The following is a 140,410-nucleotide window of genomic DNA, read 5'->3' on the forward strand; positions in this document are numbered from 1 at the left end:
ATTCTTTAGTGTTTGCCTCTAAACTCCACACAGCCTGTTAGCTGCTGGTCTCCCATCTTGGTCAGACAAAACAATTCCTCTCAAGGCCTGGGAATCAAGGGCACCTCACTGCCTCAGGCCCCGAGAAATGTAAACAACAGTGAGTTGGGGGAGCAAACTTGGGGTGAATGACTTCATTACCTGAAGCTGTAATTGGAGGATTAACCCCTGATATGCAAATGGACCAAACCTATAAAAGTATGGAAACCTGTGACCTCCGGGGGCTTCATCTGCCCTGAATGTACCTGAAGGCCCTCCAATAAACATCACTGCTTTTATTCTCTTGATTCGGTCTGGCCTCTGTTTTAGGTAGTCCCAAAAGGCATCACCATGGCCGAGGTCCCTGGGATGGCCTGTGGGACACACAGCATTCCCAGTTCAACCCAGCCTCCTTCACTCCACCCCAACACCCACGGAATGCACAGCGCTGCCCTGGCCCAGCTCCCCGGAGGAGCAGCTTTTACTGTCCAGTCCTTATTCAGATTTTGCTGCACTTCTCCCCCTCCCCTTGGCTCCCCCTGCATGTGCAGAATCTCTGGGGTGGGCTGGCCCCAGCTGGATGTTGGGTGCTCACCAAAGCTGCTTTATCAGTGCCCTCTGCACTTGGAAAGGGGAGAGAAAATAAAGTGAGAGGTGAACGAGGTGAGATAAACACCGGGAGAAATCCCTCCCTGGTCACCATCACGGGCATAACAGACTGAACCCGGGGATATTGATTGAATTTATTGCCAAAAAATCAGAGCAGGATAATGAGAATAAAATAAATCTTAAAAACAGCTTTCCTCCACCTCTCCCTCCTTCCTGGGCTCTCTGCTCTGGAGCCAGGCTGGGAGAGCTGGGGGTGTTCACCTGGAGAGGAGAAGGCTCCAGGGAGAGCTCAGAGCCCCTTCCAGGGCCTAAAGGGGCTCCAGCAGAGCTGGAGAGGGACTGGGGACAAGGCATGGAGGGACAGGACACAGGGAATGGCTTCCCAGTGCCAGAGGGCAGGGCTGGATGGGATCTTGGGAAGGAATTGTTCCCTGGGAGGGTGGGCAGGCCCTGGCACAGGGTGCCCAGAGCAGCTGGGGCTGCCCATGGATCCCTGGCAGTGTCCAAGGCCAGGCTGGACATTGGGGCTTGGAGCAGCCTGGGACAGTGGGAAGTGTCCCTGCCCATGGCAGGGGTGGCACTGGATGGGCTTTGAGGTCCCTCCCCACCCAAACCTTTCTGGGATTCTCTGATTGTTCCCAGCTGCTTCACAGCCAGTCCAGGGCAAGCTCAGGGCACCTCCGAGCCCGGTGCCAGCCCTCAGCCAGGTGAGTCTCCTCAGGGCTGGAAAGGGAGCAGCTTTCTGCAAGAGACACCTGAATAAATCTGCAGCCCTTCCTGCAGAGGCCTCTGAAGGATTCCTGGCACATCCCAATCTCAGCAGCACCGCCAGGACCAGGTGGGAACCTTTTGCAGAGGGGATTGATGTGTCAGGCTGGAGCGGCGCTGGGATGATTTACAGGAACAACTCGTCCACGCCGACCCCATTGCTCAGGCAGGAGAGGCCTGAAATGTGAGCGAAATCACGGAGCAGGAGCTGCGAGGGCCATAATTCACTGCTGGGAGAAGCAGCATCCGGGGGAACTGCACCGCTGGCGGTGCAGGGGTGGATGCACTGACAGAGGGGGAGCTTTTCTGTCTCTGCCCTGCCCAGCCAGGCTCTGGCGCAGTTTTTCATGGCAGGAGGAGCAAAGCAGCCCATGGAACCACACAGACACTCAGTGCCCTTCCCTGAACTAACGAGCTCTGGTAAGGAGCTGAGCAGCTGGCAGAGATGGAGTGCCCTACCTGCTGGGGCTGGAGCCTGGCACAGCTCACACCAGGGCCCAGGGTCAGCCAGCAGCTCCCTGCCATGTCCTGTGACCCTGCAAAGGATCCAGGGGTGGCCAGCCATGCCTCCGTCCTCTGGTCACTGGGCTGGGCCTGCCAGGTGCTGGCCCCATGCGGCTTCTGAGGTGCTCTGGTACCCAGGGCACACCCAGCTGCAGGGTGGAAACCAGACCTGGCACATCACCTGTGTGAGCTGGGAGGGGCCCACAGGGATCACCCAGCCCAGCTTCTGGCCCTGCCCAGACACCCCAACAACCCCACCCTGGGCATCCCTGGCAGCGCTGCCCAAACGCTCCTGGAGCTCTGGCAGCCTCGGGGCCGTGCCCAGCAGCCTCTGGGGGAAGAACCTTTCCCTGCTCTCCAGCCTGAGCCTGCCCTGGCCCAGCTCCAGCCGTTCCCTGGCTGCTGTCCCTGGCCCAGGGAGCAGAGCTCGGAGCTGCCCCTCCTCTTCCCCAGGAAATTCCTCCTGTGGACACCTGGGCTCCTTCTCTCTGTGCTGCCCTTCCTGTGGAAGCTGAAGAGTTCTGGAGAATGATCCCAGTCCCACCTGCCACAACTTCATGTCAATGGCTAATATAGCTACATGTAAAATATCTATTTTATATTTCTATGTATTTGGTGTGCAAGGTAGGATGATCCAGTCTTGGCACTCTGTTCTGCTGGAAGAGCCACTCTGCACAGAACGTCTCTGCCCACTGGAGTGCATCAGTTCAGGTCCTGAAAATGGAGCAGGAGCTATGCTGGGTGCCTGGATAAATCCTGTCAGCACAGATCATCCTTGTGTGCTCCCCTGGCCTAGGAGCCCTGCTCATGCAGAGCCTCCCAGTGCCTCCCAGTCTGCAGGGGCTCTGTTCCAGCTGCTGGAAATGTCCAGGAGAGACATTTGTGGTCTTGTGGCTGTGGTCTTGGTGCCCTTCACACAAGTCAACAGGTAGAAGGTGTCAAACATAAACTTTGTCAGTAGTCCAGTGTTGGTGGGTCCGGGGAGCCCTTTCAGTTCTGTATCTGAGAGTCTGCCCCATGGTGTGCCCGTGCCTGGCCTCAGAGCGGGTGGAGGCTACTTCAAGCAGCTCTTCTGGTGTCTCTGAAGGGTGACTCTTCCAGAGGGCCAGAGGGATCGTTATCCACTGGAGCAGGTGATGTTCCCTCAGCTGCTGATTGCCCAGGCTGCACTACGTGCCCACATCTGCTCCCATCTCCTGTGAGCACAGGCAGTGCCAGAACTCGGCAGAGACACAACACAGAGTCCCAGGATGGTCTGGGTTGGAAGGCACCTTAAAAGATCATCTCTTTCCCCTTCCACTAGAAAGAGAAAAAAACCTGGTCTTTTGGTGTCCTTCTGCCTCCTTGCTCCTCTCAGAGATGGTTTCAGATGCTCCCAGCCACATCAGACACGGGACAGGTGCAGCCACAAGGCTGTGGAGAGGAAAGGTGAAAAGCCTTTACTGGACCAGCACAAGATACACTTTATTCAATATTGGGATTCAGGAGTCGATTCCTTTAGGCTCTATTGAAAAAGAAAGAGGTGGGTGTGAGCACAGCAAAGGGCAATGAATTCCCATTTCATGTGCCCTCACATCCACCTCTCCCTTCAGTGCCCACAAGGCCCAGAAATGTGCCCTAAATCCTTTGGGGCCCATGTGCTCACACCCCGGGTTCCAGAGAGCAGGGAGGGGCTGGCACTTTGAGAACAAGACTCCCAGTGTGAAGGAAGAGAATTGATCCCAGTGTGATTAGGCAGTAGGTAGAGGCAAAACATGTAATTATCCAGTCAAAGCAAGGTGTCCTCACCCCGGGGAGCGCTGGCTCCTCTCCAGAGCCGCACAGAGTTGCTCCCACTGCAACTGCCAGCACCCCAGCTCTGCAGGAGATCTCCTGCATGGAGCCCCCTCCTTCACCCAGCTCTTGCTGGACAACCCCTTGCCACGTGGAGAAATGGGAAGCGCAGGTGTCCCACACGAGGCACAAAGCAGAGCCGGTTTCCTGTGCCTTGTCACACGGGCTTGGGAGCAGAGCTGGCCCGAGGACACTGTGGAGCATCACAGCAAGCCAAGGTCACAGCCCCACACTGCCTCATGGTGACCTCTGTGTAACAGCTGCCACGTCGAACCAGCCCAAGGAGGTGCAGGGAGCTGCAGGAGGAGTCAGGCCCAGCCTGTGCAGATGTGCTCGCTCCGTTTCCAGATTAACCTTTCAGAAATGTCAGCCAAACAGCCGCCGCCTCCCTGGTACAACATGGAATTTTTGGGCCTGTGACTACAGCTTCAATTAACTCCTTCAGTGCTCCTGCTCACCTTCCAGCCCTCTCCCAGGAAATTCCAGCTCCAGGGTCCTTTCTTCTGCGGCCATTTTGATGCCCTGCACGTCAGTGACCTCGCTCTCCTGCTGCACCACTTGGGATGGCGGAGTCAAAGGGCAGTGCTGAAACAGGAGTGCTTGAAGGTGTGCTCAAAAGGGAGGAGCAGCACATTCCTAACCTGTGGCAGCTGGGCTGCCACTGCAGGAGTAGCAGGGCAGGGTGGGATCATCCTCCCTCCCAGAAGATGTCCATAAATCAACAACAGAGTGTGCTGCAGCAGATTGCACAGGAATGTTCCTTGTCTCTTCCCAGAACTCACCTATCCTGGCATTCCCAGAAAACCCTTCTGTTCCTTCAGAGCAGACCTGCCATGGACTGGCCCAAGCACCCAAGAGTGACCCAAGTGTCCCAGCTGGGGCCCTGTGGGCACAGTGCTCCTCTGGCAGCGTGGTCATTAAGTGTTATCCTGTTCATTACACGTGTACAGGGCTCCTGGAAAATCCAGGATGGGCAGGATACAGCTGGGAGTCACCCAGAGGAAATAGAGGGAAGGGGGCAGGCAAGGCAGAAGGGGTAGAGAAGGTCAGTGGATGCCTGAGCTGGGCTGGAGGTGTGGGAAGGAAGAGGATTAGGGAATCATCTCTGCACTTTTGCATTCTGGAGGAGCAGAAAGTGAGTGGCCAGAGGGAGCCCCCTGCCCTCCCCAGGTGCCACCTGCCCTCTCCAGGGGGCTGGAGGAAGGGGCTGCAGGCCCTAGGCTGTACAGAATTTCACATCTGCACAGTTAGAGGGTATTGGACAGTTCTCCTGGATCGTTTTCAGATGGGATTTCAAGGATCTAGTGAAGGTATCCCTGCCTGTGGCAGTAGGATTGGAACCAGATGAGCTTTAAGGTCCCTTCTAACCCAACCCATCCTGTGATTCTGAGCCCAGGAGCTTGGGCCAGCTGAGGCTGCTGGCACAAATAAAGCCCACACGTAGTAAATCACCTCCATCTGCCTCAAGTGTCCAGTTGGGTGCCTTTGGTTGTGTTTCCTTTTCCCACAGATGATTGTGGGGTGGGTCAGTGTGAGGCCCCCACAGCCTGTGGGTGAGGTGAGAGGGTTATCACACACAGGAGAAACTGAACCCTGGCTCACCTTGGAGTGATGCCTGCCTGGAAAGGTGGAAACTGCACAGGCCTTGGAGGATGTGGTTGTGACACCAGCCCTGAGGGCAAGCTGGAAGAGGTGGCCAATACTGGGGGGACAAAGCGTAAGTGAGGAATGAAGGTTCAACAGCATTTCTATACCTGGGGTACGTAGGTAAAGACAAATACACACACTGTAAAATGCCAGGATGGTTTGGGTGGGAAGGGACCTTAAAGCCCATCCAGTGCCACCCCTGCCATGGCCAGGGACACCTCCCACTGTCCCAGGCTGCTCCAAGCCCCAATGTCCAGCCTGGCCTTGGACACTGCCAGGGATCCAGGGGCAGCCACAGCTGCCCTGGGCACCCTGTGCCAGGGCCTGCCCACCCTCCCAGGGAACAATTCCTTCCCAATATCCCAGCCAGCCCTGCCCTCTGGCACTGGGAAGCCATTCCCCTTGTCCTGGCACTCCAATTCTTGATGAAAAGTCCCTCCCTGGCTTCCTTGTAGCCCCTTCAGACCCTGGAAGGTGCTGTGAGGTCTGCACACAACCTTCTCTTCTCCAGGCTGAACAATCCCAACTCCCACCCTGTCTCCATAGGGGAGGGGCTCCAGTCCCCTGAGCACTTCATGGCATCCTTCGGACTTGCTCCCACAGTTCCATGTCCCGTATGTTGGGGGCACCAGGACTGTATGCAGAATTCCAAGTGGGGTTTCACATGGATACAGACATACACACACATTGTACATGGATCTGGTGGTAGCTGGACCTCTGACTAGCAGGGACAAAGCCACCGCCTCTCTGTACTGCGGATGTTCAGCTTTCCCTGGCACCATCCTTCCCTCCTCCTTTCCCCACTGAGCAAAGGAGTTCACTTAATAAAAATCCATCTTTCTGCTTCCCAGGACAGCTGCAGGTGGGATCTGCCCGTGTGGGAGCCCTTGTCCCTCCAGGACAGGGAAGGCTGCCGGAGAGCTCAGCAGGGTGGAAATCCAGCCCTGCTTCATCTACAGCGTAACTCGTGCTCTTTGGGTAAACTGAGGCAAGCTGCTGTCCCTCCTGCCCGCGGGAGAGTGATCCCAAGGGGCAGGGATGGCGGGAGGGCTCAGCCACAGAGAACAGGGAAGAGTTCTCCTTCGGGCTGTACCCAAGGGGCTCTTAGACATCCTTCCCTCGGGAAAGCAGCAGCTCCGCACCTGCAGCAGCGGAATCTGGTGAGGAAGAGGAGGCACCGTGGGTTCGGGTGTCTCTCGCCGCCTCCCCGGTGCGCAGATCCAGAGCAGGGAAAAACATCTGCCGAGGTGTCCGGTGCCTCCCGAGGGGCTCCGAGCCGTGGTCCCCGCGGCCCCCGGGGCGGTGCGGGCGCGGCTGCGGCGGGAGGTGGGGAGGAGGGAGCGGGCCCGGTGCCCGCCGCCCGGGCGTCCCTCTCCGTCGCTTCCTTTAGGTGGCACCTCTCCTCCAGGAATGAGGCTCCCGGCCCCGCGCAGCCCTGCCCGGGCAGCGGCCGCGCACCGCGGGGGCTCCGCCGCGGAGCCGCCGCCGTCGGAGCGGCCCCTCCTCCCCCCCGCCAGCCCGTGCCCGGCTCCCCCGTCCTCCCGCTCACTCCTCCAGCCAGTAAATCCGATCTAGGCTGATTCCTCTCACGTCAAACCACATGATCCCATAAAACATTCATCGCCTCTCCATCCCCGCTCGCTCGCCGCTCGCTCCCGGGATACAGCGCAGCCGGCTCCGCTCTCCGCCGCGGGATCCGCCGCAGCCCCGACCCCGTGCGTGCGGCGGGCGGGCGGGCGGAGGGAGGAGGAGGCAGGCGAGGCGAGGAGAGGCGAGGCGAGGCGAGGCGAGGCGAGGCAGGGAGGGGGAGCCTCGCCTGGATGCTGACTCCAGCTCGGGGGCTGCTCATTCCCCCGATGAGCGAGGGCGCCGGCACCGGGAGCGCCCCCCCCTCCCCGTGCGCCGCCGCTCCCCGCTCGGGCTGAAGTTTGGCACCGGGATCTGTCCCGCTTTCCCAAGGATTGTACCGCTGCCGCTCCACTTTGCGCCTCCAGACGTGCCTTCCCCGACCCCTAAGATGAAGAGGGCGATAGCTGAAGGTAGGTGCGCCCCGGCCCCCTCCACCGCCGCAGCTCCCCCGGGCTGGACACGGCGGCCGCGGCCCCAACTTCGCCCTGCGCCGGGAACTTCCCTCGCTGCAACTTTTTTTCCCCGTGGCGTCTTCGGGAGCGACCGAGGTCCCACGAGGGGAAGAGGGGCCGGGCGCCGGGCCGGGAGCGGGCGCTGGGGCCGGGAGAGGCGGCGGCGAGGGCGCGGGGGGAGCGGGAGCGCCGCGGCTGCGGGAGCGGAGCGGAGGCGAGGCCGGAGGGGGAGCGAGCACCGGGCACGGCTCATCTCCAGCCGCGGAGCACGGCAGCGGGATGGAAGGAGGACAGCGGGGTGGAAAGGGAGCAGCGGGATGGAAGTGGAGCAGCAGGATGGAAGGAGGACAGAGGGATAGAAGGGGAGCAGCGCGACGGAAGGGGAGCAGCGGGCTGAGCCCCCTCCAGCCGCCGCCCATCCTCGGCTCGGCTCGGCTCGGCCTTGGGGTGACCGGGAGAAGTTGGTGCCGCCGGGGGAAGCGCATCCCCAGCCCGCATCCCGCGGCGGAGGGGGCCGGGACGGGCGGCAGAGGGGATGGGGCAGCCCGGCTTCTCCCGCTCCCAGCCCGGCCGCCGGGGGAGCTCCGGCCCCGCTGCCCGAGCCCGTCCCGCTCGCGGTGCCTCCGGACGGGGAAGTTCGCGGAGGGTCCGGGCTCCCCGCAGGGACAGCGGGTCCCGGGGTGCGGTGCGGGCTTCCCGCAGAGCCCCCCCTCAGGGTGCCCCCGCTTCGTGCCCGGGAGCCAGGGGCTGGGAAGGGCGGGGGGTGCAGGGGCTGGACCCCCTTTCCGCTCGCTGCGCCGCGGGAGAGGCACGGAGCATTCAGCCTGGCACAGCCGTGGAACCAGCCCTTTTCCAGGGACTCCGGCGATAATCTTTGCTTCCCGGCCCCCCGTGTGCGGGCTGGAGCTGGGGCAGGGCTGGCACAGGGGCCGGGGGCTGCGGCGGCTCTCGGAACCCCCCGGTCCCGCCGTGCCCTGGCCGCTTGCGGAGGCTGCGGGGGGACCAGGATGCGGCCCCAGCTCGGGAGGGACACTGGCGGCCAGGCTGCGGGCTCAGCCCGCTCGGAGAAGCGAGTGCCACCCAGGTGTGCTTCCTGGGAGCCCAGCCCACGGATTGCAGTTTTTAACTGGAGGGATCAGCCCATCGTGGGAGCTCCAGGGCTGGCCGGGCTGCTGGGCAGGGGAGATTTGGGCATGCGGAGCCTCTGGCTGCAAGGACTCTGTTCCCAGCTGTGCCGTCTCCAGCTGGCTTCCCGTTCCCGTCAGCGACACAGATATAATTCTCTTTTCCTTTCTATTTTGGAGGGCACTCTGGCTGATTTATTTGTGACTATCAAAGAACACATCCAAGCTGTGATCCACACCGCACACCGCCTCCTTGAGAGGCTTTGTGTCGATCTGAAACGTGAAATGGCCAATTTATTCCTGGTTGGGGAACACCTTGGGAGCAGGCTCCGGTGCCAGCTTCTCCCCGGGCCCTGGGGGGATCCTGACATCCGAGCCTCCATTTGCCGGGTGCAGGAGTTACCATCGATCTGAGCCCGGCGGCTCCGTGCCCGTGCTCAGCCCGCCGGTGCCAGGCTGTGCCGGGGGCTCTTTGTCACCCATGGGGCTGGCGGTGCTGGCAGAGCAGCGTCCAGGTGCTGGGTGTGGTACGGCCACCCCGATCCCCTCTGCTCCCATCCCCGATGCTGCAGCACTGCTCTCCCCACACAGTGACATTCCCGGCAGCCGCCAGCATCGTGTGGAACAACACAGAGGATAATGAAATATAAAAACCGTGTTACAACAGCTTTATTTATAGAACAAGGCTTGGAGGGGTTTGGGGTTGAATTATTTGGGTTTTTGCTGCAGTTTATGAATTGCTCCTGTGAGAGGCTGGGGAGCCTGGCTTGCTGGCAGGTCTGGCTGGAAAGTCCTTATGAACCTGGGAGATTCTGTTTAGCTGAGTGTCCATCCTGCTGGATCTGGACTACATTTCCCACTGTGGGCTGCCAGGATGCTTCAAGTGCCTTGTAAGCCAGAAATAGCCACCAGGGGCAGTTGGACAGGCAGAGCTTTCCCTGTTCTCAGCACTTGCTGCTTTATTAACACAATTCATTTTTACTGAAAAAGGGCTTTCTATGCTTATTCATTTTTATTTTAAACCCGAATACAAATCCCTGTAATATGAGAACCTACATCAACATCACCGATATGAGAGCAGCTCTTTTTTTTCCTCTTGAGAGAAAACACCATTCATTGCATTATTCTGTATTTCCTGTCTTTATAATGTAAATTTTTTATCGAGGGGCTGCTGCGTTTTCTGGGCTTTGTCCCCCCTTTCCCAGCATGCAGCCCAGCCCTCAGACCTGTATTCCATGGGCCCACCAGAAGCTGTGTTTGGAGAGGTTTTCTAAAGAGGAATGTGCTTAAAGAGGAATTTTAGGGCAAAAAGGTGGAGGTGCTGTTGCACCACTCGGTGCCTGGGCATTGAACTGGTGCAGACGTCGTTGTTCCCTGCTGGATCTGGGATGTTTTCCCAGACAAAGCTGGGCCAGAGGATGAGTTAATGAGAAGCAGTGAGAAAGTGCTGAGGGCTGTGAGCAGCACGTGCTGAGCTCCACCAGCACAGGGAGCTGAACGAGCCGGGCCCCCCATTAGTTCCCTCCATCCCGAGCTCAGGAGCTCCGGGCCTGGCTTGGGAAAACCTCCTGGGAGCCTGTTGTGTCCATAAAGGAGTGGGAAGGAGCGGGAGCCACTGGTGGGAAGCAGCAAGGGGACAATTTGTTACACAGCGTGTCTGCCTCTGCTCTCCCCTGCTCCCTGCCCTGCTCCAGGGGCCTGGAATGAGAGGGCAGGGGAATGGTTGTTGCTGCATCCACTCTTCCTGTGGAGCTGGAAGCTGGCAAGGGACCCGGAGTGCACGGCTGAGATCCCACATTCCTTGTGCCAGTCTGTGGCTGCTGACACAGGCCCTGTGCTGTGTTATCTTCTTCTGGACCCAAAAAACGACTTTGGCCATTGAGCCTTCCAGAGGAATAACCAAAATCCACAAAATCCAGCAGCACAGATGTGAATTTTCCATGTTTTTTGTCTCGGAAGCAGCGAGGAGCCTGTGAGCTGGGGGCAGGGAAGGGACTGATGCTCCGAGGCTGCTGCACCCCTGCATGCACAGCGCTGCTGGCTGAGGGCACTGGGGCCTGCCCTGGGAAGGGCTGGGCCTCCTTCCCTTCCCACCCTCCCGAGCCATGCGGAAGGAGAGGGAAAATCGCCTGAGCCTGCACACAAAGCAGGACAAGGAAGATTGCACAGAGCTGAGCTCTAATCTCTGCTCGGAGCCTGCCCCCGGCTGCTGTGCCGCGGCTCGGGCGGCTCAGCCCCGCCGTGCTGGGAGCCCATCCTGCTGGAAGGGCTGGAGTGCAGCCCCGGCGCTCACCCTGCGGGGACAGGAAAGGAGCCGCTCTGGTTACGTGTGTGTCCTCTTCCTCTTGGATTTGCAGTGCTCTCTGCTGCTGTCACCTTCATTAAGACAAATCTTCGAGTGCCAGGCGCCTCTTTTGATGTTCCTAAAGAGGTTTTCTCTTTACGCAGGAGGCACGGCCCCAGTGGGACAGGAGTATCCTGCACCGCTGCAGAGGGGCTGGCAGAGGCAGCACCTCAGCGTGGGGCCTGTGAGGGCTGGGAGTTTCTGGGAGGGCTTGTCCTTCCTGGCCGTGTGGAAAGCTCTGTGCTGTGTCCCGGAGCCGGATGGATCCGTCTGGGATTTGTGAGTAGTCAGGGCTTCTCCATCACAGACACACAGAGGTGTGGGAGGGAGGAGTGAGGCTGGTGACACACAAAGCCCAGCTTCTCCTCCCCTTTCCTGCTGTGGTTGCAACTCCTGGAGGTTTCCAGAGGCTGAGGGAAAAGGGGACAATTGTACTGAAAAGTCTTAATCAGCTAAAAGAGGCCGAGGGTGGATCCTGCCGTGCTTGCGCAGAGATGCCGAAGGAATTCGTGCAGAGTTTGCTCAAATATGCAAACTCACCTCAGCCTGAGCTGGGTCTGACTGAGGCTGCTGGGGCACACCGGAGTGGGAGTTCGGAGTGGCTGGTTACCCTTTGGGTGGTGTTCAGGGTGGGGGTGTGGGCTCAGGGCAGTGGCACCAGGTGACACGGGTGTTCCCCTTGGGCTGTGTGCAACTCACGGCCCGGCCCTGCCTGTGTGGGCAGAGCACATCTCGTGGTGTGGCACAGACTCTGACCATGCTTGCTTTGCTTTCAGAGTGCTCCTAGAAGGCCTCTGGAGTCTGGTCTTGGTCCTGCATCTGCCTTCTGTGTATCCTTGACCAGGTCAATGAGCCTTTCTGTGATGTAGTCTCAGCTTTTCCAGCTCTGTCCCTCGGAGAGTGGTGCTGAGTTATCTCCCAGGGGACCCAGGATATGCTTAAATTCAGCCCAGAGCTGAAATGTGGAGGTCTGAGCAGTCACTGATCACCTCTTTAGCAGTGACACAGTGTCAGGTGACAAGACTGATGATCTCCTGAGGGGTGTTGCTGCATTCACAGCAGGTTCGTGTCTCTAGGCTGGCCCACCTTCCTCCCAGCCTTCACACTGGAGCTGATCAACAGCACCAGCAGATTTTACACCATTTATCGTCCCTCTCCTGGAACCAGGGGATTAGAAAAGCACTTGAGTTTTATTTGGAATCCTCCCTGGTTGTCAAGGAAAGCAGAACACTCCACAAGCACGTGCAAAGCATCAAGGAGGCTGGAAGCAAGAAAAAACAAACACTCCAGTGCTGGGATTTTTAGTTCAGTTTCTGGAGGGCTCAGTAGTCCGAGGCATCACCCTGATGACTCTCCAAGTGGGTCAGTGTTGGGTCCTGTCTGCATGGGTCAGGCAAGGCACGGCTCAAAATATTTGCTTTCAAGAAATCATGGAATATTTTGGAGGAAGCACCTGGATACACCTGGAGTACCTCTGGAGGGATCTAAAGAACCTCTTGCTCAAAGCACAGCTGATTTCAAAGCTGGGTCTGATTGCTCAGGGGCTTGTCCTGTCCAGCATGGAGATCTTCCCAAGGATGGATGTCTTTCCCAAGGATGGATGTCTTCCCAAGGATGGAGATACCCTGTCCTCCTCCACAGCTCCATGGCCTGTCTGGCCGAGGCAGCCCAAGCCCTTTGTGACCTGGCCTGGGTCAGCACCACGGGTGGGGTGGGGTGCCTGGCTCTGTCCCTGGGCGTGGCAGGGCTGGGGCCGGAGCGATGGTGAGCATCGTGGTGGCTCCCTGTGAGTTCAGAGCAGGTGCTGGGGAGGTATCGAAGAGGGGTCACAGCCAGGGATGGTGGCAGGGACGCTCAGGATCCAGCACACCCTTGCAGACGTTGTCCTGTGCCTGTGCTTGCTTTGCTGGCTGCTCCTGGGCATGTTTTGTGTGGACTGGTTCCAGCCGCCCCAGCTTGGTGTCCCACATCGATGGTAATTAAAGCAGAGCTTCCCTGGAGCTCTGGAGTCCTCAGATGCACCCTGTGCTGGAAGCCTTTCCTGACACCCTGCAGGGGCAGGGACCTCTCTGGGGACACACAGACCTGGCCAAATCCCAGAACCCTGGAGGCGCTGGTGGGAGGGTCCAGAACAGGGCTATTGCTCCTTAGCTCAGGTCTGCCATGGATTTCTCTATCCAAGCTTTGGAAACCTCCAAGGCTGGAGCCTTGCTGGCCTTTCCCAGTTCTGGAGCTGATTAAAAAGCTTTTCCTGATGGCTGAACTGAACCTCCCAAGCTGTAGTTCTTGGCTGTGGCTCCTTGCTGTGTCACCTGGCCACACAAAGGTGTGCTTGGCTCTGCCGTCCTTTCAACTGCCTTGGAGTAACTGGAGGCTGGAGTTAAATCTCCCTTCCCCTTCTCTTTGCCAGACCCAGCTATCATAATTCCCTCTGCCTGACCCTGTAGGACATACTAGGATATATATTAGGAAGGAATTGTTCCCTGGGAGGGTGGGGAGGCCCTGGCACAGGGTGCCCAGAGCAGCTGTGGCTGCCCCTGGATCCCTGGCAGTGTCCAAGGCCAGGCTGGACATTGGGGCTTGGAGCAGCCTGGGACAGTGGGAGGTGTCCCTGGCCATGGCAGGGGTGGGATGGGATGGGCTTTAAGGTCCCTTCCCACCCAAACCAGTCTGGGACTCTGTGGTTCTCTGGTTCTATGACATTCTATCGGCTTCTGGTCATCTCTGGTCATCCTGGGCTGTGCCAGCCCTGGGGTGGCAGCAGGAGCAGGGCAGGGCCCGTCCCCTGTGCTGGCACTGCTGGGGCACCTCCAGTGCTGGGGCAGCTCTGGGACCCTCCTGACAAGAGAGACCTGGAGGGGCTGGAGCGTGTCCAGGGAAGGGAACGGAGCTGGGAAGGGGCTGGAGCCCCAGGAGCAGAACTTCCTGCACTTCCTGTCCCATTAATGATGATATTGCTTCTTAATGCTGTCCCCTTTCACTCAGACATTCAAAAAGCTCTGACATTTGGGTGCCCAGCACATGATTTCTCTCTTTATGGTGCTGAGGAGTTATTTAGCAGTGGGTCAGAAACATCTGAAGGAGTGTAGGGTTCCCACCCTGCAGATCTCCAAATCACCTGTGGGATGGGATTTGTTCCCTGTGCTGCTGCCCCAGTTCCAGCCCAGACAGCCAAGGACAAGCACTGGATATGGACTCCTTCTTCCTTCCAGGATCTGCATCCTGAGGGGACCCAAACCCTTTTGCCCCATGGTGCTTGTTTTGCTGTTCACTCCTGGAGCTGACTCACAGAAATGTCCTTGTCCAGCACTTCTGTCCTCGATCCATGGAGCTCTGGAGAGTCCTTGTTGTCACCTGTGCTCTGATCCCCATCCCCAGCTGCAATTCCACACGGAGGTGGGAACAGTCTGGAGAAGGCAAATGGATACAGCAGTAGAGAGGGAGGTTCACTGCCTGGATGGGAGTTTCCAGCCCATCCCAGCTTTTCTCCATCCCATGGGAGCTGGACACATTCCCTCCCATGGCTCTGGGAATCCTGGTGCCTTTCCAGCACTTTGTGCTTTGTTTTTCTCTCGGTGCTGTGCCTTCCTCTGGAAACAAAGGGATGTTTGCATTCCAGTGTGATGCTTCCCTTTCTTCCCTGAGTGCACGGGATAATTACAGTGCCTTGCACTAATTGATCCATTATTAGCGATAATTCTGATTTACACCGTGCTTTAGGAAGGGGCATTTCTGTGGCAGAAGTGATGCTCTAATGTCACACTCCGCAGTGACTTGTGATGTGTCACCTCAGCTCCCGTGAGCTGCTCGTGGGGGAAACGGGTTCACTTTTATTTTTTTGTTAAAAACCAATCTTTTGCAAGAACCATCTGGCTGCCAAATTCTCCTCCCGGAGCTGTGCGGTTTGCTGGGAGTTCATTTGCGTCTTCAGCTACTAAAGAGGAAGTAAAAGTGACTGATTAGTCTGAGACTGGGACCATTCACATCAAAGTGACAGATTTTGTGAGCTGGATTTGGGGAAGTGTTTAAAACTGGTGTGTTTTCATTAAATTTTGAAGACTGTGGGCAGAACTGTGCTCTCGGCGCTGCAGCTCAGCGCTCAGCCCTGCACCCTGGGTTGTTATGTCACGGTGAATTGTGGGGCTGTTCAAATTTGCCTCTGCTTGTTTGATGACTTTAAATATTGATTTTAATTGTGCATCTTTCTTAAGGCAGTGAGTGATGGTGGGAGCCACGGACAATAAGCCCTGTGCACAACACAGCCACGTGCACCAGGAGCTGGGAACTCAGCCTGGCTCTTCAGCAGAGGGGAGGAAGAGGAAAGGAAAATATCTTTGGAGGCCCCAATTCAGCTTTCCCTGCTCCCGTGGGGGCTGTGTCAGGGATGTGCCATGAGCTGCTGGGCAAGTTGGGCTCTCAGAAGCCTTTTGGGGGTGCTGGGGTAAGGCTGGGAGGGCTCCACACCTGGACCAGAGGGGTGTTTGGAAAGCCTAAGAGCAAATCCGGATTTGGGAACATGGGATTTGTCTCTGCAGAGAGAAATGGTCACCTGGAAACCACTGGGACCTGTAGGACTTGCACTACAAGGATCTGGAGGGACAGGACACAGGGAATGGCTTCCCAGTGCCAGAGGGCAGGGCTGGATGGGATCTTGGGGAGGAATTGTTCCCTGGGAAGCTGGGGAGGCCCTGGCACAGGGTGCCCAGAGCAGCTCTGGCTGCCCCTGGATCCCTGGCAGTGCCCAAGGCCAGGCTGGACATTGGGGCTTGGAGCAGCCTGGGACAGTGGGAGGTGTCCCTGGCCATGGCAGGGGTGGCACTGGATGGGCTTTGAGGTTCCTCCCAACCCAAACCGTTCAGGGATTCTGGGATTGTACATCCATGACTCTGTGGCTCTATGATTCCATGGTTCTGGGGCTCTGTGATTCCATGAGAAGAGGTCCCTGTGGCTGCAGCCTGCACAGGGAAGGCAGTGGAGAAGCCCCTTGGCTCTCCCCCATCAGCTGGACAGGGAATGTGCTCTGCCCTGGGAGAGGCAGCGGCTGGGCTGTTGCTGCTGGGAGATGAAGGGACCCAAATGTGAGTCACTGGGTGCCCGGGCTGGTGGCACCTTGGCAGGGAGGTGTGCATGTGTCAGAGCTGGGCCTGCCCCTTGCCAGGGACACCTGGCAGGTTCCTGCACCAGTGGATGGTGACAGGACAAGGAGGATGGTTTTAAACAAAGAGAGTGGTTTAGATTGGATGGTACAAAGTTCTTTGTGCAGAGGGTGGGCAGGCCCTGGCACAGGGTGCCCAGAGAAGCTGTGGCTGCCCCTGGATCCCTGGCAGTGTCCAAGGCCAGGCTGGACATTGGGGCTTGGAGCAGCCTGGGACAGTGGGAGGTGTCCCTGCCCATGGCAGGGGTGGCACTGGATGGGCTTTGAGGTTCCTCCCAACCCAAACCGTTCAGGGATTCTGGGATTGCACATCCCTGTGGCACTGGCATGTGTTCAGGAGCAGTGGGGGCTGTGGAGGGAGCAAATCCCTCTTCCTGTGCCCAGGTTCCTTCCCAAGCACACATCCTCATGGACCTGGCCCTGATCAATGCTCTCCATGGCCATGCAAACACGGTTAGCATTGGCTTTACACTAGAGGGCTGTCTGTCCCTTTCCCTTTGGATCGCAGTCCATGTGCTGGGAATGTTCCTATCTGCAGGATCCCTCAGTTTGACAGCATCCCGTCCTGTCCTGGGGTGTGTGCTGCAGGCTGGTGTTTGCTGCTCAGCCCTGCTCTCTGTGCTGCTCAGAACATCCCTGCCCTGGGCTGGAGGCGCTTTGGAGCTGTTTGCCCGGGTGAAGTGGAGCTCTCTGGCTCTGTCCCCCTGGCCAGCTCGGCAGGAAGCAGCAGTTTCCAAACAGGTTTCCTTCCCCTGCTGTTTTTCCAGGCCCCTTTTGCTGGTCAGGAGTAGAGCACTCAGTGCTAGCACAGGGATGCTCTGGGCTGAAAGATATTTGGGAGCTTCTGCCTGGAAGTTCAGCTGGGACGGCTCCTCTGGCTCTCCTGTCACCTGCAGGACTGGGACTTCTGTGGGGACATTGCCACCATGAAGGACACTTGCTTTGGTCGACAGCTTTCATGGAATCACAGAATATCCTGAGCTCGAGGGACCCACAGGGACCATCCAGCCCAGCCCCTGGCCCTGCCCAGACACCCCAACAACCCCACCCTGGGCATCCCTGGCAGCGCTGGCCAAACGCTCCTGGAGCTCTGGCAGCCTCGGGGCCGTGCCCATTCCCTGGGGAGCCTGGGCAGTGCCCAGCAGCCTCTGGGGGAAGAACCTTTCCCTGCTCTCCAGCCTGAGCCTGCCCTGGCCCAGCTTCTTGCTGCTTTAATTTAATTGATTTGTTTAATTCTATCCCCACTCACTTTTAGCTCATGTAAAGATAGAACCAGCTGAGATTTGCCTTTGCCTGACAGACCTGGTTTGAATTCAGGCCTGTCCTTAAACCAGGCTGCCTGCCTGGAGAATTCCAGCACCAAACACAACCCCTCAGTGACTCCCATGTGCCTCGTGCCAACTGCATTTGTGACACTGCTTTTTCCTGTTCCTGGATGCCTGAGCAGTCAAGGTTTGTCTCAGTTTGGGCAGAAGTGGCGATAATTGAGAGCAGCCAAGTCCCTGAACCCTACCCAAGGGTCTCCCCAGTGAGCAGGGCTGGTGGGAGAGGGGGAACCAGCTGGGGTAGCCAGGAGCAAGTGGAGGGGAGGCACTGGTGGCACTGGGAGCGCTCTGGGGCCGTGTCCAGCACACACCAAAGTGCAGAGGTTGGTTCTTTGGCACAAGTCGATTTATGAACCCCAGGCACTTCTCTCCCTCCCTCAATTTACCCCCAATGTGTCCTGAACGAGGGGTTAATAATGGTGGTGGCAGTGGCTCTGAGTGGTGGCACTGACCCCAGTGGTGGTGGCACATTGCTGGGCCATGGCGAGAGGGATGTGGAGGTGTTGGACCTGCTCTGCATCCACCCCACCCACAGCTGGGACAGGAGCAGGAGCAGCAGTGGGAGCAGCTGGGACCTGCTGTCACCTGGGCTCAGGACAGCGATGTCCCCGGGCTGAGGGTCTGAGACGGGCCCCTCTGCTGCTCAGGGGTCACTGCTGCAGGCAGCATCGCCTGGCTGTCCCTGTCCCTGTCACCCAGGGCACAGCTGGCTCTGGGCAGGCAGGAGGGCACCACCTGAACCCTCCTGGCACAGAGCTGCTGTGCCCTGCCCATGTGCCAGCCAGGCAGGGCAGTTCAGGAATCACAGAAACATGGAATGGGTTGGGTTTGGAGGTACCCTAAAGGCAGTGTCACCCCCTGCCATGGGCAAGGACGCCTTCCACTATCCCAGGCTGCTCCAAGCCCCGTCCAGCCTGGCCTTGGACACTTCAGGGCTGGGGCAGCTCTCCGGGCTGGGTTCATGGGCTGCATCACTCACCCCACCCTGCTCCCCTGCATTTACACAACTCCATGCAGAGCTGCTGAATCCCCCCTTGGCTGGGTCCATTTCAGGCCACGAAATGGACTTTAGCCCTTCTGGGTGGGAAGCAAAGGGATTCTGCCCTCCCTGGGGCAGCAGGCTCAGCTCCTGCAGGCCTTGATGTGTCAGGTTTGAACCTCGAGTTCCAACATCAGGGGGCGAAGTGAGAGGAGACTTCAGCTGGGCTTGCAGGCAGAGCCTGGCTGGGGGGCTGTGGCTTCATCTTCAGGTGACATCCAAGGTGACATCCTTGGGTTTCATGTCCCCCACAAGCCCAAGGAGCCATTTCTCTCAGACTTTTACCAAGACCCAGTTTCTACCACGACACACATTTTGCTGCTGAGGCTCTGAGGGCAGTGTGAGGTCTGGACATCAGACAGTGCTTGTTTAAACATCATCCCCACTATTCCAGCACTATTCCTGTTTTCCTGAGGCTGCACCCTCTGCTGGGTGCCCCAAGCCCTGGGAAGGGGCTCTGTGAGGGGCTGGGGGTGCTGCTGGCCCGGGATCGTGTCCAGTCCCTGTCCCCTTCTCTCCCAGGCTGGAAAGGAACTCCAAGGCAGCAGCACGGCCAAGGAGAGATATTGGTACCAGTGGCACAATAAATGAGCCCGAGCTGCCTCCGGGGAGGAGCCCAGGAGAGCCTTTCCTTGGCCATGGCTTTCAGTGGGAAATGCTTTGCTTTCATTGTGTTTATTTTTGGCTTTCCTGGAGCTTCTCAAGGCTTACAATTAATCCTGAGCTTCAGGGTGGCCAGCTGGGCTGCGGGGACAAAGTCTGCCTCAGAACACTGGGTTTGGTCATTTCCTGGGGACCTCGGATTTACTGGGAGCTTGGAATAGCTTAACCTGGGGACACCTGGGGCATGTGCAGAGTGCCTTGGATGGAGAGGCAGCTGGGACAGGGGAAGGTGTCCCTGCCCACGGCAGGAGGGTTGGAATGGGCAGGTCTTTGGGTACCTCCCAACCTAAACCATTCAGTGACTCTGTGATTCCATGACTCTGTGGTTCTGTGATTCCATGGTTCTGGGGCTCTGTGATTCCATGAGAAGAGGTCCCTGTGGCTGCAGCCTGCACAGGGAAGGCAGTGGAGAAGCCCCTTGGCTCTCCCCCATCAGCTGGACAGGGAATGTGCTCTGCCCTGGGAGAGGCAGCGGCTGGGCTGTTGCTGCTGGGAGATGAAGGGACCCAAATGTGAGTCACTGGGTGCCCGGGCTGGTGGCACCTTGGCAGGGAGGTGTGCATGTGTCAGAGCTGGGCCTGCCCCTTGCCAGGGACACCTGGCAGGTTCCTGCACCAGTGGATGGTGACAGGACAAGGGGGATGGTTTTAAACAAAGAGAGTGGTTTAGATTGGATGGTACAAAGTTCTTTGTGCAGAGGGTGGGCAGGCCCTGGCACAGGGTGCCCAGAGCAGCTGGGGCTGCCCCTGGATCCCTGGCAGTGTCCAAGGCCAGGCTGGACATTGGGGCTTGGGAGCAGCCTGGGACAGTGGGAGGTGTCCCTGCCCATGGCAGGGGTGGCACTGGATGGACTTCCAGGTCCCTGCCAGCCCAAACCATTCCATGGTTCTGTGATCCTGTTTTTATTGTCATGAGAACCCACCAGCTCAGCCTGTGCCTGCTCCAGCGCTGCTCCCTGCACGGCTTCAGGTGACATGCTTTGGGAGTGAGCCCTGATGGATCAGCTGCAGGACTGGCAGGAGCTGTGCTGGCATCCCTGGGACTCCCTGCCCTGCGTGGGCTCTGCTTTGGTGCCCTCTGACACATTCCCTGCCTGCCTTTTGAGCTTGTTCCATTGGCAAACATGCACAGGGTGCTGGCCGAGGCAGCTCCTGGGTGCTGTGCCCTCTGATCCCTCCTCTCGCTGCAGCTGGGATGGACCCTCTGGCAGTGTTGGGGCTCTGTTGGTCTCACCTGGGTTTCTGAGTGTTTCTGACTTGCTCCTCTCCTCCTAAAATTAAACCTTCACTCTGGCCCATCTGAGCACGACTCCCTTGCCCTTCCCTGCTGCTGAAGCCACCCTGAAGGCTCTGTGTGGGAACAGCAATGTGAAAGCTCCTAAAAGCTGTGGGGGATGAGCGTGGGAGTGTTCCCCCCGTGCTGGTGGGGGATGTGTGCAGCGTGGCTGTGCCGGCAGTGGGGTCACTGGGATGGGCGGGAGGTCCGGCCCTGCTGTCCGGACAACGCTTTAGTGAGGGGCACACAGGGGCCACGGGCCAGCAGCCCCCCCACCACCTCCCCTGTGTGTGACAGGGGTGAAAAGCAGCATGGGATGGGCACACAGCTCGTGAAGGAATGGGCCATGGCTTGTCTGTCACCCAGGAGGGACAGGAAAATCAGGGACATGGCTCTGAAACAATGAAACAAATGCTGAACACAGGGCAAGGACAGGCTCTGCCAGGCACCTGGGCTGTGCTCAGCACTGCATGGGCAGCGTGTGAACTCATGGGTTTGGAGCTGGTGAAAGGCCTCTCCTTGTCCTCCCTCCTCCTCCTCCTTCTCCTTCTCCTTCTCCTTCTCCTTCTCCTTCTCCTCCTCCTCCTCCTCCCTCCTCCTCCTCCTTCTCCTTCTCCTTCTCCTTCTCCTTCTCCTTCTCCTTCTCCTTCTCCTTCTCCTTCTCCTTCTCCTTCTCCTTCTCCTTCTTCTTCTCCTTCTCCTTCTCCTTCTCCTTCTCCTTCTCCTTCTCCTTCTCCTCTCCGATGTGCATGAGGAGGAAATGGAAGGTGTAGATGTAAAGTGGTGCCTCTCCCTTGAAGAATTATGGTTCCTTCCATCCTCTTCTCTCCCAACAGACCCAAAATGCTGAGGACATGCGGAGAGTTTGGCATGGGCGGAGCTCACAGGGGCTGCAAAGGGAGATGGAAGAAGGGGACAGTGTACAGGAGGCAGGCTGGTAACAAAGGGCACAGGAGGGCATTCTGTGAGCAGGAGAGGCCTCCTGGGCTCCAAGTCCACGGCAGGTGCAGCAAGGGCCACATGTTTGTATTTTCAGGAGACCATCCAGCATCCAGCCTGCAGCTCTCCCACCTCTGGCCGGGCTTGGAGAGAGCCCTGCTCCCTGTGGGAATGCAAGCAAGGGTCATCACCAGTGCCCACCAGAGCAGCTCCTCCTGCAAAACCAGCAGCTGGTGCCCTCTGCCCCTCCAGGGACCCTGTTTTCTCCTCAGGTGACAGTTCTGGGCTCAGGGGTATCCCCAAACCTGCTCCCTCTCAAGCAGTGCCACCTCAGTTTGTGTTCCAGAGGAGCTTCCAAGGAGGTGAGACCAGGAAGGGGGATCCCTCAGGGCATAACACAAATGCCTGGAGGAGCAGCCAAGGCTTGGGAAGCAGCGGTGATAGGAAATGATGGATGTGGAATGCTCTTTTAACAATTTGGTGGTGCCAAAGGATTGAAGGATGGGCTCCATGAACCTGGAGGTCTTTTCCAACCTCAGTGACCCCGTGGTTCCGTGACTGGTGCTGAGCTGGGGACCCTCTGCACCTCCCCCAAGGGGCTCTCCCTGAGCCTGAGTCCTGTCCTGGAGAGCCCTCCTTGCTTAGCCAGAGCCAGCCCTTCCCACCCTTCCTTCCCTGCTGGGTGATTCATTCGTGGATCATTCACCTGGATTTGTAACCACTCCGGGAGGTGTTGAATGGGAGCCTTGTGCTGAGCCTGGGGCCTTTGGAGCTCTGCTGGGGACATTTCTGTGGCCTCTCTGGACACCCTGGGGTGCTGCAGTCCCAGGGACACAGCTGGAAGCAGATGCTGTGTTAGCAAATGCAGAGGTGGCTCCACGGCCCTTCCCAGGGTGCAGCCGCGCTGTCCCTCACAGGGGGACAAGGACGTGATGGTGGCTTCCCCCTCCCTGCCCTGGGCTGCTCTACACAGCTGTAGCCAAAGGCTGCTGTGGAGAGCCACAGAATCATGGAATTATTAGGGCTGGGAAAGGTCCTCAGGACCATCAAACCCAGCCTGTGACCAACACCCCCATGGCCACCAAATCATATTGTCAAGTGCCACGTCTGCTCTTTTCTTGAACACCTCCAGGGATGGTGACTCCAGCCTGTTCCAGGGCCTGACCCCGCTTTCAGTGGAGAAATTTTCCCTGATTTCCAACCTGAACCTCCCTTGGTGCAGCTTGAGGCCATTTCCCCTTTCCCTCTTGCCCAAGAAGGTGTCTGGTGCCACCTGAACAGGCCCCTGAGCCCTGCTGGCACAGGCTGTTGGTGCCCCCGTGCCCCAGGCTGGCAGCAGTTCCTCCTGGATATCTGCCTGGCTCTTTGGAGCAGCACAGGGAATATGCAAATTTAACCTTTGAATTTACTGCGCTGTTCTTTTCCTGGGAAATGTCACTGGGGGCACCAAGCTGGGATCGCCTGCTCCTGGGACTGGGGGAATGAGCATCGGTGGCGTGTGCCTGGTTCCTGGGGATGATCTGGCATGGAGCTGGCTCCTCCAGGGAGCCTTCAGTGCCCTGGGAGCACCGGGAGCTGCCCTGCCCTGCCCTGCTGTCAGCAGGGATGGGATGGGATGGGATGGGATGGGATGGGATGGGATGGGATGGGATGGGATGGGATGGGATGGGATGGGATGGGATGGGATGGGATGGGATGGGATGAACACTCCGGTGACCGGAGCCAGCTCCTGAGTGGCAGAGGGAGGGTTGTGTCCTCGTGTCCCCATGGCTGGGGGCAGTGACACATCTCCGGCTGCTGGGCGAGGCTTGGGAGCCAGTGCCGTGCTGGGGAGGCTCCTGTGCTCCATGGATGGATCCAGAGGGTGCTGCTGCGGCAGAGGGAGCTCCCTGTCTGTGTGGAGAGAGGAGTGGAATCGAAGCTGGCAGAGCTGGCAGTGGCTGATGGGACCAGCCCAGTCCAGCCCAGACTGGGATGAAGGGTTGAGTTTCCTGGGAGGCACCTGTGGGACAAACAAAGGTGTGATTGAGGCGAGGCAGGAGTGACTGTGGGAAGGAGAGGAATTTCAGCACCAGAATAACCAAAGCCTTTATCAGCACCCCTGGAGGGCTTTGCTCTGGCTGCAGGACCATCCCAGGGCAAAGCCTCTCCTGTCACATCAGCTCTGTGGCTCCTGGCAGCCCCTGCCAGGGTGGATGTCCACAGCATTCCCACCTTTCTCATGGAATAATTCCATGATTCCACTGAGGAGCGGCTGAGGGAGCTGGGAAAGGGGCTCAGCCTGGAGCAAAGGAGGCTCAGGGGGGACCTTGTGGCTCTGCACAAGTCCCTGACAGGAGGGGGCAGCCGGGGGGGGGGTCGGGCTCTGCTCGCAGGGAACAGGGACAGGAGGAGAGGGAACGGCCTCAGGCTGGGCTGGGGAGGGGCAGGTTGGATATTGGGAACATTTCTTCATGGAAAGGGTGCCCAGGCACTGGCACAGCTGCCCAGGGCAGTGCTGGAGTCCCCATCCCTGGAAAAGCTCAGAAAGCTGTGTGGATGTGGCACCTGGGGACATGGGTTAGTGACGAGTGTGGTGCTGCTGGGTTAGGGATCAGACTCAACAATCTCAGAGGTTTTTTCCAACCCAGACAATTCTGTGATTCCCTGTGGGCTGTGCCAGCTCCAGCTGTGGGTGCTGTGATTCCCAGTGGGCTGTGCCAGCTCCAGCTGTGGCTTTGGGCAGGCAGAGCACACCTGGACAGCTCAGGGTGGGTGGCCCTGGTGCCGTGTCCTCTGCAGAGCGACTTCAGCTGCCACTTCGGGTCTGTCTCTGTGTGGGACAAATGCTTGGGGTCAGCAGGGCTGGAGCTCTCCAAGGACAGGCCAAGACTCTCCTCCAGGATCAGCATGGGCAGCTCTGGTCCAACAGCACCCTGGAAAAGGAGAGCGGGATCCTGAAAAACCAGAGCAGGTGCCAAAATGAGCAAGGCAGGAGGTCCACATGGTGGGTTCCAACAGGAGAACAGATTCATTTCCCAGCTCCCAGAGGGGATTTGGGAAGCAGTAGAGAGTAAATAAGGGATTGGAAGCAATGATAGATACCTTGGAGGTGCCCTTCCGAGCAGCCTGAGATATTTGGGATCGCACTCACACCTCCAGAGGCTCTGGGAGGAGCGTGGGACCCTGTGGATCCCTGGATCTGCTGTGCTCCTGGTTTTTGGCTGCTAATTAGGAGAAGGTCGGAGCTGTGCTGTGTGTGCTGCAGTTCTGTACGGTCAGATAAGAGCAATCACAAATCCATCACAAGGTGTATTCAAATCTCCTTCATTAACAACCAATAAACTCAGCAGTCCCCAGCAGAAGGGCTGGGAGTGCTGGAGAGGGATGTGGGACAGGGATGGGGATGAGGTCATGGAGCAGTGAGGGGGGGGGGGGTGCTGCTGGTCCTCACCCCCCGGAGCAAGGCAGTGAAACAAGGGAGTAGGGCAGGATCCACAGGGCAGAGCTGCTGCTCTCACAGTTCACCAGCAACTTCCAGAGCCCTTGGATCTGCCAGATCATGGAATATTCTGAGCTGGAAGGGACACAGGACCCACAAGGATCATCGAGTCCAGCTCTGAAGTGAAGGGCCCATGCTGGCATTGAACCTTGGTGTTATCAGCACCAGCTGAGCCCACCCTGGGGCCGGGAAAGCATCGCAGGCTTTGTCCCGGCAGTGGGGAGGGGAAGATGGGAGCAGGGCAGGGATGGGTTTCCCTTCCTGTGCAACCTGAGAGCGCCTGGCCAGTGGTGGTGCCGGGGGGACGAGGGGCCCTGCACCTGAGCAGGAACAGCCCGGCCCAGGCCAGGCAGGCTCTGCAAGGTGTTGGATTCTTTACACAAAGGGGAATGGCCCCAAATGCAGCTGGGGATTGGAGCATTTGCTGCTCACAGCAGCGGCTGGTGTGGAACATTCCCTGCCCAGCTGGGAGCATGGCCTGCGACATCCATAGGATTATCCTGGGCCTATCCATAGGAAACAGTAAGAACCAGGTCAGCTTTTTAATGCCTGAGAGAAGAACCTCATCCCAAAGATGTGAGCAAAGTTTATCCCTCTCTTCATGCAAACCATTTTAAGGAGCACCTTTAAGCTGTGATTATGGCTGGGGATGGCCAAGGCCTGATTTATTCTTTACTCAGAGGGTGGGCAGGCCCTGGCACAGGGTGCCCAGAGAAGCTGGGGCTGCCCCTGGATCCCTGGCAGTGCCCCAGGCCAGGCTGGACACTGGGGCTTGGAGCAGCCTGGGACAGTGGGAGGTGTTCCTGCCCAGGGCAGGGGTGGCACTGGATGGGCTTTAAGGTCCCTTCCCACCCAAACCTTTCTGTGATTCCATGTTTCTCTCCTCACTGGCTAACTGGGATCTGAACTGGCCCAAGCACTGGATCAGTTCCTTGACCCCTGGAGCAGCTTTGGACTTTGTATGGGCCTTGACCAGAAGTGTCTCCCTGGCGTGGGACACCCCTTCCTGGTCAAGTTTTCCTGAAACCAGCACTGGCACACAGAGTTGCCACCATATCCACATCTCCTGATTAAAGCTCCCCTCTGTGAAAGGGACTCCTCATTCCCTAAAAAGAGAGGACCCTAAAGGGGTTTGAGCCGCAGGTGTGGTCAATCCTCAGCTGCCAGAAGGAGGTGGGTGCCTGGGTGGGACACTCAGGTCCCCAGCTGTGGTGGGATCATGTCCCTGGAATGCTGTGCCAGGGGAGTTATCCTGATTTTACTCAAGCTCTCCCAATTCCTGTGTCAGCACTGGTGGTGCAGCTCCTTCAGAGCAAGAAGGGAGTTGTTCCCTTGCTTGGTGGGCTCAGAGGCCGGGATGTCCCTGACGAGGTGGCTGACCCTGGGAAGGTGATTTTGGAGCTCCTTGTGCAGCGCTCCTATCCAGGCTCCCTGTGTGCCCCCAGGCTGTGTCCCTGCTCTGTGACAAGGGTCTGGTGCTGAGCTCAGGGACCAGCAGGGCTAAAGGAGACCTTGCCAGGCACAGGGACAAAATCTAAACAATCCCCAGGTAACATCTGAGAGCCCTGGCAGCTCCAGACCGGCGGTTTCTAGAACAGACTCTCCTCTTCACCTGCCCTGGGGCAGGAAACTGCTCTGTCCCCTGCTGGCTGTGCCCCTCAGGAACCCCCATGTCCATCAGTGTCCATTCCCGTCCTTGCACCTTCTCCTGAGCCTGTCCTGGGGGAGCTCGTGGTGCTGCCAGGTCCCGTGCAAGGAGGTTCAGTGGCTGTGAGTTTGTTCCTTAAGGACAGAGCTTGGACCTTGGAACGTGGCCTGGAAATAGCGAAATACCCAAATTGCTGTGCTTTTGTAAAAAGGCTCTGTCTGCTCTGAGCCTTCCCTGTCTCCAGGGGTGTCTGAAGGAGCAGGGGCTGGGTGCTGAAGGCACTCACAGGTTCCTCTCCAGCTGTGCTGCCCTGGCTGGCCCCAGCTGCTCCCCACAGCTGTGTGACACACCAAGTGCCATGTCCCTATCCCAGCAAGGGGGTCCCAGCCCTGGGACCAGCCTCTGTGGGCACCTGTGCTAAAGCTTTCCAGCCACCACTGTCACAGAACCATGGAATGGGTTGGGTGGGAAGGGACCTTAAAGCCCATCCAGTGCCACCCCTGCCCTGGGCAGGGACACCTCCCACTGTCCCAGGCTGCTCCAAGCCCCAATGTCCAGCCTGGCCTTGGACACTGCCAGGGATCCAGGGGCAGCCCCAGCTGCTCTGGGCACCCTGAGATTCCATAATGGATGGATGAATTCTCTGGCATTCAGCTGAGGAAGGACAAGTGATGGGGGAGCCAATTCCTGGCTTGTCCATGCAGAGGCACCTCCACAGGGATCAGATCTCCCTGTGCAGCATCCCGTGGTGCAGGAATGGGAATATCTGATTCCCAGTCAGCCACGTGTGCATGGAGGACGGTGGGGTTCCCATATCTGATCACACGTTGTGGTTACACAAATCCAAACCTGGCAGATGTTGGAGAGGGACAATTTACAGCGGAATGTACAGACACAACACAGGGAATGGCTTCCCAGTGCCAGAGGGCAGGGATGGACAGGATATTGGGAAGGAATCGTTCCCTGGGAGGGTGGGGAGGCCCTGGCACAGGGTGCCCAGAGCAGCTGGGGCTGCCCCTGGATCCCTGGCAGTGTCCAAGGCCAGGCTGGACATTGGGGCTTGGAGCAGCCTGGGACAATGGAAGGTGTCCCTGCCCAGGGCAGGGGTGGCACTGGATGTGCTTTGAGGTCCTTCCCAACTCAAACCAGTCTGGGATTCTGGGATTTTGAGCTCCTGAGCTCTGGGGCAGAGCTGTTGCTTCCCAAATTCCTTCAGGAGCAAACGTGAGCTGCTGGTGCACATTGGAGCTGCAGCTGGAAAGGGAACAGCAGAAGGTTCAGATGGCACTGCCTGTATTCCCATTCCAGGGAGAGGCGTGTCCTGGTGTAATTGCCCGGCTTATTTGGAAAAAACCCACTGTAGTTCCTAGAAATTCAATATCGAAACGACTGGGTACGACCCTCTGCGGATTAATTTTGAGGGGAGAAGAAGAATGAGGAATTTAATGCTCCCTCTAATGAATGTCAATCTTCCCTCTTAATGAATAGGAATCACAGTTTGCTGCACATTGTTGGGAAATGAAAAGCATCCAACGTTCCATTCACTTTCTTCTTTTATTCCTTTCCCTTTCTTTCTTTTCTGCCCTCTTTGAGCGAGATAATGCTGTGCACAGCAGATGTGAACGTTCATTTCTGAGCGCGGAGGATTTTTATCTCTCCCTGTACAAGGCAAGGCTTTCCTTCAGCTGAGCTTTGTAAAATTTCCTGTGCAATCCAAACGCTGCTACAAAGCTGGATCCTCCACAGCCAGGTGGGGTGGGGTTTTTCTGTCCCTCCTGGAGGAAACCACCCCGAGAATTCAAAGCAGAGCTGCCCCAGCGTGTCCTTGATGTGTTCGCCGCTCTCAGCAGCAGAGGAGGGTGTGGGTGAGGCTCTGGTGCCACTGTCCCCCTTGAAGGGACACAGAGCCCCATCCCATTGCTTCCCGAGCCCTTCCCTTGCCAGAGGGATCCCTCAGGGCTGATCCCAAGGGGGAGTTTCCAGCAGGAGCTCTGGATTTGGAAAGGCTGGTATGGTTAGCACGGGGCAGCCTCCTCCAGGCTGAGGAGCTGGGCAGGAATCCGTGGTTTCCAGCAAGGAGAGGGGCAACTCCCCAGCACTGCCTGGCTCCGTGGGCCTCAGGACCCGGGCCTGGGAGCCAGTGGATGATCCAGGAGCTCTGGAGGAGCAGAGCATCCGGATTTCTGCAGGGGGAGCGAGGATTTTGTGGAGCAGCAGAGTCCTCTGTGTGCCAGGAGCCCTCCTAGTCCTTGTCCCACTCCACGGCAGCTCCATCCCTGTGGGAGAACCACAGGTCAAGGGATCTCCTGGGAACTGCTGAGCTCCTGGCTCAGCTCAGCCAGGCTGGACATTTGCCCTTCTCCATGGCTCTGTTTGGATCTTGGGGATATCTCAGACTTTGGGGCCAGTCTGAGGACACCCCACCACAGGCCCTGGCACTGGAGGCAGCAGCGGCTGCTGGGGCTGCCAGGAGAAGGCTCTGTGACTCTGCCTTCTGGGGCCTTGGGGGGCAATTGGGGTGTACGTGGACATTTGGGGTGTATATGGGGGCTTTGGGGTGTATGTGGAGGTTTGAGGTGTTCATGGAAGCTTTGGTGTGTATGTCAAGATTTGGGGTTTATGTCAAGGTTTGGGGTATACATAGAGGCTTTGGGGTCTGTGTGGAGGTTTAGGGGGTATGTGAGGGTTTGGGGGTGTGTGTGAAGGTTTGGGGTGTGTGTGGAGGCTTTGGGGTGTCTGAGGTGTGGGAACACACACAGAAGGCCCCTCCTGCCATTCCCAGCCCCAGAGCTCAGACATGAAAGGGATGAGTGGGTGCAGGGAAGGGGAATTTTGAGGAGCAGTGGGGGGCTGAACTGAGGGCTTGGCCCCATCATCCAGGAGGGAACCCCAGGAAATCCCTGGAAAGGATGTGTCAGCAGAGCCTGGGAGCACCCATGGCAGTCTGGCATCGGGAGCAGGGCCTGCAGGAGCCGGGGATCCGTGTGGCCGTGCCCTGCGATGTGGAGAGGGAAGAAGGCAGCTGCCCCAGGCAGGGGTGCTGTGCTGCAGCTGGAGAGGCCCCTGGCTGCCGTGTCCCGAGGGTCCGGGAGGGGTTTTCCGTCTGTTCTCCCTCATGTGCAGATGAGGCTCCAGCTGAGCGGATGCCGGCTCGGTGCCAGAGGAGTTTAGAGTTCCACTGTTTTAAAATATTTATTAATGCGAAGATGTCGTTAGCACTTAAGCCGAGGCAATACAGTAGAGGTCTTTTTGCTGGAGTGGAAGTTAGTGATGCTGAAAAGCCATTAAGCTGTAAATATAAACTATATTAAGTGCTCAGGAGCAACCTTAAATATCCCTCCGCTGGTTGCTCTGCTTCTGCAAGGCTGAGTGTCTGCGGGGTGGATTATTCACAGAGAGCTCTCTGCACAGGGCCTGGCTCTGCCCAGCGGCTCTGAGAGGGGCCTGAGTGGATTTGCAGGTGTGATTTTAGCTCAGGGATTGCTGTTCAGTGCCTGATATCCCCCAGAACCACGGGATGCTCGCAGGGACAAGAAGGGAGAGTGTTCAACCCTGGGCACTGCCAGGGATCCAGGGACAGCCACAGCTGCTCTGGGCACCCTGGGCCAGGGCCTCCCCACCCTCCTAGGGAACAATTCCTTCCCAATATCCCATCCAGCCCTGCCCTCTGGCACTGGGAAGCCATTCCCTGTGTCCTGTCCCTCCAGCCCTTGTCCCAGGCCCAGCCAGACAGGGTGAGTCCCGGAGAAGGGAGGCTGTGGGTGAGATTCCAGGATGATTGCTGTCCTTGGACATGGCTCAGAGCCTGATGCATTCAGCCCCTGCTGAGAGGTTCCTTCCCCTTCATGTGGGCTCCTTGCCCAGGCTGGGATCAGCCCTGATCCTCCCGTCCTCGTGCATCCTCAGGCACAGGAGCTGGGATTTTCTCAGAAAGGGCTGCCAGAGCTCAGAGCCAGTGTCAGGGCATCCCATGATCACAGTGGCTCTGAGCCCTCTCTCCATCCCTCTGCTCATGGGGCAGAGCTCAGGGGGGAGCAGGGGGGTGCTGGCCCTGCCCTGTGCCCCCCCCCCCCCCCCCCCCAGTGTTTGCTCAGCATCCCTTAAACCCTCCTGTGTCTGGGGTCCTGCTGCTGTGCCAGCCCTGCTCTGCTGCCCAGGCTGTGCCAAACCCTCTCATTTTGGGTCCCGGGTAGGCCACGGGATGCTCCCAGCGCTGGAGCCAGGCTGGGAGAGCCTGGAGAGGAGAAGGCTCCAGTGAGAGCTCAGAGCCCCTTCCAGGGCCTAAAGGGGCTTCAGGAGAGCTGGAGAGGGACAATTTACAAGGGAATATACAGACAGGACAAGGGGGAATGGATTTCCACTGCCAGAGGGCAGGGCTGGATGGGATCTTGGGAAGGAATTGTTCCCTGGGAGGGTGGGCAGGCCCTGGCACAGGGTGCCCAGAGCAGCTGTGGCTGCCCCTGGATCCCTGGCAGTGCCCAAGGCCAGGCTGGACATTGGGGCTTGGAGCAGCCTGGGACAGTGGGAGGTGTCCCTGCCCATGGCAGGGGTGGCATTGGATGAGCTGCAAGGTCCCTTCCAGCTCAAACCATCCCATGATTCTGTGATTCCATGGATTTCGTTAACCCCAGGGGCTGATGGGCAGCCTGGCCATGCAGACCCTGCCTCCCTGTGCTGTTGGACACGTCCTTTTGTGCTCCAGCCTAAGGCTGGCACTTGATTTAGTAAACTCCCTGCACCCAGGAGAGCTCACATTTCAATCTTTAAAACCAACCTGAATAAAGATTGCAGAAGTAAGGAGCCCCCGCTCCGGCGGCTGAGAGCATGGAGTGATATGGATTTCTTAGGCAATTAAATTGCACATAATAGAGTAACTGGATTGTACAAATTTAAAGAGCACCTGGAATATGCAGGCATATTCTGAAATTTCTAATCTCATATTTCAGCTCTAGCCCATTAATCTGTCATATTTAAGGCCTTTATTCCTTTTCTCTTCACACTGCTCTGGAGTTGGGATATTTCTGGGAAATGCAGCTCTTCCATGTTCACCTGGATCTCCTTTTCGGCTCCTGGGGCCATGGCATGAGCACCTTTTCCTCCTCACATCCCGTGCTCAGCATCCTGGTGTTGTGAGGAGAATGGAGCAGGGCTGGGACAGTGCTGGGGGATGGGAGCACCATCAGCAGGGACAGCCCTTCCTGGGGACAGGGCCTGCAGCCTCATGTCACTGTCCCCATTCCCAGCCAGCCCAACCCTGACTTTTCCCCTCTTCCCATTCCCCAGCAGCTCCTCCGAGCCAGCCCCGAGTGCTGCGTGCTCCCAGGACAGGCTGCAGTGTGTAATCCCCCTCCTTTGGGCAGCTAATCCGGGAGTGCCAGCCCTGCCCCGCCACTCAGCTCCATGCTCACCCCTAAGCTGCTTCCAGGGTCAGGTGGGCAGCAGCAGGATCCTGATGGAGAGGGAGGATGCTCCGTGCCTGTGCTGGGATCCAGGAATGTCAGCAACCGGAACTGCTGCTTATTCCTGATTATTTGAGCTCTGAGGTGCAGCCAGTGGGATCTGGGCCCTGAGTTTGGGGAGGATCCGGGGGAACACCTGAGGAAGAGGAAATCAAGCCCTGGCACAGCTGCCCAGGGCAGGATTGGGGTCCCCATCCCTGTGGATGTGGCACTTGGGGACATGGGGTAACAATGGCCTGAGGAGTTGGAATTGGGGATCTCAGAGGACTTTTCCAGCCTTTCTGATTCCATGATGGTTTGTTTTCTGCCCCCCGTGGTGTGGCAGCAGTGTCTGTGCCTGTCTCACCTCCACGGGGGCTCTTTCCTGCCCAAGTTACAAATTGCCAGGGTGAAACATTCCAAGTGTCCCAACTGTAGGAATTCCACGGCTGCTGAAGGCCCAGCAGGCTCCATGGCTGGCAGGTGGGTACCCCGTGGATTTGTGGGTTTGCAGCTTTTGGGTCACAAAGTTATCTGGGAGATTTTTTTCCCTTTACAAATCCCAAGACCATCCCCAACTTTCCCCCAGAGCCCTGGGATTCCCCTGGGGGTGCTGAGGCAGTCCCTGGAGTGGTTCTGTGCACACCTGCAGCCAGTCCTGGGCTCTCTGCAGGCTTCGTTCCAGCAGAGGGAAGGGCTGAAGCCAGGGCTGTAACCCTGAGAGCTTTCAGGGGTAAAGCAGACAGGAATTACAGCTCCTGTTCATTCCCAAACCACAGGCCTTGTTTCTCCCGAGCCTGTGACAGCTGGGGCAGCCTCACCCCGTTGTCGCCGAGCTGCAGCAGCTGCCCTGGGAGGGGTTGTTGTGGTTCAGCCCCTGCCAGCCGTGGGGCGGCCTCCACACCCCCAGCCCTGTGTTAGTCCTGCTCTTTTCCATAGGCATTGTGTCCGTAGGAGCACTGGACAGGATGGAATCTGCCTTTGGCCTGAGATTCCATCTGCTCGTAAAATCGTAAAATCGTAAAATCGTAAAATCATAAAGTCCTGGACTGGTTTGGGTTGGGATGGACCTCAAAGCCCATCCAGTGCCACCCCTGCCATGGGCAGGGACACCTTCCACTGTCCCAGGCTGCTCCAAGCCCCAGTGTCCAGCCTGGCCTTGGACACTGCCAGGGATCCAGGGGCAGCCACAGCTGCTCTGGGCACCCTGTGCCAGGGCCTGCCCACCCTCCCAGGGAACAATTCCTTCCCAATATCCCATCCAGCCCTGCCCTCTGGCACTGGGAAGCCATTCCCTGTGTCCTGTCCCTCCATGCCTTGTCCCCAGTCCCTCTCCAGCTCTCCTGGAGCCCCTTTGGGCCCTGCAAGGGGCTCTGAGCTCTCCCTGGAGCCTTCTCCTCTCCAGGTGAGCACCCCCAGCTCTCCCAGCCTGGCTCCAGAGCAGAGGGGCTCCAGCCTTGGAGCAGCTCCGTGGCCTCCTCTGGGCTCCTCCAGCAGCTCCAGGTGCTTCCTGTGCTGGCCTCAGGTGGGGAAGAGGGGCAGAATCCTCCCCTCCCCTGCTGCCCCCAGTCACTGCTGATGGTGTTAAACAAGGCCCTGACAGTGACTGAGGGAGCTGGAACCGAGCTCAGCTGCATCCCAGACAGGTCCCAGGCTGCCCTGATAATTTCATGTCCCTGCCAAGCATTCCTGGGAAAACCTTTTGGGGTATCCCTGAATTAAGGCATCCTCGAAATGCTCTCTCTCGTTTTTGCCTCTGCTGGGGCAGGAGAAAGGTGGGGATTGGAGGTTTGGCTGCATCCCCAGGGTGGCTCTGGAAGGTCTGGGGAACAAGGACACAGGAGAGAGAGGATTCAGGAGGCTGTGCCACACATCCCACCCTCCGTGGGGCATCCACAGAGGCCTCTGGGGCTCAGCATCTTTCCAGCCCTCTCTGATGCAGCCTCAGCTGCAGCTGCATCAGCGTCTGGGAGCTGCTCTGAAACCCAGCCCGAGGGAAAAGAGGCAAAAACCTGACCCGTTTTTGTTTGCTGTGCACGGCCCAGGCTCCTTGGCTGCTTTAAGCTCCTGGCCTCGATTAGTAAAAGCTAAATTGTTTTTCTGTGGAATTGTTTGAGAGTAAAGAGAGGTCCGGGGTGTTAATTCGCTCTTTGTTTTTGCTAAAGGAACCACGGGGGGTTGGAGCCTGGCTGCTCCCTGAGCAAGACAGGCAGGTTTGTGTTGGTTTGTTTGCAAAACAAAGTTTCAGGGATCGACTTTGCAGAGCAAAACGAGCCAGGATGGAAGAAAAGATGTGAGTGCTCTCTCAGGAGAGCTTTAAAAGCCTGCACACCTCGCAGATGCTTTAGAAATTCAGAGCTGACCCTGCTTGCTTTGTTTAAAAAAAATTAAAATATAAATAAAATTCTGCTGCACACCCCCCCTCCCCTCGCCTTTCTTTGTGAGGAACTTCTGACAGACTCGGAAATGCTCTGGCTGCTGAATAAATTATAAACCCCATCCTCGGGCAGAGGCTGCACAGCCAAAAGCAAATTAAATCCTCTTCAGTGCAATATCGAATGGAGACATTTGCTTCAGTTTGATGATTGTGGATTCAGAGTATTTACCTTTTCCTCAGACTGCTCAGGAGGGGAATCTCTGCCTGGGAGCCCGGCTGGGGAGGGGTGGGTGGGACAGGGCGTGTGATGCTCTCCAGACAGAGGGCTCAGGAGCCTTTCCAAAGCCAGGAGAGCGCAGGTGCCTGGGCTGGGGTGTGGGAGGGCTCCTGGGAATTCCTTGGGATGGGGTCCAGGGTGCTGCTGGGTCTCCTCGGAGCAGGGACAGGCTGTAGGGAGCCAGAGCTGTCACACAGACCCTTGTTGGCTGCTGTGCTTTGGGAGCAGCCAGAAGTGGCTCAGCAAAGATTCGGGAAGGTCTCGCCAGAGTGGTCCCCAAGGAGCCTCGCTGGGGGACACTTTGCAGCCCAGCCCTGTGGCAGTGACAGGAAGTCCCTGGGATGCCACACTCAGAGGGAGGTGCTGCTGTCCCTGTCCCTGCGCCTGCTCAGCATCCCAGACATCCCAAATCCACGTGGGAGATGCTGCTCCAGGTCTGCTGAGCACTGCTGAGCTGGGTGTGAGCTCCTTCTGGGTACCCAAAGTGCAGAAATCCAGGGGGAAAGTGGGGCCAGAGCTGCTCCAAATGTTCTCATTCCCCACAGGTGACAGGAGAGGCAAGAGCCATAGGTTTCTACATTAAATGATGTAAGGATTTAACAGCACTTTATGCTGCAGAGCAATCCCAGCTTCATCCCCCTCCTGCCTGCTCCCTGCTCCCGGGATGTGCCACCTGCAGCTGGGTCTGGGCCCAGCCTGGTGTCAGCAAAGCTTTGAGTTTACAGGAAACATAAAGGAGAAGAGAATCCCGCCTGTATCTTCTCCACGAGCAGAGTCCCATCAGAAATATTACAGATTGATCCGTATTTTATCTGGGAGGGAGGATGGCTCCTTAACATCATTAAGTGGTGACCTTTAAAACTCATCTTCTCCTGCCAGCCTGGTCAGGCAATGGATGGAGCGGAGACAGATGGCGGCGGTGGGGAATCAAATAAATTGTTTGCTGAGATCAGTGCGGGTGTGTTTGCAGTGGTGTGGAGGTCCCTGGGCCACTGTTCACTGTCTCTTTCTTTTTTACAGCAGAATAAATCCAGTTTGGTGCCCAAGATGAATTTTCAGGGCCATATGTCATGTTTTACACGGGGCTGACAGCTCAAATTGGGGCAGAATAATGGTGCCCAGCCTGAACTTACCTCGATGACTTTATTGGATTCCTCACCCCGGAGCAGATGAGCAGGCTGGGTTTGAGGGGTGTTTTCTGCTGGGAAGCTGATACTACTTAGTTTCAGCTATGACTGCTGGTGTGTGGTAAATGCTGCCAGGCCGGGTGCCAGCCCCGGGGCCAGGCTGGGACATGCAGTGCTTCACACCGGGTGCTCCAGGTCTGGGGCTCGGCCCCTTCACCCCTGCAGCTGCTGCCCCACAGCCTGGGAATGTGAAGGGGTCAATCCCACAGGGATCTGGGCCAGATTGTCTGAACCCTCTGAGTTTCTGGCAGCCCGTGGTGATGGGGATCTGCTCCCTCATGCCCTGGCTGTGCTCTCCTGTGTTTGGAGCTCCTGCACGATCCTGGTGCTGGGAAAACACGATTTCCTCAGGGATGAAAGCTGGATCATGGCTGGCAAGTGCTGCCCCATGGCAATGCCCTCATGCTCCTGGCTGTCACTTCCCAGCTCCTGCAACCAGGGGTAGTGGAAGGTGCCCCTGTGCCTGGCAGAGGGCTTGGAACCTTTAAGGCCCCTTCCAACCCAAAATCCATGATTCTAGGACTAATTGCTTGTGCAGGAGAAATTCCCAAGGAGAGGCAAGAGAAGAGTGGGAAGGAATGAGGTGAAAGTCAAAGGGGTTTCAGCTGCCCCAGGGCAGTGGGGACTGGTGGATCCTGTTCCCATGGGGCTGTGGTCAAGGTTGTTATTCCTGGCATCAGCCTGGAGCTGGATCCAGGAGGGTAAATCCCAGTTTGGGTCTGTTTCCATTTGTGTTGCTCTCATCCCTGGGGCTCCCAGCACAGCCTGGGATGGTGTTTGGGATGTGGAGTGGAGGGGAGGATGGGACAGGGCAGAGGGAGCCCAGGCAGGCTTGGTGCAGCGAGGGTCAGCCTGGGGCTGGATGCTGAGCATGGACACGGCATGAGGCCACAGTGACCACTTAGCTCTGGCGGAGGATGAGGAGAGGCTTTGTGCTGGCCCAGCGCTGCCCCTGCTCCTGCCAGGGCACACCTGAGTGTTATGGGAGGGTGAGGTTCTTCCAGAGGAGCAGGGAAGTGCTGAATCCTTTTTATGGCCCTTTCCTTGACCTCTGAGAGGTTGGCGAGGACTCAGAGCTCATTCTGTGCACTCGGTGAGACCGAACCAGGGGCACGGGGACAAAGGAGTGGCATCCCGAGGGGTGACAGGCCCTGCGGACAGCAGGAGTAGCTCAGACACCAGCTCAGCACTGGTGCCCTCTGAGGACAGGAATTGGGGGTTTTCCCAGGCCCTGAGCTGTTGGCACAGCTCTTCTGCACCCCTGGGCTGGGGCACGTTTGTCCCTTGTCCCAGGGCCGTGCTCCCAAGGGAAGTGAGGACAGAGTTCCCGTGTCTCCAGCGAGGATGTGCCTGACTTTGGGATGTCTTTTCAGACTCAGACAGCCCTTAAAGCAGAAGGTTACCCTAATTTATGGGCCCTGGATTTATGGGAGGTATATATCAAGGCACAGTGTAATAGCTTTCCTGTGGCCTGTCTCCGGGGGGGACATCCTGGAGCAGGGACAGCTGTGGGAACACTCACCGGTGTCACTGCTGGAACTCCTTCACCTCAGCAGCAGGGAAAGGACAATCCTGCCACTACCCCAGAGTGCCCAAAGTGCTGATCCTGTGCTGGGAGGAAGCTGGCAGTGGGACCCAAAGCCCTTTGGCTTCTGGCAGTGAATGGGAAACGGAAGAAGGGGAGATTTCCCAAAGCTCAACCCAGCCAACTCCCTGCTCTTCCTGCAGGACCCTCCTGCAGTGTCCTGTCTGTGCCCACCCTCTCTCTGTGCTCCTGACCCCACCACGGGCAGTTTGTCCTTTCTGGCCCTCCCTGCTGGTACCCAGAGCTGGTGCTGCTCCTGGGCTCTCTCTGCCTTCTGGCCCTTCTCTGCCTCCTGGCCCCTCTCTGCCTCCTGGCCCAGCCCTGGGGACCTGTCCCAAGGTGTCCCTTCAGGCACTGCCACCTCCCGGTGCTCCTGCCTGTGAAAACAGCCCAGGGTCCCTTGGTTCGTGGGACAGGCAGCAAGGGGCAGATTGGCTCCTGTTTCACTTCCCGTTCCCAAAGCTCTCCTGAGCATCCTGGAGCCCTTGGGAGGGTGGGGACGGAGCTGTGGGGGTGACCTCTGTCCTCTCCCTGCCCCGTGGTGCTGTGCCCGTCACCCACCCCAGTAGGGATGCCCCAGGGGCTGCCCTGGCTGGGGAGGTGCCAGGCAGGAGAGCTGAGCTGGAGGGGGCAGGGACCATCTGGGAACAGGGTGCCAGGGACATCCAGCGTTCAGCAGATAGGGATAGCGGGAATTCCTCTGGGAGCTGGGGATCCCAGCAGCTGCTGGATGAAGCATCACATCCCAGTGGGAGCTGCTGGACTGGAGCTGGGGATGCCAGCAGCTGCTGGATACCACAGCAGAATCCCAGTGGGAGCTGCTGGGTGAGCCTGGAGCAGCCCAGGGCTGGCGAAGGCTCTGCTGGGTTTGATGCTGGCAGTGCTGGGGCTGGAGAGCTGTGAGGGCTGAGCTGGGCTGGAGCAGGCTGCATTCCCTGCAGGATAAATCCCTTTCTGACTCATTCCTGAGGCTGCAGGCAGGGTCTGGAGCAGCTGATGGTGCAGAGGCACTGCAAGGGGTAGGCCGAGGGAAAGGTGGGTGTAAGCAGGGTCCCAGGCCCTGGGTGCTGCACCCACCAGCCCCAGTAGGGCACAAACCTTCCTCACATCCCAGAAAGCAGAAATGGCTGGAGCATCTCAGCTCCCTGAGCCTTCGCTCTCACTGAAATCTTGAAAAGCCTGAAATCAGCAGGAATTCCTTGGATTTCTTCACGGATCCACCAGGGCAGGCCGAGCCCTTTCCCGTCCAGCTGCCCCTCCCGGCTGGAGCTGCAGTTTCGGAGTTACTGTGGCTGTAGGAGGAGGGGGTTGAAAATCTGCTATTCCTGGGGCCCAGGCTCTCCTGTCCTTCCTCCTCCTCTTCCTCCTCCTCCTCTGCAGTCCCTGTGTGGAAATGGCTGTGCCCACTCAAGAAGCTGGCACTGCTGCTTGAAGATGTTCTGCTTCTTTAACGGAGCCTCAGCAGTTACAAAAACTCGTCTTTAAAAATTCATGCTGTTCTGTATCATGTTAAATATTTATTCTAAAGGAACAATGCGTTCCCCCCTCCCCCCTTCTGCTATGATACCTATTTTGCATATGAGCTGATTAATTATTAAGCATCTACATTTTATTTTGACAAACAGAAGATGTGCTCCAGTCAGTTGGATGCTGTTGTGTTCTGCTGAGCTGTGAATTCACCTTCCCTCTCCAGGCACAGAGCTCCTCTCTGGTTGTGTCCTGGAGCTCCCCCACTCCGGGAATCTGAGCTGGCCATGGCCAGTCCTGGACCTTCACGTCCCTAATCCTGCAGAGCCCTGGCCACAGAGAAAACTGCAGGATCCCCTTTCCCTGCTCAGCCAGCAGGGAGCCAGGGTGGTTTCCTCAGCCCCAGGTGTGCTTTTACCTGCCCTGGCACCTCGCTGTGCTCAGGTGAAGGGGATGAACTTTTCCTGATGGAGGCATCGCCCCGAGGCGATGGGGGCAGGGAAGGGCGGTGCTGGTCTGGCCGGGCACCCGAGGTGGCCCAGGGCAGCAGTGAGAGCCCAGTGCCAACTTCCACCCCGGTGAACCAGGGAATGGGGGAGAACCTGGATGTGCTGGGCCCAAGGCAGCTGTGCCCCAGCTCGTTCTGAGCATGGAGCTGCTCTGTGGCAGACAGGGATGGTGGCACGAGGTCCCAGAGGACATTTCCTGCAGTGGAGCTTTGAGCTCCTCCAGGGAAGCCACTGCTGAAGCTGAGATCCAAATGCCCTGAATGACTCCCCGGGGTGGGAGGACAGAGCTGTGTCCCTGAAACAGGGAGCTGCCCTGGGAATTCAAACAGGGCTGTCATTCCCAGAGCCCGCTGGGCGCTGCTCCTTTGCTCCAGCTCCGCACCTGGAGCTTCCTCCCACAGGAGTTTTGTGGGAGAGGGAAGCACGGTGCCTGCAGCTCAGTGGGACTGGAGCCCAGGTGTGTGCTCCTCCCAGCAGGAATGGGCCCCTCCCCTGCACAGCAGCTCCGGCAGACGCGGGATAAGCGGAGAAAAAGCTCTTGGCACCCTGGGACCCTGTCCTGCTGCGGGGACACCTCGTGGCACCGCCCCTCTGACGCTGCCAAACTCGGGAACGAGGGCTGAGCAAAGAGCTGGTCCCAGGGCAATCTCGACTCTAGGATTATCAGAAATTAATCCTGCTAACAAAATGGGATTGCTGTTCAGGAGAGTTGCTGAAAACCCAGGATTTGTATTCTTTGGGAGATTCCAGTGTTAGCCCTTCTTCTCCCCACTCCAGATTTCCCAAGGAAGAATAAAAATAACTGTGAAGTTTTCCCATGGAAATGCGATCTTGGCTGCTTTGCAAACACGGGAGCATCTCTCTCTCTGCGCCTCCCGAGTAGGCTTTGCACCAATAAAAACGCAGCCACGGGATCCATTTTGGAATTGATGTTCAGGAAACCAGGGAAACAAAGCAAACTGTGTTGAGGTGTTTGTTTGGGGGGCTCTGCTGAAAGAGATGTGATGGCTCATTATGTCCCTTTCCAAAGGCCCTGCCAAAAGCCCCTCCTCTGGCTCCACCCTCGGGACTGGAATCATAAAATGAAGAGACCGGGCAAGGCGAGATTGCCAAAACATTTGGAGCGGATTCTCAGGGAATCTGTGTCTCGGGATGGGTTTGGAAGCGCTGTCACAACGAGCAGAGACTGCCCGGGGGCTGTGGGCAGGGGGTGCGCAGGGGACGCGCTCTCATTAATAGCTTCATTAGCGAGCGGCGGGGCGCCCGGCGCCGGCACCGCAGATGGAGCGGAGCTGAAAGGTGTCGAAACAGCTCCATGGGTGATGGGAGCCTCGGGAGAGGCTGGAAAACCCGGCACGATGGGGTCGTGCTCGGCTCGGCAGCAAATGGCCCGGGGCAAAGTTGGCCACGGAACTTGGTGCTGCTGCTGGGTGTGCTCGGAGGGCGGTGGAGGGTTCGTGTGATCCATGTGCTGCACACCCCCGGCGTCACTCTCCCACTATCTGCGCTGGAATTCCAGCAGAATCCTGGAAACCTGGGAGTGGAGAGAGCAGCAAGCGCCAGCAGGGCCCCTGTCCCATCACTGCAGAAGGAGCCGTGAGCAGTGCTGGGCTTTGCTGCCTGCCCCGCGTGTCATCACTCGATTTTAGGAGCTAAAGGCACCATGAGTGTTCAAAGTCCCACCTTGAAAGGGGCAGTTTCGGGGTGTCAGGCACTGGCTGGAATAGAAACAGGGCTGTGACATCTCCTCGAGGACCCAGACAGGGACCTCTGATGGGGAACTGCAGGTGCTGGGTCCAGCCTGGGCCTGGCTGCTGCAGCCTCACATCGCTCCTGAGGGACTCTGCTGGAAGAGGGACAGAGCAGGGGCCCAGCAGTGGAGTGTCCCAGTGGAGGGACAGGACAAGGGGCAGTGGATATGAACCATCAGAGGGCAGGGCTGGATGAGATATTGGGAAGGAATTGTTCCCTGGGAGGGTGGGCAGGCCCTGGCACAGGGTGCCCAGAGCAGCTGGGGCTGCCCCTGGATCCCTGGCAGTGCCCAAGGCCAGGCTGGACATTGGGGCTTGGAGCAGCCTGGGACAGTGGGAGGTGTCCCTGCCCATGGCAGGGGTGGATGGGCTTTAAGGACCTTTCCAACCCAAACCATTCCATGATTCTGTGATTCTGTGCCACGAGAGAATGGGAACACTCTTACAGAGGCAGGTCCAGAGCCTCCCCTGCCTCTGTGCCAGGGCTGTGCATCAGCAAACGCTGTCTGGGAGGGCAAGGCTGCCTGGTTCCCATTGATAAGGCCCGGGAGCAGGGCCATGAATGGGGCCCAGCAGGGAGGCCCAGCTAACAGGGGCTGGGTGCAGGAATGCAGGCTGGATCTTGGGCACTCTGCCCTGGAGGCACCGACCAATGGAGCAGCTGCTGCTCCCCCCCAGCCTTTGTGGCTGATCACTGTGGCTCACTCCTGAACTAAATTCCCTGGCTGGAACCTGGGTCTTGCTTTGCCATCTTCTGCTGGACTAAAGAGCCTTTGAGTGCCCAGTGGTTTCCTTCCCTGGAAGTGCTCAAGGGCTGGTATCACGTCACCTTTTAGCTTTTCTTCAGGGACAGTCAGATCAGGTGTCTTTACTTTGTACCATTTGTCCTGGCTCTTGGCATCATTTTAGGCTCTTCTTCACAACTGGTCTCAGTCTTGTGCCTTTCTCTGAACTCCCTTGGGATAGTTTTCCACTGCAGCAATACTCTAATCCTGCCTTCCTTTTGGGGCAGCGTGGGCCAATTCCCTTCTGGACGTGCAGGAGGCCACCCAGGTGGGATTAATTTTGGAGTTCAGTCCCAGCACTGTGGCTTGAGCTGACACTGGCTGGAAGCTGCACTTTTTATGAGCAGTTGCTGGTTTTGGACATATTGTGCCACACTCATGGATGTGTGGAGCAGGAAGAGCTGGATCTGCTGTGTTTGGACACGGAAAATGAAGTTTTATTTTACTTTATTCCCCTCTCTGTGAAGCTGAATCTTGGCTCGAGGCTCATCCAGGAACATCCAATGGTGGGTGGCAGAGGCAGGGCTGAGCTCCATCCCCATCCCTGCACCAAGGAGTGACTCCCAATCTCCCTGAGACCCAAAGCCGTGGGCTGGATCCTGGCCTGTTTGTGGCAGCTGGAGGGAGCTGCATCCTGAGGCCCCCTGGGAGAAGGGAGGGAAATGTCATCCTCCTGGAGAAGCCAGGAATGCCAGCTCAGCTGGAGAGAGAAGGCATTCCAGGGCCTTTGCCCACCCAAGAGAGCTGGGGACCACAGCCAAAGCAGGAACCCTGTGCACCCCTGGGGTCCTGCCCTCAGCACCCCATCATCCTGGCTCCCTTCTCCTGCTGCAGAGAGCGAGGATAGTGCACTGATGGCAAGGGAAAGCAGCACCAAGCCTTGCACCAGAATTCACTTGGGACCAACTTGCAGGGATGAGGCATTGCCCTGGGCACACTCAGCCACCTCCTGCTCCTCCCAAGCTGGACATCACTGCCCTGTTGTGCTCTCAGAGCCCTTTCCTCTCCGTGTAGGCTGCAGCCAGGATTGGATCAGCAGGTTCTCAGGTCCCTCTGACTGTTCCACTCCTGGCAGCTGTGATAGGTCCATGAGAAATTCCCAGGACGTGGTTATCCTGGGATGTGGAGCTAAAACCATCAGGGTCCTTCAGCAGTGCCTTCAGGGCAGGGACAGTTTTAGTTCCCAGTTTTAAGTTTGGGGGGGACAATGGCTGGTGCCTGAATGTCAGGGATGTGGTGGGAAGTGCAGGGGGCTGAGCACTGCAGGTGTAACCAAGGCAGGTGTGAACCTGCACAGAGCTGCTCCAGGTTCTTCCCCTGCCCTGCCAATCTCTCCAGTGAAATCCCTCTGGCTCGCTGATCCTCCTCCTGTGTTCACACTGAGCTCCAGGTGTTTCACAGAAATATTCCCTTTCCCTGGAAAAAAAACCACATTCCCCACCCCTGGCAGTGTTCAAGGCCAGGTTGGACAGGGCTTGGAGCAGCCTGGGATAATGGAAGGTGTCCCTGCCCATGGAAGGTGTCCCTGCCCGTGGCAGGGGGTGGGATGGGATGGGCTTTAAGGTCCCTTTCAATTGAAACCATTCTGGGATTCTGGGATTCCATGAAAGTGAAAAATCAGTATTTTCACCTCACCCAGGGCAGGGGGTGAACAGATGAGCAGGGCTGGAGGTGAACCAGGAGCCTTGGGAATAGGAGCCAGCCCCTCTTCTTTGGCACAGGACCCTTTCCTGAGGCTGCCAGCACTGCCTGGGGCAGACTTTTGACATGGGATGGCTTTCCTTGGGGCTTCCAGGACAGCCAGGACAACTGTGAATCCCAGGATCAGGTCCCTGTCTGCAGGGAGGGTGCAGAGCCGGTGGCTTTGCTCGTGTCTGAGAGGACACAGAGCTCTGGGAGCTGGGCAGGACAGTCTGATTTTAGGCAGAACTGTCTCAAATCCTACAAAACCTCCATCCCAGGAGGGACAGCACCCACTGACCCGTGGTTCATCCAAGGGTGCCTGGTCCTGTGTCCTCCTGTGCTGAGCTGTTTGGTGTCTGTGTCCTTGGCGGCTCTGAGCTTCCCCTGCCCTGTTCCCTGTTTCCCTCCATGGATGATCTGTTCCCACCAGCAAGGAGAACTTCCCTCAGCTGCAGGGAGCTCCACATCTCCCGAGGATCCAGCCTGATCACATCCACAGCCCCCTCAGCCGGGGCTTGTCCTGCTGCAGGTGACAGACCAGCAGTGACACTGGGCTCTGCACAAACCTCCGAGCAGGCACTGCTTGCTTCCCTCCTTTCCCACGCTTGGCCGTGTTCCCTGCAGGAATCCCCTCCCCCAGAGCTTCTGCAACATCCATTTCAGGTGTTTCCATGGGGTTTAGGCTGGGGAAGCTCTCCTAGACAAAGTGTAGGGAGGATAATAACTCCATCCTCTCCAGGCCTGTCTCCTGGGAAAGCCCCCTCTGTAAATAGCAGGCTGAGCCTTTCCAGGTTCCAGAGTGGTTCAGCAAAGAATCACATCAAGGGCTCTTAATGCTCGACCTTTCCCATCTCCCTGCAATTCCTGAGCGCGAGGCTCAGGCTGGGAAGTGCCTGGGAACCCTTCCGACCCCACCCAGCCTGTGCTTGGCAGAGAGCAGAGCTGCAGCGGGACCCTGAAGGACCTGCCCTGGCATCCCCAGCTGCTGCTTCTGAGGGCAGCTGGGTTCACCTGGGCCACCCTTTGCAGGGCTGGTGGTGAAAGGTGCTGGCAGACCCCCACACATGGCTCTGCCACGGGTGCGGGGCTGGTGCTGCTCTGGGAGGACAATGTGGTGGGTCATGCTGGGTTGTGCTGGGTCATACTGGGTTGTGCTGGGTTGTACTGACTGATACTGGGTTGTGCTGGATCATACTGGGTTGTGCTGGGTTGTACTGGGTTGTACTGGGTTGTGCTGGGTCGTACTGGGTTGTACTGGGTTGTACTGGGTCATACTGGGTTGTGCTGGATCATACTGGGTTGTACTGGGTGATACCGGGTTGTGCTGGGTTGTACTGGATCATACTGGGTTGTGCTGGATCATACTGGGTTGTGCTGGGTCATACTGGGTCATACTGGGTTGTACTGGGTGATACTGGGTTGTGCTGGGTCATACTGGGTTGTACTGGGTCATACTGGGTTGTGCTGGGTCATACTGGGTCATACTGGGTTGTGCTGGGTTGTACTGGGTTGTGCTGGGTCATACTGGGTTGTGCTGGGTTGTACTGGGTTGTGCTGGATCATACTGGCTTGTGCTGGGTGATACTAGGTTGTACTGGGTTGTACTGGGTCATACTGGGTTGTGCTGGATCATACTGGGTTGTACTGGGTGATACCGGGTTGTGCTGGGTTGTACTGGGTCATACTGGGTTGTGCTGGATCATACTGGGTTGTGCTGGGTCATACTGGGTCATACTGGGTTGTACTGGGTGATACTGGGTTGTGCTGGGTCATACTGGGTTGTACTGGGTCATACTGGGTTGTACTGGGTCCTACTGGGTTGTGCTGGGTCATACTGGGTCATACTGGGTTGTGCTGGGTCGTACTGGGTTGTGCTGGGTCATACTGGGTTGTGCTGGGTTGTACTGGGTTGTGCTGGATCATACTGGCTTGTGCTGGGTGATACTGGGTTGTGCTGGGTTGTACTGGGTGATACTGGGTTGTGCTGGATCATACTGGGTTTACTGGGTGATACTGGGTTGTACTGGGTGCTCCTGGGTTGTACTGGGTCATACTGGGTTGTACTGGGTCATACTGGGTTGTACTGGGTGATACTGGGTTGTGCTGAGTTGTGCTGGGTTGTGCTGGGTCATACTGGGTTGTACTGGGTGATACTGGGTTGTACTGGGTTGTGCTGAGTTGTGCTGGGTTTTACTGGGTTGTGCTGGATCGTACTGGGTCATACTGGGTTGTACTGGGTTGTGCTGGGTTGTACTGGGTTTTACTGGGTCGTACTGGGTTTTGCTGGGTCATAGTGGGTTGTACTGGCTTGTGCTGGATCGTACTGGGTCATACTGGGTTGTACTGGGTTTTGCTGGGTCATACTGGGTTGTACTGGGTTATACTAGGTTTTGCTGGGTCATAGTGGGTTGTACTGGGTTTTGCTGGGTCATACTGGGTTGTACTGGGGTATACTAGGTTTTGCTGGGTCATACTGGGTTTTGCTGGGTCATAGTGGGTTGTGCTGGGTCATAGTGGGTTGTACTGGGTCATACTGGGCTGTGCTGGGTTACACTGGGTTTTGCTGGGTTGTACTGGGTTTTGCTGGGTCATACTCGGTTGTGCTGGGTTGTGCTGGGTTGTGCTGGATCGTACTGGGTCATACTGGGTTGTACTGGGTTTTGCTGGGTCATATTGGGTTGTACTGGGTTGTGCTGGGTCATACTGGGTTGTGCTGGGTCATACTGGGTTGTACTGGGTGATACTGGGTTGTGCTGGGTCGTGCTGGGTTTTACTGGGTCATACTGGGTTGTACTGGGTTACACTAGGTTTTGCTGGGTCATAGTGGGTTGTACTGGGTTGTACTGGGCTGTGCTGGATTGTACTGGGTTTTACTGGGTCATACTGGGTTGTGCTGGGTTATACTGGGTTTTGCTGGGTCATAGTGGGTTGTACTGGGTTGTGCTGGATCGTACTGCGTCGTACTGGGTTGTACTGGGTTGTGCTTGGTCGTACGGGATTTTGCTGGGTCATACAGGGCTGTGCTGGATTGTACTGGGTTGTACTGGGTTGTGCTGGGTTGTACTGGGTTTTACTGGGTTGTACTGGGTTTTGCTGGGTTGTACTGGGTTGTGCTGGGTTGTACTGGGTTGTACTGGGTTGTGCTGGGTTGTACTGGGTTGTACTGGGTTGTACTGGGTTGTGCTGGGTTGTACTGGGTTTTGCTGGGTTGTACTGGGTCCTGCTGCTGGTTTGGGTCTCTGAGTTTCCCTGATGAAGTCAGGGGAGCCCAGTGATCCCAGGAATGAGGCACTGGGAGCTGGAGGAGGCAGGAGGCCCCTGGGATCCGTGCAAGGGCCGAGCTGGGAACTGCACAAGTCCCTGACAGGAGGGGGCAGCCGGGGGGGGTCGGGCTCTGCTGGCAGGGAACAGGGACAGGAGGAGAGGGAACGGCCTCAGGCTGGGCTGGGGAGGGGCAGGGTGGACACCAGGAGGAATTTCCTCATGGAAAGGGTGGTCAGGCACTGCCAGGAGCTGCCCAGGGACGCTTGGAGTCCCCATCCCTGGAGGTGTCCTGGGCATGGCACTCGGTGCTCTGGGCTGGGGACAAGGTGGGCATCGGGCACAGGTTGGGCTCAGTGACCCTGGAGCTCTTTTCCAACCTGAATGACTCCATGATTCTGTGATTCCACACTGCAGGAGCAGCTCACACCAGCACCGTGCAGAGGCAGGGGCTGGGTGGGGCAGGATCTCTTTCCAGCAGGTCTTGCCCGGAGTTTGCCCATCCCATCGTGGCCATGCCCACCCCAGCTCAGCTCCTGCCTTGGAGCTGGAGGACTTTGGAGTGGCTCAAGCACTGAGAGACCAGAGTGCAAAGAGCTCCTTTGGTCAGGCAGGGGTTGGTGTCAGCAGCTGGAGCTAAAACCCCCGTTTGAGGAGCAGGAGGTGGCTGCTGGCACAGGGAGGGAGGGGGGCAGGTCTGGGGCAACTGGCAGAGTTGGCATTTTCCTCCTGACCAGCTGTGGGACAGAATTAAATCCAGGGAGTTTTGTTGTGTCTGCTTTTGAGAAGGTCAGAGAAACAATTTTCTGTCCAGTGATTCCAGGCAGGAATGCTGCTGCAGGGACAGGGTGTTGTCACCTGCATTCCCAGCCCCCTGCTCGCCCTGGCACACACAGGAGCTGCAGGACAGTGCCCAGGCCGTGGCTGGGCTGGGAATGGTTGGACCTGTGGTCTCGGAGAGCTTTTCCAACCAGGTTCCATGACTGCATGTCAAGAGGAGGGACATCCTCCCTGAAGGCACACACCTTGCCTTGGACACTGACCCTGCTGGAGGATCTGGTGATCCAAACGAGCTTCAAAGTGCAGCTTTGCTCAGAATTCCCTGGGTGTGAGGCGGCAGCGGCTGAGCTGTGGCCCAGGGCTGTTGTGTGCAGAGAAACCAGGGTAAGCACAAAGCAACTGGGGAAAAAAAATTAAAAAAATAAATAAATGTTAAAAAAGTTTTTAAAATTTAAATGAGTTTTATTTCTTTTCATGTTGTGGGGCTGCATTTTCTTTCCCTCATTTTCTGCTCCTCTTAGAGGCTGGTACTGCTGAAGTGGTTGTTTTGTGCTTGTTCCTTTAATTAGTTTCTTAGCAGCTTCCCAGCTTTCCTATGGAGACTTGTTCTTCTTCTGAAGTTGATTTCTTAAGGTTAGGCTTAAAAAAGCTCATCCATACGGAAAGACATGAAGTGAAAGGGAAGGCTTGGCTGTAGGAATGATGCAGGCACATTTGCTGAGCCTCAGTGTCCAGTTCTAACGCACTGGGAGACATCAGGGGCTGTGATTTGACCTTACAGGTCACAAAGATTGATCATCATCAATCATCAATCATCACAAAGATGATCAGAGGGCTGGAGCACTCTTCCTATTAGGAAAGGCTGAGAGACTGGGATTACTCAGCCTAGATAAGAGAAGGCTCTGGAGAGAGCTCAGAGCCCCTTCCAGGGCCTAAAGGGGCTCCAGGAGAGCTGGAGAGGGACTGGGGACAAGGCATGGAGGGACAGGACACAGGGAATGGCTTCCCAGTGCCAGAGGGCAGGGCTGGATGGGATCTTGGGAAGGAATTGTTCCCTGGGAGGGTGGGCAGGCCCTGGCACAGGGTGCCCAGAGCAGCTGGGGCTGCCCCTGGATCCCTGGCAGTGCCCAAGGCCAGGTTGGACATTGGGGCTGGGAGCAGCCTGGGACAGTGGGAGGTGTCCCTGCCCATGGCAGGGGGTGGCACTGGATGAGCTTTAAGGTCCCTTCCAACCCAAACCATTCCATGATTTTATACCCGATCAGAGTTTCCAGGTTGAATTAATTGGGACTTGGGCACCTCAGGCATTGAAATTCTTCAGCAAACCCTTCCCTTTTCCCTTTGCCTGGAGCACGAGGCTGATTTTATCCTGCTCCCTTTGGAAATGTCAGCCCGTGTGCACAGGAATTTTACAGCCACTTGGTGCCTTGCAAGCCGAGATCCCTTTTTAATGCTAACAAGGAATCAATTTGTTTTGAATGTGCAAAGATTTTATGCCACTAAGAGAGAAGGGTTTTTAATATGGATATAATAAGCCTTATGCTATGTCCATGGTTTGAATAATCCATGGATTTCTCATTGTCCTGTCTCGGAAAAGATGCTGGAGTAAAGGAAAAGCTGCTGAGAAGGGCAGCCAGGGTGAGCAGAGGGCTGGCGTAGGGAAGGACCCTCAGGGAGGTTTTACACTTTTGGAGACCTTTTTGCCAAAGGTGTCCAGGGCAGGGCAGGGGAGCACTGAGGAACTGGTCACATATTTCACCCTGGTGGCACTCAGGGAACAGGTGAGGCACATCCATCGCTCGTGGAGGGCTTTGCTCCAGGATGCTGTGGGAGCCAAAGGACAGAGTGAGTTTGAAGAGAGGAAAGGCAGAGTGGCTGCCTGGGATCCATTGTGGCTGTGGAGCGGGTGGTGCCTGTGAATAATCCCAAATCTGGAAGTGTCCAAGTGCTGCCTGTTCCCTCTGGCAGAGAGGCAGGGCAGGGCTGTCACGCTCTGCCCTGTCACCTGCTCGGACCCACGTGGAGCCTCTGCCTGTGCCAGAGCAGGATGAAAGCCCCATGGTCTTTGTAGTGCTTCAATATTCCAGGGCTCGTACAAAAAAAAGCATTTTAAAAGGGCTCACAGGAGCAGCCAAGACCCAGATTCTGAGCTGCTTGGGTGCTGCAGAAACAGGGATTTAACTTTTAGAAGCTGCAGATTTCGTCCTGGCTCTCGTCTGTCGTTTTATGGGTTTTTTTAATGGTTTTCTAAAATTACCAAAAAGCACTCACAGATGGTGGATTTCTGATTGGTTTATTGTGTGTGAGTGTGAAAATCCACAGCACGTTGGTGCACCCTGCTTGGTCTCCAGAGACACACAGACCCTGCAGCTGATTGGTGAAAAGAGTATCACAGAATTGTGGGATGGGTTGGGTGGGAAGGGAGCTTAAAGCCCATCCAGTGCCACCCCTGCCATGGGCAGGAACACCTCCCACTGTCCCAGGCTGCTCCACGCCCTGTCCAGCCTGGCCTTGGGCACTGCCAGGGATCCAGGGGCAGCCACAGCTGCTCTGTGCCAGTCGCAGAGATCACATGGCGAACGCAAATTCCCTAAATCACTGCCCGTGTTCTGAAATAGTTGGAATTCTTTTTAAATGGAAGATCCCAAATAACATCATTGACCTTCCCAGTTCTCCATGCTCTGCTCTCTCGGCTGGAAGCTTTGCTGGGAGTGGGATGAGAACAGGAACTCTCCTTCCCCAAGCTCGCTCTGAGCCAGGGCCTGGCTGTCGCCTCCCGAGGACCTTTCTGTGCTCAGGACTCTTGATGTCACCAGTCCACAAATGCAGGGTGGTGACAAATCTGTCCCAGCTTTCCATCCCCTCTCTGTGTGTGCTGGGGTTGGAGTCGCTCTGGCTGGACCTTGTGGCACCTTTAGCAAGATGCCATCACCACTGTCCCTCTGTCACCACTGTCCTGCTGTCACCACTGTCCTGCCATCACCACAGTCCTGCTGTCCTGGTTTGGGCTGGGTTAGGATCCCTTCCTTCCTGGAGCTGGTGCAGGGCAGTGTTTGGGATTTGGTGTGAGGATAATGTTGAGAACACAGTGAGGCTGTGCTTACTCCAAATCCAGGAGTTTTCAGGCTCCCAGGCTCTGCCCGTGATCTGGGATGGAACGTGGCCAGGAAAGCTGACCCGTCCTGGCCAGAGGGAACAGAACTTCTGTTCCACACCACAGAAGGTCCTGCCTGGTGTATGAACCAGGGGAGGGGTGCAGTCACCATCCCTGCACATGCAGATGTGGCGATGGAGGGACAGAGTTCAGTGGTGGCCTGGGCAAGGTCTGGTTAATGAGGTCAGTGCTTGGACTCAATGGCCTTGGAGGGCTTTTCCAACCTTAACTCTGTGATTGTTCAGTGCCTAAAGGGGCTCCAGCAGAGCTGGAGAGGGACTTAGGACAAGGGATGGAGGGACAGGACACAGGGAATGGCTTCCCACTGCCAGAGGGCAGGGCTGGATGGGATCTTGGGAAGGAATTGTTCCCTGGGAGGGTGGGCAGGCCCTGGCACAGGGTGCCCAGAGCAGCTGGGGCTGCCCCTGGATTCCTGGCAGTGCCCAAGGCCAGGCTGGACATTGGGGCTTGGAGCAGCCTGGGACAGTGGGAGGTGTCCCTGCCCATGGCAGGGGTGGCACTGGATGATCTGTAGGGTTCCTTTCCCACCCAAACCATTCCATGATTCCACAGTTCTGTGACACCTCGTGTGTGCCCTTGGCAGGGAGAACCACAGAGCTCATGTGCAGGGTCCAGAGATGTCCTGGCACCTCTGGAATCACATCCATGCCCATCCCAGACACCATCACAGGGAGCTTTTCATTCTACTGCTGTTGGGGCTTCCTTATATTGGCATCCTGCTGCTGCTGCCCTTCGAGCGCCTGAGGGCCTGCTGACGAAATGCTCTTCAGGGGATTTGAGAAGGAATCTCTTGGATAAGAAAATGAGACCCTCAAGTGATGGTTTTGTGCCTGCTTGCCTCTTCTTGCAAGAGGCAGTTGAACTGCAGTGGGAAGAAGGTGTTGCAGCACTTTGCAGCTCCCGCACTACACCAGGCCCTCGGTGTCCCCACTCATCTGAGCTCATTTTTCTCCTCCTTCCCTTTCCATGGGAACCTTTTCACTCCTTCACAAAGAACCTGCAATAAGAGCATTTCCGAAATCATTGTTTATTCAATACCTATGACACCCTTGGAATGCAAATTAAGTTGCAACAAACAAGCACACAGGTGGGTACTTTGTTCCCACACAATTCCTGAATTACTTTCCTGGAACCCTTATTTTTCATGGTTTCCTTGCAATGCTCTGATGGTGCCTGGGAGCTCTGTACTTCACCACTCTCTGTGAATTTCCTTCCATCCCTTTCCTCAGTTCCTCCAGCAGCAGTGGGAGTTCTCCCCCTGACCTGGACTTGCCACAGTTTGAGCAGGAAGACAATGGAATCATGGATGGGTTTGGGTGGGAAGGGACCTTAAAGCCCATCCCACCCCCTGCCATGGGCAGGGACACCTTCCACTATCCCAGACTGCTCCAAGCCCCAATGTCCAGCCTGGCCTTGGACACTGCCAGGGATCCAGGGGCAGCCACAGCTGCTCTGGGCACCCTGTGCCAGGGCCTGCCCACCCTCCCAGGGAACAATTCCTTCCCAATATCCCATCCAGCCCTGCCCTCTGGCACTGGGAAGCCATTCCCTGTGTCCTGTCCCTCCATGCCTTGTCCCCAGTCCCACTCCAGCTCTCCTGGAGCCCCTTTAGGCCCTGGAAGGGGCTCTGAGCTCTCCCTGGAGCCTTCTCCTCTCCAGGTGAGCACCTCCAGCTCTCCCAGCCTGGCTCCAGAGCAGAGGGGCTCCAGCCCTTGCAGCATCAGGATGTCCTGCTGATCTCTCCCAGGTTTCTGATTTGACATGTCCAGCATCTTGGAGTGCCCCAGGATGAGGGTAACCACTCTGCCACAGCCAGGGAGATTTGTTATTAGCATCCAAAGGTTCAGGATACCTGTCTGAGCCATCTCAGTGAGTTCTTGGTCTGGATATCCCCTCCTTAAGCTCAGGCCCAGCAAAGCCAGGTGTGGGTGCTGTGCCTTCCTTTCACCTCCCTAGTGTCCTGTGAGCACCTCATATGAGCCCAGCTGGCTTCTCTCCCTCTTCTCCTTGTCCCCACTCACAAACACTTCCTTTGGGGCTTCCCCAGGGATCCCTTCCCCATGGGCATGGTACTCCCTGATGCCAGCGTCTGTTCTCCAGCCCAGCTCTGCCACCGTGGTGCCCATGGCCCACTCTGGGTTCACAGGTGTGTGAGGAGATGCTCCCATTGATGCCTTGATGGGACTACCTAAAACAGAGGCCAGACCGAATCAAGAGAATAAAAGCGGTGATGTTTATTGGAGGGCCTTCAGGTACATTCAGGGCAGATGAAGCCCCCGGAGGTCACAGGTTTCCATACTTTTATAGGTTTGGTCCATTTGCATATCAGGGGTTAATCCTCCAATTACAGCTTCAGGTAATGAAGTCATTCACCCCAAGTTTGCTCCCCCAACTCACTGTTGTTCACATTTCTCGGGGCCTGAGGCAGTGAGGTGCCCTTGATTCCCAGGCCTGGAGAGGAATTGTTTTGTCTGACCAAGATGGGAGACCAGCAGCTAACAGGCTGTGTGGAGTTTAGAGGTAAACACTAAAGAATTGCAGGATATGAAAAATACAAAAGCTAAAATCCTATATCATCATCCTGCTCTGTCTTGCAGAGGCCCAGCCTGGCATTCTCCAGAGCAAAGACTCAAACAGCAGCATCGAAATCAAGCAAGAAAAACCTGTGTTTGTAGCCCCAAAACTTTGCTGCCTTCTGGGTTTCCCTCCTCTGGCAGCTGCAGCATGAACGAGATCATCAAGATTTAATTCAGCTTGTGGCTTGAACATGATCTCTGTACTTGTCCTGCGGCCCTTTCCCTTCTCCATCTGCCTCCCTGCCTGCGTCTCAGCACGGATCAGATCCAGCTAGCTGGATGGGATGGAGCTGTTGACCAGCCAGGAGCCACATCTCGCTCTCTTTTGTTGCTTGAACTGTTTTTTTATTGCTCAGGTGTTGTGGAGACAGAGCAGCCGTGATGTCCCCTGCCCCAGCCCCACGGTGCCCTGCCACCCTGGGGTACCCAGCCCTTTCCTGAATGTTGGGTTTGCAGCGTGGGATGAGGGTCAAGAAAAAGAGCTCTGAGCACATCCCTGTGCCCTTGCTGCAGCTGGGATAACATTCTGTCCCTCCCCCGTGTTTGCACTGAACCCACAGGCATTCCTGACACCTGGAGAGGGGCGGTGGCACTCCCAGCGCTTCCTGCAGCTCCGGAGTGTTCCCGGATCAGCCGGGCTGGGGCTGGGGCTGCCACTCCATGCTGCTCTCAGGGACAAAACCTCCACGGGTAGAGATTTATCCCTTCCCCTTGCTCCTGAACAAAACCCTTTTGGGCTGCCTGAAGGTTCACCTGCCCAGTGAATCATATAAACCATGGAATCTCCTGAGCTGGAAGGGACCCACCAGGATCACCCAGTCCAACTCCTGGCCCTGCACAGACACCCCAACAATCCCACCCTGGACTTTCATGTCCCCTCCCTGGCAGTGTTGGCATTGGGTGTGCAAGGAAGTGGCTTTCCAGTGCCTGGAGGAGATGACAAGAAAGATGGAGGGAGACAATTTAAAGGGCCTGGAGTGCCAAGGACAAGGGGGGAAGGGATTCACACTGATAAAGTCTGATATATATATATATATAAATATATATATATCACACTTTATCAGATAGATAGATAGATAGATAGATAGATAGATAAAAGGATCTTGGGAAGGAATTGTTCCCTGGCAGGGTGGGCAGGCCCTGGCACAGGGTGCCCAGAGCAGCTGGGGCTGCCCCTGGATCCCTGGCAGTGCCCAAGGCCAGGCTGGACATTGGGGCTTGGAGCAGCCTGGGACAGTAGGAGGTGTCCCTGCCCATGGCAGGGGTGGCACTGGATGGGCTTTAAGGTCCCTTCTCACCTAAACCATTCCATGATCCTGTGATGATTCCATGAGCTGACCCTGTGGGTGGTGGGGCAGCCCTGGCAGCAGGGACAGAGAGGCACTGGGGCACTGCAGAAGCCGAGGGGATGCATTCCCTCTGTGCTGGTGGATCCCAGTGTGGAGAAGGCACTGTCCCTGTGTCCAGGCAGCCAAACCCACCCTGCTGGCCCTGTCCCATGTCCTTGGATGTGCCAGGCTCCGAGCAGGGCACGGCATCGCGTGGCACCGGCTCCCGGGAGAGCAGCATCAATTCCAGGCGAATATTAATCCTAACAGGAGGAGGCAGAACCATTGTTTACCCTGCTTTTGTTAATCAGTTTGTTTCTCTTCACGATCCCAAAATGAAATTAAAAGGCTCTGTTTACATTGCTGAATTATCATCTGCTCCAGCAGGTAAAGCACTTTGGTGGAGAATTAATAGAGCCACGGACAGATTTGTGTCAAAAATATGTGCATATTTTCCCAGCGAAGGATTTGTTTAACTGAGCTGGAATCTCATGGCTTTGTGTTTAAACAAAACATCAGCCACCAGCCACCCACACAAGCTGCTGGAGGCTGTGGCCCTGGAATGAGTTCACCTCTAAAACAGCTGAGCTGGAGGCTTTTCTCCTGCTGCATTCTGAGGTGATGCTCCAGGAGCAAAGGCACCCTTGGAGTGCAGCTGAAGGATTTGTAATCTTCTTGAAGGAAAGATCCAATCCTGATGCCAAGGAAAGACAAGGGAGTGTGCACAGGGCTTGTTCTGAAGCCCTTGTGCTGAATTGTGCTGGGGGCAGGGTTGGTATTTCTGTCAAATTCCATCCTCTCGTCCCACAGCGCAACCCAGCACAGGGCTGGGCCCTTGCACCTGACTCAGAAGGCTGAAAAGAATCCAATTCTGCTCATTTTTGCTCCAGCAGCACTAAATTTATAACCCAGCACAAGAAAGACAACATCTAAAAACCAATTTAGCAAAAAATAGCCTTTGCAACTAAAAATTAATGCTTGGAAAGGCCTAAATGAAGCTTGAAAATAGCTTTTTTTCCCTCTCCAGCCGATGATTCACGTGCCTATTTGCAAACAATTCAAACGCAGTAAATTGAGAGGAAATATAAATCAGGTTCCTAAGTGAAGCTGCATAAATCCAATAAATGATTGATGAGAGGATCCTGTTTTAAGGGGCTGCTGTCTGTCTCCAGTGCTGAGGCAGAAAATAACGGGGCCTTCTCCTCTTTGGCCGTGCCCAGTGCACCAGGTGGCACCGACCTCTGACCCCTGCTCAAGGGCAGCTGCAGCTTTCTCTGAGCACCTGCCCAAGCTGCCCAGGCAGAACTGCACAACAAGGCCGTGCTCCCCCCAGGGCCTGGCACGGATCCCTGCGGACTCTCCCGGGGGAGGAGGAGCAGGGAACAGGCAGAAGAGCCAGAGTTGCCCTGCAAAGGCTTCAGGGTCCCCAGGAAATGTGGCCACTGGCTTCTGACAAGGGCACGGAGTGACGAACAGGGGGGAATGGCTGGAACTGGGATAGAGTAGATTTAGATGGGATATTGGGAAGGAATTGTTCCCTGGAAGGGTGGGCAGGCCCTGGCACAGGGTGCCCAGAGCAGCTGGGGCTGCCCCTGGATCCCTGGCAGTGCCCAAGGCCAGGCTGGACATTGGGGCTTGGAGCAGCCTGGGACAGTGGGAGGTGTCCCTGGCATGGCAGGGGGTGGCACTGGATGAGCTGCAAGGTCTCTTCTCACCCAAACCATTCCATGGTTCTGTGTTTCCACAGAGCTGATGCTGCAATGGGTCAGGAGCCTCTCTGGTTCCAGGCAAAGGAGCAGCCCTGTCCTGCACAGGACAAACGCTGGCTCTGCAGTAGGGCCATGCTGTGTCCCTCCACTCTCGTGGCAGGTCTGGGGCTGGACAGGCCCTGGGGAGAAGCCCGGGTCCCTTTGTGCTCTCAGGGACACAGGGGAGCTCTCAGCTCCCCGCCAAGGGCAGCAGGAAAGGTGGCTGGAGATGATGCATTCGCAGAGCTGATGGCTGTGGCAGATGAATGGCAGTGCAGAGACCTGAAGACACTCCCAAAAATCCATTCAGGAATTTTCCCAATCCAGTCGAGGCTCCTGCAGTCTGTCCTGGGGCTGGTGGCACGGTGTGATAGCCGAGCCCTTGCTTGAGGGTCAGGGGATAACCAATGTCGGCTCTCGTGGTACATCTGGAGGTGCTGGGAACAACCAGGGCATGGCAGCTGGTCACCAGGGAGGGCCTGTGGCCAGATCACCTTTCTCACATGAAGTTCTTGGTCACAGAATCCCAGGATCTCTGAAGCTGGAAAATCCCTCCCAGACCAAGTCCAAGCTGTGCCTGATGCCCACCTTGTCCCCAGCCCAGAGCTCTGAGTGCCACCTCCAGCCCTTCCTTGGACACCTCCAGGGATGGGCACCCCAAACCTCCCTGGGCAGCTCCTGCCAATGCCTGACCACCCTTTCCATGGAGAAATTCCTGCTGGTGTCCAACCTGCCCCTCCCCAGCCCAGCCTGAGGCCGTTCCCTCTCCTCCTGTCCCTGTTCCCTGCGAGCAGAGCCCGACCCCCCCCGGCTGCCCCCTCCCGTCAGGGACTTGTGCAGAGCCACAAGGTCCCCCCTGAGCCTCCTTTGCTCCAGGCTGAGCCCCTTTCCCAGCTCCCTCAGCCGCTCCTGGGGCTCCAGCCCCTTCCCAGCTCCGTTCCCTTCCCTGGACACGCTCCAGCCCTTCCAGGTCTCTCTTGAATTGAGGGTCCCAGAGCTGCCCCAGCCCTGGAGGTGCCCCAGAGGTGCCTCAAGATCTTCATTCCCTGTTCTCCGCGTGCCAGCAGCTCCAGTGACCGCGCCTGGAGTGTTCGGATGTTTCTGCTCCCAGCCGGCTCTGTCCCTGGCCGGAGCTCCTGTGGGAGAGGCAGGGCAGTCAGCAGACCCTGCTCCTCCAAAACTCCTCCCAACCCCCTCCCAAATTCCATCCCGTGACCTGATGCGGCTGTGAGCCCGGCCTGCAGGGCGCTGTGATGGATCTCCACCGCTGCTGTTGGAAAACCCCTCAGGGCAGAGTGCCTGGGAAATGCAGATTCCAGCTGCCAGCACCCTGCCCCCAGCACGGAGCTGATCCCAGAGCATCCCCAGTGCCCTGAAGTGCCCTGGGTGCCCGTCCTGCTGGGACCGAACATTTCCAGAGGCACTGGCAGAGCGGGATGTGTCACACACGCTGCCGCAGCCCCGAGGGACGTCAGGAGCAGCTTTTTCCATCCCCACAGAGATGGGAGCATCGGGAACGGGACCAACTTCAGAGGAGTCGCTCTGCAGCCGTGTGGAGCACGATAATTTTGGGGTTCCTCCTTTTCCATGTGTCCCAGAGCCCTCCGAGGAACAGCGGGGACCATGAGGGGCAGGGCTGTGCCCTGCCAGGCCAGAGCATATCACCCTGAAGAGGCCTTCCCTCTCATTGCCCTCATCCTGCCCCACCCGCAGCATCCCAAAAATGTGAGGCAAGAGGATGATTTGCTTCAGGAGGCATCGGTGCAGCCAGCAATGCAATGCCAAGGTGCTGGGGAGAACCGGAACAACATCCAGAGCCCTGGGATGGGGAGGTTCAACCACTTTTTCAGCATGTGGCAGGTCAAGGCAGCTGCCACCAGCTCCTGCTCCCAGCCTGGCATAAATCAGCAGCAGAGGAACACGGTGACTTGTCTCCACTCCAGGTTGTCCCTCTTTGGAGCTGGCACTGACAGGGTTTTCATGAAAAATTTATTTTGCAAGAAAATGGATTTTCAATCAAAGCAGGCGTTTCTGCATGAAATATTGTTTGCATTGACATTTCCCCATTTTTTTTCAATGATACACTTCCCTTCCTTCCTTCTCCCACTGTCTTCCAAAGAGACAAGCCCAAAAATAATTCAGAGGAAGTGTTAATTTTTCAGTGAAAGTGTCTGGCTTTGGGTAACAGAGGACTGCATATTTTGAGAGCAAATCAAATATTTTCCCTCCAAACTGAGGAAAACTCAGTTGTCAGAAATTAAACCATTAACGGGTAATGGAGTGGGGGTACCAGAACGACCTGGGGAAGGGTTTGCAGAGAGGATCGGGGGCTGCTGTGTCCCTCAGCCCTGCAGCCCTGAGCACAGGGAGGGGACAGCAATGTCCCTGCCCTCGGCTCCATCCTGCTCCTCATGACCCGGAGCCCACAGTGCCTTCCCTGTGCCGGGATTCCCTGTGCCCATCTCCTGCTCTCTGCCCCTTCCTTGGTTTGATCCTAATGAAGCTGGATGAGGCACCTAATTAAGGCACCTAATTAATCCGCTCTGGTGGCAGATGGTGTTGGGCACTGTCTGGGTCCCAGAGGACACCGGCTCCGGAACAGAGCACATTCCCACAGGCCCCACGTGGGCTGGCTGCTGCTGGGGCCGTGCCAGCCCCTGGTGCCCTGGATTCGGCTTCCTCTGCCCTACTTCTGCCTGGCCCATCGAGGTGCCAAGGCAGGCTCAGCTTTCCAAAAGTACTCTACAAGCAAAGGCTTTGCTTCTCCAAGCCATGGTGGATTGTCCCTGGATGTGTCTGGGAACAAGAGGGCATCACCTGTGCGTTCTCCATGCTTTGGGTGCTGGGCTGCACTGGTGCAGGGCTCAGGGCCAGTGGGGGGGGACTCCAAGGGCACTTGGAATGTTCAGCTGGAGCAGGGGACACTGAGCTCAGACCTCACCAGGGGCTGCAGCTCCTCCTGAGGGGCAGCTCCGATCTCTGCTCCCTGGGCCAGGGACAGCAGCCAGGGAACGGCTGGAGCTGGGCCAGGGCAGGCTCAGGCTGGAGAGCAGGGAAAGGTTCTTCCCCCAGAGGCTGCTGGGCACTGCCCAGGCTCCCCAGGGAATGGGCACGGCCCCGAGGCTGCCAGAGCTCCAGGAGCGTTTGGCCAGCGCTGCCAGGGATGCCCAGGGTGGGGTTGTTGGGGTGTCTGGGCAGGGCCGGGGGTTGGACTGGATGGTCCTTGTGGGTTCCTCTCAAGTCAGGAAATCGTGTGATTCTGTCATTCCACGAACTCCTAACCTGTGATTCCACAGCAGCCCTGAGCTGGGTGTTCACCCCTTCTCCCTGAGCCGGCGGGGAGCAAAGGTGCTGGAGCCAGGGAGGCTCTGAGGCCGTGGCTGTGCAGGGCAGGTGGGGCTGTCGAGGCACTGCCCCCCTGTTCCTGCATGGCGGATGCTCCTGGCTGCCCTTCCAAGGAGCAGAGCCAGCTCCAGAGGGGCCTGGGGGATGCTCCCCTGCCAGCTGTGGCTGGCAGCTGGCTGGGCACGCGGCCTTGGGAAATTCTTGCTGTTTTCCAGCTCTTGCTCTTTTGCAGGGCTAGCAGAATTTCTCAGTGTAGAGACATTTGTCAATTTGCATAATTAAAGCACTGCAAACTCATCCGGATTCACAGATCCCTGCGCTGGCTCCCTGGAGACTCCCCACTTCTCTCCCATGAATTATTTATCGGCAGTGCTGGTTCTAACAGGGCCCTTTGTCTGCGCCGTTTGCTCCACATTTCGGTGCTCCCAGGTGGAGACGAGGCCGCTCCTCCGAGGCAGAGCTGGGGACAGGAACAGCTCCACAGCCCTGCCCGTTCCACTCTGCCGGGTGGGAAGAACGGGAATGCCTGGAAGCTGTGGGGCTGCCAGTGGAGAGGGAGCTGAAGATGTTGGGTCCAAGGCTGGACTCGATGATCCTGGAGCTCTTTTCCAGCCGTAGGGATCCTGTAAGTAGGTTCCTGTGGAGACGGAGGTGTCTGGAGCAGGGCAGCCCCAGGGCTGTCCCTGCCCTGCTTCAGGCCCGGGGTGCATCAGCTCAGGGTGCCTGGCACCTCTGTCCCTGTGTCCCACCCATCCCTGCACGGGCCCCGAGGGCTGGGAACGTCCCTCCACATCCCCCTGTGCTGGCACTGCTGGGGCACCTCCAGTGCTGGGGCAGCTCTGGGACCCTCCTGACAAGAGAGACCTGGAGGGGCTGGAGCGTGTCCAGGGAAGGGAACGGAGCTGGGAAGGGGCTGGAGCCCCAGGAGCGGCTGAGGGAGCTGGGAAAGGGGCTCAGCCTGGAGCAAAGGAGGCTCAGGGGGGACCTTGTGGCTCTGCACAAGTCCCTGACAGGAGGGGGCAGCCGGGGGGGTCGGGCTCTGCTCCCAGGGAACAGGGACAGGAGGAGAGGGAATGGCCTCAGGCTGGGACAGGAGAGGGGCAGGGTGGATACTGGGGAAAATTTCTTCTTGGAAAGGGTGGTCAAGCATTGGAACAGACTGCCCAGGGCAGTGCTGGAGTCCCCATCTCAGGAGGGATTAACAGCCCTGTGGATGTGGTACTGGGGGACAGGGGTCAGTGGTGGCCTTGGCAGTGTTACGTTGACAGTTGGATTCAATGACCTTAGAGGGCTTTTCCAACCCTGTGATTCCATGATTCCAGGAAGGAAAGGGACAGTCTGGGTGGTCACTCTGCAGCCAGGCAGTGTGTGCTCCCCTTCTCAGGGGCTGCTTTGCCTCTGGTGAGAGCACCCAGTGACGATTTTCTCCTGTGAGAAACCACAATTACCTGGGTCAGGCACAGGAAAAAATGGAAATAACACGAGGGAGAAGCCAGAGGGAGGGAGAAAGGCAGGAGCAAGTGGTGAGTACACAGAAACCTCGCCTGTGTTTGCAGGCTCTCCCTGCTGGAGTCGAGTGTGTGCTTGTAAATCCCACAGCAGAGGAGTACAAATATTTGTGCTGCGGAAACACTTCCCATGAAGTCCTGGAGCTCCCCTGCTCAATTCCTTTTAGCCTTTCACAGGCCTGTTGTGCTTCCTGGGCTGTAGGACATGGAGCTGCTTTTGCAGGGACAGGAAAAGGGGGAAATGGTTTTGAATCGAAATAGGAGAGATTTAGATCAGATGTTAAGAAGGAATTAACCTGGGAGGGTGAGGAGGCCCTGGCACAGGGTGCCCAGAGCAGCTGGGGCTGCCCCTGGATCCCTGGCAGTGTCCAAGGCCAGGCTGGACATTGGGGCTTGGAGCAGCCTGGGACAGTGGGAGGTGTCCCTGCCCATGGCAGGGGTGGCACTGGATGGGCTTTAAGGTCCCTTCCAACCCAAATCATTCCATGATTTCTCTGGTTCCCTGGATCTCTCAGCAGTGTGGAACTGAAGCAAGAATGAAATCAGAATGTAGAGGGGCCAGGGCTGAGTAATTCTGGGTAAATCTGGGGGGCAGCTGCTGAGTGCAGCTTTGCTCAGCAGTGGTGCAGCTCCTGGGATGGAAGCCGGGAGCAAGGGAGGGTGCTGGGACACGGAGAACTCCAGGGACACCGGCCCCATAGCCCAGACTGCCCTGTCACCCTGGGGCTGGACCTGCTGAGGGAGCTGGCAGCTTCAAATGCAGCCCTAACAGGTTGCAATGTGCCCAAACTCCAGATGCCAGTGCAGTTCTCATCCCCTCCCTGCCCGGGATTCAATCCCACAGGCACTTGCTATGTGAGCTCCTGGCACTGTGCCAGCCCTGGGGCTGCCATGGGCAGGAATGCCCCTGGATCCCTGGCAGTGCCCAAGGCCAGGCTGGACATTGGGGCTTGGAGCAGCCTGGGACAGTGGGGGGTGTCCCTGCCCATGGCAGGAAGGTGGAATGAGACGAGCTTTAAGATCCCTTCCCACCCAAACCAGTCTGGGCTTCACTGGCTGAACTGGGAGCTGGCACTGGCTGGGAAATTCATGGTGGTTTTTTTGTCATGAGCCTTTGTGGCTGTGGCGGTGGGGCTGGGGGGTCTCCTGGGAAGTAGAGCCGAAGGCCAGGCTCTGGGAGGCTGGAATGGTTATTTTGGCCAGCCCAGCGCCGCTGTGCTCATCACAAGGTGTGATCACGCCTGCAGAGAGAGGCCCCCAAGAATAATTTTCAGCTCCCATCCCCTTGGTTGCAGCAGACAAGGCGAGAAATGGTACAATGCAGTTGGGGGCTATTGTGAAAAGCCTCTGCAAAGGATTTCTCATGGTGTGATGGAAGCTGGAATATTCATCTGGGCTCCTTTGGTTCTTTATTTTTATTTATTTATTTATTTATTTATTTATTTGGTTTTCCCAGAGCCTGCTGTTGCTGATGTATTATTTATACAGCAGGAAATTAGACTCTGAGGACTCAAGTATTCTTCAAATAAGCTTCCTAATTCTGTCAATTAAGAATGCACAGGCTGCTGGGGCTCTGGCAGGGGATGAGCTGTGCAGGACTGAAAGCTGCCCCTGGTCATTGCTCTGATGTGCTGCTGCAGAGATTTTCAGCTGGAGGAAAAATCTCTTGGTCTCAAAATCAAAGGTGTGAGATGCTGGGAGTGTTGTATGGAGCAGCTCTGGCTGATTCCAGCGGGACAGCCGAGTTCCCTGTGCTCCAGCAGGGGAATGCTGAAGTGCTGAGTGTGTGGTCGCTCGTTGTTCTGCTCTGCAGTGAAACCTGGGGCTTTTCCTTGCTGGTGACAAACGGCTGCCAGGGCTGGGAGCCTGGCAGGGATGAGTTCAGGGTCATTTACTCCCTAATTAATGCAGTAATTCTTCCTGTGCTCCTGGTGTAGCTCTAGAGCAAATTAGTTAATGTCTAATTAATACATAAAGAGCATCTTCCCTCCTTCACTGCCTTTCCTTAACCGGCCCTTTGGAAACGAGTTTGGAGTTCTCCTTCTGTACCAGGGCTGGGGGTCTGTTCCCAGCACAGGGCTGCAGGATGGGCTGTTCCCACCTCCCACGGGAAAGGGAATTCATGGGGCAAGGGAGCAGGAAGAGCCTGTGTCCAACATCCAGCTGGGAAAAGGAGTGTTCCCTTCCACCTGCAGAATGCTCAGCCCCGAGCTATGCCCGACCATCCCAGAGCCAGGGAAAAGCCCTGGGGCAGCTGGGGCTGAGGGAATTCCTGCCAGCACATTCCCAGTGTTCTGGTGCATTCCTGCATGGGAATCCAGCAGGGGAAGAGCTGGATGCTTGTCCTACCCTTGGGTAGCTGTGAGAAAGGTGAGCCCTCTCAGAGGTCACCCGAGTCCCCTCCTGCCTCTCCTGGCCTGGGCAGTGTCCCTGCCACCGCAGGCACTCCCAGGGCTCTGGCTGAGGGAAGGAGCTTTGAGGCTGCAGCACAGTTTTTCTTTTTTATCATCGCTGTGGATTTAATGTCCGCTGCAAATGCAGATCTCTGCATGTGGAGCAGGGCTGGAGGCCTGCTCTGCCTGCTCTGCTCAGGAACCCGCTCAGGAGGGCACGGACACAGCCCTCAGGTCCTGCCAGGGGACAGGACAGGACTGTCACAGCTGCCCTGTGACACCCTCACCAGAGGGGGATCCCTCTGCTCCTGGGGGACTGCCAAGGAGCAGTCCAGGAGAGGATGGATTCCCGTGTGCCCCTGGGAATGTGGAACCAGCCCCCATGCAGGCAAAGATGTCCCCACCACCCCCCAGCCCTTCCCAGTCTCCAAAGCCTGGCAGGGGACACCGCAGGGACTGCCTGGCACACAGCCTGTGCCAAGTGAGCTGGGGATCCCCAGCCACAGGGGAGCAGAGAAATAACTCCCAAAAAGGGTTCTGCAACCCTTTGTCTCTTTGGGAGTGGATCCCTCTGCCTCTCCTCTGTCAGATAAACAAGTGTCCCCTCCCAGCCTTCTGCAGCCCCATCCCTGAGGAAAGCTGGAGCTGCTGGGAGCAGGGCTGTGGTTCTGGGAGCAGGGCTGCGGTTCTGGGAGCAGGGCTGTGATTCTGGGAGCAGGGCTGTGGTTCTGGGAGCAGGGCTGCAGTTCTGGGAGCAGGGCTGTGGTTCTGGGAGCAGGGCTGCAGTTCTGGGAGCAGGGCTGCGGTTCTGGGAGCAGGGCTGCAGTTCTGGGAGCAGGGCTGCAGTTCTGGGAGCAGGGCTGTGATTCTGGGAGCAGTTTGTGATCCTGATGGCAGAGGGGAGAGATGAGATGAGATAACCCAGCCCTTTGGATGCACACACAGAACCACAGCTCACCAGCCCCACAGCGCTGGTGAGCCACAGGAGATGCCATGAGCTGGACGGTGCTTGGGGAGGTGGATGTGGGAAGTGTCCTCTCCCGTTCTCCATGGAGCCAGAGCCAAGCCCACGGGTGTGTCCCTGTGCAGGCAGCTTGGCACGAGCAGCAGAGGTGCTGGAGGGTGGCAGTGACCCAGCCGTGCTGGGGGGAGCACAGTGTGTCCCTGTGCTGCTCTCCTGGCTGCTGTGGGAGGGGGAACACCCTCGGTGCAGCCTCAGTGTCCCCAGGAGTGGGGTGGGACAGAGCAGAGCCATAACGGGAGTGTCCCACCCCGCCTGATCCAGGGGCTCTCACCTCTTGTGGCCCTGGCAATGCCCAGCCCCTCCCTGGGGGTACCCCAGGGCCTTCATCCCACTTGCCTGGACCTTGTTTTTCCCTGCCTCCCACAGGACTCAGCGTTCTTGGCCATCTCCATCTCCCTTCTGTCCTGCCCGGAGGTCCTGGTGCCTTCACTGCCCTTTGCCCTGGGGCAGGTCTCCCTCTGTGCTTCGTGGGGCAGGAGCAGCCCATCCTCCCCCTGGACACAGCCTTGGATCCTTCGGGAGAACAACAAATCCCTAAATTGGGAGCAAAACTCAGCTCAGAACCACAAAGGCTTCAACCCCTGGCTCGAGCTGGAGAGAAAAGCTGCCAGCAGGACCTGGCTCACAGGCTCCTCCTGCTTTGAAGAAGCTCATGGAATCTAAACCACACGTGGCACCGGAGTTCTCCGTGCCCTTCATGCTCGTGGGGAAATAAAGGCTTTTCTTCTCAGCTCTGCTGAGTGCGGGGCTGAGCCTCTCCCTCTGCTAACACCGCGTTTGCTATGGAAACCAGGCCCTGCTCTGACAGCTCCAGCCCTCAGCCAGCCAGGAATCACAGACAAGGCTCCAGGGTGGGGAGCAGCGAGCAGGAGAAGAGACTCTGAGCCTCTGCTGCACCTCGCTGGGGCACACATGGGGCAGCTCCTTGGTTTTCTGGCCTTGCTCCCAGTTTGGGTGGGCAGGGATGGAGAGGGGGACTCGGCACAGGGAGGGCAGGACAGCAGAAATTGCCCCATTCTGCTCATCTCTGAACTGATCCTTTTCTCCTCCTCATTCCTCTTCTCAATCTTTTCCAGCCCTTCCAGACTGCACAGAAATATCAGGCAGTGTTTTAAAGAGGCAGCACACTTACAGGACTAGGAGATGTGTCATTAAAAGTTTGGATTATTCCTGCTTTTCTGCTTTGCCAGGAACGTGGCAGGCACCTGCCAGGCAGCTCCTGGGAATGTCAGAGGCTTTGGCCGAGCAGGAAGAGCTGGACAGTCCTGGCAATCCCTTTCCTGTCATTCCCAGACACCTCTGCCACAGCAGGAATGTCCTGCAGTGCGCAGGAATGGGGGAACATTCCCCAGCCTCTGCTCCCAGGGCTGTCCCGAGGGGAGCAGCTCCCTGCAGAGCCAGGAGAACACGGGGAGGAGGCTTTGTAAAACAGGGGGGCAAAACCTCCTCCCCTCAGGGCCCACAGGGCCTCACTGGAGGCTCCTGCAGGGGTGTCGCTGCAAGAACAGAGGGATCAGCCCCGTGGGGATGTGTGCGGCCAATCTCCTTGTCCAGTGGCGTTTACTTGGTCATTTGAAAGTCCCTGCAGGTCACCTTTGCGCTCAGTGGAGCCCAGGGCGTGGTGTTTCCTCCTGAACTCCCCGGTTTCCCAGAGCCAGCCCAGACTGGTGCCCTCCCCCAAATGCGAGCAGTGAAATGCAATTACAGACACCACCCGACCTCTGGCACCTGTGGTGCACGGCAAATCCGTGCTGGAAGCAGAGCTGGCCCTTAAAAAGGGGGGGGAGAAGAATTTATCCTTCCCATGGCTCAGCTCCAGGACCCTTTCTGGGGAGTCCTTGGCTCTCCCATTCTCCAGCCAGTCCCACATTTCGGGCAGGCAAGCCTGAGTTGCCTCTGCGGCTACACCAGCTCTGTAAATCACCTCCCCCCGCCTGCCTGCCCTCCCCAGGAGTGCTTAAATCAACCCTAAATGAGCTCTTTTAAGGAAATGCGGGCAATCAGCGCTGAGTTATTGCGAGGCACAAGGGCTTTCTTAAAAGCGACGAGCACTTATTGGTCATCTGTGCTCCAGAAGGCACAACCCTGTAAATCAGAGCCCGCGGGCCGGGCTGAGCCGAGCCTTGAGCTCAGCCTGTGCTGGAGGATTGTCAGCATTGTCCTCCCTCCATGCTGGCTTTTCAAACTGTCCTGTCCTTCCACACCATCCCCTGTCCTTTCACACCATCCTCTTCAGTGCTCGGGCTCTGGTTGTGACCCCTTCTCCAGATCTTTCCACCCGGCCCTGCTTGGAGCCCGCCTGAAATCAGAAAATCGTGGAAAATGGTGCCGTGTTCCTGAGGAGAGGGGTGTTGCTCTCTCCAGGGGTGATGTGATTTGGGAACCTGTCCCTGAGCCTTTCCTCAGGCACTCTGCTTGCAAACAGCAGCTTCAAACCTCAGGAATAGGGAAGGAAATTCCCAGAGAACACGGTTTGGGATATTTCATGTCCCTCCTTCTCTCTGAGGGTTGGTAGAGTTCATGTTTGTATCTCCTTTGCCAGCAAAATAAAATAGCATTGTAGAGAAAGATGTGAGGAGCCCCCAAATCCGGAAGCTGGCACCTCAAAAAATTTGATGAGTGCCAAACCCTGCAATGTGGCGAGAGCTGCAGCGTGGGAGTGCCACACATCCCCTGCCCTGGGCTGAGCTCAGGGGGCTCCTGCCCCCTCCCTGCCATCCCTGGGCGGCCAGAGATGGGGCAGCCTGTGTTTAACGGGGTCACGGCACACTCCCCAGCAGCCTGATCCCATCATTTCCCCTTGGTGCTGGCAGTGGGTGACAGCTCTGTAACCTCCCCTGGGTCAGCCTCTGTCGAGGAAACCACAGGTGATGTTTGGAGCTCCTTCTCTATTAACGCTGTAAAATATCACCGTGTCCTGCAGTGGTAGGGAGGAGGAGAGAAGATCCAGCAGGCAGGACTTGTGCAGCAAGATTGATTAATTTAATTATTTTACAAGCTCTTTTACAGACTTTTTTCTTCATAGTCTAATTGGACAAAGGATCAGCCACCCCCTGGGTTAATTGTCAAAATATTTTTCTACTCTACCATAAACAAGACTTTTCAAGGTTGCAGGTGTTTCATTGTTTATAGAACTCTGCTACCTCTTCTGTGAGAGAGAAAAGTCTCCCACGGACTTAGAAAATAGCAAGAAAATCCTCGCTAGCAGCATTTTTGTATCCACACTTCTCTGAGCTCTCCTGCTTTAAAGGCATTTCAGAGCTGCCTCTTGTCTGTAGTGCCAGGGGAGTCGTGATGAATGTCGTCCCTCCCCCAGGATGTTGTACCTGCAGCCAGCTGTGGGTTTCTGACAGGCTGGGGCGTTTTTGGGGCGCAGAAAGGGGAGCAAGAGCTGGAGTTCACCACAGGGAGAGGCTGCAGGAGCAGGGGGAGAGCAGAGCTGAGTGGCAGCTGTTGGGAGGACGATGCCTTAGGGTGGCAAACCCTCAGTGACCTCGCTCTCTCCAGGGCCTAACAACTTCTCACTCAAGTATTTATTATTTTTCCACACCAAATGTGCCCTATTGGGTGCCCAAACCTGGTCATGGTCACCCAGCCAACCCCAGCTCCTCAGCTCCAGAGTGCTGAGCCACACGACTCTGCTGGATAATGCACAGCTGCATTCCTGCTGTGCTCAGGGGATGTGGCACCCTCGGGATGCAGCCTTAGAGCTCCTGAGGAATAAAGTCAACGTGAGAAGTGCAGAAGTCAGTGAATCTCATCCCTTTCCTCAGCCCTGCGTGAGGGGGTGTCCCCAGGCACAGGGACCTGCAGGGATGCAGCACCTGGGCTGCTGTTGGGTGTCTGGGGGGGTTTCTGCCGGGTGTTTCAGGCACAGCTTGGGCTGCAATGGATGATCTTTATCACCTCTGTCAGTGCCACTGGCACTGCCTGCAGCCCAGGGCTTGGGAGAGCTCTGAAAATCATGGAACAGTTTGGGTGGGAAGGGACCTTAAAGCTCATCCCATCCCACCCCTGCCATGGCAGGGACACCTTCCACTGTCCCAGGCTGCTCCAAGCCCCAATGTCCAGCCTGGCCTTGGACACTGCCAGGGATCCAGGGGCAGCCCCAGCTGCTCTGGGCACCCTGTGCCAGGGCCTGCCCACCCTGCCAGGGAACAATTCCTTCCCAAGATCCCATCCAGCCCTGCCCTCTGGCACTGGGAAGCCATTCCCTGTGTCCTGTCCCTCCATGCCTTGTCCCCAGTCCCTCTCCAGCTCTCCTGGAGCCCCTTCAGGCCCTGCAAGGGGCTCTGAGCTCTCCCTGGAGCCTTCTCCTCTCCAGGTGAGCACCCCCAGCTCTCCCAGCCTGGCTCCAGAGCAGAGGGGCTCCAGCCCTGGAGCAGCTCCATGGCCTCCTCTGGACTCCTGTTGTGGGACCCAGGGCTGGATGCAGTGCTCCAGGTGGAGCAGGGGTCAGCAAGGAATGAATTCCAAATACTTCATGGCAGCCTGAGGGTGACACCTGCCCGTGCTTCGCTGTCAGGTTCTGAGATGGGGGAGCCGAGGCAGAGATCCCTGGTCCAGGCTGCTGCCAGCGGCCACCCCAAGTGATGGACAACTGGGAAGGGAGGGGGAGGGAAGTGGTGCTCTGCAGCTTTTCCTTCCCATCCCTGATGCATCCAGAAGTGCAGGGATCCCGAGGGAGCATGCAGAGGACAGCAGGAGAACGCAGGGGGGAAGGAGCCCTTTCCCCTCCTCCCTTCTCAGCAGAGCATTGCTGGTTTTTAATTCCCAGCTGTGTCATGTCAGATACAGCAACAGTCCTCAGAGCAGGGCCTGAAATAAACCTTCTCCTTCTGCTCTCTGTCCTGCTCTCCAGTTCATCTCCTGCCTCATTTTGTGCAAGCTCTGGCTGTATTTGTCATGGCAGAGCTGTTTCAATTTCCAGTCCTTCTTGACAAGGTTTGTGACCCAGCCCGATCGCTCCTCTCGAATCCACTTGGATGTGGCTGTGAGCTGGAGAATTCCATGCCTGAGTGCCCCCCCCCCCCTTCTCTGGAACCTCCCACCAAGCACTGAGATGCTCTGGGATGCACAGGCACAGCTTTAAGCTTGGGAATTTGCCTGGGAAGTGCAGGTAGATGTGGAGTTTCATGGGACACCAGTCTATGGAGGAGCTTCTCATGCTGTGACACCCCTGCATCAACATTATCACCGTGAATCAATGCTGGTGCTGCCTTTTGCAAGAAGCTGGTGATTCTTAACCTGCATGTGGGATCTGAGCTCTGCTCCCAGGATTTATGTGCTTGGAGAGCACCTGAGGGATGGCTCTCCTCTCTGGGCAGGTGTGAGAGTGTGGCCAGTGTGTGAGCAGAGCTTCATCCTGTGGTGCTGGGACAGAGCTGCAGCTGATCGTCCAAGAGGGGCTTGGTTGTTAAAAGGTCACGATTTACACCCAGGGGCTTTGCTTCCTACCCTTTGAATTCCATTTTCCTAGGATCTGTGCCGTGCTGTGCCCACGGACTCACTGCTCTTAAAGGGGTCTAAAATGTTTAGATCTCTTCATAAGCAAGAATTTCTGAATTGACATCTCCATTTTTGCTTAGGGACGGAGCCCATCAGCATCTGGGTTTGTTTGTGCTGTGCTGTGCTTGGCCACAGTCCCCAGCTCAGCTCTTCCCAAGCCCAGACTGTCACACCAGTGCTGGGGCTGTGACTGGGCTGGCACCAGCCCTGGGTGTTTCCCGTCAGCCGAGGTTTCTGGAGCTGATGTTAACTTTCCTTGCAGTCTGACGTTGTTTTCTCTCTCTGTAATGTCAGAGTTGCCACAGAGGCCGTGCTCCAAAATGTCACATGGATTGTGCTTCCTCCGGGGGTACTGGGGCAGGGATTTCAGCTGAAGGTCAGCTCAGACCGCTCCTCTTAAAGGTTGGGCCTTCGTGCAAATGTTGGTAAAGATCTCAGGCAGAGCTGTGGCCCCTTCCCTCCCCCTGCCTGTCATTCTGGGCAGTCCCAGGGACAGGGTGAGGGATGGAAAACTTATCCTGGGCTCCAGCTGATCTCCACACCTCAGGTGGGAGAGGGAAATGCAGAAGAGGCTGAGGTGAGGATGTGCCCTTTCAGCTGATATCCTGCTCTCTGGAAAGCTGGGTGGGATCCTCTGCTCCATCAGAGCCCTTTCAAATGTTCTTCAAAGTGCCACAGGTTCTCAGAGTCTCCAATATCACAGTTACAGGATCCCGGGGTGGGATCAGCCTGGAAGGGAGCACAGAGGGTCACTGGTGCCACTCCCTGCTCCAGCAGGGCCATCCCAGAGCACAGGGCACAGCAGTGTGTGCCCACAGCTCTGCAATATCCCCAGCGAGGAGACCCCAGAGCCTCTCTGGGCTCTGCTCAGGGCCGGGCCCTGCCCAGGGCAGCAGTTCTGCCTCCTGTGCAGGGCAATTGCCGGGCTCAGGCCCTGCCCGCGGCTCTGGTGCCGCTGCCGGGCCCCGGAGCAGAGCCCGGGCCCTGCCCTGAGCCCTCCCTGCAGCCAGGGACACCCAGGGCTGAGGGCCCCTCTCAGCTGGGGCTCCTCTCGAGGCTGAGCAGCCCCGGCTCCCTCAGCCTGTGCTGGGCACGGAGCTGCTCCAGGCCCTTCCTCAGCTGCGCAGCCTCCAGGAGCTCCACCCCAGCCCAGAACTCAGCTGAAGCCTCTTGGTCTATCCCTCTGATCCTGGAGGGTTTCTCCTCTCGAGTGAGGGAGTTTATAACAAGCTCATAAGTCAGAAATGCTGATTTTGTACCTTTTGTCTTTAATTTCACTCTGGTGCTGAGCTGCTCATGCTGGGTGAGATCTAATCAGTGGTGACACAACGTGGATTTGAGAGCTGAAAACCTCTTATTTATATATGGGTTTATTTTTTTAATCAGAGCCCTACACCACTGATTTATTAATTTCTGCACGTCTCAGATGCACCAAGGCTTACAAGCATCTCAACAGAAACCTTTTGTGTCCCTGCTTGCCAGGGCTTTTCAATTCTCTCTTTCTCATTTAGATTTTCCTCTCAGTCTTCTGTAAATGCCACTCAGCCATGGGCTTTGCTCCTATTGTGATTGTCAGGAATGGCTGAATTCCCACCCCCCAGGCAGGAGGGATCCCTTCCTTCTCCAATTGTGGGTCTGCTCCTCCCAACATCCAGGGATTATTTTGACAGCTTAGAGAAATTGCTTTGATTTTGTGCATTAATGCTGCTCTCAAGCCTTAACACCTTTTTTTCCCCAAGCTTGCTTTGTTGCCTCGTCTCTGCTCTTCAGGAGCTGTTTTAAGTAGTCAGACTTCCACATTTGCCTTGACTATCTTCTCCCTCTTGTTTGAAGTCCCTGCCTTTAGAAAAGGGTTTAAGTCATTTAGTCTTTCACTGCTGTGACTAAATGTGGTTTCAGAGAGCACTTGGACTGCAGCTGGTTTAAGTTGGAGGATTCCAGGGAAGTTCTGACTCTGGAGAGAGCAGAACTTGGGACAGACGCACTCTGCACATGTTTCTGCCTTGGAAAGGCGACATTTTGTTGTCTCCTTTTCTGCAGGCATTTTCTCCTAAAATATTTCTTTTTGTGGAGCACCAAATGTCCTTCTCTTCCTTTCCCTTGGATAGGGATGACAGAAAGGAGGCCAAACAGCACTGACCTGTGGTGCTGTGCTGGTCTGAGGGATGATTTTACACCAAATCACAGAATCCCAGAATGGTTTGGGTGGGAAGGGACCTTAAAGATCAAGGAGTTCCACCCCCTGCCATGGCAGGGACACCTTCCACTGTCCCAGGGTGCTCCAAGCCTTCCAGTTGCCGTGTTCCAGGGTAACACAGACATTGACCTGGGGCTATTTTGCTCGTGATTTCCTGGGTGCTTTTGTTTTGCCAGCTCTTTGCGAGTTGCCAGGGGTCGTCCTGGTGTGCCCTTGCCCTGGGGCCTTGTGGTACCCTCCTACACGGGGGTTCCCATCACGGCACAGCTCAGTTAGGAGGTCAGTTTGAACCAGAGAGATCACATAGCATTCTTCCCTGCACTCTTTCCACATCTCCTTGCTGATGAGGCCTGGAAGTCCTGGAGCTCCTCCTCCTCCAGCTCAGTTAGTTCACTGTCCCACACTGCTTCCTCCTGTATTTCCAGGACTCTCCAGCTCTGACATTTCCCCCTGTGCTGCTCCAAGTTCATCTGTGGATAAAGCTCTTTCTCTCCCCCTTTCTCTGAGTTTCTTGGTGTTTTGGCTAAGGAAGAACATCAGTCCCTAAGAGCTGTTGGAACAGGGATCAATAACAATTGGGTTCTTTCTGATCGGCTCCAGGAGCCCCAGGCAAGGAGTAACATTTGGCAATACAGGCTCAGAGCAAAAAATTCCCTCCCAAGGCCCCCACCTTCCCTCTCTCATTACCAGGCATCACCTCTCAGCTCCTGGCAGCTCCTCACACACAACTCTTTCATCTGCAGCCTCTCCCGTTCCTGATGAGGTGGAAGGAGCCTCAATTTCCCCACAAGGAGCAGTTTTCCAGCCTAGAACAATCTGCCAGCTCTTGCCACAGCCCTCCCTGTCGTTCATCCATCCCCACTAAAGCTGAAACCTTCCCCAGCTCAGGAAGGGCAGATTTAATTAACCTGCTATTTTCTCCCCTTCTCATTAGATCGTTAATGAGAGTTCTAATGAGGCTGGGTGTGATGGTGGTCCCAGTGGCCTGTCACAGCCACAGTGTCCTCCTCTCCATACATCAGCCACTTAACACTGAGTTGGGATCTCCCAGCCAGAAGGAGGGATTCCTCCATGGAATGACGTGGAGAAGTCATTCCCCCAGTCCAGCAGGAACGAGCAGCTTGATGCTGCAGTGTGGTGTGGTCCTGCCTGTGGGGTGAGGGTGCAGGGCTCTGCCTCAAGCCAGGCTTTGGAAGGATCAAACAAGCAAATATCCCTCCACTGTGCTCCCAGGTGCCTTAGGAATGGCTAAGGAATGGTCACACGCCCCTGCACACCTCTGGAAGCCCCCCCGTGCCCAGCTGGCCAAGCAAACGCTGCGTGTTCCATCAGCCCTGGGGATGGAAATGCACACCCTCACGCTGCTGCGTGGCAACAGAATTCCTGTGCCAGAAAAGTGCCTGAGATTTCATCTAAATTTCACACCTAAACGTGCCAGGGAGCTGGGTAGAGTTTGAGAGGTGCTGTGGCAGCTGCAGTTCAGGTGCTGGCAGCTCCTGGGGACATTTGCCACTGCAAGAGGCTCCCTTGTCCCAAGGACAGGTCACTGCTGCTGCTTCACTCATGGAACCACAGAACAGCTGGGGTTGGAAGGGACCTCTTAAATGTCAGGTAGTCCATGGGCAGGGACACCTCCCACTGTCCCAGGCTGCTCCAAGCCCCAATGTCCAGCCTGGCCTTGGACACTGCCAGGGATCCAGGGGCAGCCACAGCTGCTCTGGGCACCCTGTGCCAGGGCCTGCCCACCCTCCCAGGGAACAATTCCTTCCCAATCTCCCATCCAGCCCTGCCCTCTGGCACTGGGAAGCCATTCCCTGTGTCCTGTCCCTCCATGCCTTGTCCCCAGTCCCTCTCCAGCTCTGCTGGAGCCCCTTTAGGCCCTGCAAGGGGCTCTGAGCTCTCCCTGGAGCCTTCTCCTCTCCAGGTGAGCACCCCCAGCTCTCCCAGCCTGGCTCCAGAGCAGAGGGGCTCCAGCCCTGGAGCAGCTCCGTGGCCTCCTCTGGACTCTCTCCAGCAGCTCCAGGTGCTTCCTGTGCTGGGCCCCAGGGCTGGGGCAGCTCTGCAGGTGGGGTCTCACCTGAGTGGGGCAGAGGGGCAGAATCCCCTCCCCTGGTCCCCCACTCTGTGGGATCAGCCCAGGACATGCACAAAAAAGAGCAGAATTTGCCCCTGGTTTCTTTGTTGCCACCCTGATTTGCTGTCGCCAACCCCCAGAGCTGGCACTGCCCCGTGTGGGTCTGACCAGGCTGTGCACAAGGGAAGAGGGTTTGGGCTGTTTTCCCCCAAATAACATCTTAGCAGGAAAGTAGCAAGAGAGAGGCCATGGGTGGTGATGATGCCATGATGATTTTTTGCCTTTTCTTTTCTACCCCTTTTATATACCTTTTTACAGCTTTTTGTATTCTTAGTGGTTTTTAGCCGACATTCTTAGAACATGGTAGTTCTAACATCTTAGAAGCCTGGTAGTTAGGGATCAGAAAACCCCAGACCCCAAGGTCCTCTCCAGAACACATTCTGTAAACCAAGATAGAACCATCCAGGGGAAGGTTCCTTGGGGAGGGGGGCTCACTCGAGCCTCTCAGTGGGGAATCTTTGATAGATCTGCTAATTAGTAAGACCTATAATGACATACCCGGTCTGTTGTGTGGGGGCTTTGTGGTGTGCATTTCAGCACATTCCACCTGGATGTGTGCACCTAAGGATCCTTAAAATAAATGCTGAGGTAAAAGCCCTTTTTCCCTTCTAACCGTGTTTGACTCTTGGTTTTAAGACCAGGCAAAGGCATCAGTGAAGCAGAACCAGCAGCATCACATCCTGGGAGGAAACATTTCCATGAGTGGTGATGTAGGATTTGGACTCTGGAATTGAGGGGAGACTGGCTCTGAAAAAGTCCTTAAGGAAGGGAAGGCAGCAACAGAGGCACCAGAGGAAAAGGACGATTTGGAATTCCCAGCTTCACTCCAAAGTATTCCTGGTTTTCCTGTGAGAGGTCCCAGGCCTGATGCCCCACAAGAGGCTGGGAGGGGATTTGCTGGGCAGTTTTTGTGGAGCTTTGGGGTTGGGGGATGGGAATACTGAGCAGGTTTGGGAACCAAGGCTGGCACCAAGCATATTTTGGGAAGTGATGTCTGGAGAGTTCCCGCTGGAAGCAGCAGGGTTTGTGCTCCCTGTCCTTGCTCCCGTCAGAAGCGGCACAAATGACTTCCCCAGGGAAAGGAGAGTTGCCTTCCACTTTGCCAGGGAAAAAGAGCAGGAGGACATGAGGAGATGTTTTTTTTCTGTCTTCAAATCCACAAAATTTACTCTTCTTTTTCCTTGACTTGCATCATATGAGAAATCCCAAAGAAAATAATTGTGAATATGCTGGGATGAGGCTTTTCCAGGTTGGAAGAGATGGGATATTCTGCCTGGAAATGCATATATTTCCTATGAGGTGCCATTTGGGTGCCTGATGCTATTGCCCCTGCAGGTTTGAGCTTTCCAGTGGCATTTCTGTGATTCTGCTGTAATTTCTATTCCTAATTTGACTGATTTCTTCCTTTTTTCACTTGAGTTCATTCCTTTGACGAGATGATTCATATTTCCCCCACATCAGCTGTTGGTCCCTGGTCTCCCTTCCAAGGAGGGCACTGAAGGAGGTGAATTAAACAAAGATGGGAAATGAAATGGAAAGAAATTCACTTAGTCCCATGAAATATTAACAGGCACTTACGGGAAGTGAGCCCTGCTGCTCTGGAAGGGCTGTGCTGGAGGGAGGGACCTGCAGGGTGGGAATTCTCGGTGCCCCGGGGGATTTGCAGGGCCCGGCTATGGGATTGTCTTCAATCACGTTCATGGCTTGGTTCTCTTAATTAGGAAATGAGCTCCAGGGGCCGCTGAACTCAGGGACAGCCTGACCCTGTGTGCTTGGTGTGGGAGAGGAAGGACAGGTGGCCCCACCACCAGGGCATGCTGGGGGGACGGGAATGCCCAGTCCTGCAGAAAAACAACTCCCATGGAAAGGAGAAAATGCTGTTCTTGCTCAAGGAAATCTTTTCTTTCCTCTGAAATGATCCTGAATGCTTAAACAACTTGTTTGTGGAGAGGGATGCCCAGCTGGGATGAGACCCCACCCACCAGGCTCATTTATGGGCAATAATCCCACACGGATGGATGCTCAAAGCCCTTCGTAAGGAGTGTGTGTGGGAGCATGGCCAGGATTTGCTGACAAGATCCTGGTTCTAATTCCTTATAAACCTGAAAACCACAGGATTCCCAGAGGCCAGGGAAGGTTGGAAGCAGCAAGTTGGAAAGCCCCGGAGGTGAGGAGAGGCTGCTCAGCTTGGGATCAGTGCTGTGGAGAAGGAGGAGATGTTTTCCATGGAGGCCTGGAAATCCAGAGACAAATACATGGGAAAGCACTGGAACAGGCTGCCCAGGGAGTCACCATCCCTGGGAGTGCTCCAGGAACGCGTGCCTGTGGCTCCTGGGGACGTGGTTCAATGGTACTGGGTTGACACCTGGGCTTGGAAATCTTAGAGGGCTTTTCCAACCTAATTGGTTCTACGATTCCATGAAATGCCAATAATTTCCACTGCTAGATTTCCCAGGAAATTTTCCCAAGCAGAGTTATCTTCTTTTTTTTTTTTTTCCTGATATTGTTTTTAAAGGTCCCGCTGTCACAATTATTTACTGACGGCATCCCCTCAGTGCCAGCAAGCCCCAGGCCTGGACCGATGTCCTGGCGGATGAGATGTGCACAAACTCCCCCAGCCTCTGCTCGTGGATCTGGATTATCATAATAAATTCAGATTTATGTCAGGCGCTTGATTTCCGTGGCGGAGAATATCCTGTCTGTGGAATCAATGGACAGTTATTAAATGGATTAAGAACCAGGCAGCTTAAAGCCCTCCAAATGCGATTGTTGGTGGAGGCTCAGTGCAGAACAAGCTGCTTGCACAGGAGCTTTGCGGGATTCAGCCTCCACCCCGCTGTATTTCCCTCTTTTCATGAATGATCCGGAAAATATCTATAAATCACTGCCCGTAAAGTTGGCAGCCGGCTGAGATTTTGCCCTGATAAATAAAGCTGAAGGCAGGGCTCTAATGCAGAGCAACTGCAACTGCTTGGGAGACTGGTGACCGGGAAGCAACAGGAATCTGAGTCCAGCCAGATGCTTGGCCATCCGTCTGGGAACAGGGAATGGGGGCACTCGGGCAGCCTGGGAGCCGCAGGGTCTAAACCTGATTTAAGGCCACCTTGGAGAACAGGTGGTTATGGACATTTAAGGCCCTGGAGTGGGGAAATGGATGGGCAGAGGTGTGGGGGAAGAGGGGAGGCTGCAGCAGAACAGGGAGCTTTTATCCAGCGGGAATGAGAAGCAGGAAGGGGCTGTCATCCCTCTGCCTGTAATGAGACCTTGAACTGAGGGCCTCGGGCGTGGAAATCTGGTGTGAATTCCTGGTGGAATTTTGCGGGATCTCAGGGTGGGTGTGAGGTGAGCTCAGCCCAGCACAGGGGCTCAAGCCCTGCTGAGCTGCAGGAGCCCTTCCCCACTGCTCCCTTCCCAATTTCCAGGAAAACAGGAAGTTGTATCATTAGCAGCCTGTTGAGTCCGTGTTTAGCTTGGCTTCACGGAGCTGCACATTGCAGAGGAATATGTTTATTTATAGAGTTATGTTCGGAGGAGTATATTTATTTATGGAGCTGTGGGTGTCGTGCTCCCCACCTGGGGAGCGTGGCTGAGTGAGCTGCACTCACCTGAGACGCACACACTTATCAAACACCACTCCCAGCTTTATCTGGGAATGAAAGGACGAGCCAGGGATGTGTGCCAGGAGCCAGGAGAGATGCTGAGGGAAAAGGGGAAAGGAGGGAGAGGGGGATCATGGCCAGGCTGGAGGGGCTGGGTGTCCCAGGGGGAATGAGAAATGACCTGAGCCATTGAAAGGAACACTGAGGTGGAGACCTCACAGATGGTTGCACAGCTCTGCTCCTCCACTGCTCCCCCCCTGCTCCAGGTGACAAACCTTGGGATGTCTGGAGAGCTCTGGTCCTCCAGGCACAGCAAGGGGAGCAACAAGTCGTGAGCAGGCCAGAGGACATCATCTCCAGTCCCGCATGTCTGCTCTCCCATGTTTTCATTTCCAGCTGTTCTTTGGGAATGTGGCTGTGTCCGAGCTTGGAGTTGGAATGTTCTCCCCCTCCCTGTCCTGCCTGAGCTGCCCAGGGCTGTTTGGTCACTCTGCATCCACACACACAACCAAGCTGAGGCCATGGGGGATGTTTGGAACAACTTTCCCTTCCAGGCTCTTTCCTAAACTTCGTCCCTCACTCCACATGATGCAGATGCTGGGGCTGCGAGCAAAAACGGAGATAATGTTATTTTAGAGGGGAATGCTGCCTCGGGCAAGGGGGCTCTTCCAGAAGCTGTGGGGGTGGGATTTGCAGCTGGCAGGGGGTGCAGTCCCAGATGGCTGGGGGGGAGCAGGTGTAAATCCCATCTGGAGCTTCACCTCTCCTCTCTCTGAGTCACTCACACACAGAGCAGCCACCAACGCCAGGCTTGGAGTTGCAGGAAACTCTCCTTCTTCCTAGGAGGGTTTTGAAGCATTCCTGAGGTACTTTGTGCTCCATGGGAGACCTAAATCATCTCAGGAACCTGAGTTTCCTTCCTCTGGACACCTGTTTGTCCCTGCTTTTTTACAGATATGGCACAGATAATCCTGACTTCTGGAGGAGCTGCTTGTGATTCACAATGAATATTTTGTCACTTCATTCTCCCCAGCGTGGGGATGGAATGGTGGCAGGATCACACATGATCCTGCTCGTGCAGTGTGCTGGATGCATCCCATCTGGATAGGATGGGAACGAGGATTGGGACCGCTTAGGATGCCCTAGCACAGTACTGGAACCAGGCACGGCTTTGCTGCTCTGTTCTTAGGGATCTGCTGGGTTTGGCTTTACTGGGCTGGGCGTGGGTTTGGCCATGGGACTCTTGGCAAAGGCAGCGTGACAGGGACAGATTTGGGGAAGGAATTGTTCCCTGGGAGGGTGGGCAGGCCCTGGCACAGGGTGCCCAGAGCAGCTGTGGCTGCCCCTGGATCCCTGGCAGTGTCCAAGGCCAGGTTGGACATTGGGGCTTGGAGCAGCCTGGGACAGTGGAAGGTGTCCCTGCCCATGGCAGGGCCATGGCTGAGACTGGATGGGCTTTAAGGTCCATTCCCACCCAAACCATCCCACAGTCCTGTGATAGCTGGGACAATACCGTGGCCATTGGTGGCTGTCACTTGGGACAATGCCGCTGTGACACTTCATATGACCCTGGGATGGTCTGGGTGGGAAGACACCTTAACGATGAACTCTTTCCAACCCATCTGGTTCTCCCAGGCTGTGAGGGAGGAGGCCTCCCTCCTCCTTGGCCCCTGAGCTCGGTGTGGCCAGGCCCAGCCTGGCAGGTGCCCGGCGCAGCCCTGGGAGGTGGATCAGGAGCACAGCAGTTACTCAGAGCTGCTGTCCAAGGTGAATTCAGGTGGATTTGGAGAGTCCAGCAAGTACCTGCAGGCTTTCAGGGATGTCCCCCTGTCCTGCAGCCCTCCTGCCCATTCTCTTCCCCTTTTTGTGCCTGTTTTCCCCAGGAGTGCCCCAAGCTCTCCAAAGGCACATTCCAGGCCATGTGCCTTCACCTTCCCTTTGGGTGCTGGGCTGTTGCTGCCTCTCATCCAGCTCCCATAGCCTTGGATCCCTTCCTCTGGCACAGCCTGTCCCCTGCTCTGTGCATCTCCAGGAGATTTTGGCCTCTCCTCCTGCTGTTGCTGTGGAATTTGGTACCTGGCAAAGGATCAAGTCCAACTCACCTGCTCTGAGCCAAATCCCTGCAAATCCCACATGCTCCACGGGGTCCAGAGCCTGCTGGTGTGGTGCAGGGGCTTTGTGGTGTCACACGGGTGGAGAGGACACCAGCACAAGACTTTGCATTAGGTGTTGAGGAGAATGGGACGTGTCCATGGTTATTCCAGCTGCAGATGTGATCACATCCCAAAAAGGGCCACACTCCTGCATGCAGTGGGGGAACCAGTCCACCTCTGAGGAAGGAAAAGGGAATACTGGGATTCTGGGTGGGCCAGCAGCACCTAGGACCTGCACTGTCTGCACAGAAAGGACCAGGGTTGGACTCTGTCAAGCCCAAGGCTGGAATAAACCCACCTAAGAGGCCTTTTCCACAGGAATTCCCCATGTTTTACTTTAAGCTCATCGTCTTCTCCCTGTAAAAGGTCAGGAGCTTTCCCCTTCCAGATATGCCCCAAATGGAAAGAGAACAGGTGTCAACCATGCAGATTTGTTCCATAGTACACGAGAAGAGCTGAAAATTCTGCTTGTGCTGATTGACGTGTCAGAGAGAGCCCCAGCAGCTGAGGGGCAGAGCACAGCACAGGCAGGAGCACTCACCAGAGAGAGGGCTGCTGTATCCATAGGATTTTCCAATGCCTATCCATAGGAAACAGCGATAGCTAGGTCAGGTTTTTAGTGCTTAAGAACCTCAAAGATTATTCCTGATTTCATGAAAACCATTTCAAACACCATCTTTAACCTGTGTAGGATTGGCCAAGTCCTTATTTATTGTTCCTTGTGGTGGGAGAGGCACTAAAATGGAATTCCCAGAGCAGCTGTGGCTGCCCCTGGATCCCTGGCAGTGCCCAAGGCCAGGCTGGACATTGGGGCTTGGAGCAGCCTGGGACAGTGGGAGGTGTCCCTGTCCATGGCAGGGGTGGGATGGATGGGCTTGAAGGTCCCTCCCACCCAAACCATCCCATAATTCTGTGATCCCATGGCCGTTTCTGTGACCTCCTGCTGCAGCTTGGCTGAAGGATCAGGGAGATGTCCCTGCTCACAGCCAGCTGACCTCTGAAGCTCTGGGCACTGTGAGCTGTGATAACATCTCTGCTTGAAGGGCAGTGCATGTTTGGGCACTTGTTGCACGAGGGGTTCATGGAGAGATTCCCAAGCCCAGCTGAGCTTTAATGGACCCTGGCAGCCAGCCCAGAGCCACCCTGAACAAACACAGAGAGGGGCTGGGAATGAGCTGCTGCCACTCACCAGAGGGACCCGGGGACTCCGGGGAGGGATCTTTGCCATGCTCAGCCTGGGGCCTGCGGTGGCAGAAGAGTGCAGGACTAAGGGACAGAGCAGAACGTCTGAACTTCTACAAAAGTCCATCTGAACCCCTGCAATTGTCCAGCTAAATCTGTGCAATGGCCCAGCTGAAACCTCTGCAATTGTCCACCTGAACCTCTGCAAAAGTCCATCTAAAATGCTGCAAAAGTCCTTTTGAACCTCTGGAATTGTCCATCTGAACCTCTGGAACTGTCCATCTAAACATCTGCAAAATTCCATCTGAAACTCTGCAAAGTGCATCTGAAGCTCTGGAATTGTCCATCTAAATCTCTGCAAAAGTCCATCTGAAACACTTCAAAAGTCCTTTTGAACCTCTGGAGTGGTCCATCTGAACTTCTGCACAAGTCCACCTAAATTTCTGCAAAATTCCATCTGAATCTCTGCCCAGTTCCATCCTCACCTCTGCCATGGCCCACGCTGCCCTGCTATCCCAAGTATCGCCCTCCCACCCCTGCAGCAAAGAGGAAAAGCTGTGAAGAACAGCAAAAACATCTGGGGCAGCATTCCCACAAGGACCTAGGGCCTGGAAGAATCCTGAAGAGGGGAGAGAAGGTTTTATGGCTGTTAGGGAGCCAGGGAAGCTCTGCCTCATTGTGTGCCCAGGGCTTGGAGAAGGTGCCTGGGAAAGGCTCTCACAATTTAGAGTTGCATTCCCACCTCTGTCTGCTGCTGGATCCCATCTCAGCCCAGCCCAGATGTCCCTGGCCTGTGTCCCTGCAGCTCTTCTCACCTCCTTTCATTGGAATCAGGACTTTTCCCTTTCCCTGGCTTCCCAGGGCACTCCTGGGCTGTAATAATTGATAATTGTTATTGTTAACCGGGAACCTGATGACTCCTGGGGTTAAATCCCTTGATATTTCCCCTCGGAAGGGCTCTGGTGACCTTTTCTCTGCGAGGCTCTCACACCTTGGTGCCTTGCAGCAGGCCTTGGGAATCCAGCAGGATGAAAACCCTCTGGCTACAGAAGAAACTTTAATTTTTCTGCTCCTTGTCGAGTTCTCATTCAAATGGGCTGAAATACAAACTGTTCACTCTCCCCTTCTCCTTCCTCTCCCTGCTGCTGCCGAGGGAAATGCTGGCAAAGCACCAAAAGTGTAACCCCGCCTAAAAGTTCTTTGGGTAAATCCAGGCTGCCACCAAAATTTTGGGAGCAAGGGAGACCCACTGGCAGGGATGGGGAGCCCCACAACTGGGAGCTGCTTTGGAACACCCCAGGAAAGGATGGAGCCATCCCAGGGAAGGTTTGTGCTGCCCTGAGCTCCTGGGATGAGCTGTGGAGCTCAGCCCCGAGCGATGCTGAAGAATCAGCGTTCAAACCCCCCTGGAGGTTTGGGAGGATGGAGTGGAAGAATTGCACAAGATATAACTCGTTTTTACCTTCTTCCCTTCAAAATATCCCTGCAATATTAAGTCCAAAAATCACATTAAGGGAGTGTGATTTAAGAGGAAAAGATGAACACCCCGGAGTGAGGAAATGGCACAGCCATTGCCTGCCTCCCTGCCGGGATGCATTACGGAAATGACCTTTCAGCCCTGGCCACAGCTGAGAATTTTCCTGCTCAAATCCTGTTCAGGGCACAGCCTGGATGTTCCAGCGGGGCTGTGCTGCCAAAGGCAAGGAAGAGCACCACAGTCCCAAAGGTTAATGGGTCTGGATGCAGTCCCAGAGGATGTGGGACCAGGGACAGGTGCGTAAATTGCTGCTCCTACTGCCGCTCATATCCCAGCAGCTCCAGGCAGGGCTGGCGCAGGTCTCACATGGGAGCTGTGCCAAACCTGCCTGCACCATTCCTGCTGCCTCAGGCCCCCAAGGGTGTCCAAAAGAGAATTAGCTCCCTCTTTTTAAGCCGCTGGGATTCATCACCGGTGTTTTGGTGTGAGTTGGGGCTCAAGCTCCAGCCCCTGGACATGGAGCATCCCCAGCAGAGCTTGGGGAGCGGTTCAGAACCCCAGAGCTCGCTCACCCCAGTGACCCCACTGACCGTCCCACCTCAGAGGGGTGTCTGACACCCCCACGGAGATGCAGAGGTGTCCCAGGACCTGCCTCAGCCCCAAAATGTTGTGCTGCAGCTGCCTGAGGGTGGCATGGACCTGCTCTGTCCCTGCCCCAGGACCTCACTGCCCCAGAGATGTGACTCTGGTGCCTGTCCCCGGTGCTTTATGGTGGCAAAGCTTCACCCCTGTCCTCTCCTCCCAGCTGGAGCCGCTCCAGCCGCACCATCGTGCTCCATCCTTCATCTCCGCAGCAGAAGGGAGGGAAACTCCAGACTCCGAACCAGTTGTCCTTCCTCATTGATCTCTCGGTTCACCTTCACTTGAAATGCATCAAAGCCCTGCCCCCTTCCCTGTGGCACAGGCACAGCCCCACCTTTGGCCGCAGGACAAAGCGGGAGGCACCGGGAGCAGCCAAGAGCGCAATTTCAAACGATGCCCACGGAATTTCAAACGATGCCCACTCCGAGCCGGGAATTCGGCAGCTCCAGTGTGTCCCTACTATAAACAAAGGCAAAACGCTGTGTGCATCAGCAAAAGGCTTCGTATTGTGAAGTACTCCCTTTATGTCCGAGCAGGAGAGAATTGAGATGGTTATTGACCCTCCACTGCAGGAAAGCCACATTAGAATATCTCCGAATCAATCGAGGCGCGAGCAGAGCAGCAGGGAGAGGCCGTGGCTCTGCAAACGGCACCAAATTGCTGCTCGCTTTGGCCTTCTGGAAAAAGTTTGCAAAGCATCTGTTGGAGGCCCCCGGAGCCTTTTCTTTCTAATTGCCACGTTTGACAAGGCGATGGCCCGGGGGAGCGGCGGAGAGGCAGATAATGGACCCACTTTAATTGCTTCCAGTTCCATGAGTCAGAACACTCGGGGATGGCAAAGGAGAAGCGCTGCAGCTTCACTGAAGGAGCTTTCTGGCTTTTAAGAAAGCTCTGGAGGAACAAATGCTAAACTCAAAGCCAAAGTCTTGGAGAGACTGAAGGTTCCAGGTTCTGGAATTTCTTTCATCTTTTGCTTTTGACAGGAACTCTCGAGTTAAGTTTTAATCATGTTCTGCAAGAGGGAGGGATGGTTTCTCGGCTAAGAGAGGAGGGGATGGGTGTCATTCCAAGGCTTTTCATCAGGGATGGGCACTGAGGTGGAAGAGTCCAGCTGGAGGTGGAGGATCCAGCATCCAGTGGTGGTGGGAGCTCACTGCACGTACAGAACTCGGAATGGGTTTATCTGGACGGTGAGGGGAGGATGCTGTTCCTCCCTGGGAGCTGAGCGTGGCATGTTCTGGGAATGGGCAGACAGGGAACCTTCTGACCTCCCTCCTCCCTGTAACGCCTGTGAATCACAGAATCCTGGAATGGTTTGGGTTGGGAAGGACCTTTAAGCTCATCTTGTTCCACCCCCTGACTCCTTCCACTGTCCCAGGTTGCCCCAAGCCCTGTCCAACCTGGCCTTGAATGTCTCCTGCACTTCTGGCCTAAGGGCAGGGGGTGTTTTTCCTGGAAAAGGAAGGAGCCCATGGCCAGAGCTGAACCCAGTGCTCCAGGAAAATGAACAAATCAAAATATCCCGGTGCAAAGTCTGGGTGGCTCATGGCACTTGGTGGCCACTGGAGTCTGGGACATGCTGAGAGCAGGCACAGCTGCTGCTTGGACACCAGGCACTGGAGGAGGATTTTGGAGGAGCAGGGAAAGCCATGGCAGGGTCCCTGGGGTCTCTGTCACAGCACACCCAGCCTGGCTGGGGATGAAAGTGTCACCTTGGTTTCCCACGGCTTCATCCACTCCTGCCCGTCCCTCTGGCCCTGCCCTGGCTGGGACTGACAGCGGCTGGGCTTTGTCATGGATCAGTCAGAACACGGCTGAGCTGCACGGCGGGAAAGTCACTGGAAAAAGGCTTTGGGGAATGATTGACAGGAACTGTCTCGGTGGAAGGAGCTAATCCGAGCAGCTCATGAACACCAGGTCCCTAATTAAAGCGTATAGCCTGGCCCTGCTGTAATTAATTTCCCCGTGCTGCTGGCTGGCAGCGCTCTCAGTGCCACTGACTCACCGCTGCTGGCAGCCTCCGGGGCATCGGAGCGGGACCAGGAGAGCCGAGGCTCGGAGCGGAGCAGGATGTGCCCCTTCCCTGCTGCTCCTCAGTGCCAGCCAGGAGCTGCAGTGCTCCGGCTCTGGGCACACCCAGGAGCTGGGACAGGACCCTGCTGCCGGCCCGGGAGCTTCCCATGGGAAGAGAGATCCTGTGGATCACCTGTGCGCGCTCAGCTGCCGGGATGGGTGGCACCGGGCAGGGTGATGCCCATGGCTCATCCTCTGCCAGCTGCCTCCTATCCTCTCCTCTCTCCTCGTGTATACATGGATTTACATGGATTTATCGTGCCCTTGGCTGGAGCTGGGACAGGAATGGCATCACTGCGGTTCCTCTTTGCATTCCCACCACTGTTTCCATGTATTCCTAAGGCCTGTGGGATGCAGCCGGGCTGTGGCTGGATTTGCCCCAGGCCATGGTAGGGAGGGAGCAGCCGGGGACAGCTGGGGACAGTGTCCCAGTCCGAGCTATTTTGCTGGAGTGGGAGGTGTTGCATAATGAGGTGACTCCCACTGCTCCGGTGGCACCCCGTCCCCATCACCCCAGTCACGGAGCTGAAGAGAGAGGCTCCAGAAAGTCCCATTTCCCTGCCCACGGGGTTTCATTATCAGCTGCAGAGGGATGGCCGGAGAGTCGCCAGCACTGTTTTAATTTCCCAGGAGGCTGCTCTTGGTGTGCCACGGCTCCAGCGGGGAACTTCAGCTGTCTCGTGTTACTGTGCTTCCTGCAATGGGACGTGACACGTCAAAACATGACAAGGCAGCCAGAATGTGTCACAACACTGCGCTCAAACTCTGCCTTGCAGGGCGGCTCAGCAGCTGATAACATCAGGCCCCAATTATCTCTGCATGCTGAGCTGGGGTTTTTATCCCTCGTGGAATATGATATATGGGAGCCTCCTGCCTGTATGGGACTGTTGGATCACACCAGGTTTATTAACTGCACACGGGGAATTGTTTTACCAGGCTGACACCCACACCTGGGATCCCGGCCTGTTCTTTCCCACCTCGGCTTTTCCAATTGTTGTTATTCCTTCAGTAAACATTTGGCCAGGTTTCCGTGTGGTGTTTAATCTGTTATTGTTGGTGTTTGATGTGGTTTCATTGGCCACGTGAGCACCTGCCAGGCTCTAAGGGAGGAGCAGGCTTGGCCTTTGGGTTCCCCCTCGGGAATTTGCAAGGCTGGATGTGGCTCCAGTCTCCCCACTTCATCCCATTCTGCACCGCTGGGCTCTCCTGTCTGGCTTTTTGAACTCTTCTTTTCCACCTTTCTTGGTAATGAGGCATCAACATCCCTGAATGAAGTTTTGAGTGGTTCAGAGGAGGAAAAACCCTCCCACAACAGAGGCAAAACCCTCCCACAAGAGAGGCAAAGCCACTCTTGTCCCTTTGCCAGAGGTGCTGGGAGGAGCTGGGAAGGGGACGCGGTGTCCCTGCTCACACACGGCATTCCCAAATGGAGCCCCCCACTGCACCGGCTGCTGCCCATTCATTTCAGCTCCCTTTTGGAGGAATCAGACTAATTACTGGCTGCTAATTGCTGGGAAAGCACTGCTGGCACTGCTTCCCTTCCCCACCGGGAGCAGGGAAACAGCCTGGCTCTCCTCAGGTGTCTCAGCGGAAGTTTCAGGGACCCTCGAGGTCCCTTTGGAGAAGAAAGAGCAGCAGCTGCTGCTCTGTCCATCCCTTTCCTCCCTCCAGACTCATTCCCAGCTCCCCAGCTGGGGAATTTGGTGAACCAAAATGCTTCCTTGTGATTCCAGTGCAGCCCAGCTCCTGGGGAAGCAGGTGGGCATCACCAGGAAAAATTGTTCCTCTCAGGGCTGCTTGCATGCTTGGGACACATGGAATCTGTTCCTGCCTGGCACACTTGGGGGGGATCCTGCCATGTGCCTTTCTCCTACAACAGCACCGTGGAAGATCCTGCTGTTTCCTCCTCTTCCTCCATGGCTGCACAGGTTCAAAGAAAAAGCAAATGGGGAGAGAGGAAGCAGGAATATGTGTCTGAAAGTTTGACCAGGAGAAGGAAAGGATCCTCTTGGCCCTGAGACTTCTCCAGGCAGGTCTGACCTGAAAGTTATTCTGGGAATGTCTCACAGTTATTTCTCCCAGGAAGGTCAAATCCATCCAAAATTATTTGTGGAAAGCCACAGTTCTGTTTCGAGAGCAGTGTGGGGACACCTGCTTGTTTGGAAGAGTTGTTCTGTGACCTTGCAAAGCGAGGAGCTGGTGGCAATGCTGGGATGGGATTTGGAGTTTCCTGGTCCATCCCAGGTGCTTTTCCAGGGGCTGAGCTGTGCCAGGTGTGCCCATGGCAGAGGGAAATGCCCTAAAATTCAGTCCCTTTGCTCAGGTAAGATCTTGGGAACAGGGCTGGTGTTGGATGTGTAAATCCAAGTGCTGATCCCTCTCTTTCACGTCCCGAGGGTGCAGGGCAGAGGAGACACTCGGACTCCATCTCTACAAGTGTACATTGATTTAAGCTTTTGAGTTGAGTGGTAGGATCCCATTTTTAATCCTACCTTTTAATCGCTGGCTGCCCTGGCATCTGGTTGTGGTTGGTGGTGCTGCACTCAGAGGGGGATTGCAGGCTCCTCTGCAAGGAGAAGCTCTCTCCACGACCCTGCCTAATTCCCACCCTTTTCTTGTCATTCCTCAGGAAGCAAACTGCTGATTTTGGTGCTTTGCTTGAACATCCCGTCAGAAGTGGAGTCCTGCCCCGGGGCGTGTGTATGCTACAGTGAACCCAAGATCACCATCAGCTGCCAGCAGCAGGGGCTGACAGCGATCCCCACGGAGATCCCCATCCAGAGCCAGCGCATCTTCCTGCACAACAACCGGATCACCCTGGTGAGGGCCACCAGCTTCACCTCCTGCCGCAACATGACCATCCTGTGGATCCACTCCAACAACATCAGCCTCATCGAGCCCGGGGCCTTCTACGGGCTCACCAAACTGGAGGAGCTGGACCTCAGCGACAACACAAACCTGAAATCCATCAACCCCGTCACCTTCCGGGGGCTGGTGCACCTCCACACCCTGCACCTGGACCGCTGCGGGCTCCTGGAGCTCTCCACGGGGCTTTTCCGAGGGTTGTTCTCCTTGCAGTACCTCTACCTTCAGGATAATAACCTCCAGATCCTGCTGGACGACACCTTCATCGACCTGGCGAACCTCACGTACCTGTTCTTGCACGGGAACAAAATCAAGAGCTTGTCGGAGAACGTCTTCCGCGGGCTGATCAACCTCGACCGGCTGCTGCTGCACCAGAACAGGGTGAGCCTGGTGCACCGGCGCGCCTTCCACGACCTGGGGAAGGTGATGACCTTGTACCTGTTCAACAACAACCTGACCGTGCTCACGGGGGACACCATGGCCCCCCTGGTGTCCCTGCAGTACCTGCGCCTCAACGGCAACCAGTGGATCTGCGACTGCCAGGCCCGCTCGCTCTGGAATTGGTTTAAGCAGTTCAAGGGCTCCTCCTCGGAGCTGGAGTGCCACCTGCCCCCTCGCCTGGCAGGGCGGGACCTCAAGCGGCTGCAGAGCTCCGACCTGGACGGCTGCGTGGACTCCTTCAACCAGATCCGCACCAGCGTTTTTAGCACCAAAACCAGGTCGGGGAAACTCCCGACGGGGCTCCCCCCGCTGGGCTCCCACGACGGCTCCTCCAAGTGCTGCCAGCCTGAGATGGACAAGTCTTTTATTTACGAAGCTAAAGGCAAGGGAGGGCCCTCCTCCCACAGCAGCCGCTCGTCCAACAACCACCTCAAGGAGAAGGAGAACATGTCCAGGCCCAAGTACATGGAGACGGACCCTTCCAAAAACGGCAGCAACAAGCAGATAAACGATTCCCCCTTTGGGACCTTCCCCAGCATTGTAGACCCTCCTTTGACCAAGTTGAGACCCGAATTTCTAGAGCCCATTGAACCTTCCACAGTCCCAACCAAAAAGAGGCAGGGCTGCTCTAAAAAGAACAGATCAAAGGCCCAGTGCCGCCTCACCCAGCAGGGGAACAGCTCCACATTACAGCTCAGCCTAAGCCTTTTGATCCCCCCCTTGGTGTGGAGCTTACTGTTGTTCTGCTAAAATTAACTCTTTTCCTGGGTTGATGACACTTTAATACTCGACTTTTGCTGACCTCCATAAATGTTGCAAACAAAAGCAGGACTCCCATCCACCCTGAGAAAGCTTTGTTACACAAAACTTAACTGGATGCCTTTATTAAAACAAACAAACAAACAAAACAAAAAGACAAATACCGAGATGTACATAATTTATTTGTCCTGAAACCTGTGAATTATACCTTTGGTCTTCGGAACTGCACTTGCCCACAAAGCAGCTTTTGCTACAGCAGATGGTAAAGAAATATGGTTTATTTACAGGAAAAAAAAAAAAAAAAAGAAGTGTAAGAAATGCTCTGAAAAGAATGTCCAAAATCTGTTTGTAACTCGCCATCACACTGAACAATGTTGCAGGTTCCCATTTGCAGAGGTAATGGATTTGATGCTGTTTTAATCCTATGTTGATGACTCTTGCAGTTTTTCCGTCTCCATTCCATCCTTCACACCATGTTTACAGGCAGCATTTGTTAAAGAATGCTGCCTGCCCCTCCACAAGATTGCAGTATATATAGATATGCATTTTATTTTACTTGTGTACAAGTATACAAAAAAACTATAAAATAAAGATTTCTTTTTCCTAAGTGCTTGTCATCTGCGAGGGGTGAAGGACTCGGAGCAGCTCAAAAGCTGAAAATTTAAAGGGATGTGAAGTGTGATCTGAGATTTAACACCACAGTGATAAATAAGGCATTTTTGGATGGTTATGCAACCTTTAACTGGTGCCAGCAAAGGGTTTGGTTGTGTGAAACATGCCCTGCTCATGCTCCTGTTTCTCTTCAAACTGTCCCACCTTCTCCTGGCATCATTCAGATTCCAGGATGCTCAGAAGAGCAGGAAGTACTGGCCCAGCCCCTCGGAGCTGGGGTAGAGGAATGTCAGCAACAATCCCAAGATTTGGGCAGGGCCATTTTTCTCCTGCTCTGCACAGATGGGCTCAGCTCTGTGGTAGATCCCGAGTGGAGCAGCACTGGGATTTAGGAAACGGGGAGGTATCTCCTCAAAAACACAGCTCCCAGCCTGGCAGCTCAGGTGTCCATCCTTGGGGTCACCGTGCCAGTGGCTTCATCTCCAGGGTCACCTTGGGATGCTGAAAGAATAAACCATTGCTGTCCACATACAGTGGATGCCACCCCATAGGACCCAGTGGGCCATAAAGTGGACGTGGCTGTGCCCTCCTGGCACTGCAGCCACCTCCTGGGCCAGGCTAGGAAGGGCTGGGCACAGAGCTTATCAGGAGGCTGCTTCTCCTCATCAAACCACAGAGATTCTCCTGTGCCCCTCTGTCCTGCTGGGGTTTGGAGCTCTGTGCAGGCAGGAGCAGCCTGTCACACACAGCTGGCATGGGATGGAGGCCGGAGAAGGGCAGTGCCACAGTCCCAAGGGAACGCGCACTCCAGGATTATGTGTGGAAGTCAGACTGGGGGGGCTCCAGGCTGCACCATCCCTTGGGGTTCCCAGCACTGGGACTGGTGCTGAGCTTCCCAGATGGAGTGAGGCCCTGCCAGCCAGGAGTGACGGGCATCAGCAGGGCTGGGGCTTATTCCAGCCTTGTCCTGGGCCTGATGGCTCATGAGGAGGGAGCAGAGACCATGGGAAGATGCTTGGATGGCCGATGTTCCCCCCGGGATGCTGTGGGGCAGCGTGGCAGGGGCTGTGCCCCACTCCGGGGTGCTGCTGGCTCTTCCCACCTCTGCCACAGCCAGTTCCCACCTCGGTGAGTGACAGGGAGTGCCCAAAGCGCTGCATTTGTGATCTGTCTCCAAATCCCCGCCTGGAGCTGCCAAAAAGGTGTGGCACAGAGCCCCAGGAGTGAACACCTTCCTCATGTCACTGAGATGGGGACAGGTCTGTCCGTCCCAGCTGGGCAGGAGCTGCTGTGCAGAACAGCCCTGGGATCCCAGCAGATCTGATTCCTGCCAGCCCAGCTCCACGATCCAGCCTCTGCAGAGGGCCAAGGTGTGTTTGGGTGCAAATTCCTTGTCCTGCCAGAAGGATGGAGCAGGAAATGTGCTGGGACAGTGCCGGGGTGAGCTGGCCAGCCCTGCCAGCCCTGCTGGGTGTGCCCAGCCTGGTGTGCACTTGTCCACACTCACAGGCCTCTGACTGGGACCTCACCAGCCACTTCTGCCATTCCTGCTCGGATCTGTCCCATCGTGCCAGCACTGAAGGATTTCCCAAGGCCCTGCATTCCCTGTCCTCTCCCACTCATCCCAAAACGCATCATCGAGACTCCTGAAGGATTCAAAGCTGCACTGGAATCTGAAGCTCAGGAGTAGAGAGCAGCTTGGTCATGGGGTCAGCACCACCCCAAAGCCCGTGGAAAAGCTGGAAGATTTGCTGGGTGCTGTGACAGGCTCCCGTGGAACCTCCTGTTTGGGTCATAGGCTCAGTGTGACCCCTTGTACAGTCATTTGTGAGGCTTGTGGTCCAGATTCCTGCTCCGTGGGCACGAGGAAGCCAGACCAGGTGGCAAAAATGCAGGATAGACCTGAAAGGAAAAATAGAGAAAAAAAGAGACCATTGTGGCATTTCCACCCAGGAGCTGAAGGGCAGAGCTGGGCTTGCCCTGCCCAGATCAGGGTCTCAGGAAGTTTGGCTCCCTGTGGATAATGCAAAGCAGACAAGGAATTCCTGTCATTATCCTGAACGGAGCAGGAGCTGCACTCTGCCAACCCAGTGACACCGTTCCCGCTTTCTGGAGCTCAACTTTGCCATGCTTTCAGTGGTTCCTAGGACTAGACATTGGCCACAAGCCCAGAAGAGTCCCTCGTGCTAATTTCCTAGATTTCCTGCTGTCCAGATGCCAATTCCTGTGTTTACAGGCATTAGAAGGCCATTGGAATGACAAATATTGAAGAAGGGGATGCAGTGGGCAGCAGGAATTCCCATAGGAGCTTGGAAGAGGCAAAGGCTGAGCTCTGGTGAGGTGAGGTAGGAGAGGAATTCAAATGAAGGGAGTTTCACTCCTGCTTTGTGCCATGCTGGGATTGGGACAACTCTTCCAGATACTCCCAGACATATTTTACACTCGGATGTCACTGAGTTGAGTGGGATTCACCCAGCAGGGCTCAGGACCCTGTTGGCTGTTCCTCATCTCAGGATCCTCCCTCTCCCTTCCTTTCTCCTGTGCAAGTCACACTCAATTTCCTGCTCCTGACACTGATGCCAGCAATGAAATCAAGTCAGCAGCAAGGAGCCAGGAGGGATGAGGGATGGGATCCCTGGGAAGAATGGGCTCCCCATCAGCAGCACAGAGCTGCACCCCCCAGCACCCACTGTCCCCTGGCACCGTCCCCACGCAGAGCCCTGGCAGTGCTGAAGAGGAGCGGCACCCCAGCCCCTCCAGCAGCGGTGGGAACACACCACATTCATCCTTAATTCCAGAATTTGTCTCCAGGGATTGCTGGGTGGTAGTTCCAAGCAGGAACAGAACCAAAAGAGAAACCCTTTTTGCAGGTTTTCGGGTCCACCTGGAAGGACAACCCAAGCTGGCAATGAGATGATTGTGCCCCTCCTTGTCGTGGTCACACGGGGAGGGTGTTGATCCTCTGCCCCTCCCTCCCCCTTCCCACCCTCCTGCACAGGGGATGGGGCTGCTCCTCTGCCTGTGGATGGGGAAGTGGATCCTGAAGGCCTCTGCAGGTGGGGATTTGTCCCATCCTAATGGGGTCCCTGACACACAGGTGTGGTGACCCTCACTCCAGGGGACCCCATCTCTGCTGCCAAGCTGCAACACCTGATTGGACAGATTCTATGGAAGAGGAATTTCATCCAACTGGTTTTGAAAGATTTTTTTTTTTTCCTTTGCTAATGGATAACTGTGATTCACCGGGATCAAAACTTCATGGAGGGATGCTGTGGCTCTGATGTCATTTCCATCAGCAAGACCTTTCCCATCAAAGCTGGAGGCAAGAGAGGGGGAATGCAGTGTGGAAGAAGCCCCACTGATGGCCTGGTTCAGCAGATATCCTGGCCATGGATTGGGAAGGACTGAGCTGCTCGGACACCTGTGGCTCAGCAGTTCGAGTACAAGCTGTGTTCTCCTGAGGATTCCTCCCTGTCCCTGTCCAGAGCCCCTCCAAGCCTTTGGAATACGGACAGTCCGAGTCTGGGCAGGGACAGTGCCCCATGGGGCTGGGACTGGAGCTCATGGCTGCAGCTGCTGAGTCAGCCCTGCTGGGAATGCCCCAGCAGGTGACTGGGAGAGACTGGGAGCAGGACAGGGGCAGCCAAAGGGACCATGGCGGGCACTGGGGGACATCCTCTGTCCACTGCCCACTCCAGGCTGTGTCCCCAGGAGTGTTCCGGGCACTTTGCTCCATGCAGAATGACAGAATCATGGAATACACTGAGCTGGATGGGACAAGGATCACAGAGTCCCCCCCGGCCCTGCCCAGACACCCCAACAACCCCACCCTGGGCATCCCTGGCAGCGCTGGCCAAACGCTCCTGGAGCTCTGGCAGCCTCGGGGCCGTGCCCATTCCCTGGGGAGCCTGGGCAGTGCCCAGCAGCCTCTGGGGGAAGGACCTTTCCCTGCTCTCCAGCCGTTCCCTGGCTGCTGTCCCTGCTCACCTCGGTGCCTGCTCTGGTGGTGTCTCCTGGCTTCAGACTTGAGGAATCGACAGTTGCCTCAAATGTGTTTGTTTCCCCACTTCCCCCTCTTTCACTGGATGTGGGAGGAGCTGCCTTTGCCTCTGCTGCCCTTCTCCTGGGACACAGAGCTCCCGTTTCCAAGCTGTTCCCGACAGCAGCCCTGGGACTCTCCCCCTGCTCAGCTTCCCGAGCTGAAATCAGCTCCTTAACGAAGCTCACCTGAGTCCTGTTAGCTGCATTCTGGGACTGGGGACCCTTTTTCCAGGCTTTTCTCATCTGAGCCTGGAGTCTCCCCACTCCTTCTGGGAGTTGGGGAACCAAAGGAAAAACCCCAAATGCCACAAGAATGAGGAGAGCACTGAGAGCTGTTGTCCTCACCTGTCTGTGGGGACACCTGGGCTGCAGGCAGGTGGTCTCTCTGCTCCACCCTTCCCCAAAAGGAGATCCTGGGGCAAATTCCCAGCTGGCTGTGACTCCACAGGGATGAGATCTCTGCTCCTAAAGAGACTCCCCATAACCCTGTGAGCAAGCTGTGTTTCCACATCTCTGCTCTGACACGGAGCAGATTATCTGAGCCGCTGAGTTTTGCTCCAAACAAACATGATGCATAGAAATAATGAAGGCTGGAAGGGTTTTTAATTCCAAGCTGTGTTTCTGGATTAGTTCCCCATCATTAGGCAGTCAGGGAGTAGAGTTATTGCTGTTCTGCCTCCTTCTCAAAATCAGGAAAGGATAAAAAACCCAGAGCTGTTGAGAGCTGGGGGTGGGCAGGAGAGCAGAGAACAGGCAGGAGAGACAGGAGTTTTTTAGGGATGATGTTGGGCCACGGTGCAGGATTGCTGGTGGGAAGCTCTGGAGACAGCAGGAACTCTGCCTACGACCATGGTGAGGGCAAAGAATCTGTGAAAAGCTTTCTTATAAATCCAAAGTCAAATATTTGAGTCTGGCTTGGGCCAGAAACTCTAATTAGAGCCCCCTTGATTTGTGCCATAAGTAGGACACTGCAGGGGGAACTGCTGAGGCAGGTGAGACTTATTGGAATTGCATCCCAAGGTATCTATAAATAGGGATAACAGAGCCTTGGCAAAAAGAGGCACAATGGAAATAACGGTGCACCCTGCCCACTCACTGAAGGATGAGGCACTTCAAATCTCGGAGTGACCCACCTTCAGTGCCGGTGGAGAGACTTGTTCTAGGTCAGCAGGTACCAAAAAGGCCCAGCTGTCATCAAGCACAAAAACAGGGCCGTTTTTTGGGATGAAATCATCGCTTTTGATAGCCTGCTGCACTCCACATGGCAGCGACACGGGCGCTGCTCGCATGACTCACGGGCTGGGCTCCTTCGCAGCCTCTCGCTGGTGGGCGGCTCCATCTGCACTGATTTACTGGTGTCAGGGTCCTCCTGCAGGGCCTGACTGATCCCAGTGTCCATCTGCACTGATTTACTGGTGTCAGGGTCCTCCTGCAGGGCCTGACTGATCCCAGTGTCCATCTGCACTGATTTACTGGTGTCAGGGTCCTCCTGCAGGGCCTGACTGATCCCAGTGTCCATCTGGGCTGATTTACTGGTGTCAGGGTCCTCCTGCAGGGCCTGACTGATCCCAGTGTCCATCTGCACTGATTTACTGGTGTCAGGGTCCTCCTGCAGGGCCTGACTGATCCCAGTGTCCATCTGCACTGATTTACTGGTGTCAGGGTCCTCCTGCAGGGCCTGACTGATCCCAGTCTCCATCTGTGCTGATTTACTGGTGTCAGTGCCCACCTGCAGGGCCTTACTGGTGTCAGTGCCCACCTGCATGACTTTACTGGTGTCAGGGTCCATCTGCAGGGCCTTACTGGTGTCGGGGTCCATCTGCATGGCTTTACTGGTCCCAGTCGCCATCTGCACTGATTTACTGGTCCCAGTGTCCACCTACAGGGCTTTACTGGTGTCAGGGTCCTCCTGCAGCGGTTTATTTGTGGCAGGTTCCACCTTCAAGGGTTTGTTTTGGGTCGGGTCTGTGGGCAGTGCTTTGCTGACTGCTCAGCTCCTCTCTGCTGGTGTGGTTGGGGCTGGATCCCACTTGGATTTGTTGTTCCGTGGCTGGTCTGGAGTGTTATCCCTGGAATTTCAACTAGGAACGGAACAACTGCAAGGTCTGGTGTGAGGAGGGAGTGCTGGGCTTTTCCATGGGAGTGGGCAGCTCACGTTTTGAAGCAGTGAGGCTGCACCTCTCTGATGGTGGTGGTTGCTGGGGTTTCAACTGGAATTCCTGCAGCTCCCTGCTGAGCTGGGACATCCTGCTCTGCTTTCTGCACCTGCCTGCCAGTGCAGGTGGATCCAGCACCTCTGGAGAAGGAGCAGGAGTTTCCTGGCATGGGCAGCAGGAGCACCTTTCACCAGGTGCCCCGACAGGCTGGGGACCCTCCCGCTGCCCTGGGCAGGGGCTGTGCTGGGCTCTCCCGTGCCCGTGGCTGCCAGGAGGGACCCAGCACCTTCCTTCCACAGTGCCCAAATCCACGTGGAGCTGCCCCCAAACCCTCAGACATCATCCCGAGGAGCTCTGTTTGCCTCTGAGCCCTGGGGCACAGCCAGGGAGATGCTGCAGCCTCCGCCACGGTGACACGGCGGGTGCGTCCTTCAGTCCTTCCCGGGGCCCGTCTGGGTGCGGTGGGCTGGGTCTCCAGACGCATCCAAGCTTCTCCCGCAGCAGGAGAGGGGCAGGATGCTCGGCTGCTCTCTGCTCGCACCGGAGCCCAGCTCTGGAGTAGCTGCCTGAGGACTCGGACTGAGCCGCACGCTGCTCAGTAAGGGCAGAGCTGCTCTCTTCTCCCCGGTATTTCCATTCAAACCACAGCAGCAGCGGCAGCGGGAGCAGCCGCTGCCATGGAATATTCATGAGCTGTTTGCAGAAATGTCAAGAAGAGCCAGCGGTTGGACGAACGCCGTCCCGGAGCAGCGGGCTCGGGAAGTTATCTCCTGTGATCCTTACTCCGAGTGCTGCGTGTGGTGGTTACAGGCGCTTCGCAAATCCCGGTGACATTCCCGTGCCTCGTGTCCTGACGCCGGCACAGGACCCCGTCACTGTCGCTCCGCCCGGAGCACCCCGGCCCCGCGCCTGGGCTCTGCCCTGCCCGCAGGGAGCTGCGGGAGCTGCGGGAGCTGCGGGAGCCTGGGCAGCAGCAGCGGCTCCTCACCCCCGGCAGGCGCTCGCACCCACGCCAGCTTCACTTCGAGACTCCGGGACTAAATGTTCCCGTTCGCTTTGGGCAGTAAAAGCTGGAATTCTAACGAGGTTCCCGAGCAAGGCTGTTACATTCTGTACCTCACTAAATGCCTTTTCTTTGCTCTTTTCCTGCCGTGCTGCCAGACTGACCTTGCTGGGATGTGGGGACGAAGGAGAAGCAATGTGAAGTCTGGGAATGCATTCCCACACACACACCTGATTTCTGGGAATTAGGGGTGGGAGTGGAAAACCCCTTGATGTTTAACTTTGCTCTCTATGTTTTAATTTGTGTGTCACTTCTAGGAATTTTCCAGCAATTCCAGCTCACCAGAGGGGTTCAATACCAGCTTCCTCCACACTCCTCCATATGGGTAAGTCCTACATTGTCACTTTGGTAGGACCTGAGAGGTGCTTTGGACTTCGACCACATTGCTCTTGGCCAGCTCTTGTCAGCTGGAGGGGTCAGGAATATTTAGGTGAAGTCAGAGGACCCTTGAGGTTTGGATCTGTTCCCACCCTTGGAATATATTCTTTATTTCCAGCGGATTTGTGGGCTTTAAACAACCTAAGAGATCATTTCCAGCCACTGGGGGATGCAGAGCCATCCCAGAAGGAAGGGGGGTTTTGTAGAATCATGGAATATCCTGAGTTGGAAGGGGCCCACAAGGATCATCAGTGCAACTCCTGGCCCTGCACAGACACCCCAACAACCCCACCCTGGGCCTGGCTTTGTAGGAGAAAATACTTGGGAGAAGAAATGGCCTGAGAGTTCAGGGAAGGAGCAAAGTGACCCTCAGAGCCCCCATTTTCTGTTGTGTTGGTGGTGCAGCTCCCACCCTGCCAGGGTCCTGCTCTAACTCTGGGTGCTCCTGGTCCTGGCCAGCCTGGTTTGGTGTTTCCACCCAAAGCCTGGCCCCAGGAGCTCCAGTTTTGTCCAGCCTGGTGCCTCCAGGCCATACTGGGGGGTGCAGGTCTGCACTGGCCATTGCCATGTCCCTCCTGGCTTCTCCATGGGGTGATTTCATGGCTTGCCCTTGGAGCTGTCACCTCACTGTGACCCTGCTGGATGATCCCTGGACCTTGTCCTGACCTGTGGATTGATTCCCTGGCTTCCCCTTGGAGCTGTGCGGGCTCCTGGCTGGACCTGGCCACCATCCCTTGGTCTTGCTCCCTCACCCAGGTCCTGTGGGCCAAGCTGTGACTGGAGGGGCCTTTTCCAGTCGTAGCATCCTAATCCTGGTCTTCCCTGAGGGAACAGCAGTGCTCTTGCTGCTCCCTGACACATCCCAAACCTCCCAGATGCCAGCTCCGAAGGGGTGAGCAGAACAAGAGCTACTCAGGTGGCCGAAAACTTGTCTAAGGTGGCCTCAGCTTTCTCCAGAGCTGCTAAATTTTGCTGCTTGCAAAAGCTTTTGTGGTGCTGGAACAATGCATGTGTGTATAAGGGGAATCTAGGCAAGATTTCTACTTTCCAGGTTATTTTTGGTTTGCTTGGAAAAAAATGAGGAGGAGAGTGGGCTCCAAACCACGTTCCAAAGGCTGGAAAGGAAGCATCTGGAGTGCCCAGGGGTTGTCATAGTGAAGATGAGTGACACATAATAATGATGAATCCAGAAACTTTCACCTTGATTTCCCTGCCTGATGGAGCTTTGAAGTGAGCCTCTAATATTATGTTAGCAGTTTATTGTGTGTGCTTCATTAAAAATACATCACAGGCCTCTTGGAGCTGGAAGGGACGCAAATTAGGTCAGCGAGTCCAGGCTCCCGCTGCTCTGCCAGGGCTCTGATCCTGCTAATGACTCCAGCCCAGCCCTGGCAGGTGCTTTTGTGCTGCCAATTCCAGCTCTGGGCTGACAGGGAAAACAGGATTTCACTCTTTAAAACTTTCAGTTCTTGTTAAAAGGGGTTTGTTTCATGTTCAGCTGGTGTTTGAGTGTTGGTGGCTGAGGGCTGGACCTGCCCCAGCCCTGAAACCTCCCAAGCCTGGGCTGTTCCCAGGGAGGGGGGGATTCTGCCCCTCTGCCCCACTCAGGTGAGACCCCACCTGCAGAGCTGCCCCAGCCCTGGGGCCCAGCACAGGAAGCACCTGGAGCTGCTGGAGGAGTCCAAAGGAGGCCATGGAGCTGCTGCAAGGGCTGGAGCCCCTCTGCTCTGGAGCCAGGCTGGGAGACCTGGGGGTTCAGCTGGAGAGAAGGCTCCAGGGGCAGCTGAGATGTCCTGCAGCTCCCTCTGTGCTTTCAGCCAGGCAGATCCAGCCTCTGGATTCAGGCCTGGAGCAGCGCAGGTGTTGGGGGTGTGACGTGGAGCTGCTCTCCAGTGGGACATCTCCTCCAGGCTGGAAGCACTTTGGTGGAGGAGTGAATCCAGGAATGTGGCTGTGGTAGTCTTTCCTCATGGCTTGTCCCCAGCCCTGCTGTTCCCTTGGCCACTCCTTTGGGATATAGTGCAGGTTTAGGTGCCTCAGCACCACCAAGGAAACAAGAACCCCTTTGCTCTGAGTTCTGTGATATCAGAAATGAAGGGTTTGCCTCCAACTGTTTGTCACTGCGAGCTGGAGGACATGAGGGACTGAGAAACCCCAGGGCTTGCTGCATCTCATTGTCCTTCTGGGCTGACTCTGGAGGGGTGAAACTCTTGGGGATTGGTGGCACCTCAGCATCACCCATTTTGCATCTAGGCTGGGCTGCTGGTGCTGTGACTGAGCCCAGGGATGGATGGGAGATTGGGAAGGAATTGTTCCCTGGGAGGGTGGGCAGGCCCTGGCACAGGGTGCCCAGAGCAGCTGTGGCTGCCCCTGGATCCCTGGCAGTGTCCAAGGCCAGGCTGGACACTGGGGCTTGGAGCAGCCTGGGATAGTGGAAGGTGTCCCTGCCCATGGCAGGGGTGGCACTGGATGGGCTTTGAGGTCCCTTCCCATTCAAACCATTACTTGATTCCATGATTCTGTGATCCACCAACTCCATCAAGTCTCCTGTGGGCATCCCAGGAAATCTGGGCACCAAGCCCTGCACCTGGAGGTGTGGGTCCTCCTGATATGGGTCTGGCTCTCAGCACCCTGGAGATGCACCTGAGATGTCACCCAGGGAGGAACCATCTGACCCAGAGTTTGCTGCCCCTGGAATAAGATTTGGCCAGGGTCAGTGTGGGGCTGGCACATCTGGGGAGAAACAGATCTGCAGGGGAGGCTCCAGCAGGCTTGCCCTGAGGGACCACCACACTCCAGTGCTCTTGTGCTCTGCACTGAGGTCCACGACCAGGGATTGATCCTGGGGGGAATTCAGAGCCCCTGAGAGCTCAGGGACCCCTCACTCACCACCTGCTCAGCAGGACCAGGGATTGATCCTGGGGGGAATTCAGAGCCCCCGAGAGCTCAGGGACCCCTCACTCACCACCTGCTTAGCAGGACCTGGCAAATCCAAGCACCCTGAGTTGGCCACCCTGGACTTTGTGGCAGGGGACACTTAACTCCAGCTTGAAGATGCTGCTGTTTTCCACGCTGGCTCCCCAGGGGAAGGAGAGCACAGCCCTTCATTAGCTGTAATGAGTGTCTGCCATGGGCTGGGGCCACGGGCTCAGGGCTCTGCCGGAGCTGTGCTGAGCAGCCCGGCCTGACCTAGAAAAACCCCTCGCTGTGGTGCTCGTTTTGCAAGGGGTAATGCTCTTATCTAATCACCAGCCACATCCCTCAGCAGCACAGCCACTGCAGCAGTTAACTCAATTAGGAAATCACCACACCGAGCTATTTACGGGCTGCTTTTAATGGCTGTAGCAACAGCAGGACAGTCAGAAAGGAAACAAATGTGCTGTGGTGGGATAACTGGCATCCCCCTGCACCCCCCAGGCCCTGGCAAAGCCCTGCTGTTCCTGGGGCTCTCTCCTTCCCACTGAGCCCCTCTCCCTGGGGGTCCTTCTTTGTCATCTCTCAGCCTCAGAGAAACTCTCACATTTCCAAAGCATTTCAGTTGGAGAGGGGGCGTGGTGGGGGGTGGGGTTTTTTTGCCTTTTCTTTTTTTTTTTCTTTCCCCAAGAATTTTATTTTAAGGCCGGCCTTCCCCTCTCCCCTGCTCCAGGCCTGCTTTGCCTTGTGTTGGCCCACTTGGGATGTGGCAGCTGCCCCGGGGGGGATGGAGCCCAGGTGCTGTGCTGGACACGGGGGGTTCCCCAGGGAATGGGGGCAGTCCCTGGAAGGTGTTTGCACCCTGTTTTTAGGGCTCCCACGACCTTTTCTTCCCGTCTTCAACAGCCAAAGCAGAGTCCCCAGAGCCCTGTGTGACAGGAGTGTCACAGAGAAAGGCAGAGCTGCTCTTCCACACCTCATTCCCTGCAGGAAGGGCTCAGCCCTGTGTTGTCACTGCTCATAGAGAAATGGAGGCTCTGGGTGAGTAAAATGCCCCAGGTGGCCTCAAAGGGTGGGAGCAGAAGTGGGATTTGGGCTCGAGCTGCTGCGTTTTTATCCGGGGCTCACATAATATTCAGAATTTAAATCTTGAACTGAGCAACAATCAGCATCTTTCCCAAATACATAAATTCACTTATATATGGTTTCTCCTTCACATTTCCTCCTGGGTTTCATTACCAGAGGACTATATCAGGCCCGAGGGGATTTTGGAGACATTTCCCCCCTCAGGGTGGGCAACTGGAGCTGGAAAGCCTGGCTTGGGGAGCGACCTTGTGGTGGGATGAGGTAGGAATTCCAGGGCTGCCCCCCATGGGGCCAGATCCTGGCAAACATTCCTTCAGATGAGGAACGAAATGATCTCATTGTTCCCCCCCAACGTGGCCTCACCTCACTCAACCTCGAGAGCACCGGGGGTGGAAGAGCAGCTCTGTTCTGCTTCCCACAGGCACCGCTTCATGCGTGGCCTCTTTCCCCCAGCCCTGCTCTGGATACAGCACTAAAAATGGGCTGCTGCTCGTTGCTGTGGTGTCCAGGCACTTCCCAGCCAGCCAGGAAGGTTTTTAAATGTTGGAAAATAGGGAGGTTATTTTATCAGCATTGTAGGCAGTGGTTTTTTGCAGGTGCTTGGAGAGCAGGGCTGGGGTTGGTGACCTCTCATCTGCCCAAAACGCACCTGGGGTTTGGTTGTTAGAGCAGCAAAGTGCCAGGAAGCTGCTCCCAAACTCCTCCTTTTCAGCAAACAAAAGATCCTGATTGGACTGCTCTGAGGGTGACATACAAGTTAAAAAAAAACCCAAACAAAGCCCACAAGAATAACAGAAAACGCCTCGAAATTGTGGCATTTATATTCCTTCCATCGCAAGCATTCAGCTAACAGGCAGCATTTATAAAATCATGGAATGGGTTGGCTTGCGAGGGGCCTTTAAAGGACATCTGCTCCCACCCCTGCCCTGGGCAGGGACACCTCCCACTGTCCGGGGCCACTCCAAGCCCCGTCCAACCTGGCCTTGGCCACTGCCAGGGATCCAGGGGCAGCCACAACTGCTCTGGGCAAATTTCCCAGCTGTCTCTAATGAGAGTGTTTTGGGGTGCAGGTTCATTCCCTGAATTTGGACCCCACCCCAACCCTCAGCATTTCCATGGCCACGTCGGCTTCTTGAAACTTTCCCAGCATTTTTTTGCTCCCAGTGCCACTTCCCGAGACGGTTTGGAAGTCTCAGTGTTCCCACCTGAGTCTCAGCAGGGAGCTGAGCCACCCAGCATCCCAGTAATCCTTGAGGCCAGAAGAGTTGGACCCAATGGAAATATCAGCGTTTTTCCAAATTTAAGTTTTTTGCCTCAGGAGGACTGGAAAGACAAAAACTGTTAGTTCAACAGAAAAAAAAAGCTGTGGGATTGGTTCTATTTCAGGCTTGACAGTGGAAGCAGAAGCTCAGTAACAGCGGCCTGCAGTGAGGTGCCAGTCCCTGAGAGAGGCAGGCAGAGGCCACCTCCTGTCCCCCAGGCCAGCCCTGGCAGCTCTGCCAAGGGTGGGGAGCACAGCCCTGGTCCCTGCTCTGCTTCTGCCCCCCGAGGGATCTCAGCATTGGCCAGCCAGGGGAGAGGGCACTGGAGCCCAGGACAGGGCCCAGGGCGTCCCCTTTGCTTCTTCTCACGGCGCAGGCTGGGCTTGGGGTGAAATCCCTCAGCTCCCTCCTCCCCTGGGCTCACTGTGCCCAGCTGCAGCACCGTGCCAGGCTGTTCCCATGGGAATGCAGGTGAGCAATCCCACCTGTCCCTGGGCCCTCTGCAGCACCTTGGCCTTGCCTTGCCTTGCTGCAGGGCCCTGGTTTCCCACACGGAGCCAAAGCGGGCTTTGTGCCTCGACGTTCCCGTGGTGCCACGTCCTGCACTCGCCTCCCTGGTCCCGGGCTGCAAATTCCCCCCCCCCCCCACAGGTCCACCCTCAGCATTTCCCTGGCCACATGGTTCCCATGGGTGTTGTAGGAGCATGGAAACAATCACAGAGTCATTGAGTCTGGAGAAAACCTCCAGGACCATCAAGTCCAACCTTTGACCATGCCCAGTAATCCCCAATGGGCCACCTCTGCCCATTTTTTGAACACTTCCAGGGATGGTGACTCCAGCACTGCCCAGCCAGTCTGTGCCAATGCCTGACCACCCTTTCAGGGAAGAAATTTTCCAAATATCCAACCTGAGCCTCCCCTGAAAGCTGGAAGCTTCACAAACATTTTTGTGCCCGCTGTCACCACACGTGGAAGCTTGGAAGGCTCGGTGCTCCCACATCAGTCTCAGGGAACTGAGTCACACAAAGACTAAAATGTCTCCAAAACATCTCAGTTCCTTTCAGGAGCTTATTTTTTTCAGCTTTTTTTCATGCTTTGCATGCTGAGAACAGCCTGGGTGCCTCCTGCCTGAAATCAATGGGCTTTTGGTCAAGATGGAGCTGAGGGAAATTATCCACCCCCCAAAAAAATGGGCTTTTGCACAAAATGCCTGTGGACATCTGTGAATCTGACAAGAGTCTAGATTCCTTCTCCTCAAGTTTTTGCAGGAAACATTTGCAACAGGAACATGCTGATGGATTTCTCACAAGGGCACAGACTGACAGGACAGAGGGAATGGCTTTAAGCTGGAGGAGAGGAGATTTAAATTGGATATTGGGAAGGAATTGTTCCCTGGGAGGGTGGGCAGGCCCTGGCACAGGGTGCCCAGAGCAGCTGTGGCTGCCCCTGGATCCCTGGCAGTGTCCAAGGCCAGGCTGGACACTGGGGCTTGGAGCAGCCTGGGACAGTGGGAGGTGTCCCTGCCCATGGCAGGGGTGGTGCTGGATGGGATTTAAGGCCTTTTCCAACCTGAATCATCCCATGATTCCATGGTTCCACAGCACTGTAACTGTCACTGAAAAACCCTACAGACAACAGCTTTGAAAAATGAAAATTTTAGTGGAAAACTGTAATCCCTGGGTGATTTCCTTTCCCAAGGCTAAGGGGAAATGTTGAAAAAAGTGGAATTTTGCCGTGAAGGAGTGGGAGCTGTTGCTGTTCCTCAGGCAGCTGGAGCATGAGCTCATAGAGGCAAAATAGAAGTGGAGCCTGTGCTCTGGGGGCGAAGGCGTCTGGGGAACAGGAGCAGATTGTTGCACCAGGGAAGGCATTAGGATTCAACAAGTGCAAACTGACAATCACGAGGAAGGAGCAGGGAGGGAGATCAGGTTAATTAGCAGCCCCGAGGAATTGGAGGCCACGAGCTCAGCAGAACTTTGTGGAGGAATTAATTAAAGGTTTGTTTGGAGCTGAGCTTGACGATAAAGAAAAAAAACCTAAAAATCCCCTGTTGCATCCTGACACTGAGCTGGTCCTGGAGCACTGCCAGGCACTGGCACAGCCCCTGTTTACACCTCCAGGAGCCGGTGGACAGGAGGGAGAATTAATTGCTGTGAGGCAGACGAGGCTGTCAGAGGCAGCTCTGCCGGGCTGCCTCATCCCTGCTCCCTGCTGGGTGGGCAGGATGGGGAGAGGGAGCCGAGCAGAGGGAGGGGATCGATGCAGGGATGTGCCAGGCATCACTCGGTGCTGCAGCGCCGTTGGGAACAGGGACAGGGTGACTTTGGGGGCAGGGCAGGAGCCAGGGGCACTTTGGGGACAGGAAAGAGCCAGGGTGACTTTGGGGGCAGGGCAGGAGCCAGGGGCACTTTGGGGACAGGAAAGAGCCAGGGGGACTCTGGGGATGGGGCAGGAGCCAGGGGCACTTTGGGGACAGGAAAGAGCCAGGGTGACTTTGGGGATGGGGCAGGAGCCAGGGGCACTTTGGGGACAGGAAAGAGCCAGGGTGACTTTGGGGATGGGGCAGGAGCCAGGGGCACTTTGGGGACAGGAAAGAGCCAGGGTGACTTTGGGGATGGGGCAGGAGCCAGGGGCACTTTGGGGACAGGAAAGAGCCAGGGTGACTTTGGGGGCAGGGCAGGAGCCAGGGGCACTTTGGGGACAGGAAAGAGCCAGGGGGACTCTGGGGATGGGGCAGGAGCCAGGGGAACTTGGGGACAGGAAAGAGCCAGGGTGACTTTGGGGGCAGGGCAGGAGCCAGGGGCACTTTGGGGACAGGAAAGAGCCAGGGGGACTTTGGGGACAGGAAAGAGCCAGGGGGACTCTGGGGATGGGGCAGGAGCCAGGGGAACTTGGGGGACAGGGAAGAGCCAGGGGGACTTTGGGGATGGGGCAGGAGCCAGGGGCACTTTGGGGACAGGAAAGAGCCAGGGGGACTCTGGGGCAGGGCAGGAGCAGGGCTGCCAAGCACAATCCCTGCAGGGCTCCATTCCCTGCTCCCCATGGATAACCCACTCACGGAGCTGGAAGAAGCACAGGGGCAGGTCAAGGTCTTGCAGAAAGGTTGTGCTGGTGCAGGGGCACCAGGAGAATTCCCTCAGGAGGAGCAGTGGGAATGCAGCTGCTCGGCTCCAGTCCTCAGGGCAGAGCGAATTCCTGGCTGGACTTGGATCAGAGAATCCCCAAAGTGGTTTGGGTTGGAAGGGGCCTTAAAGCTCATCTCGTTCCAACCCCACCCCAGGGCAGGGACACCTTCCACTGTCCCAGGCTGCTCCAAGCCCCGTCCAGCCTGGCCTTGGACACTGCCAGGACCTTGATTTTTGCTTCTGTGCTGTTGTGAGGTTCAAGGACCTTTGTGTGTGGTGTGAGTAAAGCAGGACACAGTGACACAGTACTGGCCTCCAGGCCACTGAAGTCCCTCTCAGCTTGGAGCTGACAGATATAACCATGAAAGGGACCTGACATCATCCTCTGTTTTTAAACATTAATATTGGGCATTACCTAATCCATGTGAAATGGGTTGGGAAGCGACAACAGACTCCTGAACACGAGTAATCAACACGAAACTGTCACTGAATGGGGACATTTCTGGTGGGATCGCAAGGAAACACTGAAGCCTTTGTACTTTTCAACTTTTCTATCAATTATCTAAAAATAAACGTGAAATTTGCAGATAGCATCAGGCCTGGCAGGATGGATGTACAGATAAAAGCAGGCAGCTCTGCCGCCAGAGATAATTCCCGGGAGTGGGGCTGCTCCATTAAAATGTGTTTTCTCACCAGCAGATGAGTGTTGGATGGTTTGGGGCAGGGCACCTGCAGCTGCTGGAGGCTCCAGCTCCGGCAGGGAGCAGGGCAAGGTGACGGTGCTGGATGTCACTGCCAGGCCAGCACCTCGGGGTGGGATTTTGCAGCATCCAGGACAGGGGAAAAAAGGCAATTTTGGCTTTATACGAGGCACTGGTGGGACTGGTAGAAAGGTGGTTTTCCTTTGACACTCTCTGCTTAGTGAGTTCTGAGGAATATCCATGCTGTGGGATTAACTGGTGGTGTAACTGGTGTTACTGGTGGGCAGTGTGTGGTCAGCTCACAGCCAGACTGGGGCACTGGACAACTCCCCGTGCCCTTGGGGTGATGCAGCTCCCCTCAGGCAGGAAACACAGGGAGATTCCATCCCCAAATTCCTGCCAGATGGCCCTGGAGGGGTGTTTGGGGCTGGGCCGTGCACCAGGGACTGCTCAGGGTGTCCCACATGGACATGGGATCACTGAAGGTTTTTCCACCAGGCTTGGATGCACCAGGACACCTCTCCCAGACCCCCCCCCCCCCCCAAGTGTGACTCTGTGGGACCCAGCTCTGGGGTCTCTCTGGGCCTGCTGGGCCAACAGAGAAAAGAGTCAAACACAACTTTCCAGCTCCTTTTCTCTTCCCAAGGGATGTGTGCCAGGTTGGACCCCAGTGGCCACCAGTGTGGGATCCCTGAGGACCAGCAGGAGTTGGGAATGCTCCAGCCTGGTGGTGTGGACACAGGTGACTCTAAAAATGTCCCTCAGTGCATCACGGAGTCCTGGAATGGCTTTGGGTCCAAGGGAGCTGAACGAGGCTTTGGGATGATCTATTCTGTCTCAGCTCTGTTGCATTTAAATCATTTCAATTTTACACCTGAGTAGGAACAGCCCTGGCTGAAGCTGTGCCCCAGGGGTCCCTGCAATTCTGGATTTCAAACCTGTTTCTGCTCCGTGGCGGGTTACAAATGTCCTGTGAGGGAGCTGACGTGACATCAGGCACGGCTTGTTCAGCTCTGAGGCCAGAGCTGGCCCTTCCCTCTGCCTGATCAGCACGGGGATGGAAGGAAACTGCCATTTCCATGGATGCAGGGCTCCAGCACAGGCAGGTGCCTGGAAAAGAAACAGTGAAGTGCCTCTGGCAGAGGAATTTTAGTAGGAATAACACGTTTTGTGGGATCTGTCCATGCAGCCTTAGAGGTTCACTGAGGAGGAGCAGGGTCTGGCTGCAGCCACTGCCATGAGAGCTGCTCAGTCCGACCAGGGCAGGAATCCTTCCCCAGCCTGGCCAGAGAAATAAATAAAGGGAGCTGAGGCCAGAGGAGAGGAAGGTGGGAATGCTCTGGGACGCTGGGCTGGTTTCGGCTCTGCAAGGAGGCTTTTCTCAGTCATCTGTGCAGAACTAATGATACAGCTAAAGAGGGAGCTGGAATGTTACAGGAATCCTGAGATCAGAGGGAAGATAAGCAGATGTAAACATCTCCAATTCCTACAATAGGGGGATTCTTTTTCTGGAGGTGCTGAAGAGAAAAGAAGAATTTTACCAGCAGCCCCGGAGCTGATTGGGGGTGAGACAGCAGCCCCGAGCCTCCTGAGAGAGGGGGATTTATTTAGAAGACAACCACAGGCAAATATGTTCTTTTTTCTTCCCTTGCTTTTTGATGAGGAATATTGCTGGAATCAGCTCAGGGGAGAGAGGCTTTGATCATCCTTTCGGAGAGGGAAAAAAGCTGCTTTGAATTCTGCTGCAAAGCACATCCCAGGAGGGGCTGTGGGAGGGATGCTCACCCTGGGGCAGAGCCCCTGGGCAGGTGTGGGACTGGCCAGGGAGAGGGAGCGTGCCCTGTCCCCATCCTGCCCTTCAGATAGACCTGCAAGGGCAGAGGAGCCTTGGGAGCACAGAACCATGGAATGGTTTGGGTGGGAAGGGACCTTAAAGTCCATCCAGTGCCCTGGGCAGGGACACCTCCCACTGTCCCAGGCCGCTCCAAGCACCAATGTCCAACCTGGCCTTGGACACTGCCAGGGATCCAGGGGCAGCCACAGCTGCTCTGGGCACCCTGTGCCAGGGCCTGCCCACCCTCCCAGGGAACAATTCCTTCCCAATATCCCATCCAGCCCTGCCCTCTGGCACTGGGAAGCCATTCCCTGTGTCCTGTCCCTCCATGCCTTGTCCCCAGTCCCTCTCCAGCTCTCCTGGAGCCCCTTTAGGCCCTGGAAGGGGCTCTGAGCTCTCCCTGGAGCCTTCTCCTCTCCAGGTGAGCACCCCCAGCTCTCCCAGCCTGTCACACCCTTGAAGTGCTGCTCACGAGGTGAGGAACTAAAGGTGCCACACAAACCTGAGCTGCTCCTTGAGAGGAACCCAGAGCACTGGGAACCTCCAGAAGAGAACACAGACCAGCCCTCTTAGGCTCTATTTTGAGATAAAACCATCCAGAAGCCAATCCTGGTGTGGAGGAACCCAAGGTCAAAGTGGCAAAGGCTTCCTTGGCGGTAAAAGCAGTGCCCAGACGAGCTCCTCCAAATGGGAGGGAAGGAATTACAAAGGGTTGGGAACAGATTCCTGGCAGGAGCTGTTAAATCCATCCCTGCTCCACACAGAAAAGTTGTGGCATCGGGAAATGTCCCAGAAAAACAGAACTTTGGTTTGAGGTGGGTCATGAACACAATTCCCCCAGGAAAACGCCCTTGGGATTTTCAAACAGTGGCTGAGGACAGAGAGGAGCCGGATCCAGTCCTGTAAAATGGGGGTGTAAAAACCCCAATGTCTGTGGGTTTGCCTGGTTTATCCTGTGCTCAGGAACAAGTGTTTGTTTAGATGGTGCTAATCAGAGGAGCATGAAAATATTCCCAAAATAAATGTCTTTTTTAATTCAAGAACCAGTGTTTCTCTGAAGGAAATTGCTTTGAGGGACTGACACTAATTTTCAATTACTTTTTTTTCATTCTCTGCTTCTATTTTAAGCAAAATGTTTAAGAAACAAAACTTCACAAGACTTTGAAAGTGCATTTTGTTGAGTGTGGGGGTTTTTCTTCTCTTTGGCCACTGAAAACCCTGTGAGAAAGGAGAAAACTCCGCTCCTATGGATATTGGCTCCCACCTGATAAAAGCAGCTTTTTTCCAAGGGTAGCTTTATGAAATCCTGAATATTTAAACCCAAAATGTCACTTTTTAAAAATGAGGAGTTCTCTTCTGCTTGCCCATGGTTTTGAACTGGACAAAGTTCACATGAGAGGGAAACTCCAGGTGGGAAAATGAAATCTTCCTGTGAAAGGAACTATAAAGAGGTTTCTTTGCTTCCTGAAAATGCTGTAATTGAAAAAAAACAATCAGAGGCCACCTCGGTTTTCTTACCAGTTTTAGTGTTATTATCTCTCTGAGCCATTTTCCAAGATTTTTCTCCGACTCCTGGTGGAGACAAACCAAGGAAAATTTATTCCCAACACCTGCACAATGTGGCGAATTGATCCTGATACGCATCCCAAATAATTGCTGTGGAATCCTCTGATTTTGGGAAAAGCCTGCTCTGGCACTACAGCTTTGGGCATTAAATCACATTTACCTCCCCGCTGCCACGTGGGATTAAACCCTGGGAAGGGTGGTCTGGGAATAACCCAGGGAGCAGAGCTGGGCGATTCCAGGGCTCAGCCTGGAGCAAAGGAGGCTCAGGGGGGCCCTTGTGGCTCTGCACAAGTCCCTGACAGGAGGGGGCAGCCGGGGGGGGGTCGGGCTCTGCTCGCAGGGAACAGGGACAGGAGGAGAGGGAACGGCCTCAGGCTGGGCTGGGGAGGCTCAGGTTGGAATTTGGGAACATTCCTTCATCAACAAGTGGTTAGAGCTTGGCAGGGGCTGCCCAGGGCAGTGCTGGAGTCCCCATCCCTGGAGGTGTCCAAGGAAGGAGCAGAGGTGGCACTTGGGGACAGGGTTGAAGGTTGGGCTTGGTGACCTTGGAGGTCGTTTCCAGCCTTAATGACTCCACGGTTCTGTGATTCCATTCCTTGTGGGGTCGGAACGAGCTGGGCTGTGCCACCAACATGTTCCTCACCTTCCCACAACAACCTTCAGCAGAGCTGATCCCGGAGCTGCTGCTTGGAAGTGTGGGAAGAGAAGCCAAGGACACAGCAGGGAGCCAAGGAATTGCAGCCCCCGGATGCTTTGGGTCCAGCCCCGCTGATTCACCCTCTGCTCCAAACACAGCCCTTCCACATCTTCCTCCTGCCTTTCCTGATCCTCCTGGGCCTGGCTCCTCTGCCAGCAGCTGCTGTGTCCCCAGACTGTGTCCCACAGCTGTGTCCCCAGACCGTGTGTCCCCATAGCTCCATCCCCAAAGCCCCACAGCTGTGTCCTCAGACCGTGTGTCCCCATAGCTCCATCCCCAAAGCCCCACAGCTGTGTCCCCAGACCGTGTGTCCCCATAGCTCCATCCCCAAAGCCCCACAGCTGTGTCCTCAGACCGTGTGTCCCCATAGCTCCACCCCCAAAGCCCCACAGCTGTGTCCTCAGACTGTGTGTCCCCATAGCTCCATCCCCAAAGCCCCACAGCTGTGACCCCAGACCGTGTGTCCCCATAGCTCCACCCCCAAAGCCCCACAGCTGTGTCCCCAGACCGTGTGTCCCCATAGCTCCATCCCCAAAGCCCCACAGCTGTGTCCCCCAGCTCTGTCCCCGGCTCTGTCCCCAGGCTCTGTCCCCCAGCTGTGTCCCCCAAAGCCCCCCAGCTGTGTCCCCAAAGCCCCCGGCTGTGTCCCCCAAAGCCCCACAGCTGTGTCCCCCAGCTCTGTCCCCGGCTCTGTCCCCAGGCTCTGTCCCCCAGCTGTGTCCCCCAAAGCCCCCCAGCTGTGTCCCCAAAGCCCCCGGCTGTGTCCCCCAAAGCCCCACAGCTGTGTCCCCCAGCTCTGTCCCCGGCTCTGTCCCCAGGCTTTGTCCCCCAGCTGTGTCCCCCAAAGCCCCCCAGCTGTGTCCCCCAAAGCCCCCCGGCTGTGTCCCCCAAAGCCCCCCGGCTGTGTCCCCACGGCTCCATCCCCAGAGCTCCCCGGCTCTGCACTCTGCCGCTGCCTTTGTTCTCTTTTCATCTCTCCTTTATCAGCCGCGGCCAGGCAGCGCTTCCCGCCCGGCAATTAACAGTGGCAATTAAGAGCTGCCGAGGTAGGTGTTTCCCCTCCGGAGGGACCTGATGTTTTCCATGCTGAGCAGGAGAGAGATTCCCACCGAGGGATCTCATTTGTGCTGATGAGGAAATGTTGTCCTTGCTGGAATCTGAGCTCAGGCTAAAAAGTTGCAAAGTATTCAATTGGTTTTGGTTTTTTATCTCCTGCCAGTCCCAAATCCCTGTCAAAATATGAAACGCATAAATTTCAGGTGATTGCTGCCCAGTCCATGCTTTTCAGAGTTTAGAAAATCAGGGGAGCAATGAGGAGAAGCAGCAGGTACCAGGGAAGGCCTCTTTCCCCACATCCATTTGAAGGGAATGGTTGTTATGGAAAGGGAGGATATTAGAGTTGTCCACAGGATGCAGCCACTGCTCAGTAAATGCTGCCTCAAAAGGTGTCTGTTGAGCCTCTCAAACCCTTTAGTGAATGATAAAATGGAAAAAGCTGGGAAATAATGGGAAAAGATAATCTGGACCCAAATGGAAAAAGCCATCTGCAAAAATCTAATCAAGCCACAAGTGACACTGAGCATTTCCAGTGACTTTTAGCTCGGAATTCAAACACTCCTGGTGTCCAGTAATGACGCTTTATGTCTTGTGCACTGAGTGCCAGTGTGGAATTAACCGGGAAAATACGGATTTTTATAAATAGGGCTGGTTTTCAGTCCCTGGAAAATAAGTTTAAGCCTCACCCTGCTTGTTCTCAAAGTGATCTAATGTTGAGAGGGAAACAAGACCAGCCTCCACCACCGTCTGGGTGCTGATGAGAAATGATTAATCCAATCCTGGCTGGAATAGCTTCGCAGGCATTCCCTGGACAGCTGGATGGATGGGGCACTCCACGGAGATGGAGCCCCATGCAAATAAAACAATGAGGAAATAAGGGAATGTTATTGATGGAGATTATTTCCCCCCTTACTCGATCATAACAGTTTTATATCTGTGTAAAAATGAATTCTGCTCGGTAATGTGGTCTCTGGGAGTTGTATTTATTCTGTTTATTGCTATCAGGAACTTATTCCTTTGCATAAATTATTCATGGGGATTAGACATGCTCGTGAGGCCTTGCTTGTGTGGGGAGGGATGGGGAGCGGGAAGGCAGCAGGAAACCTCTTGGCTTGGGTTCCTTGGAGGAAGAGCGCTTGGAAATCACGGGAAGTGAGGAAAGCCCGGTGGGAATGGGTCACAGCACTAAATTCTCCTGAGCACAGGAGCCCTGGGGGTGTCGGGGTGTCTTTGCCATGCTGGGCACAGCTCTGTGGGGGCACAGAGAGCCCCTCAAAGCAGCGAAGAGCAGGGCAGCAGGAGCTCCCCCCTATAACAAGGCACAAAGTTCATCCCCCAGGCTCCAAAGGTGCAGGATTCTGTCAGACAGAGCACTTAGGGGGAGATTTAGCGTCCTGCTGGAACATCTGTTCTCCCTCAGCCATAAAAAGGGGCTGGATGGCCATTGGCGATCAGCCGGAGATGAGGAAAGATCAGCATGAGTGTCCCCTGTGGGGAGGAGTCTGTGGCAGGGAGCACAAGCGCTCCAGTCACGGCTCTCCTCTGGCAGATGCCAGGCAGGAGGAGCCACGGGATGAGGGGCAAAGCCCTGGGACTGTGCTGCTGCCCCACCCACACCTTGGCTATGGGGGCTCTTGCAAACCAGTTCTCCTCTATTTTAAACCACATTATTGTGCTTAAAGCAAATTTCTTCCCCGATGCGATGGGATTATGATTTAAATATTGTCCCAGTGTGGTTCTGGTCTCAGGAGCTGGGTTTGCGGGGCTGCTGCAGCTGGAGGGGACGGAGCTGCCCCACCTGCACCCCTTACCCCAGATCTTCTTGCCTTTGTTGTTCCTGCTCAAGCCTCTCCCAAGCAGCTGCTGTTTCGTTGCCCCTTTCCAAGTGGTCATTCAGGAGGCCTGGCTGATTTGCATTTCTTGGCACTGCTGGGGTGGTTTTGTGCCCGCCTGAGCCCCATGTGTGTCCCAGCACAGCTGGACCCGCGGGAATCAAACCCCGGGGGTGATGCTCTCAGCAAAGCTGCACAGCCTGTCCCGATATCCCACCTGGAGCAAAGCTGGGAATTCCTCTGGAACCTCTGCAGCTGCTGGGTGGATTTTCTGCGCAGCATTCCCAGGGTTGTGGTGCACACAGAGCCCTGTCCTGGTCTGGGCGAGGAGCAGAGCCCACGCTGAGGCTCCCGTGGCTTTATCCTTGGAAAAGAGCAGCTCCCTGTGAGCCCCACAGGCACCAGATTGCAGCTCCAGGGGCTGGATGTCACTTCTGAGCTGTCAAGTGGTTCCTTCCTCCTCCAGAAGCCTGGGAGGCCGTGAGGAAAGTGGCCAGGTGCTCTGGGACTTGCTCTTTTCCATTGGCAGGGGAAGAATGGAATATCCTGGCAGAAGCCATGGTGGAAAACACAGGGCAGGGTAGGGCGAAAGTGTGATACGAGTAACTGGCAGCTTCTTCTCGATGCACACAGGAATCACTTAAAATCCTGCTCTCACTGAGGAAGAGGGTGAGGAGTCACTTCCTTCCCGTGGTGTCATTCCACATGGGAAACCTGGTGAAGCAGCTCCCCACGGAGCTGCCCAGCCCCAGCTGGGAGCTGCCCCCCACCCTCTGCTGCCTTGGGGATGTTTCCAGCCCCAAACCCTTCAACTCCTTCCCAGCTGACCGGGAAGGAGCTGCAGGAGAAACACTGGAGAGATCCAGGTCAGGTGGGAAGAGTCAAATCCTTGTGGGGCAGCTGAGGACACTTGGGATGTTCAGCTGGAGGAGAGTGAGGGGTGACTTCAAAGGGGCTGCAGCTCCTCCCGAGGGGCAGCTCCGATCTCTGCTCCCTGGGCCAGGGACAGCAGCCAGGGAATGGCTGGAGCTGGGCCAGGGCAGGCTCAGGCTGGAGAGCAGGGAAAGGTTCTTCCCCCAGAGGCTGCTGGGCACTGCCCAGGCTCCCCAGGGAATGGGCACGGCCCCGAGGCTGCCAGAGCTCCAGGAGCGTTTGGGCAGCGCTGCCAGGGATGCCCAGGGTGGGGTTGTTGGGGTGTCTGGGCAGGGCTGGGAGCTGGGCTGGATGATCCCTGTGGGTCCCTTCCAGCTCAGGATAATCCAGGATCCTGTGATTCCATGAACGATGTGCATCCGAACCCACCAGACACAAGAGCCTCAATCAAGGCACAGACAGCACCGATCAGATTTGTGATATGAGGAATGATAAAGGCATGACCCCACAAATGACTGGGAGATGAACAGAGATAACAACTTAATGGGAGCTCACGCTGAGATAAGGAAATGGGGATGGTGAACAGGAGCTGGGAATTTATTCATAGGGAAATGCCAAGTGGAGAGAAAGAGGTGCTGTGATTTCTGCATCCAACAATGGGGAGAGATAAACTGTGCCCCTCGAGCTGATATCCACATTGTTAACACACGTTGGTTGTCACGCTGGAAACAGGGAGACAAAGCCTCGAAAGGATGAGTCGAGCCTTAGAAAACCTGAGTGTGCCAAACAGAAGCAGCTCCATCCTCCAGTTTATTAAAGTGAAGTTGTGAATAATAGCACAGCACAAAACTCCCCCCAGAGGGTGCAGATTCCTGATAGCAAAACAATGTCTAATTTTGCAGATAAGCACAGATCAAGATCCAGGGGTAGGAAATTGCAGGCATGAGAGGCTGAGGCTGGGAATGACGCAGGGACTCCATTCCTGATAACGGGAACTCTTTACAAAGCTCGGGATCTTTTGTTAGAACCTCTGAAAACGAGACACACTCTGCACTGTAGGCTCCAGGTTGGAAGGGCTGGATCTTGCAGAGAAATCCAGAGCCCTGGGGCTACACAGAACCCAGAGTGAGATGTTTTAGGCAGCAACCTGAGATGGCGTTTTAGGAAATTTCGGATATTCCTGAATTACAGCCCGAGGCAGGGCCACCCACGTGTTCATGGGTGGACCCCAATCCTTCAGTTTGCTCAAGGAAGGAGGGAATTCTGCTATAAATTCATATTTCAGGCAGAAGGAGCAAGGTCGTGCTGTGTCAGGTGCCAAGCTGCTTCCCTAACTCTGAATCCCAAATATTCCCTGCTCCCTGGGAGCATTCCACAAACCAGGAGGAATTAGCTCCTGATCATGGGTATAAAAACAAGAAGATGCTGGTGTCAGTCCCTCCTTCCAAGGCGTGCTTTGGTTCCTCAGACTGTCCCTTTCCATGGAGATGGAAATGACACAAAAAACCCCAAGGGACACCGTGGAAAACACTGGAAATCAATCCAAGAATGAGCAGTGAAAAGGAAAACCCACCTTCCGTCCATCCTGCCTGGAATCTGCATCCCCATCGTCACTGTACAGGGGACAGGGCTTGAAGAGACACAGAGCTCTCTGCACTTGGGAATCCCCCCATGGGAAAGAGGGATGTGGGATTTGCTAGAAAAAAGATGGGACCTGCAGCTAAAATCCTTGGAAAAGGTTTTTCCTTTGTTATGCTGAACTCACAATGTAGTTTCTTCCAGTTTTCTGAATTTCCCAGATTTATGTGCCCTTGCTGGCTGAAAGCAATGGCAGCAACAAGCACAGAGCTGTCCTGCAGTGGAAAAAAATTCCCAGGATGTCACTAAGAAACTGCAAATATTTAATTACCGATAGCTCTGGGCCAGAATCCGTCATGATTAGATCCCCTCTGTAATCAGTCTAATTGGGAGCAGCCCTGAATGGAGGTGCTGGGCTCTCATTGAGGCTGCACTCCCTTTCCTGGAAACATCAATGCTGCCTCTGACGTGGGCTCTGCCTGCATCTCATTCCCCTTCCCTCACCCCAGCTTTTCCATGAATCTCCGAACCACATCCATTCTCTGAATCACAGCCCCATCCCACCCTCACTGCTCCGGGCAAAGGAGCTCAGAAAATAATTCCGTTTCCTGTAAAATCCCTTGGTTTTGTGGGCCCTGGGAGCAGGAGCTGGCAGCAGTTCAGGTGTGGTGGTGACAGCTCAGATCTTCCACCTCCTTCTGCTCTTTGCAAGTGTGGGGCAAGGCTGCCTTATCGGATTGTCAGGAGCAGGGATCTGCAAGGAATTGTTCCCTGGATTTGGCCAGTGATCCAGAAAAAACCAGTAGTGTGAGGCTGACCCAAAACTACAGCTTTACAGAGATTTTGGTGAAGTGAAACGGCCCCTGGTGGGGTAAAATGCCAAACGAAACATTTTCTCGGACAAGAATTGGGTTGTTTTGTACTGAGGGAGTTGGTTTTAATATGATTTGTAGGAAAGGGGGAGTTTTAGTCCCCAGCTGCTCACCTGGCTCGTGCTGGAGCTGGGATGGGAACCCAGAGGCTGCAGGGGTACAACCTGCTCTGAGATATGGGGAGGAGGCACAGAGTCCTGGAATGGTTTGGGTTGGAGGAGACCTTAAAGCTCACCCCATTCCCAGCCCCTGCCATGGGCAGGGACACCTCCCACTGTCCCAGGCTGCTCCAAGCCCCAATGTCCAGCCTGGCCTTGGGCACTGCCAGGGATCCAGGGGCAGCCACAGCTGCTCTGGGAACAGGGATGGGGAGCAGGGGAGTAAGGAGGATGGGATGTGACCCTCCTAACGGGGGGGATGGGGCTCCCCCGGATGCCCACGGGTGTCAGAGGGATCAGGAGCCCAGCAGGATCCGTCTGCACAGACACTGGGGCAGAGTGGGGAAGTCTCCATCCCAGTAATGATCCAGAGTCCCATCATGGTCAGCAGTGAGGGATCCTCCCTGCCAGGAATCTGCCAATCCATCCACGCTGCCCGCAGGGACATCTCCACGTAGGGAAAAGCAGTGATTTTCCTGCTGAAACCTGGATTTTTCTCCAGCAGGCTCCATGTGCTGAGGCTGTTGAATGATAAATTGGGGCTGATAAATTTCTCCTTTCCTTGCTCCTCCCCCAGTTTCCAGTTTCCTCCTGGAGGAGCGGGTGCAGGACTGGAGGAACACCCTGGGTGGAGGGTGAGGGGCACGGTCACTGCCATCCCTGGGGCTGCTCTGCACAGGCAGAAGCTGCTCCTCGTCCAGGTTCTCCCACTCCAGCTTTGCACCTGCAGCTCCTCACGGCTCCACAATCCACGTTTGGAAGCAGATTTTCCCTCAGCTACTACAATCCATGGATTTAGCGATGTTTTCCCCAGCCCTGGGACATGGCCACCGTGGGCAGCCATAGGGACAGGGTTGTGCCAACGTCACCAAAGACTCGGGCATTTGGGAATTGCTGAACTTGGAAAAGGACGGAAGAAAGAAGAACTGAGCACAGCTGGAGGTCAGGAAGGAGGGAATCTTCTTTGGGAAGGCAAAGCCTGCAGTGGCCTTGGTGTCCAGGTCACAAATCCACCCTCCCAGGCTGTCCTTGGTCTCTGCAAAGCGAAGCTGGAGCTGAGAGAGGAGTGGGGAGCACAAAGCAAAGGCACTGAACAGCTCCAGTCTCAAAACAATCCCACCTGGATCCAGGGTTTGGGGGCTCCCACCTGGATCCAGGGTTTGGGAGCTCCCACCTGGAGCCAGAGTTTGGGTGCTCCCACCTGGAGCCAGGGTTTGGAAGATCCCATCTGGAGCCAGAGTTTGGGTGCTCCCATCTGGAGCCAGGGTTTGGAAGATCCCACCTGGAGCCAGGGTTTGGAAGATCCCATCTGGAGTCAGAGTTTGGAAGATCCCACCTGGAGCCAGAGTTTGGGTGCTCCCACCTGGAGCCAGGGTTTGGGGGCTCCCACCTGGAGCCAGGGTTTGGAAGATCCCACCTGGAGCCAGGGTTTGGGGGCTCTTTGTCTTCCTCCACCCCTTGGTGGCTGATTCACCGAATCCCAGCCATGGCTGCTGGGTTTCCCACCTGGAAATCCAGCTTTGATGGGAGGGTTGGGAGCATGAATGAAGGTTGTCTTCTCCTGGGAAAGAGAAATATTTACTTTATTCCCACAATAAATGTAGGATATGCTCCAGAGGCTTTGCTCACCCAGTCAGGCATTACACACCTCCTTCCTTCTCTTTTCCATTGGTGTTTTTTTCTTTTCCATTACCATCTGCCCAGGAAATGGAAACACTCTCCTGCCTTCCTGGGTGATGGAGATCTTCTAAGAAGAGATGGGAGGCACCTGCTGTGTTCCACACTCTGGGATCTCTCCTTCCTTCCTTCCTGCCTGGGAGGGAGAACTGAGGCCCTTGGCCTTCTCCCATGGATTGGTTGTGGTGTTCCCTCACTTTCACACATGGAAAAGTGCTCCTGGGAATTTCTGTGTCCATCCCCTTGGCCCTCTCCTCCAAAACCTCCGACTTCTCCCATTTTCCACTGGGATTTCCCTTCACACCCACGGCTCTCCGAGGAAGGGCTCCATGGAGGGTATCCCCACAGAGCTCTGGTCCATCCATGGGCAGCATTCCAAGCACAGGGAGATGCTGAGCACCTCTGGGGAGGGAGGACAACAACCCACCTGTGGCCCATCCCCAGCAAAGGCCAAAATGTCCAACGTGACAATTTTCCACGGCTTTCATCAGGAAAAAGTAGCTGGGAATGGTGAATGTCCCTTCCCGTGTCCTTCAGTTCCCAGCCCTGATGCAGATCTCATCTGGATTTTGCAGATGAAAGGAAGAAGAAGGGGAGGAGGAGAGCCTTGGACGGATTTGCTGAGTGAGTATTTATTAAAATAGACTGGAGCAATTAAAGACAAAAGCTCCCCAAAGTTGGGATGCAAATTGAGGAGCTGGAAAACACAAAAGGAGAGGATCTGGTGGCAACTTGAATTCTGTACAAACCCAGATTTTTCACAGAATCCCAGAACTGAATTCCAAGCTAAAGCCAAACTGAAATTTTCGGAAAAGCAGGAATTCAAAGAAGAATTTCTTATGGTTAAAGTGAAAATTAGTTTGACAAACCACAAACATTTCAATTGAAAACTGGGACATCCTCTTTTCTCTCTCTCCTTTTTTAATTAACCTCAAACTCTCAAAAGCACAATGATGGGAACCCAAGGAATGTGACATTGCCCAAGTGTCTCTAATAAATGCACGAGCTGCAAAACAAATACGGATTTGCAAAACATTTTGTTGCTCCCGCATTTCCATTTTCCCTGACTAGAAGTATTCCTGCAAAATTTCAGCCAATTCCCTCTCTAATATTCGGCTGCCTTAATGCAATCATTTAATCCTGATTTAAAGGCTGTGAAATGAAGGATGAAGAGCTGATATTTCTCTGTAACCTTTTGAATTTCTATATTCTGACTCCGGTCCATTGGATCCCTAACATCCAGATTGCGGGAGCAGAAGGGATTTTTTAGATTTATTTTCATAATTTAATGTTTGTTTTAGAAAAAGGAGGGGAGGCAAAGCTGCCAGGGCTTAATCATGCAGCAGTCTTGAATCTCACCAGGACTGGGGGAGGCAAAGAAGCTTTGGCATCTTTGCTGCAGTGCTAATTTGCATTGAGGAGGATCTTTCCCCTCCGCAGCTAAAAAAGATGAAGTGCGAACTTCCAAAGTGACATTTTGGAATTTGTGTGGAGCTTCTCCCGCTGCCGGGGCTGCGCTCAACGCTCCGACTGTTGCTTTTATTGAGGCAGATCTGTCCAGAGGAACAAACGCTGTGGGGGAAGGTGTGGTGTGGGGGGATAACTCAGGAAAGGAAGTTGAGCCCACAAATAAATGGAGGTGGTAGGAAAAGCCAGAGTCTGGACGGGCAGGAGTGAAATGCACTGATCATCCAGCCATGAGATCCTCAGCAGAGGTGCCCTTGTGCCCACCCAAGAGCCCTTCTCTGGGCCGAAAGCAAGAGAGAGGAAAAGCAGCGTTTGCTCTGTACCTGCAGGGGGTCAGCCCCAGCCCTGGTCCCCTCTGGGAGGACTTTTCCTTCTGCTCGGCCACAGGGCCCTGGCTGGGGCAATCCACAAGGAGCAGGGAATGGCTGGAGAGAAGCTCTGGGAGAAGGAGTTGGGTGCTGGTGGGTGAGGGCTGGACCTGCCCCAGCCCTGAGACCCCCCCTGCCTGGGCTGATCCCCAGGGTGGGCACCAGGGGAGGGGGGATTCTGTCCCTCTGCCCTGCTGAGGTGAGACCCCACCTGCAGAGCTGCCCCAGCCCTGGGGCCCAGCACAGGAAGCACCTGGGGCTGCTGGAGGAGTCCAGAGGAGGCCACAGAGATGCTGCAAGGGCTGGAGCTCCTCTGCTCTGGAGCCAGGCTGGGAGAGCTGGGGGTGCTCACCTGGAGAGGAGAAGGCTCCAGGGAGAGCTCAGAGCCCCTTCCAGGGCCTAAAGGGGCTCCAGGAGAGCTGGAGAGGGACTGGGGACAAGGCATGGAGGGACAGGACACAGGGAATGGCTTCCCAGTGCCAGAGGGCAAGGCTGGATGGGATCTTGGGAAGGAATTGTTGCCTGGGAGGGTGGGCAGGCCCTGGCACAGGGTGCCCAGAGCAGCTGTGGCTGCCCCTGGATCCCTGGCAGTGTCCAAGGCCAGGCTGGACATTGGGGCTTGGAGCAGCCTGGACAGTGGGAGGTGTCCCTGCCCAGGGCAGGGGGTGGCACTGGATGGGATTTAAGTTCCCTTCCCACCCAAACCACTCCATGATTTTATGATTCAATTTTGAAAATGTCTGGTTTGGATTTGGAGCAACTCCAGGCCCTGCTGGAAGGGTCACAGGAGGGTGCCAAGGGGAGCAGGGAGCAGCAGGTGAAGAATTCCATTTTAAGTTTTCTTTTAATTCATGGGGAGAAAAACCCCAAACTAAAAGAAAATACCCAGGACCCCTTAAACCCTTCCCTAAGCTCTGCCACATGCTCTGTTTCCAGGACTTGTCACCAGGGACTAGCAGGAAATCCAGGCAGATGCTGAGCTCTGCTCCTTCCAGGCTCTCCCAGCTGGCTGCAAAGGCCACACAAAGGGACAGCTTTGGTGGCTCCTCCTGGGACATCCTAACCCTTGGAGGGGCACTGGGGAAAAACCATCATGGAAAAAAGCAGGAAAAGGCAAAGCCTTGTCTAATCCTCAGTTCTGCTCTGTCCCTCCCCAGCAAATCCTGGGAAGGAGAGGCCCTCATGGAACCTGCTGAAGACTTCAGGAGCCAAAAGTGACCCCAGGGTGGTGGAGGGTTTGTTAAGGAAAAATGGCGGCAGAAAATCCCTGCTCCTGTTGGTTCTCTGCACTGGAACATGGAGACAATCCTTGGCCAGGGCCTTTGGGTGGGGGCAGAGACAAACCAGAAGAACTGAGGAGTCAGAAAAGGGGATTTTAGACTGAATCCATTGAGGGAAGAATGACAAATTGTCCATCCCAGCTGGAGTCGCAGCCTCATCAAGGAGCTCAGGTATGGAATTGCTGAGCTCTGCCCATGCCTGGGAACCCCTTGCTGACACTGGCCCCGGTGCCAACGGAAAAGGAGGGGGCAGAGGAGATGCCAAGGTCTGAAAGGAACTCCCAGGGAACCTGGGAAACACGGAGCAGTCTGAGTGCTGCCCTGGGAACAGTGGGAAAAGCTGCAGTGCAGAATGAATGAGCAGCCGTGGGTGTGCAGCAGGGAGGAATGCCTCCGACGTCTGAGCCCTTGGAAGGTGGCAAACACAGAGAGGAGGGTGATCCTGGATCTCCCAAATGCCTCCTGCGTGTTCCCTCATTAGGAGCTCCTCAGGAACCTTGGCTTTGGTGGGAACACATCACAGGTTCAGGAAGAGGAAGAAAGAGCAGCAATAAATGGAAGTGGTTGCCGGGAGTGCTCCCCAAAGGTCTGCGCTGGGATTTGGGATGTGTAATATTCCTAAACTCCCTGTAAAGGAGCAAATTGAAAGGAGGCAACATTTGCATGGGATGTGTGTTAGGGAGCAGCCAAATCTGAGGCTGCTGGCAGGAAAGGGAGCAGGAATCAACAACATCCATGGTCTGGGAGGTTAAGGCACATGATAATAAAGGCAAAAGAAAATAGATGGGGAAATAATCATCAATCCTTCCCACTTGGGTAGAGGGGTGAGCTCCAAACCAGCACTTGCTGGGAAGGGGAAGAGCTGGACAAGGCTGTGAAGGCTTTGGTGGGATCTGGAAGCGGGAAGCAAAGGGCACTTGGAAGGGTGAGGAATAAGGAGCAGAGCAGCAGGAAGGGATTTGCACCCTGAAGGCCAAGGGCGTTCCTGGTTGTGTCATTTCAACAGGATTATAGGGGAATTAAAGAAAAAAATAGAAAAGGGCAGTGAGGATAAACAGAGACACAAATCCACTCTCAGAGGGCAAAGGGTGCTCCAGCTTCCCGAGGAAGGGACTTCATGGCTGTGTGGAGAGTGGGGATGGAGCTGAACGGGGAATATTCATTGGCACCAGGGCTTTTGGGGCAGAGCCAGCCCAGACTGCAGAAGGTGATGTCAACGTTTTCTTTTTGTCAAAGTTTTTTATAGAGTCATGGAAGTCCAGGATGATTTGGGTGGGAAGAGACCCAAGTCCCAATGTCCAGCCTGGCCTTGGGCACTGCCAGGGATCCAGGGCCAGCCACAGCTGCTCTGGGCACCCTGTGCCAGGGCCTGCCCACCCTCCCAGGGAACAATTCCTTCCCAATATCCCATCTAACTTTACTTTCTTTCTGTTTAGAGTCACTTTTGCTTGTTTTGTTTCTTCTGGGATTTTTGTTTTGTTTATTTGGTTGACTTTTGGGGGGATTGTTTGTTTCTTTATTTCAGAGGGGTTTTGTTTTGTTTTGTTTTGTTTTGTTTTAGCAGAGGTTCTGGGAGCTGTCCTCCTTGTCAGTCTGACAAATCCAAACTTTCCCAGAGACGCAAGCACTGAAGTGGGAAGTGGGATCCAGTTCCATACCTGGAGATGGCTCCAGTACAGACACCTGTGTGTGGATCAGCCTCAGAGCCAAGGAAAACCCTTGGGCCTGAGCCAATGAGTCCCCAGCTCTTCCTCCAAGCAGGATAATCAGGATGCAGCCCTGGATTCCCTGGAGACTGGAGGACCCTTTCTGACCCTTTCTCCTGCATGGATGTGGCTGTGCTGCTTGAAGGCAAAGCAGGCAAATTCCAAATTTTCTGGAATTTTTTGGGCATGTTCTCCCTTCAGCTCCACCCCCTCAGCTCTTCCAGGCATCTCCACCCTCTGGCCCTGGTGCATCACCTGGAAGTGGCAGTTTTCCAAAGGCAGTTTCCCAAAGGCTGTGGCCAATCCCTCAGCTCAGAGGATGAACTTTCCAAGCTTCTTTCCAAGCCCCAAGGCAGCTCTGGGAGCCAAAACAATCCAAGCCTGAGGGTTTGGGCAGAGCCACCACGGAGGTGCTGAGGTGTCCCAGTTGTGACGTTCCCACTGCCTTATCTCCGTTTCCACGGGGCACACGGCACCACATCCCATCACTGGGGCTCTGCTCCCGGGAGCAGCCAGGCTCTGGCAGGGGCTAGCACTCATTCCAAGCATTCCCAAGCTGAGGGGATCCCTGGAACCCGCGGCTGCAGGATCTTGTTAACAAGCAGGGCACATTGCCCGGCCCAGCAGCAGCCCCGAGCCTCGGCGGTGTCACATCAGCTGCTCAGCTCTGTGACAAATATTCCATGGCTCATTATCCTGGAGAGGAATCTCCCTCTCCAGTGCTTTTAAGACCTGGAGAAATTGGCAGTTGCTGTTTGCTTTTTGCTCAGGCAGCACCGAATTCTCCAATTAGGAACTCGTTGGGAGCCCCCTCGCACACGGAGCCCGAGGCCAAACCCAGCTGTGCGAGCGAGGGGTTCCCAGCTGACCAAATCCTTGCCTTTGGCACAGCTTCCATGAAAAACCTTTCCCTTCAGCAGGGAAGTGTCAGCATTTTCCTCGGCAGCACCTGCCTGCCTTTTTATCAGAAAATAGGGACGGTTTTGCTCTTGGAAAAAGCCAAATTAGGAAAGGAACAAGGAGGCCCTTTGATGTTGAGCAAAGCTGGAGTGCTGCATGTGGAGAATCCATGGGGATTCTTCCTGGTGACTGCTGAGGGCTTCTCCATCCACTGCCTCCATGTGCTGGGAATTCATCCTGAGTGTTGCAGGATCAGGGAAAATGTAGAGATCAGGGGAAGCTCTGCAAAGCCTGAAACCTGCTCATGCAGCGGTCCCAGTGTGTCCATGATGTTATTCCCAGGCATTCCCTGGGAATAGCCAGCACAGCTGCGGTGTCCCGCTGCACCATCCCAACGCCACGCCAATCCAGCGCTGATGAGGTGCCATCAATTATCCCCTGCACAGCACAGTGCTCAGGGATTTGTGGCAAAACCAGCTCCTTCAGGCCTCAGCCATGAATATGCAGCTCACTGGATAAGGATCAATGTTTGAGGGAGACTGTTACGCTCATTATGGCTCCAAATCCCAATAAAAACGGGAAGTCCAGGTGCCAGGTGGGACTTTCATCATGCGCAGAAGAGAAAAAAAATCAAGGAAAAAAATAGGGAAACAGCGAGGAGGGAATAAAACCCAAGAAGTGCTTAATGACCTCTTCAGGGACTCTGAGATTTCCAAAGGAATTCACCAGCAGTTGCTGGGATGTGCAGGAGAGGGATCTGGGGGATGGGAACAGGGTGTCACTTGCAATGTGGAGAGATGGGCACAGATTTCCTGCCCAAACTCTCCCTGGATGGAAAGTTGGATTCTTGACTAAACCAAATTGATTTCAGAAAGTTCCTGATTCCTGTAGGGATACAAAATCATATTTTCAACTGAAATTTTGAGGCAGAAAAGAAGGGAGGGCTTTGATGAAAAGTCAGCTCTGAGAAATGAGCTGCTGTCTGCAGCGATTTCCCTCCTGATCCAATATTGTTACAGCTGCTTAATATTTCCCCAGTTAAGCCCTATTTTGATGGAGAATTGAATATTTTTTCCTAAACTATTCCTTTTTTTTCCCCAAGTTTTTCCTGTGCAAGCTGCTGAACTTCTCACAAAACCACTTCAGATAAACCCCCGGCTTTAATTTTTTAATGAATAATAGAAAATGCTGAGGGAAATATTAAAATCATTTTCTAGAGACATTTTCATTCCGACAAAACCCAGCCCTGAAAGCAAAATTTTCCTGGCTGCTGATGCCTCTTCAGGCTCTGGTTTTTTGTACAGCTGGTGCTCCCCAAGCTCCCAAAATCCTGGGATCAGGCAAGTCCTGATGGATACACACACGGTGCTGGGTGTCCCGAGGCTTTTCCTTGGGAATGTGGAGGGAAAGACTGTGCATGGAAGGCTGGAGCCACATGAACAGCACCTGGAAAGGGATGTGTGAGGTCCAGCTGAGGATTTGGGGATGCTCCACTTGGCTCTTGTTTCAGGAAAGGTGGGATGGGATCCTGGATAACCCTGGCCATAGCAGCGATGATGTTTAAGGTCCCTCCCAACCCAAACCGTTCTGGGATTCTGGGATTCAGCATCACTCCAGCACCTCTGGAGCTCCATCCCTGGGGAGCTTGTTTAATACACAAGTCAGTGAGCAAGGGAGGGAGAAAATGAGGCATCTCAGGGCAGTACAGCTCAAAATAAACCGGGTTTATGAGATACCAGACAATGATTTGGGTTATTGCCTCTCCAGTACTGTTAAACTGTCAAGGCAGGGCAGCCAGGAGGGTTTGAGGGATTTATCTGACGAGCTGGGAAAAGGGTGGGAAGTCAAGAGGAGGAAAAACTCATGGAGGGAAAAGCCAAGACTGCAGTGGAACGGGAGATTGGAGGCAGAGGTGGCACCTTAGGAGGGCGACAGGGAAGGACATGGGTGAGGCACAACAGGGAAGAGAGGAACCAGCTGAGGGAGGAGCAGGGAGAAGGGGAGCAGGGGACACTCTGGGGTCCCAGGACAGAGCTTTTCTGATCAGAAATGATGGCAGAATCCAGTGGGGACACATCCTGCAAAGGCAGGGAAAGGCAGCGAGGGATAACGAGGGAGCCTTGCAGCAGAATCAATTAATGAGCGAGTCAGCTGCTGCTGAATGAGATTTGAATTTCACACCAGTGCTGGAAACCCCAAAATAAACCTTTCCCCTCCCCAGTGCGTCAGAAATTCTGCCTTTTAAGGCAGCATCGCCTGCTGGATGTTGGAGGGGCAGACAAGGGACAGAAAATAAACTCCAGAGCCCCTCCTCTTGTGTCTCTCCAGCCCCTTTATTCTGCTCTAAGCCTCGGATCCTGGTGGAGTTGGGAAGGGCTGTTTTCACCCAGGAGGGAGGAGAATTCCCATGGGATGGAGAGCAACAGAATTCCAATTTCTGATTCAGTGCCTGCAGCGTCCTGACGCTCGTTAGTGGGGGGAAAAGGCACCTGGCAAGGTGTGCTCCCCTGGGAGCTGCCCCACCTGTCCTGCTGGAATGGTCCTGGAAAGCAGAGCTGGGGGCAGGGCAGGCTGGGGGGGCACCTCAGTGCCATGGATGGCTTGGGCAGGCTGAATTTCAGTGGAGTCAGCACCAGGCAGAGCAGGGGGAGGTTTGAACCGGGATTTAATGAGGCAGAGAATCCGTGTTGTCCTCAGCATCAAAGGGGCTTCCATTTCCAGGGGATGGCAAAGATTTCATTCCCAAATGAGCACGGAAATACCTGAAAATCCTCAGCACTTCCTGAGCTCTTCCTAACTCCAAACAGCTCTGCCAGCCCCAGGGAAAAGCCTGTCCAGAGCCAGAGCACCTGGCACTGCCTGGGCACCTCAGTGACATCAGAGGCTGGGGATTGTGCCTGGCTCACCCTGGCTCACCCACTGATGCCAGTCCATGGAATCATGGAATGGGTTGGGTGGGAAGGGACCTTCAAGCCCATCCAGTGCCACCCCCTGCCATGGGCAGGGACACCTCCCACTGCCCCAGGCTGCTCCAAGCCCCAATGTCCAGCCTGGCCTTGGGCACTGCCAGGGATCCAGGGGCAGCCACAGCTTCTCTGGGCACCCTGTGCCAGGGCCTGCCCACCCTCCCAGGGAAGAATCTTTGGGGCCATGAGATGCTTTTACCAGGAATTCTTCCCAGGGCTGGGTACCCCCTGAAGAGGAGCTGTCCACTCAAACTTCTCTTCCTTTTGAAACAAGCATTGGTTCCAACCCTCCTGGATTGGATCTCACCTGGATTTATGTCTCTTCCCACAGCAGTTTGGGAAAATTTCAGGCCTGTGGACGTCTGTTCCTGAAGTCTCCTTGACTTCTCATCCATCATTTCTATGTGGTGACAGAACCAAAGACCTTCCCATCACATGGAACCTGCCCAGTAAGCTCTGGGGCAGCTCCACAGCCTTTTCTTCCTCTCCTCAGCTCCTGAGCCACCCACTGGTGCTGTGTCCCAGCCTCCAAACCACTTTCTCTTCTTTCTACTGATCCATTTTTCCACATCCTACTTGCCCAAGCCCAGAGTCCTCTGGATCATTTAGGAAAAGCCAGGACTGTGACCTGTGATCAGTTTTTGTTCTTTTAAAGCTTCTTTTTCGGGAAGCTGGTAATTCTATGCCATGTGTAAATAACAGTTTGTACCATGTCTAAGACACTGGAATTTTATGGGCTTGTGGAAAACCTCCTTAAAGAGCTGAGAAAGTGAATTCCTTCTGCCGTGGATTATTCCTGGAACGTTTATTTCCAATGCAGAGGGACTAAACCACTGCATTTATCCTCCCTCACAGGAATAAACACATGAGCGGTCCCAGTCCCCCTGTGCTTCATCCCACCCCCTGTGCCTGCTCTGGGAAGTCCCACGGTCTGGATTCCCCATCTTCTTCCATAGGAAAGGATCACAGGGTTCCTTCCCTGCCTCCCCCACCCTCCTCTGCTCTCTCTGTCATGTGAGGAAAATCTGATTCCTTCCAGCAGGGATTTTTCCACTGCATTTGTAAAGCTGCACCAGGATGGGCCCTGTTCCTCCTGCTCCTGCCTGGGTTCATCCCCATGGGGACTCCTGAGTCCCTCTGCAGTCCCTCCCAAAATCCTCAAGGATTTATATGTGTCCTCCCTCCCGGGTGTCCTTTACCCTGCCAGGTCCTGGGAATGGATGGATGGATGATGGATGGATGGATGGATGGATGGATGGATGGATGGATGGATGGATGGAACGAAGGATGGAGGGATGGATGGATGGATGGATGGATGGATGGATGGATGGATGGATGGATGGATGGATGGATGGATGGATGATGGATGATGGATAGACGGATGATGGATGGATGATGGATGGATGGATGATGGATGGAGGGATGTATGGATGGATGGATGGATGATGGATGGATGGATGGATGGAGGGATGATGGATGGATGGATGGAGGGATGGATGGATGGATGGATGGAACGATGGATGGATGGATGATGGATGGACGGATGATGGATGGATGATGGATGGATGGATGGATGGATGGATGGATGGATGGATGGATGGATGGATGGATGGATGGATGATGGATGGATGGATGGATGGATGGATGGATGGATGGATGGATGGAGGGATGGATGGATGAGGGATGGATGGATGAGGGATGGATGGATGGATGAGGGATGGATGAGGGATGGATGGATGGATGGATGGATGGATGGATGGATGGATGGATGGATGAGGGATGGATGGATGGATGAGGGATGGATGGATGGATGGATGGATGAGGGATGGATGGATGGATGATGGATGGATGATGGATGGATGATGGATGGATGATGGATGGATGGATGGATGATGGATGGATGATGGATGGATGGATGGATGGAAGGATGGATGGATGGATGGATGGATGGATGGATGGATGGATGGAGGGATGGATGGAGGGATGGATGGAGGGATGAGGGATGGATGGATGGATGGATGGATGATGGATGGATGGATGGATGATGGATGGATGGATGGATGATGGATGATGGATGGATGATGGATGGATGATGGATGGATGGATGGATGGATGATGGATGGATGATGGATGGATGATGGATGGATGATGGATGGATGGATGGATGGATGGATGGATGGATGGACGGACAGATGGATGGATGGACGGATGGATGGATGGATGATGGAGGGATGGATGGATGGATGGATGGATGATGGAGGGATGGATGGATGGATGGATGGATGGATGGATGATGGAGGGATGGATGGATGGATGGATGATGGATGGATGGATGATGGATGGATGGATGGATGGATGGATGGATGGATGGATGGATGGATGGGTAGATGGATGGATGGATGGATGGATGGATGGATGGATGATGGATGGATGATGGAGGGATGGATGGATGATGGATGGATGGACAGATGGACACTGCACTGCTGCCAAAGATCACCATCTGTGCTCCTGACTCCACCCTGCAGCTCCACCACCACCACCCCTGTTTCCCGAGGATCCTGACTTGGTTCCCAGCACCATCAGCTCCTTCAGCAGCTCCAGAGGGATCATTCCCCGAGGACGACGAGCTGAAGTTGTGCTGTGTGCTGGAAGGGAACCAGCAGCTTCCCAGGAGCTGCCTTTGGACTGGCAGGGCCCATCTGCAGTGGGGTCTGTCCCGCCCCTGGAGCAGGATCCATCGGGGAGGTCCCACAGTTAAGCACAAACATCCCCTGTCCACATCAGCTGTTCACTGCTGGCCAGTCCATCCTCCCCTTCCTGGTGATTTACCTCCCAGCGTCCCAGCGGAGGTAATTTCCATATGGCACAGACTGCTGGAGTGGGCATTTTTCAGGATATTTAGAAGCCAAGTCACTTCCATTTGCATAATATTCAAATGATTTCTAAGTGTTGAAAACCGTTCACAGGAGGAAAACAAAAGGGTTGCTCATAAATTCCTTTTCCTTCGCCTTTGGGTACAGGGAAACTGGTCAAGGTGCATCCTGGGTCAGCGCTGGGACAGCAGGGAGTGGCTTTGGAGTCGAACCTGGTGGGAAAAGGGAATCTGGTGGGCAAAGGGAACCTGTGGAGAGGGAAATGAGCATCTGCTCACACATGCAAAACAAGGAGGGGGTGTCAGGTCACCGTTGCCAGTCAGAAAGGTTGGTTTGATCTGGGAATTCAGCTCCGTTCTTTCCCATTCTTCCCTGACGTGATTTCCCAAGGGCTTCATTGCCCAGTGCCTCCTTGTCTGCCCAAGCAGCCTCATCCCTTTATTTCCCTGGTCTGGCCAGTTCCTCTGAGCTGAGGAGCTGGGAACAGGAACATGGGACACGTGGGAACAGGGACATGGACACCTGGGAAGAGGGACACAGAACACCTGGGAACAGGGACATGGGACACGTGGGAACAGGGACACGGGGACATGTGGGAACAGGGACATGGACACCTGGGAACAGGGACATGGGACACCTGGGAACAGGGACACGGGACAGGTGGGAATAGGGACATGGGACACCTGGGAACAGGGACACGGGGACACGTGGGAATAGGGACATGGGACACGTGGGAACAGGGACACGGGGACATGTGGGAACAGGGACATGGACACCTGGGAACAGGGACATGGGACACCTGGGAACAGGGACATGGACACGTGGGAACAGGGACACAGAACACCTGGGAACAGGGACATGGACACGTGGGAACAGGGACACGGGACACGTGGGAACAGGGACATGGGACACGTGGGAACAGGGACATGGACACCTGGGAACAGGGACACGGGACACGTGGGAACAGGGACATGGACACGTGGGAACAGGGACACAAAACACCTGGGAACAGGGACACGGGACACCTGGGAACAGGGACATGGGACACGTGGGAACAGGGACACAGAACACCTGGGAACAGGGACATGGACACGTGGGAACAGGGACACAGGGCATCTTCCACCACACAGCTCCTGCCCAGGTGGGCGACACCCCAGTGCCAGGGCAGAGGATTCCCTTGGTCCCACCAGGGAAACCACACACAGGATTCCCATCAGGACTGGCTGCACTGGAGGAGATCCCAGCCTTGCTCCCCAAGCTGATCCCTGCAGCAGCCTCCATTCCACGCTCCAGCCTGTTTTCCCTCCGAAGTTCATCCCAGGATTGCTCCTCGCTGTGTTTCATCCCAAGCAAACCTCCTCTCTTTGTTTACCTTGGACAAACATTTGCAGATTCCAGAGCTCAGATCCTTGGGATAGATTATGCAAAAATCCCTGTGGCCCCTCCACCTCCCAGCCAGGATCTGGGATGCCCTGCCAAGCTGGGCCCTGCTCCTGAAATCCTTAAGCTGTGCTTTACCTGCCCACTGCCTGCGCACCTGGGTGCCTGTGCTTTCCCATGAAGGCTCTGGGAAACACTGGGAAGAATTTTTCCCTGGATTTCTCTGAAATGGCCTAAATAGAATGGCAAGAAAAAGCGCTGCAAATGCTTTTCATCCCATTGGCTTTGACAGAGATACAGGGTTTGTTTGCTGTTTAATTTTTCATGTTAAATATATAAATAAATACAGGCTTCAAGAGGGATTTTTTTTCCCCCATCCCTTTCCATCTCCTCCCATGCCTGGATTTTATGCATTGTGTCACTGGTGGAAGAGGCCAAGTGGCAACTTGGCTTCACTGGGTACCCAGTTCTCAGCAGGGGCTGGGAACTGGGGAAAAAAAAGTGGGAGGTGGGGAGAGGCTGTGATTCATTATTGAGGGAATGGGAAGCGCCTCCCAATCTCCTCTTGGCATCAGCTCTGTTCTCCCAGAGCATAAATAACCGGCTCATCCCTATCGACTCCTCTCTCGTTACGGGAAAGCTTCGTCTGGGAGCTGTGCAGCCACTCAGAATTCCCCCTGCATCCTGCTGAGTCTGAGGCAGGGTGGCTTTGATCCCCCCAATCCAGGGGGACGGTGCTGAGCAGGAGAATCCACGTCCAGCTCCTCCTGAGGGTCCCAGACCTGCTCTCCCCCTTGTTGGGAGGGTACAGGGATGCTCTGGTCAGCCAAGCTCCTGGAAGCTCCTGGAAGCCTCTTCCCACTGAGGGAAAAGGGGGTGCTGATCCTCTGTGAAGCTCCTGGAAGCTTCTGGAAGGTTCCATCCCCATCTGGCTGAGGGAAAAGGGAGTGCTGGCTCTGGGTGAAGCTCCTGGAAGCTTCTGGGACCCTCCTGGCCCACGTGGCTGAGGGAAAAGGGGGTGCTGACCCTGTCTGTCCCAGCCGAGCCCACGGATCCCATGTCCTCCAGAGGAACATCCCTTTGAGCAGCCAGTTGGGCTTTCCGTACCCAGGATCCTGGGAATCACACAAAAGGCACCTTTGGCATCCCAATGCTGTGAAATGCCTCAGCACTTCCCCAAAGTATGTTCAGGGCAGGATAATCCCACCACTGGGATAATCCATGACTGGCTGGCTGCAGTCACCTCTTTTCTGGACTTGGAGCTCTTTGGGGCAGGAAGGATCTTGTTTTGTTTGTTTGCTCCGACCCCAGCAGGGTGGGATCTTGGCCCATGGTTGGGAAACTTGCGTGTTCTGTGAGTACAAATGTAATTAATTAGTGAAAGGATCTAGTGAGGAGGCAGAGCTCGTGTCTGGAGGGATTGATTTTCCGGGCAACAAGATTTCTTTTATTCATTCCAAGCTCTTCCGTGCAGGAAGCAGCTCTGGAGCTGGCATGGACCTCCAAAAGTTCTTCCACCTGTTCCAAGCATTAACCTTTGTAGCTCCAGCTCAGCTGAAGTGAGATCTCAACCCCCTGCATGGCTGGGAGGGTCTTGAGCAGAGCCTCAGCAGCTCTGGGAGGTTGAAGAAGCTGGGTAGGAAGGAGCTCCAGGGCTCCTCATTAATCAGCCATACACAGGGAAATTCCAGTGTCTTCTAGCAGGCTTCTTCCCCTGGATGAGGAAGCAGCTGCCTCTTAATTAGAGGCCGGCTAAGTGCTACCGTGTGATCTGCGAGGTTGTGCATATTTAATAACTCAGCTCCCAGCTGCTGCTGCTCGGTGCTGTGTTGGAGGAAGCGCAGGCTGCAAAGTCCCCTTTGATGTTTCCTCACGCTGGCTGTCCTGGGAAATGGGGGGAGCACAGCGATCCAGCCACTCCAAAATCCAGGGGAACCGTGTTGGGCAGGCAGGAGCCTCCTTGCCTGCACTGATCTGGCTGCTTTCTCCAGGGTGGGGCAGGGGTAGCTGGGGCAGGAGCTGTGGGTGCTCCTGGTGAGGAGCAGGACTGACCTGGGGAGGGCAGGGGAAGCAGGACACTGCTGCTGCCCCTCCTTATCCAAACCCACCCAGGCTGGACTCTGCTAATGGATTCCTTCTCCTGGTGCTGCTGGGTCAGTGATGAACACCAGTGTGATTGAGGCTGGTCCAGTTCCTCCCACAGTGACCATCCAAAGGTGGCCAGCACTGTGCGTCACCTGTGGCGAGCCAGCAGCAGCAGGAGGTGGCAGAAGGAGGTGTGGAAGTTCTCCTGACAGGTGTTGAGAGCAGCAGGAAGGCCAGAGGAGTTCTGCCCACCCCTGAGCATTGGAACCCAAATGTTTCCCAGCCCTGCTCATGTTCCAGCCCTTGTTAACCTTGCTTGAGGAATCTTCTGTCTGTATTTTCTGCTTTCCAGTCTGTGTTCTCTGTGTAGCTCCCTGGATATTTCCATGTCTATCTTCCCCTCCATTTCTTGATCCTCCCTGAGGCATTTTGCAATTTTAAATTGCAGAGCTTTGGCTCCTCACCCTTCCCAACCCAGTGCATTGAGGTGTCACCAAATTGCTCTCAGTATCTTTATTTTTCCTCTTTTGATGTCAGGAAAGGGCTCCACAATATCCAGGTAAAATTCCCATGTAGGAAGCCTTCCATGGAGGATTAAATCAGCCTGGTACTTGTAGCTCCTTAAGGACTTACAGAATCCCAGAATCCCAGAATCACCGAGGCTGGAAAATCCCTCCCAGGCCATCGAGTCCAAGCTGTGCCCGATGCCCACCTTGTCCCCAGCCCAGAGCACTGAGTGCCACATCCAGGCCTTCCCTGGGCACTTCCAGGGATGGGGACTCCACCACTGCCTTGGGCAGCCCCTTCCAAGGCCTGACCACCTTTTCCATGGAGGAATTCCTCCTGGTGTCCAACCTGACCCTCCCCTGGAGGCCGTTCCCTCTCCTCCTGTCCCTGTTCCCTGCGAGCAGAGCCCGACCCCTCCCGGCTGCCCCCTCCTGTCAGGGAGTTGTGCAGAGCCACAAGGTCCCCCCTGAGCCTCCTTTGCTCCTCCTTTGTCCCCCTGTAGCAGCTGCTCCTGTCTCTGGTGCTCCTTCCTCCTGCCAGAGCCCTGTGTCCCAGAAGAGCAGCACCTGCAGCCCATGAGGTCCAGAGAGAGGAGAGCCAGGACAGCCTGGTTGCTGCTTCCCAGAATTTGCCCCAGAATTTCCCCCAGGCAGGGGTTTGCTCCTTCTCCATCCCCTCCAAGCTGTTGCTCCTCCTTGGCCAAGTGGATTCTGCAGTCCAGGACCAAGCTCAGGTCTCTGCAGGGACCCCAGATCCCCAGGAGCTGTGAGGCACCAGCAGCTGGGAAGAACCAGATTCCCAGTGGCTGTGGTTCATCCATCTGGAAGGATGGCCAGGAGCAGCTCTGTATCCAGCCAAAACAGGCTTTACTTGCAGGAACAGAAGCAGATTTTGGGTTGGGATGGAGACAGCCAAGAGGCTGAGCAGGGAATTTGCTAAATACAAGATTTTTTTGCCACCCTTTGCTTGTTTGCTTATTTTTTTTGTCAAAAGTGAAATGTCTTGCTGGAAAGTCTCCATTAAAGCTGAACTGGGAAAGCTGCCAAGATCTGGGATGGGATCTCAGGTCAAAAATGTGCTGGGGACTCAACCTTAAAAACAAAGCTCTGGTGCAGGGGATTTGCCATGGAGTGGGAGCTCTGTGCTCTGGTCCCTTCTGGAGGATTAGGATTTCCTTGGAGTCCGATGTCAGTGCCCCAAACAGAGGGCAAAGTGTTCTTGTAGTCTGTCACTCACTTATGGAAAGTTTGCTCCTGGACCAGAGAAACAGTTTTTCCATGAATATTTCATCAAAACCGATGTGTTTGGGTGGGAAAAAAAAAGAAAAAAAATGGTGAAACGGTGTTTTCTACAAAACAAACACACACTGCATCCAAAGCAATTCCGTGCTGCCCACCCCCATCCTGCCCAGCCAGCAGTGCCCTCCTGGGCCCTGCCAGGCTCCTGGAGCTGAGCCCAAGCAGGAGAGCCTGGAACCAAGCTGGACATTGCCTGGATTGATATCCCTGACCTTCCCTTCCTGTCCATTGCAGGATGAAGGGAATTCTGGCAGGAGGAGACTGAGGGGTGAATTCAGCAGGAACAGCTCCGATCTCTGCTCTGTGAGCAGGGACAGCAGCCAGGGAGTGGCTGGAGCTGGGCCAGGGCAGGCTCAGGCTGCAGAGCAGGGAAAGGTTCTTCCCCCAGAGGCTGCTGGGCACTGCCCAGGCTCCCCAGGGAATGGGCACGGCCCCGAGGCTGCCAGAGCTCCAGGAGCGTTTGGCCAGCGCTGCCAGGGATGCCCAGGGTGGGGTTGTTGGGGTGTCTGGGCAGGGCCAGGAGCTGGATCCATGATCCTGTGGGTCCTTTCCCACTCAGGAGATTCCATGAGTTTAACATTTCACCTGGAGGAAAAAAAAAAAAGCTCTGTTGGAAGAAGAGACCTGGAAGTTTCTCTCCTGGCCACAGATGCAGCTGATGGCATTGGGGTGGGATGGAGGGGATGCTCCAGGGATGCTCCCAGTGCTGAAGGACACGTCATGGCTGGAGGCTCCTCAATCCTCCAGCACAGCTCCTGCTCAGCCCACTCTGGGCAGGAACTGAGTTAATATTTCACTAACAAATCTCCTAAACTCGGGCTCCCTGTGGGGCTGGCATTGATCACTGATCCTCAGAGCTCCCCTCTTTCCTCCTTCAAACCTTCCCTAGGCTGGAAAGGCGGCTGCTGATTGATATTCCAAGGCAAACGTTGCAGTCTTTCAAACACTGCCAGGCTTTATGGAGCACTGTTAATAAAATGGATTCACCCAGCAGCAGAAGCAAAGGGAAGGGGATAAAAAAGGCTGGAAGGAGCAGAAGGGTCATTTCCAGACAACTGAGGGCTTTTCCCTACACTGCCTCCAAGGTCTTGGCTCAGGATTGTTCAGAACAAGAATTCCAAGGGCAGATTATTGGGATTTTAGCATCGGAGCAAAGAGCTGATATTGAGTTTGTGAGAGGGGCTTGGCTTGAAAAATTTGGATTCAGCCATCCTCAGATCTTCAAGATTCCAGAGCACTGGATGATCTCTGGAAAGGAAGTTGTCAGCTATCCATGTTTTTTGTCATGGGGGCAGATGTTCCTTAAAGGAAAGGAAGGATTGGGACAGAGGATGTGGCACCTGAACCCCCCCAGCAGGAGCCCTGTCCCTGGGGACTCAGCAGTTCTCACTTTGTGCCATTTTCTGACCTCTCTGCCTTTGCAGGAGGAATGTCCCACCCCCTGTGGGACCCCTCTGCCACAGAGAAACCCTCAGAGCACCTTGGTTCCCCTTGTTTCCAGCATCCCTGAGTTTTGTCGTCAGCACTAGGGAGCCAAGAAAGCCAAGTAATATGAGAGAGATCAACTTAGAAGAGCAAGTGACAGATAAAAAAGACATCCCAGCCGCGCCTGGAACCGAGGCATTTCCAAGGTGTTGACAGTGAGGAGGAGGAGGGAGGTATACTTGGCTCCCAGCAGCTGGAAAAGAGAGCGGAATATGGTTTCTTTCCTCCCCCACAAGGAGGAGGGCTGGAGGTTCCCTTCTCTGGTCACAGCTTTGCTTGGGGTCTGCGTGGAGAGGGAGGGGACCCCCACCCCGAGCAGGGACTGACCCTCAGGGTGAGGGGCTGGAGCAGTCACACAAGGGCCACGCTCACTCCTCGCTGGGGACTGAGGGTCCCCTGCTCCTGACACCTCTGTCACCAGCTTGGGATGTGTCCCTGCACATCAGGCACGGGTCCATCTGCTCCTCCTCACTCCCTGGGCTGGACAGGCTGGGTGGGTCACACACACCTGGGCTGGGAGGGGAAACAAGAACAGCCCCAGATCCAGAGCTCCAGGAACACTGGGACAGCGCTCCCAGGGATGCCCAGGGCCGGGTAGTTGGGGTGTCTGGGCAGGGCAGGGAGCTGGGCTGCATGGTCCTGGTGGATCCCTTCCAGCTCAGGATATTCCATGATTCATTGTCCTCCTGGTCCCACACCACGCTGTCACTTTTGGTGATTTTTAAAGGATTTTAAAATCCCTTTAAAAGATTTTTAAACCCACAGATTTTTTAAACCCACAGATTTCAGACACTGCAAAACAGTGTCTGAAACACAGGGCTCTGTGGTGGAGTTAGAGGTGTCAGGAGATGCCCAGGCTGTGCAGTGCTTCCAGATCCTCTCCCTGTCCCATTCCGTGCTCTCCTTGACATTGGAATGACGGTGCAGCCACCACAGGGCTTTGTCTGACAGCTGCCCCACTCCGGGATTTCCTTACTTGATTTCTCCATTTGGGAAGTCTTGGGGGACGCGGTGGCTGAATGGCCATTGTTTACTCCAGGCCTGGGAAGGACATCAGGACATGTGCCCACACTGCTGGCCTGGAGATTGACTTGGACACACAACACAAGGAGTCTGGGAAGCCACAAAACACAGAGTGACTCATCCTGCTTCAGAAATGACTTTCAGCCTCCGCGAAGGTCGCTGGTGCTTCTCTTCACTTCTGCAAGGGCTGAGGTTGTTTACAGCAGGGGAAAATCCCCCCCAAGAGTCCCAAGGAAGGCGCTGGACTCCTTCTTCAAGGTGAACATTGCAGGCAGTGCCTCCTCCTGCCTCCTGAGCCTCTGGGAATGTGGAGGAGCCTCCATATTTCAGCCACTCTGCTTGGGGAAGGCCAAGAGCTACCATTGCAAAAAAAAAAAATACTTTCCAAGGGGTCTGCTGAAGCTTCCAACCCTTTAGCAACTCCATATCCCATCTCTGCAGGGATGGGGTCTGCACCAAGCCCTGCTCCTGCCACCTTCCTCCTGATGGACGCTGCTGGAGGCGAGGGAGGGGAGCCAGGAGGAGCAGGGCCGTGTTGTTCTTCCAGCCCAGGAGCAGCTCAGGAGCAAAGGACTCTTTGTTTTTAATGTCTGAGAGCTCAGAAAGGTGACGGGAAAGGTCAGGGATGCCTGGCAGAAAGTCCCTGAAGACCCTGCCCTTCAGCCCAGCACATGAACAGCGTGGGCACGGGAGAGGTCGCATCCATGGGAATCGCATGAGCCTGGAATCACAGATGATTCCTGGGAGGAAAGGCCGGGATCTGCCAGGGACTTTGCTCCTGGGAGAGCACAAGGAAAGGGTGCAGAGGGGGAGGAGGGCACTGACGGGGCAGGAATTCCCTGGTGCATCTCCTGCTGTGGAGCTCTGCCTTTGACCTGGCTCCTCTCAAACTCCTGGGACAATTTGCACGTTGCCTTTGAAAGGGCATTTTCATGAAGGCTGTTCCATGGCTGGAATGCTGGGAATGCTGGGATCAGGGGGCTGAGCACCCTGTGAAGTGCCAGTCTGGGTTTTGGCAGCAAGAGAGCACTACCCAACAAGAAACAGCTGATTGCTGCCTAATTATTTGTATTCTCTGCCTTCTTATTAAAAGTTGGTCTTCCCCCTTCTTTGCTAAGATCTCAGAGCACATTTGTAAATGACAGTTTGAGATCCCAGAGCACATCTGTCAACGCCAGTTTAACTCAGCTGGCTTTATTGTCTGCAGGTCACGTTCCTTTAGGTGCCAGGACCAGCAAGGAGGGGCTGGAGGTCATGGGCTGGAGGTCATGGGCTGGCTACTGCAGGCAGGGATAAAATGAAGCCCCGGGACAGAAGAAAAAGCCCAGTTCCTGGGAGAATTCCAGCCTGTGCACAGTGGGAAGAAAGGAGAAGAAAGCAGGATGCAAACACCCCTCAGACCAGGGGTTTTGTGGCCCATCCGACAGACTGGGTTTAGGCACTAGGTTGGCACCAGCACCAAAAAGGAGATTTGCTCTGCAGGTTGTTCGTCCTTCTTCCATCCCAGGATGTTCTGCAGAACCAGAGCAGCTGGGAACCTTCCTCATCGACCTTCCTCCCCCAGGCCAGTGAAGGAGCAGTGTCGGAATTAATGCCAGGGCTGGGAGGACAAATGAAACATCCACACCCCTCCAATGATGCTTTGTATCCTTGACACCTCCTGCCTTCACAACAAACCTCCTACCCTCAGGACCACTTTGTCCCAAAGGTCTGTGCTGGAAGGGACCCCCGAAGGTTTGTTACCAACACTAGACCAGGTCTCTGCTTCTGGATCTACAATCCCGGAATATCCTGAGCTGGAAGGGACCCACAAGGATCATCGAAGTCCAGCTTGGTAAATCTTGGTCAATTCAGCTGTTCCAAGGCTTTCCTCACCTCTCTGGCCAGTCCCAGGGCCTCGTCATCATTCCAG

General features: G+C 55.6%; 1 protein-coding gene across 1 annotated transcript; it reads left to right on the forward strand.

Moving 5' to 3' along the window:
* Window positions 1-6,944: 6,944 nt before the first annotated feature.
* Window positions 6,945-90,287, forward strand: RTN4R (reticulon 4 receptor). Its single transcript, XM_069031113.1, has 2 exons — window positions 6,945-7,418; window positions 88,245-90,287. The coding sequence occupies exons 1-2, from the start codon at window positions 7,397-7,399 to the stop codon at window positions 89,669-89,671; spliced, it is 1,449 nt and encodes a 482-aa protein (XP_068887214.1). The 5' UTR covers window positions 6,945-7,396; the 3' UTR covers window positions 89,672-90,287.
* The last annotated feature ends 50,123 nt before the right edge of the window (window positions 90,288-140,410 follow it).

Source organism: Aphelocoma coerulescens, chromosome 15 (assembly GCF_041296385.1).
Source record: "Aphelocoma coerulescens isolate FSJ_1873_10779 chromosome 15, UR_Acoe_1.0, whole genome shotgun sequence".
NCBI lineage: Eukaryota > Metazoa > Chordata > Aves > Passeriformes > Corvidae > Aphelocoma > Aphelocoma coerulescens.

Bases quoted from the DNA above. Each gene is read 5' to 3' on its own strand.
- RTN4R (XM_069031113.1), top strand. From the start codon at position 7,397: ATGAAGAGGGCGATAGCTGAAG. The intron at 7,419-88,244 runs GTAGGTGCGCCC...GTCATTCCTCAG, and splicing joins GAAGAGGGCGATAGCTGAAG to GAAGCAAACTGCTGATTTTG.